The sequence below is a fragment of the Sciurus carolinensis genome, chromosome 1, assembly GCF_902686445.1.
Source record: "Sciurus carolinensis chromosome 1, mSciCar1.2, whole genome shotgun sequence".
NCBI lineage: Eukaryota > Metazoa > Chordata > Mammalia > Rodentia > Sciuridae > Sciurus > Sciurus carolinensis.
The window spans coordinates 108,522,980-108,665,187 of NC_062213.1; the positions used below are offsets into that span (position 1 = coordinate 108,522,980).

General features: G+C 40.4%; 1 protein-coding gene, 1 long non-coding RNA gene, 1 other non-coding gene and 2 pseudogenes across 13 annotated transcripts; 1 reads left to right on the forward strand and 4 right to left on the reverse strand.

Moving 5' to 3' along the window:
* The first annotated feature begins 11,553 nt into the window (after positions 1-11,553).
* On the forward strand, positions 11,554-68,589 carry Slc16a1 (solute carrier family 16 member 1). Of its 11 annotated transcripts, XM_047552306.1 has the most exons (9): positions 35,620-35,939; positions 46,533-46,660; positions 46,897-47,017; positions 49,320-49,402; positions 53,219-53,362; positions 56,109-56,369; positions 61,306-61,449; positions 63,193-64,044; positions 66,670-68,589. In XM_047552306.1, exons 6-9 carry the CDS (start codon positions 56,153-56,155, stop codon positions 66,942-66,944), a joined length of 1,488 nt encoding a protein of 495 aa, XP_047408262.1. In that variant the 5' UTR covers positions 35,620-35,939; positions 46,533-46,660; positions 46,897-47,017; positions 49,320-49,402; positions 53,219-53,362; positions 56,109-56,152; the 3' UTR covers positions 66,945-68,589. The 11 variants fall into 11 exon arrangements, with proteins under 11 accessions (XP_047408271.1, XP_047408262.1, XP_047408298.1 ...); XM_047552315.1 differs by lacking the exons at positions 35,620-35,939; positions 46,897-47,017 and adding an exon at positions 11,554-11,590; XM_047552342.1 differs by lacking the exon at positions 53,219-53,362.
* On the reverse strand, positions 25,207-35,682 carry LOC124984592 (uncharacterized). Its single transcript, XR_007108712.1, has 4 exons — positions 35,064-35,682; positions 34,250-34,360; positions 25,728-25,787; positions 25,207-25,238 (listed from the first exon to the last, which is right to left on the reverse strand). It is a non-coding gene; the product is annotated as an uncharacterized LOC124984592 (long non-coding RNA).
* Positions 60,336-60,730, reverse strand: LOC124984587 (40S ribosomal protein S15-like; annotated as a pseudogene).
* Positions 68,590-78,264: 9,675 nt separating the features above from the next.
* On the reverse strand, positions 78,265-79,199 carry LOC124990551 (nuclear receptor-binding factor 2-like; annotated as a pseudogene).
* A 36,598-nt stretch (positions 79,200-115,797) lies between these two features.
* On the reverse strand, positions 115,798-115,904 carry LOC124968195 (U6 spliceosomal RNA). Its single transcript, XR_007105646.1, has one exon. It is a non-coding gene; the product is annotated as a U6 spliceosomal RNA (small nuclear RNA).
* Between the last annotated feature and the right edge of the window lie 26,304 nt (positions 115,905-142,208).

A 142,208-nucleotide genomic window follows, 5' to 3' on the forward strand; every position in this document is an offset into this window, starting at 1 on the left:
CCCAAGACAGGAGTCTTAATGGTGTCATTGAGTAACCTCAGGCCAAGAGACGAGAACTAAAACTCAGGAGAAGTAGCCCAAGGTACATGAAAGATTTGTAAGGGGTAGAGACATGTATTTTCCATAAATTGACTCTAAAAATGGTGACATGAGCCAGCATGGTGGCACATACCTGTCACCCCTGCAGCTCAGGGGGCTGAGTTCAAAAACAGTCTCAGCAACTTAGAAAGACCCTGTCACTAAATAAAATATAAAACTGGGCTAGGGATGTGACTCAGTGGTTAAGAGCCCTTGAGTTCAATCCTCAGTACCAAAAAAAAAAAAAAAAAAAAAAAAAAGTGGTAACATGAAGGAAAAAAGGGAAGAAAAACAAAATATAAAATGAACTCTTTGCTTCCTTCATAGGAGTAAAATTAATGTCTCCCTCCAGTGAGTTCTTACACATTTTTTTCCTTTCTTATCTCTTCTCCTGTTCATAACTGTCACTGAAGCCTGTATTTGCTATTTAAATATTCATATGTTTGTTATATAAACTATATCAACTCAAAGGCAACAGTCATGTTTCATATTTTGTTGGCAACTATCTCAGTGCCTGCTCTTATTAAGTCTTTAAGAAATGTTGTTTGATTTGAAATTATAGGAGATTTGGACTTTAAGGGTCAACAGCTGTGAGGTCTGGCAATCCATAGGTCTGGCCAAGAATTTCCACGAGGCAAAGCAACATTTGGCAATGACAAGGGAATTCCAGTGAAGTGAAGAGGAGTGTCAGATTTTGCAATAGTTCTGCAAATAAAATAGATTTTCTGGAGTGGCTGGGTTCTTTGAAAAACGTGCTGAATGTCTGGGTCCTCACCTTTACAGACATCATAGAAGATATTATCTCTTACCAGATTTAAATAGGAAGAGGTGACATTAAAAAAATTTCCAAGCATATATGGCATTACGCTAGGTATTGGGCATGCAGAATATTTCAGAAAGCAAGACACCATGACTGCCCTTAAGCTTAAACTCTCAACAGGGAGTCAATATGCCTGTAGAAAAAATAATCAGAGGATGATGTTAATTTTATATTGAATTACAAATTAAACATGGCAGCATTGCTGTCCTAAAGAAGGAAGTCTTGAAATTGGTCTTGGGAGTCCCCAAATTTTTGTGGAGCTTTGCTCCTCTATCTTTCAGACATTTGAAACATAATAAAGCTTATTGTTTTAACCCCTCACTCTACCCTACCCCACCTATTAATAATTCAAGATAGTATTTCATTTCATTTGCCTGGTATAAAAGTATGCCTCATATCTCTCTATCCTCTAAACTTGGATCTGTAATCCTAACTTGCGTATTAAGATTCACTTCAGAGTTTGGGGTGTAACTCAGTGGTAGAGCACTTTCCTAGCATATGTGAGGCACTGGGTTCAATCCTCAGTGCCTCATAAAAATAAATAAATAAAATAAAGGTGTCCATCTACACCTAAAAAAAATGAAAAGGAAAAAAAAATCACTTCATTTCATGAGTTTTAATTCTCCCTACTGGAAGAAGAACATGTAGACTAAGTCCTTTTCAGAGTCTCAGTCTCAGAGGTAATCTGGCTTTGGTATGTGTACGTGTCAGGGCGGGGGTCGGGGGTGGGGAGTGTTCTGCCTTATACTTAATTAACTAGTACTAGATTTCTTGCCAGTAACTTCTCCCATTAATAAAGTTACAGCTCCCCAAACTAGCTCCTTGTTATTAAGTGTCTCTGGTTTCTATGGCCAGATTTTTTGAATGCCAATTTTCTGTGCAGCTGAATCTGTACAAATTGTCTAATGCCTGTTTAGATCAATACCCTGAATTTTGGATTCATTTTGGACATTTTAGCCCCAGGACCATGGCAGAAAGTAAGTCTGCCATGGTTCTGAAGACAAGTTCTGGAATGAGTCACAGGGAAAGCAGTACAGTGGTAGCCTAAGGGTCTCTTATCTCAAATGAGTCTGGCTACCCAGCAAGCTCTGTGATGTGCTCCTAGTCATCGACTTTTGTTTATGATACAAAAGGTAGTCACAGAAGATTTACACTTCAAGGTGTGAGGCAATGAAAGGGGTATTTCAGAAAGGAAGGAGGAGGAGGAGGAAATCAAGGAGAAGAACATCTTAGGATAGATTAGGCAGCAAGGTAACCATAAAGTCATTATACACCTTAACATTTATATCAGATCAAATGAGATACAGCATGCCAAGTACCCAGCTCAGCTCCTGGTACTCAACCCTCTGCTTGCCTAGAGATTTTACAATTTACAAAGTCCTTCTGTATACATTAAGGCTTCCCTTGACCAAAAACCTTCTGAATCAATTATGTCCCCCCCGTAGTGACTTGACCCCTCCAAAGTAGCACATAAGAAAAACTGCAAGGCTGAGAGTCATACTAACATCTTCAGATACCAAAGCCAGTTCTTTTTTCCCTTTATCCTGGATCCTTCTATGATCTTGTCCTAGATTTAAGAGTGTGAAGGCCTGTATTAGAGTGCCAACAGTGGAATGGAAGTGAAAGAATGACCTGTGAGCTTCGGGGTAGCTGAAATTCTAGGGGCCTTATCACTACATATTCTTATTTATGAAAGAAAAGTACTACATTTATTTACTCCAAGACACATACATTGTATTATATTTTAAAATCTCTCTCTCTCTCTCTCTCTTTTTTTTTTTTTTTTTTTTTTGTAGTGATGGGGATTGAACCCAGACTCCCAGGAAGCACTCCACCACCAAGTTACATCCCCAGCCCAACATCTCTTAAATTGAGTGGTATCTTACAATGGATGGTGCTTTACAGGCCTGCCCAGAAATATAGTTTGGTTGTTTGTTCATGCACAAACTTGGTCACTATTATTCCTGGTAAAACAGATAACTGAAACCCATGGACTTTAAGTTTGTTGCCTTAACCAGTTGTGGAAGGAATATGAATCCTACTGTTGCCTGAAAACCTTCCATTGACACCTTCTATGATCAAAAAAGCACGGGCATCAAAACTTGAAGAATGGAGGCAGAGTGCTTGCCTAATACACACAGGCCCTAGGTTTGATCCCCAGTACCACAGAAAACAAGCAAGCAAGCCACAAACAAAAACATGGCTGCCAGAGGTTTGTAAGTAAACCTCAGGAAAAATGGAGACCTGCCTGAGGAATGTGAAAACCATTCAGTGGGGTTTTTTTTTTTGGTACCAGGAATTGAATCCAGGGGCACTTAATCACTGAACCACATCCCCAGCCCTTTTTTTTTTTTTTTTTTTTAAACTTTGAGACAGGGTCTCTCTGAGTTGCTTAGGGCCTTAATAAGTTGCTGAGGCTGGCTCCTCCTCAGCTCCCGGGATTCTGGGATTACAAACATGTGTCACCATGCTTCACCCTGGAGATGCACCTCCAGTCCTTCTGTTTATTATTTATTTTTGATGGGATTTGTTGTTATATATTTGTCTGAGCACATGAAATAATAAAATAATTTGGCCAATATCCCTCCCTGAGCTCAGCCCTTTTCAATTTTTATTTTGAGTTAGGGTCTCACGAGTTGCAGAGGCTGGCCTCAAAATTGTGATCCTTCTGCCTCTTTCTCCTGAGTTGCTGGGATTACAGACATGCACCTCCTCAACCAGCATCATCAGAGCTCTTGATGGCACTGGTAATACTATGCTGAAAAATACTGACATCGATGACTCAGAGTCAAAAGTGATTCAAAGTGAATCAGACCAGGTACACTGGCGCACACTTGTCATCCCAGCTATTTAGGAGACTGAGGCAGGAGAATTGTGAGCCTTGACAAGTTAGAAAAATCCTGTCTCAAGATAAAAAAAAAAAAAAAAAAAAAAGCCGGGCATAGTGGTGCATGCTTATATCCCAGAGGTTTGGTGAGGAAGGAGGATCGTGAATTCAAGGTCGGCCTCAGAAATTTAGTGAGGCAGAGCTGGGTTTGAGGTTCAGTGGTAGAGTGCTTGCCTGGCATGTGTGATGCCCTGGGTTTGATCCTCAGTACCACATATAAATAAATACATAAATAATAAAGGTTCATGGACAACTAAAAAAATACTTAGAAAAAAAAGAAAGAAATTTAGTGAGACGCTAAGCAACTCAGTGATATCCTATCTCAAAATTTAAAAAAAAGAGGGCTGGGGATGTGGCTCAGTGGTTAAGTACCCCTGGATTTAATCCCTAGTACAAAAAAAAGGGCACTGGGTGTAGCTCAGTGGCAGAATGCCCCTGGGTTTACTCCCCAGTAAAACATAACACACACACACACACAGAGTAATTCAAGTCAGGCATAGTAGCACATGCCTACAATTCTAGCTACTTCGAAAGTTGAGAAAAGTAGGATTGCCAAATTCAAGTTCAGATTGGGCAATTTAGGGTGACTGTCTCAAAAACCAAATCAAACCAAAACAAAACAGAAAAAGGAATTCAGAAGACAAACTCTGAATATAAAGACATTTAGAGCTACCTAAACTGAGTTATTTCCTTTATATTTTCCTTTCATTAATGCACGTGTGATATATGATAAAAGTCAAAAACTGTAAGACTAGAAATGAAGCTCAGTGATAGAGTGAGTGCTTAGTGTTCATGAGGCCTTAGTTTTGATCCCAGCAGTACACACACAAACACACACAAATTAAAAATACAATGTGTACAAATAAATCTTAATAAGTCCTTTCAATAAGGACTGAGTGATAAAAAAATTGCGTCATAGATTAACTTACAGAATTTTTTTTTACATGCAGTTATGTCTTAGATTCAATGAGAACAGTCATAAGTGTATGAATGCTTTACAGTTTAAATAGTTAGCTCATTTGGGGGGCTGAGGATATAGCTCAAATTGTAGAGTGCTTGCTTTGTATGCACAAAGCCCTGGGTTCAGTCCCTCAACACCACACACACACACACACACACACACACACACACACATACAGAGATAGTTCATTTTGATCATCAATAACCTTGTGATATTAGTAGCAAAACATCATCCTCAATTTTACCTATGAAAAAAATAAGCTAGATTGAATAACTTACTCAAATACCATAGAGTCAGGATCTAAGGACACATCTGAGTTTTGTCCTCTAGAATAAGCCTAAAATCCTTTTTCCCTCTAAAATTTCAAGGTTTACATCAATCTTAGAACTAGTGCTTTAAAAAAAAAAAGAAAGAAAGAAAAAGAAAAGAAAGGAACATATCTGGTGAGATTGAATATAACCGTTCAGAATGAACATGGAATATGCCTCCCTCTTGGCCAGCAAAGTGAATTTTCAGGATTTTAACAACAAATCAGTATTACAAACAGCCTAGTACTGTGCCTAGTAATAAAAAGTATTAAGTAAATAAGAGGAGTTACATTACTAAGGGTAATTAATGCTGTCTACCCTAGCAGTCAAACACTGAATTCTCAGTGGCTTAAACAACCAAAATGTATATGACACACATGTCATGTGTCTAGTAGGTTGGCAAGCAGTTTAGTTGAGTGTTGCTCTGCTCCTTACCTTTATTGCTGTTATGGTCTGAATGCCTGTATTCCCTCTGAAATTCATGTTGGAACTTCATCAGTGTAACAGTGTTAAGAGGTGGGCCTTTAGAAGGTGATTAAGTCATGTACCCTTATGAATGGGGTTAATACCTCATAAAAGAGACTTCACATAGGGTATCCCTCTTTTGCCCTTCTATCCCTTCTGCCATGTAAGGACAAGGAGCCAACTTGGAAGCAGAGTCCCAGCCCTTACCAGACACCATGCCATGGTAATTTATTTCTATACTTCTCAGTCTCTCAGTCTCCAGAACTAACAAATAGATTTTTTTTGGGGGGGGGTGCGTACTGGGGATTGAACTCAGGGACATTTAAACACTGAGCCACATCCCCAGCCCTGCCCCTTTTAAAAAATATTTTTAGTTGTAGATGAACAAAATACCTTTATTTATTTATTTTCACGTGGTGCTGAGGATTGAACCCAGTGCCGCACACATGCTAGGCAAGTGCTCTACCACTGAGCTTCAACCCCAGCCTCTCCAGTCCATTTTTCAATATTTTATTTAGAGACAGGGTCCCACTAAGTTGCTTAGTGCCTCCATAAGTTGCTGACGCTGTCTTTGAACTTGTGATTCTCCTGTCTCAGCCTCCCCAGTGTGTGCTACTGCGCCTGGTGACAAATAGGTCTCTTTGCTTTTTTAGTAACAGGGATTGAATTTAGGGATACATAATCACGGAGCCACATACCAGTTCTTTTTTTTTTTTATTTTTAACTTTATTTAAAGACAGGGTCTCGCTAAATTGCTGAGACTGACTTTGAACTTGTGATCCTCCTATCTCAGTCTCCTGAGCCGCTAGGATTATAGGCATGTGCTACTATGCCTGGCTGACAAACAGATTACTGTTATTTCTTAATTACTGAGTCTTGACTTTTTTTTTTTTTTTTTTTTAATATCAGCACAACCAGACTAAGACAGAAATTTCTATCAAGAGTGGCATGTTGCAGAACCAGGCATAGTAATGCACACCTGTTATCCCAGGAAATCAGAAGGCAGGAGTTTCACAAATTGGAGGCAGTCTAGGCAATTCAGTGCGACTCTCAAAAAATAAAAGGGGATGGGATGTAGCTTAGGGTAGTGTGCCCCTGGGTCCAATCTCTGGTAACCCCCCACCCACCCACCCTCTAACACACAAAAGAAAAAAAGAAAGAAAAAAAAAGTGGTTTGTTGCTAATAAATATCAAAACTGTGGAAGCAGCTTTGGAACTGGGCAATGTGTGGCAGCTGGAAGAGTTTGGAGGTGCATGCTATAAAAAACCTAGATCACCCCAAACAGAGCATTAAGGACAATTCAGGTAACAGCTCAGAAGATGAGAGCTGTAGAGAAAGCCTAAATCTCCTTAGAGATTACTTAAGTGATTGTGATAGAACACTAGTAGACATATAGAAAATAAAGGTTGTTTTGATGAGGTCTCAGAAATGAAAAACAAGGCTCTGGAAACCACTCTTGTTATAAAATGACAACGAACTTAGCTGAATGCTTTGTGGAAGGCAGAACTTGTGAACAAAGACACTAGGATATTTGAAGAAATCTCTTGGTACTGGGGATTGAATCCAGGGGCACTTAATCACTAAGCCACATCCCCAGCCCTTCTTATTTTTTGAGACAGGATCTCATTAAGTTGCTTGGGGCCTCGCTAAATTGCTGAGGCTAGCCTCTAACTTGCAATCCTCCTGCCTCAACCTCCTGAGGAGCTGGGATTACAGGCTTGTGTCACCATGCCCAGATGATGGAAGAAATATCTAAGGAAAGTACTGAGGAGGCCTGCCTGGCTTCTTTTTTGTGTGTGTGCGTGGCACTGGGGCTTGAACCTAGAGCCTTGTGCATGCTAGGCAAACGCTCTACTAACTGAGCTATATTCCCAGCCCTGCCTGGCTTCTTTTGACTGTTTACAGTGAGATAGGAATTTGGGGATACAGAAAAGGGAAGGAAAGATAAACTGAACCACTGAAATGCAGGAAACGCCCATGAACCTTTGGAACTCCTAAGCAACTCAGCCCACTCCTTTGGCCCGCACCCTTGACCCATGCTCCTACCTGCAAAACATGAGGGCAATACCCAAGCACAGGAAAAACTGACATGAAATTGTGTAACTCTGCCCTGATTCTATTTCTAGTCCAGTCCCTAACTACTGTCCCTCTACAAATATTAACCCCCCTCCACCAAATGTTAACACCCATACTAAGGGGTTGCTATTTGTCTCCCTGAAGATAGCCCACATTCTCCCTTAAAGGTATATTCCTTGTTTTACCCCAAAAGCTACTAATTCTTGAGATAGCCCACATTCTCCCTTGGGTGTGTCTCTCCTAAATAAACCTTTGTATCTCTGACTGGTACGTGCTAAAATTCTTTTCTGTCACGTATGCTGAACTCCCTGCTTTCCTCAATCGAGGTCCCTTCAGACCTCCTGTGACAATAGTAAAATGTAAGGATAGAAACTTAAAGATAGAATTTAAAAAGAAAGCAGAACTTAAATATTTGGAAAATTTTCAGGTTGGTCAGATTGTAAAAGCCTGCTTGAGAGAGAATACCAAGGGTTTGATCCCAACAACCATTTGATAAGGAGATTAGTATGGCTAGAATGAGGCCAAATGCCATTCATCAGGACAAAGGAAGAATGACTCTGAGGCATTTCAGAGATTTCTGAGGCTGCAGTGGCATCACAGGCGGAGTGCTAAGGCCTTGAGGGCAGAATGGTTTTGAAGGGGAGGCCTGTGGGCCATGTGGAGCCTAAAGGCTCTGCTCCCTGCATTCCACAGCAACACTCCTCGGCTACCCTAGCTGTGGTTCTAGCTGGCCCAGGTGTGGCTCATGCTGCCCTTCTAGAAAGTTAAGTGATAAATTTTGGCAGTGTCCTTGTTGGGCCAACTAGGTATGAATGTGGGGTATAAGAGCTGTGGAGGTTGCTGCCTCCAACTAGATTTCAAAGGCTGTCTCCGAGAGCCTTGAGTCTCAGGCAGAGAACTGAGTCAGGGGCACGGCAGCCACAGAGACCCCCACCAGGGCAACGCCCAGCAGAGCAGTGGGGTCAAGGCCACTGCCAACAGCCCCTATAAGAACAATGTTTAGAGGGGTTAAAGGAGCACAGCTACCTCTGAGACTCCAAAACTGTAGAAGCACGTGATGTAGCACCAGTTTAGAGAGGCAAAGGCATCCAACTCTAACCACCCCCCACCCCCCCACCCCCGCCCCCAGATCTATAGCATGCACTGCACCCAGCAAAGCTGTGGAGGTTTGGCTGCCTAGGGCCTTGGGAGCCCAACCTGTGCTCCATTGTGTCCAGAAAGTGGGACATAGAGTCAAAGAAGATTGTTATCCAGCCTCAAGGTTTAATGCTATTTGTCTTAGTAGGTTTTGGACTTCTTTGGGACCTGTTATCCCTTCCTCCTGTCTGTTACTACTTTTTGGAATGGGAATGTCTCTCTTGTGCCTATCTTTTGGAACCACAGAACTTGCTTGACTTCATGCTCACAGTTGGAGAGGAATTTGCCTTAGGATTAATCATATCCTGAGCCTCCTGTGATTTAGAAGATATTTGGATGAGACTTTGAACTTAAGACCTTAAGGTTGATACTGGAACAAGTTAAGACGTTTGGGACTACTGGAATGGAATGAATATCTCATATGTGAGAAGGACATCGATTTTGGAGGACCAGAGATAGAATACTATTGTTTGAATGTTTATGTCTCCTTCAAAATTCATGTTGAAACTTAATCCCCACTGCAAGAGCATTAAGAGGTGGGGCCTTAGGTGGTGATTAGGACATGATTCACTAATTATGAATGGATCAGTGCCTTATAAAAGGGCTTGAGAGGACAAGTTTGTTCCTTTGGTCCCTTCTTACATATGAGGACACAGCATTTGTCTCCTCCAGAAGATGCAGCAATAAGGGGTTGTCTCAGAAGCAGAGAGCTGCCCTTAACAAATACTAAAACTTCTTCACCTTGATCTTAGACTTCTCAATTTCCAGAATTGTGAGAAATAAATTTATATTATTTGGAAATTTCCCAGGTTCAGGTATTTTATTTTAGCACACAAATAGATTAAGAGGTTCAGTAACCAAGATGACTCAGACTATACCTTGAAACTGACCCAAGTGGAACATGTAAACCTCTGAGGTTGTTGACAGGGGAAAAGGTTAGAGGGAGCACATTAATTTATACTTCCTCAGCCTGAAAAATGATACATGTTACTTCCTTCACAGGTCACTAGCCAGCTGTAATCACATGATCCCAACCTAACTGGCAAGGGAGGCTGGGTAAAGCAAGGAACCGTGGAGTATTTGGTGAGTACAGTCTATGCTATAGTAGTCCTTTAATTACTTTCTTAAGGGCAAAAATTTGTGTTATTTATTAATATTTCCATAAATCTAGAAAAGTACCTGATGTGGTGCTTACCAATAATTGTTGAATCAAAAATCAATGAGTGGCCAGGGCTGGGGTTGTGGCTCAGTGGTAGAGTACTTGCTTAGCACCAGTGAGGCCCTGGGTTTCATCCTCAGCACCACATAAAAATAAAATAAAGGTATTGTGTTCACCTACAACTAAAAAATAAATATTTTTTAAAAAATCAATGAACAACATATAAAGCTGGTTATCCTCTTTTCAGTTTTAAATCCACTCTGAACAGTTTCTAGATAGAATTAAATACTCAAGTTCTGGTTAATATTTTAGAATAACTAGAGTTAACAAAAAGAAGGTATTTTGTTAAGAATTTATTTGAAGCTGGGTATGGTGGTACATGCCTGTTATCCCAGCAATTTGGGAGGCTGAGGCAGGAGGATTGTAAATTCCAGGCCAGTTTCAGCAACCTACTTGAAGTTGTTGAACACATTCTCAAATGTAGTTACAGTTTACATGATATTTTTTCTATGGGAAGCTAGTGGATTTTTAAATTTCATTTTATTTATTTATTTATTTAGACAGGATCTCACTAAGTCACTGAGGTTGGCTTCAAACTTGTGATTCTCCTGCCTCAGTTTCCCAAGTAGTTGGGATTACAGGCACACACCACTACACCTGACCCTTGGTTTTTAATAGGGAATATAGGCATGGAACAATATTGTAATAATTCACAAGACACTGGTTGCAAAAAAAGTGCCAAACTGAGGGACTATCCTGGTTTTGAGCAATAGGAAAGTAGGGTCAGGAAAGGTCTCTCCCAAAATTCACGTTTCAACTTAAACCAAAAGAATAAGGAGAATTTGTCAATGGAAAAGTGAAAGGAAAAGAATTCCAGAATGAGGGACTAGCATGTTCTCATAGTCCCACTATGAGTTCACACATTCTCCTATATGCTTAGTCATATAGAAGAAAACAACTTGTTCAAGGGACACTGCTTAACAAGGAGCTTAATTAGGACCATAGGTCATATTCTTAACCTTTCAGGACAGGGCACATAAGAGACTCTTAAGGTAGACTTTCCTGGCTCAAATAGTAGCTGAGCCAGTTATTTCTATAGCCTGTCAGGCATACCAACAAACCATGAGCTAGACCGATGTAAGAGATACCAATTTATGGTCTGTTTCAGAGGATGCAGCATAGAACTAAAGAGCCCTAAATGGCTCTCATGCAGGAAGAGGGTGGGGCATAGCAGTAGAGGGGGAAGTTTCATCAGTGAGAGCCAAGCGCTAAAAGCAGCTGCCTGTGACATTTCCGTCAGCAGCCCTCCCTCCCTCATTGTGTATGAGACACACATCAGATGTTCTGGTTTATGATTTCAGTTTCAGAGCACATACGCTCTGAGATCCAAGCTCACATACTTCTTCCAGTGGCCTGCTCATTTACTGGGCTCTAAAACCCATCTAAGACTGAATAATATGGGGTCTCTTTCTCCTACTCATAAGGCAGTTATCTCAGATCTCAGGTGCCTAGTCTCTATATTTGCTAGAAAGTGACGGAAGTACAGGCTACCAAAAAGATACTGCACAGATGCCAGAACCATGTCAGAACACAAGGTCACGTACAGCTATTGCCTTCCCCCATTTACACCAGTGCCAAAGACAATCTGTTCTCTTTCCTTTAGAAGACACAGAAGAAGCTAACTCTTGGAGGTCCTAGGTAAGCATCATTGTCTCTGTTAGGTGTAAAAGACCTAGGGAGGGTCAAGTCTTTGCTTTTTAAGGTTGTGTTTACTTCTCAGGCAAATTAAAGTAGAAAAATCAATTATTTATAGTGGAGATAATAGAATTATGCCCTTAAAAGCTTTTGCTTCTTTGATTAAAAGCACAGATCCTGATTTGACTGAGAGTAAATGAAAAGATATGGCTACATATCAATGAATCTCCAAAACTTTAAAAGTTCCTAATATTCTGGTCATTTAAAATATATTAAAGATTTCTGTTAAGTGTTGGTATTTGGAAGCTTCCAAAAATTATAGGTCATATCACTCAGATTACTTCCACAAATTATCTCATGAGACTATAAAAACCATTGTAAAATTAACATCAATAGTTTTATTTTATCTTATTTTTTTAGTTGTAGATGGACACAATGCCTTTATTTTATTTATTTATTTTTACGTGGTGCTGAGGATTGAACCCAGTGCCTCATATGTGCTAGGCAAGCGCTCCGCCACTGAGCTACAACCCCAACCCTCAGAATTTTTTTTCTTTTTCACTTTTTTGATTTGTTCTTCTTAGATATATAAGACAGCAGAGTGTATTTTGACATATTATACATATGTGGAGAATAACTTCCCATTCTTGAGGTTGTACATGATGTGGAGTTATACTGGTTGTGCATTTATATATGAATACAGGAAAGTTATTCTATATTCATTCTACTGTCTTTCCTATTCCCATCTTCCCTCCCTTTCCTTCATTCCCCTTTGTCTAATCAATGAACTTCTATTCTTCCCCCTCTCCTTATTGAACTTCTATTATTCCCTCCTCATCTGTATATCAGAGAGAACCAGAATTCTTTTTATAACCAAGTATTAGACCCAATTTTGAATGATTTGAATGATGGGTGGGCTTTGGAAGGAGCACGTTAAAGTTTAGAGTACGTTCATATCAGTTTTTTAGTCCACATTATTTCTCAATCTACGTAAGTGTAAGTTTGAGGTATAGAACCCCTGGCCTCATGCATGCTAGGCAAGTGCTCTACCACTGAGCTTCATCCCCTACCCCATAACTACTTAGTTTTATTTTTTGTATTTTTTGGTACCAGGTATTTAACCCAGGGGGGTTTAACCACTGAGTCACATCCCCAGCCCTTTTATTCCTTTTATTTTGAGATAGGGTCTTGCTAAGGTGCTTAGGGCCCTGCTAAGTACCTAAGGCTGGCTTTGAACTTGCAATCCTCTTGCCTCAGCTTCCCAAGCCACTGGGATTATAGGCATTTGCCACCATGCTTGGCAACCACTTAGATTTTAATGGCAAAGTAACTATGGCAGAATTTATTCGTTTCATCCACAAATAAGAGAAATCCTACAGTACATTCATTGTACTGATGAATAAGACATGGTTTTTGCCTTATAATACAAGTTTAGCAGAGACTTACATACAAAACTAAGCTCCAAGTCAGTGATTGGGTCTATTTCAATTGTTACTTTATAAGCAGTTCGTGGCAGGAGCTCAATAAATAGTTGTATGTTTAAATCGATGAACAAAAATACACATGACTACCTTTCTAATATAAGGATGTGTCACATTGGACAATCACAGTCTCTTCATCAAAATTCTATGAAACTTTTTTTTCTGGCAGTGCTGGGGAATGAACTCTGGCATGCTAGGCAAGTGCTCTACCAGAGTTATATACTCCCAGTCCCACATCACACATTTCTAACATTAGCCATCAAAAACTCAGATTCAGGGCTGGGGAGATAGCTCAGTTGGTAGAGTGTTTGTCTCGCAAGCACAAGGCCCTGGGTTCGATCCCCAGCACCACAAAAAAAAAAAAAAAAAAAAATCAGATTCAAGCCAGGCCTCAGGGAAGTTAATTTTAATTTTTACTTTTTGTTTTCAGTCAGTGGCCTTTAGGGAGGTTAATAGTACTAGATAGGGGGGAAAAGAAGATTTTAGAAAAAGGGATATTTAAATTATCATCATGAAGTTTCAAATTATTATTATTTCAAATGGGCTATTATGCAGATAAGTATAAAGGGTATATGTGGCTTTTCTTTTCTGTCATCTTCTTTTTTTTCTTGGTACTGGGGATTGAACCCAGGGGGCGGCTCTACCACTGAGTTACATCCTCAGCCCTTTTTATTTCGATACATGTCTCACTAAATTGCCCAGAATGGCCTTGAACTTGCTATCCTCCTACTCTCTGGGATTACAGGTATGTGCCACCATGCCTGGTTGTATGTGGCTTCTTTGTTTCTTCGTTTTGGCAAATGCCAATTCAAAAACAGGAAGAAAAGCTACATTCCTATGTTATTTAAATTACTTCTTTTTGGGTTGGGGACAGTGGCAGAATACTTGAGGCCCAGAGTTCAACCCAGCACAACAAAAAAAAAAAACAAAAAAAAACAAACAACAAATGAAAAGAACCCCAAAACTTCCTTTCTCTTTTCAGAGTTAGAACACAGATGCCAGCTACTACATTATACATATGTAGAAAGGAAGAAAGATAAGCTAAAGATCCTGGGAATTAGAAAATCAAACTACTGTTTGGATTCTAAACACTATCAATGTGACCTTGGATAAATCTGAACTTTTTTTTCCTGTAAAATAAAGGGAGTTAGATTAAATTATTTCTAAACCATCCTTCAGTTTGAATATTCTGATTCAGCTGACAAGCAAACACTCCTCTTTTTTGTCCTTGTATGTAGAATAATTCATCATTTTCAGTTTAAAAAAAAAAGTCACCACAGATGCTTAAAATAAAATAATTCTCTTCCTCTCTATAGAGTGTCTGCCTTCCCCCACCCCCTCCCCAGGTAGTCATGGTACCACTTAAAAATTATTTAAAAACATCCAAATAAATATACAAAGAAGAAAATAAATACCATCCTATAACTCCACTATGGAGGGATAAACATCCTTAACATTTGAAGTTATAATCTACTATTATGGTGTGTGTGTGTGTGTGTGTGTGTGTGTGTGTGTGTGTTAGTCACTGTCCCGGCCCGTGGGACATCAACGCAGGACGGCAAACCTAAGAGAGAAAGAATGAAAGGGACAAGAGACACAGGGAGTGGCAGCAAAACAGGAATTCTGATCAAGCTGCAAATTTTTATTGTTCTCATGGGTATTTATGCTGAGGGAATGAGGGGTATGACGAGGTGCAGGCTGGTTGGCTGTGTTCTTCTATTGGGCTCCTGATAGGGTGCAAGTTCGCGCTGGTGGGAAGGTGAAGTTCGCACCGGCGGGAAGGTGTAGTCCCGGAAGAGAAGCAGGGATGGCGCCATAGGCGCCATACTGTCAGAATTATCAGCCAGGAGTGGGGGAGGGGTGCTGCTGCCTATTGTAAAGGTCAGAATGTTCTCAGAATTCTGAGAACTTCTTGGTCCCTGACATTTCCCCCTTTCTTATATAAAATTATTGACCATATTTCGATAGCCATATTTTAAGGGGGTGATAGAGGCTATGTGGCGAGGCGGGGCACGGCTTGCCCGAACAGGTACAAAGCTGGAGTGACAATCCCTCGGGAACTGCGCCTGTCTTAGGTTGTCCGTGGCAGAGCAACATCCTTACCCGTCATTGGATAATGAGGCTCTAGCCCTCATTTCCTGTCTTAGGTTGGTATGAGCTCTCATGAATCTTACCCATCATTGGCTGTCCAGTTCAGCTCACAGGGGTGATGGTTTATTAAGATCTAATATTGATCAGATGTTGCACCATCGCGATCCATCATCTCCAGTCGATGGTAATGAACCTGAATAGGTTTCGCCTGTATAGCCTCAATTTGAACTCTAAGAAAAGCCATGATCTTGTTGAATATCAAAAGGCCTATAGATACAATAAGCAGCAAGCAAAGGAGGGGACCTAGGAAGGGAAGGAGATAGGGAAGGAGTCCACTGAATCCAGTCCATAGTGGATTATCAGCCAGTGCTCGTCGGCGTTTTTCTAAGTCTTCCTGCAGCCGTTTGATCGTGTCCTTAACAATTCCTGACTTGTTGGCATAGAAACCTCTCCTATTTTGTAGGACCACTTCTGCTAAGGAATCCACCTGATCTTGAAGATATTGTATGGTGCTTGAGAGTATCTGTACATCAGAAATCAATTGTCTGGATATGATAGAAGCTACCTGAGCAAGATAGACAGCAATAACTTTAGAGGATGTGGCGGGCAAATGAACCCAAAGCAAGGGGCAACCTTTATTTTTAAAATATGGATCCCGCTGCCAGAATAGTCCCGTGGGTGTATGAGGGGTGTGTAATATAACCAAAACCAAAGGAAGGTTATAAGATATTTGTGTAACAAATTGTTGAGCAATGGCTTCTGTGACTTGAATTAATGCTTGCCGCGCCTCAGGAGTAAGCTCTCGAGGAGAAGAAGGGTCAGAATCTCCCCTTAAAATATCATTAAGAGGCAAAAGCACATAGGTGGGTAGTTTTAAATATGGTCTTAGCCATTGGATATCCCCTAGTAATTTTTGGAAATCGTTAAGAGTGTGGAGATGGTCCACACGCAATTGTATATTAGGGATTTTAATTTGATTAGTTTGAAGTTTGAGGCCCAAGTAGGTGTAGGGGTCCTGGGTCTGAAGCTTATCAGGGGCTATCTGAAGTCCCAAGGCAGTAAGGGCCTTATAGAGATCCAAATAACAATTGTTAAGATCATAGGTATTAGGTGCAGCAATTAACAAATCATCCATATAATGTAATATATAAACTTGTGGCCACCGCTCTCTCACAGGGTCTACTGCTTGAGCAACATATTTTTGGCAAAGACTAGGGCTGTTAGCCATACCTTGGGGAAGGACCTTCCATTGAAATCTTTGCATAGGGCCCTGAAAATTGATGCGGGGAAGGCTGAAAGCAAAATAGGATCTGTCCTCAGGATGTAAAGGAATAGTAAAAAAGCAATCTTTTAAGTCGATGACCATTTTATAATAGTCCCTAGGAATAGCTACTGGTGTAGGGATGCCTGGCTGTAATGCCCCCATCGGGCGCATAACCTTATTGATAGCGCGCAAATCCTGTAAAAGGCACCATTTGCCTGATTTCTTCTTAATAACAAAAATAGGAGTGTTCCAGGGTGAGGTTGAGGGTTCCACATGGCTGGCTGTCAACTGTTCCTGTACTAACATGGAGGCAGCCTCTAATTTTTCTTGGGTAAGGGGCCACTGATCCACCCACACAGGAGTTTGAGTTTCCCAAATAATTTTGTCTGCATGGGGTACAGGAGGGTCAGGGACCGACACTAAAAATCCACATACCCAAGTCCAAATTTGTCTGTTTTTTGTATGGGCTGTACAGGCTCAACCTGTCCTTGTCCTAGCCTCCCAAGGCCTGTACCAGGGATAAAGCCCATACAAAGCATTTGATGAGTGACTAAAGAGTCGGGACTAGCAAGAATAACTTTCATTTGGCTTAGAATGTCTCGTCCCCAAAGGTTGACAGGGAGATCAGGAACAACGAAGGGGGTAACAGTTCCTTTATTTCCTGTGTTATCTTTTGTGTCAGTCCAATTGAGCGCCCTGGAGCTAACTAAGGGGTTTTTTGATTGCCCTATTCCTTTAAGGTCAGTTAGTGATGAGGTTAGGGGCCATTCTGATGGCCAATATTTTTGAGAAATAACTGTGGCGTCCGAACCAGTATCTAGGATTCCTTGGAATTTCTTTCCTTCAATAAATAAGGTAAGAGTGGGTCTTTTGTGGGAGATAGGTTGGACCCAATATACATCAGAGGAACCTAAAGAGGCTGTGTTTTGTGGTGAATTTGGGGCAGCGGGAGTGTTTCCTGAATTGAGGGGAAGGAGTATTAATTGTGCAATTCTTGTTCCTGCAGGGATGGCCGCTACTCCGTTAATAGCTGTGGCCAGTATTTTAATTTCTCCAGTGTAATCGTTATCAATGATGCCAGGGAAGACCTGAACACCTTGTAAGGTGGTAGAAGCTCTCCCAAGAATAAGAGCACACATATGAGGTGGAGGGGGGCCTACAACCTCAGTGGGTATTATTAGGGGTCCTTGCATAGAATCTAATATTGTATCGGTGGAGGCACAGAGGTCCAATCCTGCGCTGCCTGGGGTAGCGCGTTGGAGGGAGGTGATTGTGGAAAAGGACAGGGGGCCTGGATTGGGTTGGGAGTCTAAGAGGGAACAAACCTTATTGCCCCTGGGTTTGTTCTGGGGGCGGTCGGGGCCAGGGGCTGACCCCGAGAGGAGTTTCCCGAGAAGTTAGAGGGAATAGGCTGTCCAAGGGCATTGGTCTTAGATCTACACTCCTTGGCCCAGTGGCGACCTTTACCACATTTAGGGCAAAGGGTGAGCGGAGGTGGTTTAGCCCCTGTTTGAGGAGATATGGGTCCTTGACCCAGTTTCCCTGTTGGGCAGTCTCGCGCAAAATGGCCAGGTTGTTTGCAAGTAAACAATGTGGGCCAGGGTTGTGAAGGGCCTTGGTGAAGGCGGCGCCAATGGCGAGACCCATGGCATGGGCTGTTCCTACCCCGGCACACAGCCTAATGAAGTCAGAAAGGTCCCCTTTATCTTTGTGGGGCCAAAGAACATCTTGATATATCGGGTTGGCATTTTCAAAGGCAAGATATTTTACAAAGGAGCTCTCGTTTTCACTTGGTCCAAGTAAGCACTCTGCAGTTAGATTAAGCCGGGCAACAAAGTCACTGTAAGGCTCGTCAGGACCCTGACAAATTTTTGCTAGGGAGGTGGTGGCCGAGCTCTTTTGAGGGAGCCGTCTCCGAGCATGCAAACCAGCAGTTTGAACCTGTGCTAGGAGCCCAGTAAGGAAGTGCACCTGTTTAGGGTTAGTATCAAATGGAGCATTACGCACTAGTTTAACATAGGTCCAGGATTTAGAGGAAGCCTTGGTTGAATTTTTTTGAGCAGTTCCCGACAATATTCCTTAAAATCTGCATTCCATAACAGGAAGTCACCCACACTGAGGGTGGCTCGGGCCAAAAATTTCCAATCATTAGGGGTGAGCCATCGTGTACTATGGTTCTCTAGCAAGGCCAGTGTATAAGGTGCAGTGGGGCCATACTGCGTACAAGCCTTTTTAAGTCTTTCAAGAAAATGGAGGCTCAGCCTTTATAAGAACCAAGGGCTCCACTCTGTCCAGAGGTGGGCTCCTCCTCATCCCCTGATTCCTAGTCCTCCTCTTGTTCTCTCTCTGGTTCTACCTCTTGTTCCTCCCCTGATTCCTCTTCCTGACTTCCTTTTAAATTCTCTGCCTCAGTTTGTGCGGGCTGATCTGCTTGACTGCAAGTGACTGGAAAGGCAAGAACAGGCTGACCACGTGGCTTCACCTTACGAGTATTAAGGGGTTTTGGGCCAGTTTGGGTTAACTCCGTGCCCAAGGCCAGTGAGCGAAGTTCGGCATCAAGGGCTTTTAGTTCTTTTAAAAGTTGAATTTGTTCCCACCTATGTTGAAGAGACTCGCGTAAAGGGGTTAGATTAGGCAAGGGAAGTGGGGAAAAAATATCTGGGGGGGCAGGAGGTCCCAGAAGGGCCGGAGCACAAAAGGCAGGGGGTATATAAGAGGGAGGTGGATTTTTAAGAGGTGGCAGGTCTGGAGAATGGTATCGAGCTGCTGCCTTCTCCAGGGTAGCCTCATTCTCTGGGGTCACGTCATCATAGGGATTTAAAACCGGATAAATCTTAGGGGGATTTTTAGGGGACTCCTTTGGTAAGGTGGGGTCTGGGGAGGTTCCTGGGGTCTGGGAGGGTCCCAGGGTCCTGAGAAGGCTGAGTAGGAGGGGGCATTTGAATACTAACCGAAGGGCATGCTGAGGGGGGGCGAGAGGTGGATTGCATTGCCTGCTCCCCAATTTTTACAAGTTTTAAAGTACCACTGTCAAAGGGTGAACTTTTAAGAATCTCATTAATTAAATTCCAATAAGAAAAGGCAGTGACGGGCACCTTTTGAGGACCAAAAGTCTCATAATAATCTTTGAGGCAGTCTCCTACTCTGAGCCACCTTTTACCATCAATTGATCCCTCGAGGGGAAACCAAGGACACAAATCCTCTATGTATGAAAAGAATGATCTTAAATCCTTTTTCTTAACACGCACTCCCCGAGTCTTGAGGGCCTCCTTGAGACCCATCAGAAACAAATCATGTGACGAAACTGCTTGTCCCATGGTGTGTCACTCACCTTGCGCCGGCCTCACTCTCCTCCTGGATCTGACTCCCGGTTGCGTTTACCGAGGCGATCCCGAATCCCGCTTGGCCAAGGCTTCCCCGGAGGGCTGCGTTCACTTCTCAGGCAAAGGCTCCAGTCAACCACGTTGGGCGCCAACTGTCCCGGCCCGCGGGACATCAACGCAGGACGGCAAACCTAAGAGAGAAGGAATGAAAGGGACAAGAGACACAGGGAGTGGCAGCAAGACAGGAATTCTGATCAAGCTGCAAATTTTTATTGTTCTCATGGGTATTTATGCTGAGGGAATGAGGGGTATGACGAGGTGCAGGCTGGTTGGCTGTGTTCTTCTATTGGGCTCCTGATAGGGTGCAAGTTCGCGCTGGTGGGAAGGTGAAGTTCGGACCGGCGGGAAGGTGTAGTCCCGGAAGAGAAGCAGGGATGGCGCCATAGGCGCCATACTGTCAGAATTATCAGCCAGGAGTGGGGGAGGGGCGCTGCTGCCTATTGTAAAGGTCAGAATGTTCTCAGAATGAGAACTTCTTGATCCCTGACAAGTCACTGGGAATTTAACCCAGGGGTGTTCTACCACTGAGCTATATCTCCGTCCCATTTTTTAGTTTGTGATAGGGTCTCACTAAATTGCTGAGGCTGGCCTTGAACTAGCGATCCTCAGATCTCAGCTTCCCAAATCACTGGAATTACAGGCCTGTGCCACCACACCCATGCATATTAGCATTTTTAAAAACTTTTTAAAATCAGTGCATTATAATTATATATAACAGTGGAATTCATTTTTGGATCAAACCGAGGGTGTCCTATATAATAGGCAAGTGCTCTACCACTGAGATACACCCCAGGCCCCTAATATTACTTTTATTTTGGTACCTGGAATTGAACTCAGGGGCACTTAGAGCCACATCCTCAGCCCTTTCTATTTTTATTTTGAGACACGGTTTTGCTAAGTTGCTTAAGGTCTCACTAATTTGCTCAGGCTGGCTTTGAATTTATGGGGTAGCCTCAGTCTCCTGGGTGGCTGGGATTACAGGTGTGAGCCACAGCGCCTAGCTCTCATATTATATGTGGCCAAAATTTTATTCATATTTTCTTAAAAAAACAAAATTGTTGGCTGGGCATGGCAGCACACACCTGTAATCCCAGCAAGTTGGGAAGCTGAGGCAAGAGGATCATTAGTTTGAAGCCAGCCTGGGCAATTTAGCAAGACCCTGTCTCATAATGAAAAATGCAAAAGGTTGGGGATATAGCTTAGTAGTAGAGTGCCCCGGATTCAGTCAGTTGTCATGAAATAAAAGGGATCACTTTGCATTTAGTGTTCTGAAACCTGAATTATTTACAATACATCCTAAACATTTCCTCTATACTCTTTTTTAAAATATATTTTTAGTTGTTGATAGACCTTAATTTTTATTTTTATATCCAGTGCTGAGAATCAAACCCAGTGACTCATACATGCTAGGCAAGTGCTCTACCACTGAGACCCCAGCCCCTCCTCTATACTCTCTTAAAGCATGATTATTTTTCTTTCTGTTTTTTTTTTTTTTTTTTTTGGTACCAAGGATTGACCCAAGGGCAATTTACCCTTGAGCTACATCCCCAGTCCTTTTTACTTTTATTTTGAGACAGTGTCTCCTTAAGTTGCATAGGTCCTCCCTAAATTGCTGAGGCTGGCCACTAACTTGAGATTCTTCTGATTTAGCCTCCTGAGTAGCTGGGATTTCAGGTATGCACTACCTTGCTGGGATATTTTGGTTTTCAAATCCAAAACCTATCAGTAATTTTAAGGTTCTATTCTGGTGTACTTTTTCCATCAATATTTTAATAATGACATCTTGAATAAAGGACTAAGACATTGTTAATTTCATGCATTGAAATATTAATAAAGATTGGTACCAATGTTGGATAATTTGGAAAACATTACCACATTGCAAATATTTCTTTTTCTTCTCTTTCTTTCTTTTTTTTTTTTTTTTTGAGACAGGGGTCTTCCTATGTTGCCCAGACAGGCCTTGAACTCTTGAACTCCTGGGCTCAAACAATCCTCCTGCCTCAGGCTCCTAAGTAGCTGGGACTACAACTGTGCAGCACCCAGCTTGGCTCTGGTATTTAATTTTTAAATGTAAAATTTACTAGAGTTTGTGTGTCAACATTATGACACAGAACAAAGGATCCACATTCACTGATATGTTCCTACATTTGTCACATTAGAGACTGTGGACTGACTAGGTAAATTAAAAAGTAGACACTTTGAAAATGGCTACCTTCATTAGAACTTTTTGTTGTTGAGAGAGGGTCTCACTAAATTGTCCCAGCTGTCCTGGAACTTGCAATCCTTGTACCGCAACCTCCTAATTACAGGTACGTGCCACCACACCTGGCTGATTAGAATTTTTTTTTAGTACTGTGGACTGAACCCAGGGGCACTCTACCCCAAAAGTACATCTCCAGCCCTTTCTATTTTATTTTAATAAACTTTTGTGGCACTCAGAATTGAACTCAGGGTACATTACCACTGAGCTACATCACCAGGTCTTTAAAAAATACTTTCATTCAGAAACAGGATCTCTGAGTTGCTTAGGGCCCCACAAAATTGCTGAGGCTGGCTTTGAACTTAGGATCCCCCATCTCAACATCCCCAGCTGTTGGGGTTACAGGTGTGCATCGCAATGTCCAGCTTCCAAGCCCTTTTAAATTTTGAGACAGGGTCTGCTAACTTGCAATCCTCCAGCCTCAGCCTCCTGAGTGGCTAGGACTACAGGCCTGTGCTATCATGCCCAGCTAATTCCTCCACTGTTATTATTTAAAAGTCATGTCTTAATGCAAATCAAAACTACTCTAAGATTTCATCTCACTCCAGTCAGAATGGCAGTTATCAAGAATACAAGCAACAATTAGTGTTGGCAAGGATGTGGGGGGAAAAGGTACACTCATACATTGCTGGTGGAACTGCAGATTGGTGCAACCACTATGGAAAGCAGTATGGAGATTCCTCAGAAAACCTGGAATGGAACCACCATTTAATCCAGCTATCCCATTCCTGAGTTTATACCAAAGGACTTAAAATCCACATACTAGAGTGACACAGTCATATTAATGTTTATAGTAGCTCAATTCAAAATAGCTAAACTATGGAACCAAGATAGATGCCCTTCAACAGATGAACGGATAAAGAAAATGTGATATATATACACAATGGAATATTACTCAGCCTTAAAGAAGAATGAAACTATGGCATTTGAAGGTAAATGAATGGAGTTGGAGACTATCTTGCTAAGCAAAATAAGCCAAACCCAAAAAACCAAAGGCCTAATGTTTTCTCTGACAAGTGGATGCTGATAGATAATGGGGGGTGGGGGTTGGGAAGAATGAAGGAATTTTGGATTGTACAGAAGGGAGTGAGGGCAGGGGAAGGAATATGGGGGTGGGAAGGATGGTGAAATGAGACAGACATTATTACCCTATATACATGTATGATTACACTACTGGTGTCACTACACCATGTTCAGCCAGAGGAAGAAGTTGTACACCATTTGTGTATAATGTGCCAAAATGCATCTACTGCCATGTATAATTAGAACAAATGAAAAAATAAAAAATTAAGAAATCCCAACAGAGGCAAAATATTAGTTTCAGATTAAAATAAAATCAGTGCTTAAAATGAGTTAATTATAATTATTAAATATCTGATTAATAATCTGTTAAATTTTTGAATTCCTTTTTGTTTGCTGGGTGTTTTAATGATATAGTAAATAATTTCTAAAAAAAATTTTATTGAACTTATGAGATAATGTCTTGGAGACTATTTTATATGCAATTCCTCTATGTATTTAAAAATTGCTTTATAAATTTAGATTGCTATGAAAACTTCAAAATTCTTAGGGAAAACAGTTTTAGCAATTATATGGACCATTACCTATGTTGCTTTAGGTTTATCATGCCAAAGGAAAAAATGCTCCAAAGTATAATTTGCAGTGTCATTACCTAATAATTATTACTACTCGAATAATAATTTGAGTATTATTGTACTTTCTTCTTGCAATAATGTACATTTTAAGTCTTCATTTCAAAAATTTTTAATATATATATATATATTTTTTTTTAAGTTGTCAATGGACCTTTTTAAAAATTTTTTGTTTATATGCAGTACTGAGAATCAAACCCAGTGCCTCACACATGCTAGGCAAGTACCCTACCACTGACTACAATCCCAGTCCTTCATTTCAAATTTGCATGACTATCATTTTTTGACTTTCTGTTCCCTCTGTTTCTTAATAATCAAACATCATGATCAAAAGAAAAAAGTCAGGTCTTATGTTAGTATGATGGCAGTTTTATAAATCTTCCTTTTATTATTAAATAGCTAAAATTCATAATTGCATGAGACTAAATGTTTTTTTATGAACTGGGAATGTAGCATGTTTAGCATGCTCTGGGTTTATTTAATGCCCAGTAGCAACAAGAAGAAAGCAGAAATAATGTCTGAACTGGGAGAAAAAATTATTTTCACTTTTTAGACTTCTGAACTAAACCAATCCATTATTCTTCATTACAAGAGATAAGGAACTATATTTATATATATGCCTACATTTGCTGAAGAAGTTAGTCATGACCAATATTTTTCTGAAAGATGATGAAAGGCAGAGCAGTCTTCAACAATTTTTACTGCATCTCTTACTTCAGTGAAGCCAAAATCAAGGCCTACACTAAGTACAAAGTTACCTTGGATTTTGTTTACTGTTTTATGTCTTAAGCAAAGCAGCTATGTATTGTGTATTCAGATCAAGACTTGGGTACTAATATGGATCCAAAAAGTTGACAGCTTCTTGGAGTCAAAATAATAAAGAGAAAGAACTAGAATTCTTGTTGGGGAGGTGAAGACTGAATTGTGGAATTGATTGCAGTATAGATTCTTAAGAGTTTGCCAGAAAAATAAAAACAACCAGATAAAAGTGCTTTTACATTGAGTGATTCTATGTAAAATGTTTACAACAGTGCCTGGCACAGAGGATATGCCATTGTGCTAGCTGCTATTTATCATCATCATTTTTATGCTGATACCCACCACTTTGAAATAATCATGTATTTATTAGTTATATGCATACATCTATACAATCAGATTGTATGATACCAAGAGATGAAACAGCCCTGTTTTTAAGAAACTTATAGTGATGCTTTGAGATATATATATCATAGATATGTGTGTGTTTATATATATAGTTTTGAATATATAATATGAATATATATATAGTTATGAAATTAAGATATATATAAATTTAGGGGGGTACTAGGTATTGAACCCAGGGCACTTTACCACTGATCCACATCCCCAGTCCTTTTTATTTTTTACTTTGAGACAGGGTCTTGTTAAGTTGCTGAGGGTCTCACTAAGTTGAGGATGCTGCCCTCGAATTTGCGATCCTCCTGCCTCAGCCTCCCAAGTCCTTAGGATTACAGGTGGGTGCCACAGCATAGTGATACATTCTGAAGGAAGAAAAGATAGAAAATCAAAATTTTATATAAGAAAATATTCAATTTCCTTGCCATAATGTCCTTTGTCAGTTCAACCAGAGCCCTGCATCAAAGGTTGAGAAAAGTTCATAGTATATTGTTTAAAAAAAAATTAAAAACAGAAACCGCTAATATTTAAGATAGTAAATGAAACAAATTACACAGTAATAATTTATTGCTTTTCAACAATTCTGGTGTCATATTAACTGGACCAAACTCCACTTGCTAGCAAAGGAGAAACACAGGGACTCCTGTCCCAGAGGCTGTGTCCACATGTATTTTGAATGTAAGAATTGAAGTTCCCAGGGAAGTCAGACATTCAAATGAGAGCCTATCCTATGGAGTAACCATCCTCCTTTATAACTTTTCCCCCCAAAGAGGGTAGAATGCCAACAGGGAGAGGCCAGGAGAAAGACTGAAAAACTAGTTACTTAGAGATTAGTTTCATGGGAATGTCCTTACCTTAGTCTTCACCTATGAGTGCTTCCATCTGAATGCCTTTATTTTTGGGTATCTTCCAATCTACAAAAACAAAAGAGGGAGAAGTAAAAGCAATTATACTACAGCTGTACAGGATAAGTGGAAAGTGTTCTTTGGTTGAATTAAATTTGTCTTGCAATCACTTTGAAAAGGAGTGAGCAAAAATCTTGAAAACAAACCTAGTAGACATTACCTTAGAAAGGTTAGTATTCCAAATTGGCAGGAAGTTATATCAAGCATTAACACAAAATTTCCTGCCACATATCAACAGAAAAATTCATTTTGGGGACACTGAGCCTTTTTCTTTCTTTGTTCTTTTTTAACGAGGGAAAAGAATACATGAAATTTATTACATGCTTAAGGCATGGTGGTAGTAGAATCTAACACTACCTTAAAATACACAATTTCCTCCCACCCCATCCTTCTCTTCTATGAAGAAAAATGGAGAAATTTGTTTTGCTAACCTGAGGAAAAGTTTTTAATATGAAGAATGTATAATTAGATCACAGAATGTTTATATGGTTATCTAATATGCAATGTAATATGTAATTTTTCTTTCTTTCTTTCCTTCTTTTCTATCTTTCTTTCTTTCTTGCTTGCTTGTACTGGGGATTGAATCCAGGGGTGCTTAACCACTGAGCCACATCCAGAACTTTTTATATTTTATTTTGAGACAGGGTCTTGCTAAGTTGCTTAGGGCCTCTGTAAGTTTTTAAGATTGGCATTGAACTTGCAATCTTCCTGCCTCACTCCCCAGAGTTGCTAGGATTATAGGTGTGCAACACCATGTCCAGCTTGGCTTCTTAATAGTACACAATATATTAGGAGTTTGGAATGACTGAATTTTCAAGTACTAAGACTGCAGAGATTTTTGCTTGAAGTCCTTATTACTTAAGCAGATTCACTAATAGCTTTGAGGAACGCTTCCATGAATTGATAAGGTTTATAAATATGTAATGTTAAAAAAATCAAGAAAGAGATGTAGGTCTAGAGGAGGTAGTTCAAAACAATATTTTAATTTGTAAGTCAATGCTTTTTCCCAAGTAATCATGAGCCCTGGGAAGGAAACAGGAAATGAAATCTGGATTTGAAGGTGGCTTTTTGAAGCAATTTATTAGAGTAAAATAATTGTTAAAGAAACTGGTTGGCAAATATAATAACTATGAAATCTTATTATTTCACATTAATTAGGAAAAAAGCTAAATTAAAGTAAGAGATTTTAATTCTATAACAGAATTACTAAAACTACTCCTTTGAATCCCCCCTCCCTCCCTCCATCAACCCAAGGGTCTCACACATGCTAGTCAAGTGCTCAACCAATGGGACTGACCAGGCTGGGATGAGTTCCGTATGTCACAGCCTGGGAAAAAGGCCTTCTAGGAAGAAGAATCAGCATATACAAAGGCTAAGCGCTCAGGGTTGGAACTATGAAATATGCTTGCATTTTCCTGATTATCATCCTCTTTGTTCCCAATTTTTCCTATACTCTCAGGATTCTGAGCAAATGAACAAAAAGAGTTTAGCATTTGAGAACACAAGCTGAGTTAAGTATGCCTAGTTTTAAACCTCAGCTTTATAGTATTTATAAGCAAAAAAAATTACTCAATTTATGACTGAACATAAGTTTAGTTCTCTACAAGTTTTGGGAGAGGGAATGGGATTGCCATAGGATCTTGGTAGAAAGCCTTTAAGTTTACAGTTGCAGTGACTGGGAGTTCCCTCAGTAACTGAAGTCCATGTCTCTTATTCCACTAGATTCTCTAAGTGGTCTTGGTAGTCATCACAGCCTGAATTATGTACTCCTATGTTATGGTTAAAGCACATTTGAGTTCTTGCACATTTGGGCTGTAAAGGCCTGAGGTCTCATCTGAGCTGATCACACAAGTGACTAGTGAAACAAAGGGGTTTTGCACAATAGAGTTAGGAGGTTCCCAGATTGACTAGTCTTTTAATTGAAAATCGGAGTAAAAACCTATCATCTAGCCTGTCTGGGCCTGAAGAAGGATGAGATGAAGGCTAAGCCTAGTCCTCTATTTGGTTACCCATGTGCAATTTATGGCTTTACCTCCATTGGCCTCTTGTACAGCATGTAATTTTTCCAGATTCTAGTTCCTGCTGTGGCTAGTATACAGGAGACAAAAGTACTGAAGTATATGTACTTGGGAGATTTAGTGGGTGATGAAAACAGTTACTCTAAGAAAGTATTCTGAGCTTGGTGACTACTTTTGACTTTGGGATAACTCAGTAGACCAGTTGTCCTGGGGGTAGGTAGCAAAGGGTATATTCCACTAGTACAAGATTTCCCTGTTTCTTTCTTGCTATTAAATTAGAGGTGGTAAGACAGTGGGAAGTTATGTGTACTTCAATCTGTAAGATTTTAAGGGGTCTCTCTTAAAATTCCTCAGTCTGAGACTATGGCTTCTAATACACTAGAAAGAAAAGAACTTACCCATTTGGCTGTAGTCTGGGGCTGAAGATTGGAAGTGGACTGAGCATGGTGGTACATGCCTGTAATCCCCATTACTCTAAGAAGGCTGAAGCAGGAGGATGGCAAGGGATAGGGATGTAGCTCAGTGGTAGAACACTTGCCGAGCAAGCGCAAGGCCCCATGTTCAATTCCCAGTACTGAAGGAAAAAAAAGAAAAGGTTGGCCATTTCAGTCACTATGGCCACAGTGACCACAATGGACTTGGATCTAGGATAGGGAAAAATTATGAACAAAGCTGTAAGGAAATCATCCTTAAACTTGAACCCTGATTTGCTAAAGATGACAATGGAAGGCAAGTCTCCACATAGGGAGGGTACTGCTTCCTTTCTGAAATTAACTTTTCCTTGGAGACCTTTTATAAATCACCACAGGCACCATGAGGAGGACTCAGGGAAGCATCTGCCTCACCCCCGACCCCTGCTTCCCAGTACTGGGATCTAAACCCAGGGGTGCTCTACCACTGAGTTACATCCCTATCCCTTTTTATTTTTTAAAATTGTGAGACAGGATTTAAATATTCTAGAATGGCCTTACACTTGCCTTCCTCCTGCCTCAGGAGTAGCTGGTATTATAAGTATGAACCACCATGCCTGGCTCTGCCTATTTCATAAAGTTTGTGGTAGAGACTTCAGTTCAATCACTGGTACCAAAACAAAAACAACAACAACAGAGTGTGTATTACAGATTTTAGTTTCTTTTGAATCACTGAATAATGTGTTATATAGAAATGTCAGGCAAACTTGGACTATAGTTAGTGCTGTATGAGGAAGTGTTTCATGCAGAACCTCTCAGCCTCTGAATTTCAATATCTATAAGAGTGTGGATTCTCCTCACACTGCTTACCATTCTGTATTATCTTATACTGGGCTCATTAACTTTTCCTAGACTGTCAAGGTTCTTCAGTTTGAATCTTGATTTAGATTAAACTTAAGTTCAGGAATAAGTAGTGATACATAGATGAAAAGACTTAAAAAACATGAATGTTTACCTTCATTCTCCAGGAATAGATTACTAATTGTGGCAGGTGCCATTTCCCTCTAAGGGTGAGGAGGGCCCTCAATAGTACTTAACTTCTCTAAATTCACATCTTTTTAGGGTAAGCTCCTTCCAACTGTTCCACATTCCAAATTTTTCTGTGTGAGCATTCTCTGAGTGATAATGAGGACATCTACCTTACTTAGGGAAATTATTATACCATATCCACAGTGCTATGGCTTTATTATATGATCACACACACAAAAACCACATTAGAGTACAACAGGCATAACATCTGAATCTACGATTTGTGCAAAAGTTGGGGGAGGGAGGTCTTTACTAATATATAGCTCAGAAGGTTTGATAGCCCCTAGACTTATAATGTGTAGTGCAGGGCCTCATGGCAGATCTGGGACTCTCAGAAGTAACCTCAAATTGAGTTCTGTGCTTTATTTTTTATAGTTCTAAGGGATTTAACCCAGGGCCTCATGCAGGCCAGGCAAGCAATGTAATGCTGAGCAACCTGACATAAAGTTGTTGGAAAAAAATGTTTTAACATCCCTGCCCACAACTTAGCTGGTTAGACCCATACCGCTCCAAATTCAGATAAGCATGGGTTAATTCTCTACAGTGCACCTTCTGATTTCAAAGGCAGCTTTCATAATCATTGTTTAGTTCTTTTTCTTTTCTCTCTTTTTTTTTTTTTTTTTTTGGTCCTAGGGATTGAACCCAGGGGCACTTTACTAATGGGCTATATCCCCAGTCCTTATTTTTGAGACAGGGTCTCACTAAGTGGCTGAGGGCCTTGGGAAGTTGCTGATGCTGACTTTGACCTTGCGATTCTCCTGACTCAGCTTTCAGAGTGTTGGGATTATAGGCATGAGCCACCACACCTGGCAAGGTTGTTTAGCTCTACCAAAGGACTGAGTCAGGATGGCCTCAAACTATGCATTTCTCTCTTATGGTTTTAGTAGTTAGAAATGATTATTCTATTATTTTTTGGTGAAAACTAATGATGCCTCTTTTCTTTTTTTAATATCAGGGATTGAACCCAGGGGTGCTTAACCACTGAATCACATCCCTAGCCTTTTTAAAAATATTTTTTATTTAGAAACAGGTCTCACTAAGTTGCTTAGGGCCTCACTAAGTTGCTGAGACTGGCTTTGAACTCACAATCCTCCTGCCTCTGCCTCTGGAGCTGTTGGGATTATAGGCATGCAGCACCATGCTGGGTTATGAGGACTATTTCTTGATTCTAGACAATACTGATTATATGATCTTGGGAAGATACTTAATCTTGCTGTATCTGTTTGTAAAATGCAAATTATAACAGTATCCAGTTTACAGCATGTTTGCAAGGAGCTAATGAGTCAATACATACCAAGTACTTAGAGCAATGCCTGGCAGACAGACATGTGCATGTATGTTTGTTATGTGTCAACAGATACATAGGGATATACAGAGTTTGAACCCAGGGTACTATGTTGCTGAGCTACATTTCCTTCTTTTTAGATATACATGACAATAGAGTATATTTTGACATATTATACACACATGGCCCATTCTTTTTTTTTTTTTTTTTTTGAGACAGGATCTTGCTAAGCTGTTGTGGGTCTAAGTTACTGAGGCTGATCTTGAACTTGGAATCCTTCTACCTCTGACTCCTGAGTCATGGAGATTACAGGCTTGTGCCACAGAATCCAGCTAGTGCCTGGCAAATATTAAGTATTCCATAAATCTTAGCTGTCATCAATTTATTGTTTTTATTAATGTTCCCTCACTACATCTGCTTAAAATACTTTACTATAGACAGGAAAGAAGGGAGTAAGGTAGAAAGATGCTCAGGGTTAGAACTTGATTAGTCAGAGTCAAGGAAGGAAAAAGGTTTAGTAAATAGGTAGGAACATGTATAGATGGAATGTTTGCAAGGGAAGATCCTAAATAGTGGTGTAGGTATCAAAGAGCATAGGCCAAAAGTGCCTTGTGCTGGCTGAGACAAGGAGTGGGAGAAAAGCCATACCAAATCACAGAAGAGAGTAAGGTTATGGGAATTGAAATGCAATAGATGCTTGCATGATCTGGGTGAAAACAAACTGAATTAGAGGATAAAAAGGAATATTCCCAAGTACTTGTTTTCCATATAGAATGTCTTCCCACCTTTAAAGTCTTAATCATTCATTACACTTTATTATAATTTTTTTAAAATTTTGTTTTTAAATCTAAATTTTTAGAAAATTATTGGGCAACAATGTAAATGTCCCATATTATCAAGACATGCAAAATATATAAAAATATAGGGCTGGGGATATAGCTTAGATGAGGCAGAGTATTTGCATAGCATGTGTGAGGCCCTGAGCAACACACACACATACACACACACACACACACAAAATAGAAAATAGTGTTACGATTCCATGAAAAACATGTTTATATGTATGTGTGTAAAAAATTCCTCAAAGATCTGAAGAAGTAGGCAAACAAATCCTTGGCCACCAAAGTTACCAAACAACAAAAAAAAAACAGTGGTCAGAAATAATTTTAGACTAATTTTTCAGGGTGAAAAAATTTTTATTGTAAGCAATTTGTGGGGCTGGGATTTAGCTCAGTGGTAGAGCACTTGCCTAGCACGTGTGAGGCACTGGGTTCGATTCTTAGCACCACATGCAAATAAATAAAGGTACTGTAAGCAATGTGTTTTCTATCAAACTGTTTTAACCAAATTATCTAATTTGGTTAGAAGCCAGAGAAGTAACTGATTAGGATGCTGAACTGGTGTAGACTGGAGATAAGTGTCAAAAAAGGAGTAAGAAGAGCAGAGGAGAAATGGGGAGTGGTCAGCTAATACACCTTGGAATACACTTTGCCAACACTGAGTTACTTTTCAAAAAATGGCATATTATTCGCAGATTCAGACCTAGTCTTTGGGAACCAGTGTAGCAGGACTACACTTGCCATACAACAGGAAATTAAATGAAGATGCTCTGAACGAGAGCATTCACAACTATAAAGAATGTTTTTAGGGCTGGGGCTGGGGCTCAGTGGTGGAGCGTTTGCCTAGCATGTGTGAGGCACTGGGTTTTATTCTCAACATCACATATAAATAAATAAGTAAAATAAAGGTCCACTGACAACTAAAAAATATATATATATATAAAAAAAAAGAGGGGCTACGTATATAGCTCAGTTGGTAGAGTGCTTGCCTTGCAAGCACAAGGCCCTGAGTTCAATCTCCAGCAGGACAAAAAAAAAAAAAAAAAATGTTTTTTAGGACTGGCATCTCCTTTTCTCTAGATGTCTGCATAGCAGACTCTTTTCCATCCATGGTTCAAAAGCAAATTATATATTGCCTATTAAATTATTACAAATTATGACAGGATATTCTAAATGGATTAAATATTGTATCAAAAAGAATCCTTTCCTGTATTGTTTTTCTTTTTTTTTGTACTGGGGATTGAACCCAGGGGCACTTAACCACTGAGCCACATCCCCAGTCCTATTTTGTATTTTATTTGGAGATAGGGTCTCACTGAGTTGCTTAGCACCTTGCTTTTTGCTGAGGCTGGCTTTGAACTCTCGAACTTCCTGCCTTAGCCTCCCAAGCCGCTGGGATTACAGGAATGCAACACTAGGCCCAGCTCATGTAATGCTTTTATCTTAAATATTGTACTTGGTACACTAAGAAGAACCTGGAGCTTGGAAATCTATCTAGTTCTTTGGATCATGCCATTCATTCGATGGTGGGCTTTAGAAAGGTCTTTTTAAGATTCTCTGGGTCTTAAATTCTGTTTCTATAAAATTGGGGGTAGGGATGCTAGGTGATCTCCCTCTTCTTCTCAGCGTTAAATTTCTGATCCTATATATCCTAGTTTATTTCTTCAATGTCTCATGGCTTACCTCAGGAAGAAAATCTGGCTGAAGAGCAAGGATTTTACCTTTATTATTTCATCATTTTTGCCAGCTTGCGCTACCCCATTACTAGTTTTCAGTTCTCTCTTATGTTCTTTATAATAATATTAATTCATAAATATAATATTAATTCAAATTATAATACTAATTAATAAATACTTGCAGAGTACTTTACAAGGATTACCAATCACTTTTGCAAATACTATCTCATTTGATTATTACAACAGTTCAGGCTCATAGGTATTATCTTCAGTTTACTCTGGAGAAGAAACAAGCCCAGAATAGTCCAGTGAATTAATTGTATAGACAGTAGTTATGGAATCAGTTCTTCTTATCCTCTTTTCACAACACCAAGTCCAGAAGATCCAGGTTTTGTAGGATGTAAGGTGTCTACAATTTTGGTGGCTATTTCTAAAACAGGAATACAAATTTATAGTACAAAACAGTATTCTGTGAACACATTATTAGGGCCCTGCTCAGAGCCTTGGAAAGAGTTTATTCAAGTGAGGGCCTTTAGGGTTAATCGTTAGGATTAAGTTACATGGAACATCTGCTTTTTTTTTTTTTGCAGTGCAGGGGATGGGAATCCAGGGTCTCCTGCATGCTAGGCAAGCACCTTATCAGATTTTCAAAATGTAAAGAAAAAAACAGGGGCTGAAGATTATTTTTGTGGTAGAGTACTTGTCTAGCATGCTCTCATTTGATTCCCAGCATCACTGAAAATAAATAAAAAGGTCTGAAATAAATATTAATTTTATTACCATAAAACCCTTTGAGGTAGGAATTATCCTTGTGGTACAGAGTGGAAAATGAGTCTCAGAAAGATAAAATGACTTGCCTAAGGGCACAGAGCTAGGAACTGCCACATATCAAAGCTGGAACTCAAAGGAGATCTGGCTCCCAGGTTCATTTTGTGCACCTTACCACACTGTGCTGCTCTAAAACATACTGTTTTCTGGGAATCATTTTATTACTTCCCATTACATTCCATAGTGGGAATAAATTCACACCTGAACCAATCTCCTGTTGTGTTTCCTTAACTCAACTTTCCAAACCATCTGAATGCCTCTGCTACCCTAACAATTCTAAAACACTGCTTTGTAAGCCCAGTTTTCCATGCCTTGCAGTGCCTTACCTTCTCTGCATTTATCAAATGTAAAAAGCAAAACAGCTCATAAGCAGTACTTGGCATGGATTCCATACTGTCTTCTAGTAACATGCTGAATTCTTAGTGAAAATTTTTCTGCTGTAGGAAGAGACAAGAATGTGTGAAAGAAAGCAAACTGGCCTCTAAGGTTCTTAATATCCAATCTCTATTCCTCTTCAATCTCAGGTTCTTCATTTGCAAAACAACTTTAAGACCTACCTCCCATCAGTCTTGAAAATTAAGTGTGGGTAGGGAGAAGAGGGAGGAAGACATGAAGGGATGGGAAGGGTTCTGGTATGAAGCAAGTACTAAAAAAATGTCGATTTGTTTCCCAAAACTTGCAAACTCTTTCCAGGCAGAGGTCTCCTCTTATACTTTTTTGGTTTTTCCCTCGGGTCCTAGATATCAGGGGCACTTGTTATTTAACTTGATCAACTTCAACGGACACACTTTGGTAACTGGACCTGGTCAAGAATCTACAATGGCTCTTATGTCAAAACTAAGATCTGGCGTCTGACTCCAAATGTTGGCTACTTCCTAGCTCTGTGACTTCTGGAAAGTTACTTAACCTCTCTGAGTTGCAGGTCCCTTATTAATAAAATGTTCGTAGCTGCGCCTATCCCATAGGGTTGTGAGGATTACTCAAATAATTCAGGTGAAGTGCTTAAAGGTAATCTGCCCTTCAATACCGTTAGCTGTAATTCTATCCAGTCCCAAACATCCTGTTCATAAAAATGTGCTCCTCTCTGTATTTCTTTTGGACACACCCTACCCCACTGGGTCAGTCTCCCCACCCTCTTACCTGCTCTCCTGACCGACTTGACTGTATACCCACCATTCATCAAATGCCACAGCCCAGGCAGCGTGGTGAGAAAGATTCATAAATTCTCTCATCAAAACTTCCTACGAGCCTAAGTCGGTTCTCTGTTGCCATTTTACAGAGGAAACAGGCCCCGGGGGTTCACTTCCCCGAGGTCACTGCACTCCAGTGCCAGGCCCGCATGGGAGCCAGACGCACGCGGGTACACAGCCCGGGCGTCTTCCCGGGTCCGAGCTGCGCCGCGTCCATTCAAACGCTGCGCAGCCTCTTCCAGTCGCTTCCAGGCTACTCCGCGCGCCCATCGCCCCCCACACTCAGGATCGGGCCCTTGGGGGCTTTTCTCTTTTCTCAGGCAGCAGCCAGGAGAGAAGCCGGCTGGGGTCCCGGGCGCGCGGAGGTGCGCACCAGTGCCGCAAGTCGCGGAAGGAGCGCGGCGGCCAGCGAAGCGCCGCAGAGCGGGGGCGCAGCGCGCCTCTTGCCCGGCCGCGAGTCACGTGGCGGGGAGGGGGCGCCGGCGCGCGGGCGAGCTAGCAAGCGGACGAGCGGGCACGCGCGGCCGTGAGCGTTGGAGGCGCGAGTTACAGTTCGGTGTATGTATGGCGGGGAGGGGGCGGCGGCCGGGAAGGCCGACTCCGCCCCCTGTGCGCATGCTCCGGCCCCCGCGGGTTATAAGGCAGCCGCGCCAGCCCCGCCAGACAAAGTGGCGAGCTGCGACGTGACTACTCTGCCGCGTGGGTGCTAGAGTAAGGGAACCAGGCGGCGGGCGAACGACGCGAGCTGGACCTGGGGCCCGGAGGAACTCCGGCTCGAGCCGCCGCGTCACGCACACGCTCGGCGCCGCGAGCCCCGCACATAACGGTTAGTTGGGTTACAGCGAGCGGCGCTTGGCGCGTACCCCGCGGTGCTCTGGCTTTAGGGTTGGGGTCGGGGACCCTCTGGGCTGCGGAAACCTTCGTCTCTGGGGGAGGGAGGCGGCCTGACAGAGGGCATCGGAGCTGCGTGGTCCGGGAGCGCGATTTTGGTGAAGGGGACCTTGAGGCGCTGGGGACAGCGTCTCCCAGCCGATCCGCGGGCCCCGTGGTCAGGTGTCGGCCACTGGCCTGAGCGAGGAGTCGAGTCATGGTGCCCGGTGACCTTGGGGAAGTCGCTTCCCCTCTATCCTTCAGTAGGCTCCTCAAGAGATGCTTTGATCTAGATAAGGGGCGACCTGGGGCCGATTCACGTGGTGCCTCCGGACTCTTCTGCCGCCTTCTGGTCCCAGGGAAGGGACTCGGGGCGGGAGTTATTTTGGACTCGTGGCATGCCCGCCCCAATCTGAGCCTGCCAATCCTTGTCCTACCTGGTGACTTGCGAGAGCGGTGTGAGGAGCTGCATTGCCCACAACCAAGGCTAGACTGCAGGGTTCGAATGGAGCTTGCCGAGGGGACTGGCCAGCCCGCCGCCTCCGGGACTGCTGCTGGTGGGGGCTCTTTGTCGTTCAACCTGTGGCTCCGAGGCGCCCTCCACGGCGCCCTCCAGAGCGCGCTCCTGCTCGGGGACTTTAGGCGGCCCAGTGGAGACGAGTCGGAAGGATAGCGTTATCTTTGGACGGATGCACGTTTTTTGTTTCGAGTACATCCTTTTTTTCCTGCATTCATTTTAACATAACATTTCTTTGTTGTGACATATTTGGTGGAACAAGCAGTTGCGAAAATTAGTTTGTAATCACTCTAAACCAGGAAACACGTGTTATTACTCCAGTCTTTTCCCGGGTTTCCAGTGACCGATTGCAAACTGGGTGTCTGTCGCCTGATAATAAAGCCTTTAAGCAACTTTATTTGCCATAACTAGTTTCGAAATATTTTTTTTTTTAAATTCTGGTTTCAAATAAAATGCGTACAATTCAGCTCCCTGATAAGCGTGGGACTGGTAACTACTGGCATTTCGGATAGGATGAACTCTGAATTGTGCGAGTTTGGAAGAGTGTAAGTAGGAATTAAGCAATTAATAATCTTTATCTCAGTTACCAGCCCAATGAGGTGAAACAGACTGTATCTTCAGTTTTAGTTGTTAAATAGAAACCATAAATCCAAATCTTATATGCCTTGGGATATGGGTTTGCCTTCAGGACACCATAGAAATGATGAAGAATTCAAGGCAGCTAACAGGTAATGAAAGATTTTTTATTTAAGCCACAATTGAATATACTTCAGTAATTCATTCTCGGTTTAAATAGGAGCTGTTGCATCAGATTTTTTTGACCCTTACTAAATCTGCACATTAATAGTCTGAGGAGTATTTTGTGAGATTTTATACCTAACTAAAGATTTGGCTGTAAGCTTAACATAATAGGCTGTAACATCCCAAAACAGATTAATAAGGAAAAAAAGATCATACCACCTTAGGGTGAAACCAATTGATCAGTGTTTGGTAGTTTACATATCTTTTCACCTTTTAAGTATTAGAGCATAAAATATTAGCTCTAAAAAAGGATCTTATTTCCTTTATTTTACAGATAAGAAAACTGAAGCTGAAGAGTTGTGAAGTGACTTAACATTTTGGGTCTGAAAACTTGTCAATGATTGGGAGAAAACTCTTGATTTCCATTTTATCAGATTAGTACTCCTGAGTTTTCTCTAAAATTGTAAATATGGATACTTATTATCTCAAACTAAAAGTATAGAGTAATAACTTATCTACATTTTTAAAAAATTTTTAGTTGTAGATGGACGCAATACCTTTATTTTATTTTTTTATTTTTATGTGGTACTGAGGATTGAATCTATTGCTTCACACTGCTAGGCTGAGCTACCATCCCTCTCCAGCCCCATAACTTATCTACTTAGGTTCTGTGTACCCATTGTGTTTTCAGTTCCCTTCATATGCATTCCTATGCAAGATTCATTTCCCTGAATAAATGCCTAAATGGCTGAATGTTTTTGTTGCAGATGAGGACTAGGAAGATGGAACTTGGGTATGAGGAAAATAGTGTAGAAAGTTGTGAATTTTACATATTGAACAATTTGTTGTTGGCTGTCGGGCACTATGAGAGACTTAGAAATCTCAGCACTTGCCCTCCTGGAGTTTATAATCTAGCTGGGAAACGTAAGTGTTTAATTACCACAGCAAGTATTCTGAACACATTTGTTGTGATAGGGAAAGTACCAGTTTCTATGGGAGCTAGTACTATGATGTGTAGCTGTGAGAAGGCATCCAGCTTAGAAGAGAAGCAGTCTGGATAGGAAATGTTAATCTGAGGCTTGAAGGATGAATAGGAGCAAGGCAGGAAAGGGAGTAAGGATAGGTAAGAAGAGCATTTCAGACATGAGCGGTGCAGCTGTAGAGTACAGGTTGTAGAACAGTAACTCAAAGAATTTCACCAAAGCTAAAGCATAAAGAGGAGTCAGCATGAGAAGAATATCAGATAATGGAGGGCCTTAAGTCATTTTAAGGAATCGGGGAGATTAGGTTAAAAAATGTTTGAAGGAGCATTCTATTTGAAGCTGATAGCAAGCAGCTTAAGGATTTTTAAGGGATGGGGGTGACCTGATCAGATTTTGTATTTTAGGGGCATTTTTCTGGACGCAGTGTGGAGAGCAGGTTAAAGGCAGGCTCTTGGAATAGTGGGAGACCTCAGTAATGGAACTGATGGACAGTACAGGGAGAGTGGAAGACGTGGGAAACAGGATTTGGTGGTGGACCAGTTGTAGAAACTGGGGAAACTGAAGGAGTTAAGATATCACCCAGGTTTCTAATTTGAGCAAATAAATGAGTTTGTTTTCATCTAACCAATGGGGGCACTAAGTTGTTGTGTGACCAGACCTGGGCTGCTCAATTTATAAAACGTGGGGACAAAATTCAAAGCCATTCCTATCCTCTACTTTTGTTGATGACTCTGAAAATGGAGTTTTTCCCTTTATAACTTCAAAGCAAACAGTTGAGCCACTAATGTTTCATCTCCACTCAATCTACTTTCCACAGCCTTTCATATTGTGAAGCAAATCCCATGTGTAATTATTTCATCTTTAAATGTTTCAGAGTGTATCTCTGAAAGATATGATTTATATTTTGCTAGTGTTGGGGATGGAACCCAGGGCCTTGTGCATGCAAGGCAAGCACTCTACCAGCTGAGCTATCTCCCCAGCCCTATTTTGTGTTTTTGAGGCAGAGTCTCACTAAGTTTCTTAGGCCCTCACCAAATTGCTGTGGCTGGCCTCCAACTTGTGATCTTCCTTCCTCAGCCACCTGAGTACCTGGAATTACAGGTGTGCGCCACTGTGCCTGGCCCCCCATCCCTTTTTTGAATTTTGAGATAGGGTCTGGCTAAACTGTTGAAGCTGTCCTCAAACTTGTGATCCTCTTGCCTCAGCCTCCTGAGACACTGAGATTACAGGTATGTGTCAGTGTGCCTGGCTTTTTTTTTTTTTTTTTTTTTTCTCCTTGTTCTTAAGTTTTGTTTTGTTTTTTTCTTTTTTCTTTTTAGTTGTCAATGGACCTTTATTTTATTTATTTATATGTGATGCTGAGAATCGAACCTGGTGCCTCACGCATGCTAGGCAAGCAGTCTAGCACTGAGCTATAACCCCAGCCCCAACCTTAAGTTTATTTTTAGTTAATTGGTTGGCTTAATTTGGGACCTGAACACGGTCTCACATTACATTGGTTTGCATATCTCTTTAAGTCTTAATCTGTAGATTCTTTCTCATTACCTTATAATTTATTTGTTGAAGGAAATAGGTCATTTTCCTCTATTTTCCTTCGTTCTGGATTTTGGTGAACGTGTCCCTCTGGTATAGTTTTTATATGTCCTAGTTTAGCATGTCCCTTTTCCCCTTGTATTTCCTATAAATTGGTAGCTAGATTGAAAACTTTGAGCAGGTTTAGATTGGTTCAGGTTTAATTTCTGGTAAGGATCTGGGAGGAGAGGGTAAATACAATTCATAGGTGGTGGTGTGTATTTCAGGGAGGCATATGATGTTTGGTTGTTCCTCTTTCTGCTATATTAAACCTGTTCCATCATTTTGCTAGTGGTTTGCAAATATAAGTAATTCTACCATTCCTCCTTAATTTATTAACTAGAACAGTCACATAAAGAGAAACTACAATTTGAATAGGAAAGGCAGATTTTTGTGTTTTAATACTATATGGTATATGACTGAGACACTGTCTTTTTGGACAATGTTTTTAAATCTAATAAGGTACATCTTTAAAAGCTACTATTTTAAATTGTTAAAATGTTTTTCGCACACTTGATGTTAGTGTTTCAGATGACCTTCTTTGGAATATTTTTAAAATATGCCCTTGCTGGGTGTGGAGGTACATGCCTGTAATCCCAGCAATCTGGAGGCTGAGGCTGGAGGATTACAAGTTTGAGGCCCGGCTCAGCAATTTAGTGAGGCCCTAAGCAGTTTACTAAGAACTTGTCTCAAAATAAAAAAATAAAAGGACTGAGGATGTAGCTCAGTGGTAAAAAACAGTGGGTTCAATCGCCAGGAACAAAAAAAGAAAAGAAAATTGGTAGTGTTTCTTTTGTTATCTCTGCTCTTTCTTAGAGAGTTTATCTGTTCCCACAACTTTTGGGCTTTGGTAGGGAAATACCTGATAGAAGCATTACCAAGTCTAAATCCATGACTTAAGCCAGATTCCAGATTTTAAGTTCTCTGAGGACAGAGGTTGGTTACTCTTTGATCTGCTTTTTCAGTTAACCTCATGGGCATTTCAAATTCAGTGTGTCACTTAAAAACTCATCCTCTTTGTTCTCAACTTCCCTTAATTCCCCAAAGCTAGTTTTTTCTGGTGACTCTTACCATTCTGATAACCAGAATTAAAATGTTTGAATCATCTTATTTCCCCAGTGGGCCCTCAGTACTATGGTGTACAGGCAAGTGCCAGTCATTTCCTCTCTGGCTTAGCTCCTGCTCCCATCTCTTTCCCCTTCATTCATATCACTGCTACATAGTTTATGGCTGCTACTATGACCTTTTAGCTTCTATCATTGTCATCATCATTCTGTACTCTGTCTTACATGCTGCCTGTTTTTTTTTTTTTTTTTTTGCGGTGCTGGGGATTGAACCCAGGGCCTTGTGCTTGCGAGGCAGGCACTCTACCAACTGAGCCATATCCCAAGCCCACTGCCTCTTCTTGTTCATGCCATTTCTCTAATTTCTCATGGCTTTCAGTGCCTACCAAAGTGTGTGTTTTGATTGTTGTCTTTAGTATATTTCTATATGCTACTGTTCGTGTTCTGTGTGTTACTCTTTTTTTTTTTTTGGTACCAGAGATTGAACTACTACAGACATTCCCAACCCTTTTTAAATTTTGAGACAGGGTCTCACTAGGTTGTTTACAGCCTGGCTAAGTTGCCAAGGCTGGCTTTGAACCAGACATACTCCTGCCTCAGTCTCCTGAGCCTCTGGGATCACAGGCATGTGCCACCATACCCAGTACTTTGTTTTTTTGTTGTGGGGTGGAGGGGTATGGAAGGTGGGGGCTACCAGGAATTGAACTCAGAGGCACTCAACCACTGAGCCGCATCCCCAGCCCTGTTTTGTATTTTTATTTAGAGACAGGGTCTCACTGAGTTGCTTAGTGCCTTGATTTTCCTGAGGCTGACTTTGAACTCACCATCCTCTTGCCTCAGCCTCCCAAGCTGCTGGGGTCACAGGTGTGCGCCATAGAGCCCAGCCCAGTAGTCTTTCTTTAATTTGCCCTGACCCAGTGGTATTTTCCTTTGTACTTTCTTCCCTGTAATTTTTTTCTTTGGAGGGTCATGGGAAATTTTACCGTGGATCCATATGGCAGAAAAATTAGTATAGTGACATAGTTGAGCTCTAATTCCATGCAGAGAAGGGATTAAAACAGTAATAACAGGGCAGGGGATATAACTCAGTTGGTAGTTTGCCTCACATGCACAAGGCCCTGGGTTCAATCCCCAGCACCACACACACAAAAAAAAACCAAACTAGTAATAACAGTCATCATATGGAAATGGTGGTTAGTTTTCTGGGGGTCACAGTACATGCAATGATGGGATAAGTTCACATGCACCACAATAGTGAGAATGGCTGCAAGGTCGGAGCCATTGACCATTTATGCTACAACAGGATCCATCTCTTTTGTTTGTCCACACTACTCTGTTACTAATCACAACTCATAATATTATTGGATTTGATTTAGTTATAATGATTTAGCCTTTGTGTAAAGGAGAAATTCCTCAAAATGTACTGGTATTGTACATTGCTTATTTTATCATGGGTTGAAAATGTGTTCCCTGTGGTTTTGCTCTCTGAAGTACTTTTTTTTTTTTTTTTGTACTAGGGATTGAACCCCAGGGCACTTTACCACTGAGCTACATCCCCAGCTACATACATTCTCTGAAGCTGGTCTCAAATTTGTGATCTTTCTGCTTTAGCCTCCCACCACATTTGGCTCAAAGTACTTTTCTATTTGGCTTCTTCCCTCCATTACCTACCCCTGACCCCTGGTGCTGGGGATCCAACCAAGGGCCTTGTGCAACCCAAATCTAAAAACCTAATGAGCTGGACACTGTGGTGCACACTGGTAATCCCAGTAGCTCAGGAGACCAAGTCAGGAGGTTTGCGAGTTCAGAGCCAGCCTCAGCAATTTAGCAATGCCCTAAGCAATTCAGTGAGACCCTGTCTCTAAATAAAATACAAAAAAAGGGCTAGGGATGTGACTTGGTGTTTGAGTGCCTCTGGGTTTATTCTCCGGTACCAAAAAAAAAAAAAAAAAAAGGCCTAATGACACTGCTTTGTTGTGTTAGACTATTTTGGAGAATAATTGAGCCTTTATAAAGTGGCTGAGTTTTACTATGTTGTTTTTATCTTACTAAGTTTCTCTCAGAGGTTTTAAACTTGGGATCTGTATATCGATCCCCCTAGGTATGTGGAATTCAGGGGGATGTTAAACTTATTTTGGAGGAAAATTACATCTCAATAAATTTAGAATTTCTTTCAATGATAAATGTAGGCAGCAAACCGTAGTTGTATTAGCAATAACTGTGACCTTGTTGCCAATAGAATTCATATACTTTATATCTTACAGTTACTGTCTTGAAATTGAGCTCATCCCTTCTTCAGAAATACTGTGGAGTGCCAGGCATAAGCAGGCCTGTAATTCCAGCAACTCTAGAGTCTGAAGCAGAAAGATTGCAAGTGCAAGACCAACCTGGGCATCTTAGCAAGACCCTGTCACAAAATTAAAAATAATAAAGGCTGAGGGTGTAGCTCAGTGGGAGTTACTGGAGTGCACTGTTTCAATCCTAGTACTGAAGAAAAAAACAACAAAAGAAAACTGAACACTGTAGTTATAATAACTACCACTAAGTCTTAAGTTGTTATTTTTTACAAGCACCTATTACATCCAATTAAAAATGTTTTGACAGTCAACCTTACATTTTATTTTTTGCATTTAGAACATTATTCTGACAAGAGTTCCATAGGCTTTTGAAAACCACCAAAGATGGTAAGGACCTCTGCTCCTACTTCCTTTCCTTTAAACCATATGAAAGTGAAGTTAACCACAACCTGTGATACAATATAGTCTACAGATCATGTCACAGAGTTGTATAATCATGATGTCATAGGTTAAGTAAATTCTTTGACCATTGACTTACTTTCCTTTATTATCATAATTACTGGCCTTACAAATAAGGGAAAAAATGCTTGTGCATACGCTAAGGAAGAGTAAAATGTGTGTTTTTTGTTTTATTTTGTTTTGAGGGATTGAACCAGGGGTTTTTTACCACTGAGCTACATCCCTAACTAGCCCTTCTCTTATTTTTTTATTTTGACTCAGTGTCTCACTAAGTTGCTTAAGGCCTCACTAAGTTGCTGAAGCTGGTTTTGAACTTGGCATTCCTCCTTTCTTAGCCTTTCCAGTTGCTGGAATCACAGGCATGTGCCACTGTGCCTGGCTAGACTAAAGTGACTTTCACAGATTAAGGCAGAATAATTTTCTTTTGTATTCAGGAAGTATATATTTGTTTTCAAAGGATTTTTATTTTAAGGGCTATAAGTTCAAGTACATTCAAATCAGCAAATGTACTTGAAACCTTGTATTCATCAACAGCTTGCTTACTGTATGACTGTTTGCATTTACTTTGCTCAATTTGAAAAAACCCTGAAGAGGTCTGTAAACCTCAGGTTTGAGATACCTGCCTCTGCACCCTATGTGGTTATATAATGGTATTGGTATTTACTCATAGAAATCTGTTGGATGGAAAGAGGGAAGGAGAATGGTTTACCAATAACTATAGTTTCCAGGAAAATAAAATGCTCATTTGGAAATTGTATTTTCTTAATTAAATTACTAGTAATTATCTTAATAACAACATAGCTTGTGGTTTATACTGGCAGGCAATTAAAAAGGCTATGTTACGTTTAACTAGTATATTTTGAGTTAATAACACTAATTTCCTTTTGATGACATCTATAATGTCTACATAGACATTTTTTACTCTAAAAATGCTTTGCAAATAAAAATTTGAGAATGAATAATGTTTTAAATTTGAGAATAATGAATAATGTTTTGTTTTTTTTTTTTTTTTTGGGGTGCTGGGGATCGAACCCAGGGCCTTGTGCTTACAAGGCAAGCACTCTACCGACTGAGCTATCTCCCCAGCCCCATGAATAATGTTTTAATGCCAAAAGTACTCAATTTTAATACTCTCGTGGTTTGTCTGGCACTAGTGAAAAAAGAAGACAACTTAGTTCTTAGTGGTCAAAGGTACTATTATAATGAAAATTGCATTCATTCAAGAGGTTTTTATTATAGAATTACTGAGTGTACAAGAAATCATTAGAAGGATCTGGAGAATATTTATTTCTTTTTTGGTATTGGGAATTGAACCCAGGGGTTTTCTTCCACTGAGCTACAATCTCAGCCCTTTTTATTTTGAGACAGGGTCGCACTCAGTTGTTCAGGATGGCCTTTAACTCCTGCCTCAGCCTCCTGAGTAGCTGGGATTAGATGTGTGCGCCAATGTACCTGGCTGAAAAAAATATCTTAGACTATGGTTTGAAAGCTTTTAGAATAAGAATAAAACTTTTAAATGAATTGTTATATTGCTGTTGTTTCTACTTCTTAAAGGTAGATTTATGTTAAATTAAGTATGTTAATTCTGCAGTTCAACTCAGTTTTTTGCAAGAAAAGAAAAAAACCTCTGTTTATCTTTTTTAATGAATTTTAATCCACTTATGCTCTTTATTAACCTTCAGAATTCTGAAAGCGAAGTAGATTCTAGCAGAAATACTACATAATTATTTTCACATACTCATTTATATTCAGTAATAAATGATATAACCCTGATAACATTACTGCTTTTAATTTTAATCTAGCCAGAATATTTCTTTTTCAGATTCTGGAACAAAGTAGGTCATTAGTAAATTGAATTGGCCTACTTAGATCTTGATAGGTATTTTTCAGAATATAATCTGGAATTCTGCCAAGAAAAACCCAGCGTAGATGGATGCAACATCTACCCTCTCTTTCTTCAGTATTATTCCATTTTTATGGCTTATAAAGCCTGAAATGGATCTATATTTGGGAACTTTCGGCCAACCAAGAAGTAAACATGTGAAAGGAACATAAGACTTAGGACATAAAGAGTAGTTACTTTTTAGTTTGTTAAAAGGCAAAATTGAAGCAATAAAGAAGGTAAATTTTTGTCAGGGGTATTGCTCAGTGGTAGAGCTCCTGCTTAGCACGCATTGAGGCCCTGGGTTCCATCCCCAGCATGGCAAGAGAAAGCTGGGGTGTGGGGTGGGGGGAAAAAAACCTGTATAAGAACAAATACTTTTCTGCCTTTCTGTAGAGGGCACTATATCCAGAAAGTATAATATTGCTGAAGAGGTTTTTTCTTGTTTCAGTTTTTTTCTTTTTCTCAAAAACTGGGAAAAACAGATTTCTTTTAGAGCTTATCGTTTGGTCATATGGGTGTGATGATTTTTCAGAACTAGAAAAAATAGCCTCTGTCCTTCATTCAGGATCTAAAAAGCACACAATTAGAGGAATATTGCTTACAAAGGAAGAAATAGAAATACAACCTGTCATGTAGAGTTTTCAAAGTTCCCAAGAAACATTGATTAAGACGTCGTACAGGAAACTTAACTGCATGTGGAGAGATATATTCAGAAAAGCAAAGTTATACCTTAGTGTTAGGTAAAATTAGGTAAACTCTCTATTAATGAAAAGTCTTTAGTTTTGCAAATTACTGAGTCTTTGTAGCACATTAATTTATGAATTTGGAACAAAGTTATACTTTCTGGCTTGATCTTTAGGACGAAGGTATCCTACAGCAGTGGTATCCCTTGATTTCCATTATGTGCTTTCTCCCCAAGGAGGCATAAGGTTATCTAGTCAGTTAAAATTACCCAAAATGATTCATTGTGAACCATACATCATTCTTTAAAAGTCCCTTACTTATCCTCTCTACTTCCACCTCTTTTACAGTGATGTTTCTCAGAATATCTTTTTTCCCTTTCCTTCTTTCCTTTGGTTTCTGAGACAAAAAGCCTCAATCTTTGCTAGTAAGTATGAGAAGCACTTATGATACAGCAGTGCCAAAGAGAAGGAAACTTGTAAGTATATGTTTTAATTGTGACTGACATAATGAAGAATTGGTTCTACTAACTTCTCTTAAAACTTTGAAGTACCTTTAGAAGTTATTTTCTAATCTCTGGACATTCTTGTCTGCCATTTTATCCCTATGTGCACTAATCTGTTAACCCCAATACTATAAAGAGAAATGAACTAACTTGATTCTGTAGCTTTTGTTTTAGTTAATTGTGCATATGTTTTCTACAATATATTACAGATACACAATATTTCAACCTCTGTGTGGCTTTGAGAAGTAGCCTAGATTCCTGAAGTGGGAAATGCTCTGGAAGTCAGGTGTTTGCAGTGTAAAGTGAAAATGAATTCACTACTTTTACCAGGTGTCCAGCTTTTACTCAAGAATCCTAGTGCTTAGCTCTAAATAACTTATGGTTCTATTTTATTGCGTGGTTAGCCATTTTTTTGTTCATCTGATATTAAATACTCAACAAACTTTTAATGTAGAAAAGATGTAGGTGTTAGTTATAAAACTTTCCATCATCGATATATACTGAGAATAGTAGCACTCTTACGTTTCTTTTCTTTCTTTTTCTTTTTTTGGTCCTGGGAATAGAACCCAGGGCCTTGTACATGCTAGGCAAGCACTCTACCACTGAGCCATATCCCCAGCTCTGCCCTTAGATTTCTTAACATTGGTGTAATTTTTACTTGAAAATGCTTTTACCAACAAATACTGTAAAGGAATTTAAAAAATAGGCTGTTTCATTACACTGTGGTGGAAGTACAAATTGATGTGATTTTAAGAATAAGTTAGTAGTATAAATTAAACACCTTAGAATTTTTGTAGAAATTCTAAAAATTATCCAAAAATCTCTAATTTACCACAGTAGTGTTTTATGTAAGGTTTATAAAAGGGAGAAAATAAAAGAGATACCTGAGTGTGCAATAGTATTATAGTATTATTATTATTATTATTATTTTTTTTTTTTTTTTTTTTTTTTTTTTTAAGTGCTGTGGCTTCCACACACTAGGCAAGCACCCTACCACTGACCTGTATCTTCAGTCTTTTTTATTTATGAATTTATTTTTGAGATATGGTTACTGAGGTCATGTGTGGTGGCACACACCTCTAGTCCCAGCAACTCAGGAGGCTGAGGCAGGAGGATTTAAGTTTGGTTCCAGCCTCAGGAACTTAGCCCAGCCCTGTCTCAGAGTTAAAAATTAAAAGGACTGGGGATGCATCTCAGTGGAAAAGCACCCTTGGGTTCAATCCCCAGTACCAAAGAACCAATCAAAAGTTTCTGATATTTATATAGAAAAAGCAGACTCTGAAAAAGAATATAACATGAGCCCCTGTTTAATGTTTATGGTTCTGCATGACTATCCTAAAAGAAGGTCAAGAGAAGTGACATCAAAATGTTAATGACAAATAAGTTTTTCTACTCACACATGTATATCTTCCAGTTTTTCTATAATGAACCTCTGTGACTGTGTGTTCATGTGTTTTACCTGGGATTGAACCCAGTGACTCTCTTAATTTTATCTCCCTTTCAACCTCCAGCAGTGATGTTTTATGTATGCTTACCAGAATGTAGATACTTCATTTACCTTTTCTTTCTTTTTCTTTTTTTTTTTTTTTTTTTTTTTCTGGTGTCAGTGATTAAACCAAGGGACACTTAACCACTGAGCTATATCCCCACCCTTTTTTATATTTTAGAGACAGTCTCACTGAGTTGCTTAGGACCTCACTAAGTTGCTGCGGCTGGCTTTGAACTGGAGATCCCCCTGCATCAACCTCCTGAACTTCTGGGATCACAGGAATGCACCACCCTGCCCAGCAGTTACTTAGTTTACTAAATCTGTTTACCTCTTTATTTTCTTTCTTCCCCAGAATTTAAGCCCCATGAGGGAAGGGATCATATCTGTCACTGAATTCCAGGCATATTGTTGAATATATGGCAGAAAAGTTTGTGTATCCTAATAGAGTTGTAAAAAACGATAGAGTTCTCTGATACATAAGTTTTAAGAATTATAATTACAAAATTAATCATGCAAACTGGTAATTTAGGCTACTGACAATTGACCTTTTTTAGCTAACAAAGTTTATACATAATTTTTTTTTTTTTTTTTTTAAGTGGTGCTGAGGATCCAACCCAGGGCCTCATGCATACTTAGCAAGTGCTCTACCACTAGCTCATCTCCAGGCCCCCATTCTTTATTGCATTAATAAAAAGTAACCCTTGCTTTGTGGAGTTGTAGGACTCAGAAAGAAACTTAGTATGTACTTGAATAGTAGAAAGGAATAGTGAAATGGCCAAGGAATAGCAGGGTGCCATTTAGGAAGTTGTTACTAACATTAGAGAATTAATCTCCTATTATAAAACTTTCTACCTAGGAAGAAATATTTTAATTGCCAGTAGGTTTTATTGACTTTGAAGTAGTAATTCACTGGTAGCAATGTGAAATTGTATTTCATGCCATGTCCCCTTAAATTTACTTATTCCTAAAATAGGGGCCATACTCCTGGTAATAAATAATTGCCAGTTTAAAAAATATTTTAAAATGTAATATTATTGTATTTTGTTCTCATTTATTTGTCAACTGAAGTAAAAATAGTTACTAGTTTCATGATACCTTTTAATAATAAACCTTTTAACAGCTATTTCACAATTTTTTATGCAGGCTTGAGCTTCAGTTGAATTGTTACAGGGACAAATTTTTTTTATTGGAAGTTGTACTCCTAGTATACTAATCAGACTTTAAAAGTAAGTAGAAGTTTCTTTGCCTTATTTTGAAAATTGTTCTCAATTTAAAATGCCATTCTTATCTGTTTAGCAAGTCTACAGATGGATTACTTATGAAAGAAATTACATTCATGTAGGGAGGGTAAATAAAATATTAAAAGTAATTCAACAGAGGAATCAATTCATAATTGAGAATTTCTATGTTACTGAGGCTATTTTCCCTACCCAGCCTTATTGTATAAAATCATGCTTCTTTGGATGAACAGAGATGCCTTAAGTTGTCTTACAGGAAAATTGAAAGTTCTTGCTATAGATTCAGATTTTTTTTTAACTAATATAACATTTCTTTTTTATTTTTACAGACTGCATTTTGATTCATTGTACACAAATGTGGTATATCTTTTCATTTCTATAGTTGTACGTGATAAAACATTTCTGTTTACTAGGTATAGATTAGAAATTCTTTCTCAAATACAGTATGAGTCCAACACAATGTGGAATGTTTAAATGTTGGATTATAATTGTTAAAAATCACATGCAAAGTATTTAATTTCTATTTTGAGGCAAGAGGTTCATTCTTTTCTTGAGAAAGTGAAGGAGAACGTCATTTTTGTTTATATTAAGAGATTATTGAACATGACAAGGGAATCAAACAAATAAATTCACACACATATGTGTACATATATATTTTCACTACCTTTAAATTTGCCTGTTCATTTACCTGTATGGTTAGCTTCATCTGTTCTCTATACTACTTTACTCTTCCTCATTTCTAAAACAACTACAAGAAAATTATAATTGACATATACAATAAAGGTCATAATAATAGCATTATAGGACTGTTATTGAGTATTAAAGTTAAGGTAAATTAATTAGAATAGTACATAACATAGACCCAGTAGATTGGATATATAAGTGAAAATTGAATCTTGTCATATTTTCTTAATGAAATTTAGTTGAAGTTGAGAATAGAATGGCACTATTTTTCATTTATTTATCCATTGAAGTACTTTGCCTAGCTTTGTTTAAGGATCAGCACAAGGAGCTCTTAACTGCTGGTGAAGTAAAATATTGATTATCAGAAAACCATGTAAGAAAACTTATATTAAATCACTTCATTTAAACAAGACAGGAATATTTATTTTGGGTATGGCACTAAAGTCCATTCTCTGGGATTTATTCTTTAGGCTGGGTCTTTATATCTGGAGGCCTCATCTTATGTGCAACTTTGTTTCTGCCCTTTTAAAAAAATTTTAGTCTTGAGACTTTGCTTAACTGAGCAAATCCAGCTGAACTCATATTTAGCAAAGATCCATCACAGAAAGTCATCCACGAGGTAAAGTGTCATACATGAACAATTTATACATAAAACTGTACTTGACAGAGGAGTCAGAAAGTTTGGGAATTAAGGGATATTACTTGTTGATTCTGGAGAAACCCTTACTCTCAACCTCCAACACCACCTCCTGTCTTACTTTAGGTAGTGAAAGGGCCAGGAGATCTGACAAACACTCTACTCTGTCACATGATATGTTCACTTGAAAGACAACAGGCCTTTTCTGGATCACAGTACAAATTAGGAGCATTACAAATGTTAGGTTTTATCTGTTTTATGGTGCCATCACTCCTAACAAGCATGCATTATAAGCTTTCCAGTTGGGAAAAACTTTGAACAAATTTGTGATATGGGGTAGAGAATGCTGTCCAAGCTGGGCATGGTGACACACACTTGTAATCCCAGCTACTTGGGATGCTGAGGCAGGAGGATCTCAAGTTCAAAGCCAGCCTCAGCAATTTAGTGAGGTACTGAGCAACTCAGTGAGACCCTGTCTCTAAAAAAAAGGACTGGGAATATGGCTCAGTGATTAAGCGCCCCTGAGTTCAATCCCTGTTACCAAAGAAAAAAAAACTATAAGACTAGACAGTAGAATGAATCTGACATATCTTATATGCATGTATGAATTACTACAGTAAATCTTACCATCATGTACATCCACAAGACTAAGGTCCTAATTAGAATAAGATGTATTTCTTGCTTGTATAATTATACCAGTATGGATTCTACTGTCATTATCATGTATAACTAAAAAGAACCAATTTTTTTTTTTTTTTGTCGGTGCTGGGGATCAAACCCAGGGCCTTGTGCTTGCAAGGCAAGCACGCTACCAACTGAGCTATCTTCCCAGCCCAAGAACCAATTTTAAAAAGATAAACAACAACAACAAAAGAAAATATAGGGCTGGAGATAATAGCTCTGTGGTAGTGTAGTGTTTGCCTATCATGTTTGAAGCCCTGGATTCAATTCCCAGCATTGCAGAGGGGTGGACTATATAGCCAGGTGTGGTGTTTGCCTATAATCCCAGCTATTTGGGAGGCTGACGCAGAAGAATCACAAGTTCAAGGCCAGCCTGGGCAACTTAGTGAGACCCTTTCTCAAAATTTTAAAAAGAACTCGAGCTCTGTGACAGGGTGCTTGCTTAAACATGTGTGAAGCCCTGGGTTCAATGCCCAGTACCACAAAAACAAACAAAATCAAAGAACATTCACAATTATCTGAAAAAGATTTACTCCCCTTTTAAACTATATTTATTATCTGCTTAAGGTTGCTTTAGACCAAAACCTTTGATATTTGTTTGTTTGGTGGGCAGGTGTTGGGTATAAGAGTTAGGGATTTTTGTTGTTGTTTTTGGGTGCTGAGTATGGAATCCAGGGCCTCAAGCATGCTAGACAACTAACACACTATATCCTCAGCCCTGAAAGTGAGTTTTTACTTAGAACAGTAAACCCAGGAAAATAAGATACTTTTATGAATTTCATGACAGGTATTTAATCTTTCTCCCAGAATCTACCCTCCCTCCCCCTTCCAATGCTTTAATGATATGTGTTGACATACAGAAATTTAGATATTTATTGTATGCAGCTTGAGTTGTTTGAAGATAAGTCAGCACTGTGAAACCATCACTATGCCGTGAACTTATCATTTTATGTTTATATATGTGTGTGTGCGTGTATGTATATATATATACTTAGCAAACTAAGTATTTAGTATAATGTTGCTAATCATAGGCCCTGTGTTGTATGATATATCTCCAGAACTTATTTCACTCTCTGCTTTTTTGACTAATTTAGATTTCACATGTAAGAAAGTTCATGCAGTATTTGTCTTTCATGATCTGGTTTATTTTACTTAGCAAGTGTCCTTCAGGTCCATCCATGTTGTCACAAGTGGCAGGGTTTCCTTTCTTAAGGCTCAGTAATATTCCACTATACGTATATGCTACATTTTCTTTACTATTTGTCCATTGATGAACATTTAGGTTGCTTTTATGTCTTGCCTATTACTGACTAATGCTGCAAAGAACATGGAAGTGCAGATCTTTGAGATCCAGATTTCAGTTCTTTGGTATATATACCCGGAATCTGTGGTTGCCAGATCAATTTTTTTTTTTTTTTTTTTTTTAGGAATCTCCATATTTTCCAAAGTGGCCACATGTCTTTCTTATTGTGTTCTTTTGTCAACAGGAATTGAACCCAGTGGCACTTAACCACCGAGCTACATCCCCAGTCCTTTTTATATTTTTCATTTGAGACAGTGTCTCCCTAAGTTGCTTAGGGCCTCACTTAGGTACTGAGGCTGGCCTCAAACTTGTGATCTTTCTTCCTCAGCCTCCCAAGTTGCTGGAATTCCAGGCTTGCACCACTGCACCTGAAATCTGCTGTCTTAAAAAAAAAAAAAATACATTTTCTATTTTATTACTAAAAAGGTCTGATCATATTAAAAAAAACTATGAGATTATTAACTAAAATATTTATTTATTTATTTATTTTTTTTTTTAGGGAGTGTAAAAATGAGTTAAAAGCAAGAACCTATTTATACATATTCTGGAAGATAGACTTAAAATGCTTCTTAAAGCATTCTAGTTAGCAATTTGTTAATTTCTCTTGGAATGAGAAGAGTGTATTTTACTTCTTGTAATATAGGTAAGTTTTCCCTGAATGACACAAGTAGTTGGAAGTTTGCAGAAACAGGTTTACACTTTTTAAAGGTTCTTCATATGCAGTTTGATCAAAACAGTACATTGCTGAGTGTTAGGTCTACTGGTTGTATTTTTATTGTGACTGGTGCTTTTTGTTTGATTTGGGGGAATGTGCTAGGGAATAAACTCGAGGACTTGTGCATGCTAAGCACATATTCTACCACTGAGCTACACACCCCAGTCTGATTACATTTTTTTTTCTTCCTTTTTCACTGTACTCAGTTTAATAGTGGAAAATAAGGCAGAAGAAGGTGAGATTTACTAGTTCTTGAATCTTGAAGGTTAATTTGGGGCAGGTGGTTCTGTAAGCTATGAAGCTGGATTAGGGCCAGTTGTAAAGAGCAGAAGGTTAGCTTCTTTAGCAGCAATAGCTTCAGTAAATCAGCCTTCTGAATTTGAATGTTTCCATGTGAAATCTAAAACTAGTTTACACTTAGTAATGAATTCTTTTTTTTAAGATTATTGATTTTTAGATAATTTCTGCCTCTTTCATTCACAAACTGGCCTTTGCCATTTTAGGAAATGACAGTGGCTTTGTTTTATGTGTTGATGGGCAAAGTGTAGGTAACATAATGATTACTGTTTCTAAGGACTTCTGTAGCTCTTCTGGAGTGGACCCAAAACTGGGGTAGGGGGTGGGATATGGAGCATAACTTTGGCTTTTCAGATTGGTTTACTAAGCACAATTCCCAAGATGTATGAGAAGAGAGATTTCAGAAAATCTGAAAGGGGTTTCTTACCACCATTACTATTGCTAAGAAAAATTAAGGTTGTTTCCTGTCATCCTTTCTGAGGCAAATTGAGCTTTTCTCATCACCCTATCACTTTTTTCTTAATGCCTCCATCACTTATAGGCAACTATAGCTAAGCTGATAGGAAGGCAGCTACTATGTACAGTGTAAGGATTAAAGGCTTAAACTTTAGTCCCTTTTAGCCTCTGGACTTCTACAAACAAAAAATATATATGCTCCCTTTTCTTAATGGAGCTCCAAATACTGGGCCAGAGGTCCTGCTTGTAACTTACATTTTGAATGAGCCCTTCTCTCCATAACGGAGTTACACCAGTTTGAAAGGAAATAATATGCTTACATTATAATACTGACTTTTTTTTCCCTGTTATGTACAATAAAATTTTTTAAGTTAACAGGAACATCCTTTTGTTAGATGGTGGCAGAATTGTATTAAATCTGTTTTTGGTTTTGGGAAATATTCTTTTTTTTTTCCCCAAAATTATTTTTCATGCTCTTTATTTGTTACACTTCATACTTACTTTTGAATCTTCTTAAAGCTTTATCCTTAAATCTAATTTTGACTTTATAGAATAAGGTATTATTAATGTGATGAGGCAAGTCTTAGTGACTAAAAATTAGAACTGCTTTAATTGGGACAAATCATAGCTGGCAGCTAAGCCCAAAGTTTAATCACGTCCAGCACGTATTAGCTGTTCCAGTCAGGGTTTAATGTGTTAAACAGCTCTACTATATGTGTGTGGGTATTATTCTATGTATGTAAATATTCTGAGGTGAATTAATCTTTTTATTCTTTGAAAAATTTCAAATTTCTCTTTTATTCATACTTACATGAAGGAAAAACTCATATTAATGCCCAGAGGAGTTCTGTTTAAAATAACCTTAGAATTTAGGCTATCTCTGTTAGTAGAATTGATGTTAAATAATGTTTTTTTAATATTCAGTTTAGTAGAAACCTTGTAAATATTAGCTAAGTGAAATGCTTTAGGATAAGCATCTTCATATATATGTATATATATAAAGTTTATATATATATATATAGTTTAGCTGTGGATGAACACAATACCTTTATTTTACTTATTTATTTTTATGTGGTGGTGAGGATCGAACCTAGTGCCTCACACATGTGAGGTAACCATTCTACCACTGAGCTACAACTCCAACCCTAGGATAAGCATCTTTAATCTTTAAATTAGGTTATATTTTTAAGGAAATCTTTCCCAAATCATTAGATTTAGGTGGGACCTTAGCTAAAAATCATTTTTTCAAAAACAGATACCTGAGGTCTTCTGCTTTTCCAACTTGCCTTATCCAAAGATCCTTCTGCCAACTATTTTAAAAAAGGCATCTCTCTTACTTATCCCATTTGTTACTTTGGTTTACTGCCCCATGCAGTAAAAAATTTCTAGGGCCCTAAAGGAAGGACAGAGTCCTATGACAGAAAAAGAGGTTAGGTCAGAAATATTGGAGGGAGCATGAACTTATTTCACACGGGCAGAAAACTCCTGCCTTCCCTGTTCTAAGTTCAAATTAGTTCTAGAAAAATAAGATGGTTATCACGGTGATGTGTATTAACACATTTATTTTAATTAAATGAAATGTAATTTTGTTTGACAGAAATCTATTCTACTTGGTTCAGATTTTTTGTTGTTGTTATCACTGAGATTGAACCAGGGTGCTTGACCACCAAGTTACATCCCGAGTCCTTTTTATTTCTTCTGAGACAGGGTCTCACTAAGTTTCTGAGGCTGGCTTCAAACTTAGACTCTTCCTGCCTCAGCCTCCTGAGTTACTGGGATTACAGATGTGTGTGCCACCACACATACTAACTCTATTCCAGGCACCAGGAGTGAGTGAAGGCCAAAACCATTTATTACTGCACAGAAGGGTTGTTGTGAGAATACTTTATTATTGACACACTTTTAATTTTATATTCTTCAGATATTTGGATTTGAGCTGCATTTTGGAATTCATCTATACTTAAAATGCCACCAGCAGTTGGAGGACCAGTTGGATATACTCCCCCAGATGGAGGCTGGGGATGGGCAGTGGTAGTTGGAGCTTTCATTTCTATCGGCTTCTCTTATGCATTTCCCAAATCCATTACAGTCTTCTTTAAGGAAATTGAAGGTATATTCAATGCCACCACCAGTGAAGTATCATGGATATCCTCCATCATGTTGGCTGTCATGTATGCTGGAGGTAAGTATCCATAAAAGCTTGGTTTTTCATTAAGCAGCCAGTTTCTTTTGATAACATTTTTAAAGAACATCTCAAGATGTTTTTCTAGCTCTCTGTTAGACTATTGAAATGTAAACATAAATATAGATTTTTAAAAGTTGATATTGGAAGAATTAAATCAAAGTAACCTGAATAGCATAATTCAAAGTCTCAGGTATATCTCTTAATGGTGTTAGAAATCGAAGAACTGAATAAAACCTTCCCTTGTTCCTTGTGATGTGTGTCCCAAAAGCATTTCAGTTATACTTTAAACTTGAGTTTTTATCATTTCTACCCCTTCTATTTTCTTTGGCATGTTATGAAAGCTATGTAGAGAGTAAATTGCTTACTTAATATCATTTAAAATACTGTTTGCTTCACTTGACATCAAACCACAATTAAACGTGTAAAAGTTAAACCTACCATAATAAAATATATAGTTGCTTAGTTAGCAGGAATTCTAGAGCCAAGTGTTTTTGTTTACTAGGATTGGCAGTGTCTCTTGTTTCTTTGTTTAGATAACTTCTGTTAATCTTGTCATTGTTAATTTAATGCCTCTGATTATACTCGCAGGTAACTCATTTAATAGGTAGTATGAAGATTCTACACTTCATCTGCAAAAAACTTAGCCTTAGGCTGCTAAACTAATAGCAGATTGAATTAGTACTTAGTGGGCTCCAGCAGTATACTCAGCACTGGGCTGTTTGTTGTGAAAGAACACTTGTCCTGATCCCTTCCTCTGAGAAATTTATAATTTTTTTTTTAGATAATTATGTAGACTTATGAAGCAGGAATATGTAGTATAAATCATAATTAAATTAAGCATTATTAAATTTTCACAGAAGAAACAGGTAAACTGGTTGCCGTGGAGGAAGATAACCTGGGTGTCTGGAAAAAATGGGAATACCTATTTTTTCCACCCTGTAGCCTTTTCTTCTTTTTACATTTTTAATATAGGCCTGTTATGTCTTTCAAATACATTCTAATCTAAAAGAACCTAAGAGCAAAATTGTAGTGCTTTTTTTTCTTTCTTTCTTTCTTTCTTTCTTTCTTTTATTTTATTTTTTTTTAAGTTCAGAAAAATTAAAAGGGACTTTGGGCATTAGCTAGTTTCCGAAAGCCTATAATTTACAGGCTTTGAACTCCAATCTGCCAGAGTTTCCAATCAGATTTTGAGTATGATGGCTTGAAGAAATTGGCATAAATACTATCCAGAGGTACTCCAGGTACTCATTGTATCTTTAAGCTGATTACAAATCAGAGGTTCACATGTTGCAATTCTAAACTACCAAAAAACTTGGGAGCCACTTGCATTTTGCATCAAAAGTAAGTGATGTCACTTGTGCTAATTGCACATGACACTTTCCTTTGGGGGAAACAGTTCCTTCTTTGTCCTCACCCGGTTAGTGAGATAACTAGCACATTTCTCTGAGTTTGTCTTATAATAGGCTTATAAACTACTACTTTCTATTTTTAATTATAGCTAATTAGGGCCATCTTTCCTGAAATAACTGAAGGACAAATTGCCTATCATGGGCTTTGTGGCAGAAGTTGTATTAAATGGTTTTTTTGTTGTTGTTTTTCTAAGTGATATGTCCCCTAAGAATTTTCATCTTATAGCTGTCATAATCCTTTAAACTTGTACACTTAGACTGTACTCTGAATGGTAGTATGTTTTCAACTGAATGATATTCTTTTCTTTAGGGCTTTGGGTTAAAGATACATACTGATGGTTATTAAGAGTCTAAGTATTATTGGGAGATTCTTGTTGCCTGTATTTCATTTTTCATTTTTTAATATGAAAATTTAAATTTACATATTTTCAGTACCACGATGAGCATTTTAATGCTCTCATTTGCAATTTTGAATGAGAATTTACAGTATTAACTTACACCTCATAGAGTCAACAGTATGGCAATATTAATCTTTAAATTCTGACGCTACAAAGATCTCATTACTGATTTATATGGAACTATTTCGCAAATATTCTTTTAGTGTTCAGTTCTTTGGTCTTACACAAGCTCTAACTTCAAATTATTTTCAAATACCTGTGACCTAATATGTTCATTAAGTCACTATTAGTCTTTTCAGGCATCTGTTAAGAGCCTGTTCTTCATAGATGGTTACCTTTAGCTATATGCTCCCATGACAGAAGGGAAGACAAGCACCCTCAGGCCTCTTTTATAAGGACACTGGTTCCATTCATGAGTCTCTGCCCTCAGACCTAATTATTTCTTAGGCATCCTTAGGTTTGAGGGGACACCAACATTCAGACTACAACTTTGAAGGACTAGCTGCCTAGTTTTGTGCACATACTGGGTTTAGCCTTTTTGGCATCTAGTCCCCTCAAACACAAGGATAATCAAGTTTTGATTCCTTCTCAAGGAATTATTATTATGCATGCATACACCTGTATCAGATGATTAAATTAGATTCTAGAGAGTACATGCAAACAAGTAAGTACACAAAAGCATAAGCATATGCACTAATGTTATAGTTATCACTACCAATATTTGTTGAAGACCTAAACATTTCACATTCGAATTCATTTTTATTCTTTTCAACCACCTTAGGAGGTAGATTAATAGTAAACTCGGGTTGCCTAGCATGTGTGAGGCCCAGGGTTCAATCCCCAGTACTGCAAATAATTAATAAAAAATAACAACCACCACCATCACTACCTCTGGGGAACAAAGAGTAGAAAGTGGTGGAGCCATAATTTGAATTAGGATTCCCTTAGACCAGGACCTATCCTTTTAATATTAGAATACCATGTGGCAACTCTGAATAACAATACTAGCATATAAGTAATGATAGAATTTTTCAGTGTTTATGGAAATAGAATATGGCAACATGATCAATCAACAGTGTATTCTTAATATGTGCAGTCAGTATATTTTTTAAAAATAAACATACTGTCTTCTAGAGAGCTAAGTATTGAAAGAAACACAGTAAGGTCAGAATGTGCTGTGCTAATAGAAATGTGATTTGTGTCTTCTGCATTATAACTTTGTTCCAAAACTAGAGTACTGTAGTTTGGTAGAGGGGATAGGTTAGATGTGAAACTCCTTAGATGTGAAACTCGGCTAGCTTTGTGACTTTGCAAGTTCTAGCATTGATTGTTTTCTTGTATCTTCTTCCCTACAAGGCATTACAGTGAGCCTTTTCCATTTGTGGTCATCTCCTTAACCAAATGGATAAGACTTGATTATTGTTTATTTATAAATATGGAAATGGGAGCTAGAGATATAGGTCAATGGTACAGTGCCTGTTTAGCATGCATGAGACCCTGGGTTTGATCTCTAGTACCAAAAACAAAAAAAAAACAGGTGGCAAATTATACCTGTTTGTAGCAAGTGAGAAGAGAGGCCATGTTCTCTGTAAATTTGTGAAAATTTATACATAAAATGCATAAAATCTTTTGCTGGTTCTTTGTCATGTGGTTCTTTTCCATTCTGAAAAAAATTAAGTTTTTGGTATGTTTAGCTGAGAATTTTAATCTGGTTATTCAAATAATCTTTCATTACACACACACACACACACAAAACACCCTTTTTTTTTTTTTTTTTGTAACTGAGAATTGAACCCCAGGAGTGGGTGCTTTACCACTGAGCCACGTGCCCAGCCCTTTTTTGTATTTTATTTGGAGATGATCTCACTGAGTTACTCCTGATCCTGCCTCAACTGGGATTATAGACACACACCACCGTGCCCACCTTTTTTTTTTGTTGTTTTTTTTTGGAGTCTCATTACAGCTATATTTGTAAAATTATTTATTATCTAACTTGATCTTCTGCAAGCCTTTTTTCACAGTATTGCTACCAAGAAACATCGTAATTGAGGAATGAAAATACATTCAATTCAGTACCTGAGACATCTAGATGTAACTGAGAACAATTTTGGGTTTGTTTGTTTTTGAGTTGTGTGGGCCTTTATTTTCTGGGCAGGCTATTTGAGGGGGATAAAGCAGGAGGAGTGAGTGGCTCCAGTGCCAGGCCAGCCATGCTTCACAGGCTGGTTAGGTAATAGAGAACTTGCCCAGGTAGTGTCTGATTATCTCAGACTTGATCTCCACTTGGTTGAAGGTCTTGCCATTGTAGATGCCAACCATGCTGCCCACCATCTCAGGCAAAATGATCATGTCCCAGGGGAGTGCCTCTTTTTTTGGCCTTGTGCAAGCGCTTTAGCAGAGAGTGCTGATTCTGATGACGCAGGACCCAGTTCAGCTGCTGAAACTGGCTTGTACTATACACCTGCATCAGCTGCTGGTAGGGCATGTCCAGCAGCTAATTGAGGTCCACACTACGGTAGGTGAACTTGCAGAAGGTTCCCTTTTGCTCCACTTCCACTGTCTTGCTGGCTCTACAGAAAAACTGTTTTGTTTTTTTAAATGACTTATTTGGAAAACTTAAAAATCATTATGTATTTTTTTTTCTTTTCTTTTTTTTTAATATGACACAAACCACTTTGGTTGTAATATATAAATAATGCTCTAAAATCAGAAAGCTACTCAGATGTGTTCTTTTACCTCATCATCTCAGTGTGCCTGTCCAGAAATTGAAACAGCAAACTTACTATACAAAGGTTGATCATCCTACATATATCAAATTCCTGTGAACATTCACTATCAAGGTATTCTCAGCCTATTATGCTTTAAAAGAAAAATTAACAATGGACTGGGGTCTTTTATATTTTAGTAAAATTCTATTAAGTATTTCTAGATATAGAAAAATTAATGACATTGAAACACCTTTGTTTTCCAGCACACATGTATATGACTGTCAAATAATTATAGAGAGATTGATTCTTGTCATTGCCATTTGTTTATTTTAGAAGACTTGCTTTTATTGTTATTCAAGTTTTGTGTAGATGTGAGGGCGTATAGTTCCTTTATATTGATTTTTTTGTTCTCTCCCAGGTCCCATCAGCAGTATCCTGGTGAATAAATATGGCAGTCGTCCAGTCATGATTGCTGGTGGCTGCTTGTCTGGCTGTGGCTTAATTGCGGCTTCTTTCTGTAACACTGTATCGGAACTTTACCTGTGTATTGGTGTCATTGGAGGTGAAGTATTGTTTGTTTTCAAGTGTTAATTTTTTGCTGGTCATTTGGTACTCCATTGCATTCAACTTTCAGATCTCTTGATTGAAATTCTTTACTTACAGAAATGATTCAAACTGTAGATAAACTGAATACTAGAAAAGCAAACATTTTAAAAGAAATTGCTGGCATATAATAGGCATTTATTCTTTATCCATTGACTTTAAAGAAGTGATTACCTCTCTTTTCCTAAAATTATGCAGTGGTGGTATATAGTAACTTATTGAAGAGCAATCATTGGTTAATCTCTCTCTTTACCTCTTCCTCCTAAGGAGAATAGGCCCTTATTGGAATAGGACAGTATATTAGACATAAAGGAGGAATTATCTGATAAGAATGTTCAAATAACATTTCTGAGGGGTAAGGGAAACAATAATTCCCCCCCCCCTTCTTTTTTTTAGTCACCAAGTTAAGGTAATGAACCACTAATGTGAATAAAGATTGCATATTATGTCTCAATCCAGAAAATATTGCTATTAACTTATTGTGGTTTGTGCTTCCATACTTTTATATGTAAAACCTAACCTCTTTTTTAGTACCAAAAAGAATTAAATTTTGTAGGTTTCATCACCAGTTTTTTCACTTAGTAGTGTATCATAAATATTTTGCCATGTCAGTATTCTGATATATAACAAATTTAATGTATTATTTCATTGACTGCATATAGTTTTATTTAACTAATCTCTTTGTTGTTGATTATTAAAGATTTGGGTTTTTTGTTTGTTTGGCACTGGGGATTAAACCCAGGAGTGCTTCACCACTGAACCACATCCCCAACCCCCCTGCTTTTTTTAAAAAATTTTGAGGCAGGGTCTCACTGAGTTACTTAGGGCCTCCTTAAGTTGCTGAGACTAACCTTGAACTCATGATCCTCCTGCCTCTCAGCCTCCTAAGCTGCTGGGATTATAAGCATGCACCGCCATACCCTACTGTTAAGGGTTTTAAAGGGACAATGCAGTGTGTTTTTTGTTTTCTGTTTCTTTTGCTGGTGTCTTGTATATGCTGGGCAAATGCTTTACCATGGACCTATACTCCCAGTCTTCTGTGTGTTTTTTAAATACACATATGTTAAATTGTCCTCCAGAAAGGGTAAACTCATTTAGAGTCCTGCCACAGTATAAGAGAGGAGATGTATTTGCCAACAATGGGATATATATATATATATTTTTTCATCATTTCTAATTTAATAGGTGATAAGTACCTTCAGGTTTTCATTTGTCTCTGTTTGCATATTAGGAAAGTAAAGGGTAACTGAAATAACTTTTTTCATTTTGTGGATAGGTCTTTGAGTATACTGCTTTTTTTTTTTTTTAATATGTTTTTTGACTACCCTTGTAAATTTACTTTCTTATTGATGTAAGAACAATGAGGCTGGGGATGTGGCTCAGTAGTAGAACTCTTGCCTGAAGTACTGGGTATTGAACCCAGGGAGTATCTGATCATTGAACTACATTCCTAGCCCTTTTATTTTTTATTTTGAAACAGTCTTTTGAGTTGTTCAGGCTATTGCACAGTAAGTAGTGATGCTGAGATTTGAGTCCATGTAGTTCACTTTTGAATTCATACTTTACAGTGTATCATCTAATAATGAGGTTCTTATGTCTCCTCTCTTACTTGTACCTCTTTAGTTTCTTTGTCTGGTTAAGTAATATCAAAGGTATTCCTGGTATTTATTATATCATGTTATTTTTTGCCCCTTTCCCTTAGGTCTTGGGCTTGCTTTCAACTTGAATCCAGCTCTGACCATGATTGGCAAGTATTTCTACAAGAAGCGACCATTGGCCAATGGACTAGCTATGGCCGGCAGCCCTGTGTTCCTCTCTACCCTGGCCCCACTCAATCAGGCTTTCTTTGGTATCTTTGGCTGGAGAGGAAGCTTCCTAATTCTTGGGGGCCTCCTACTAAATTGCTGTGTAGCTGGATCCTTGATGCGACCTATAGGGCCCAAGCCAACAAAAACAGAAAATGTTAGGTCCAAAGAATCCCTTCCGGAGTCTGGAAAACCTGGTGATGCAAGTACAGATCTTATTGGAGGAAACCGCAAAAAGGAAAAACGTTCAAGTATCCAAAAAGTTAACCAATTCCTGGACTTGTCCCTGTTCACACACAGAGGCTTTTTGCTGTATCTCTCTGGAAATGTGCTCATGTTTTTTGGACTCTTTACACCTTTGGTATTTCTTAGTAATTATGGCAAGAGTAAGCATTATTCTAATGAAAAGTCAGCCTTCCTTCTTTCCATTCTGGCTTTTGTTGACATGGTAGCCAGACCTTCCATGGGACTGGTAGCCAACACAAAGTGGATAAGACCTCGAATCCAGTATTTCTTTGCTGCTTCTATTGTTGCAAATGGAGTGTGTCATTTGCTGGCACCTTTATCCTCCAACAGCTACATTGGGTTCTGTGTCTATGCGGGATTCTTTGGATTTGCCTTTGGGTGGCTCAGCTGCGTATTGTTTGAAACACTGATGGACCTCGTTGGACCACAGAGGTTCTCCAGTGCTGTGGGATTGGTGACCATTGTTGAATGCTGTCCTGTCCTCCTGGGGCCACCACTGTTAGGTACAGTATGTTTCCCTACCTCTATGATTCTACTATCAATAAAACAAAAAACCAAAAAAACCCAGGTGTACAGGATTGGAACAGTGATAGAAAACAGATTAGTGAGCTGTTTGACAAAGAGCAAGTGTTTCTCATTTCTGTGCTCTTAGTGCTGGCACACTACTTAACAAAGCATAATTGCTAAAATACTAAATCAAAACAGAATCATCAGCTGTAGGGAGGATCAGATATTATTATAAAAGACAATATTTTAAAAATTATCACAAAACTATCATACTCTGTGTAGGAGAACAGTTCTACCTTTAAAAATAGTTTGGAGATTTTTAAATTTTATTTATTTTTTTGTACTGGAGATTGAACCCAGGGGTGCTGAGTTACATCCCTACCCTTTTTTTTTTCTTTTGAGACAGGGTCTCACTAAGTTGCCAAGGGTGGTCTTGAACTTGTAATCCTCCTGCCTCAACCTCCGGAGCTGCTGGAATTACAGGCATGCTCCATCATTCCCGGCTCAGGGAATTTCATTTCAATGGTGGAATTTATTCCAGTAGTAATAGTGTAATAGTAACTATCATGTAAACTCACAGCATACCAATTATTACACTAAAGTTGTATGTATCTGTTGCATCTCATGAGTCTGTGAGGTAGGACTGTTTTAATCCCCATTTCATAAGTGAAATAGAAGCTTCAAAAAGTAAAATAATTTGGCCAAGGTTATACAGCTTGTAAGTCACTGTGTAATTTGGGAACTAGTCCCTGGCGTTACTTATCACTTCATCTTTTAAATTAATAGCTCCATAGATAACACAAAGCAAGAAAATAATTTGAATCTTTCTTGGATGTGATTCAGACTTTTGGAATTTCGTTTTGGGGAGTTAGTATACAGAACAGAACAAAAGTCTACAGCTATCTTTTTGATTTTTGTCTTTGGTACTGGGGATTGAACCCAAGGGTGCTTTACCACTAAACTACATCCCCATTCATTATTATTTATTTATTTTTGAGACAGGGACTCATCAAGTTGCTGAGGCTGGTCTCGAACTTGCAATCCTATCTCAGTTTCCCAAGTGATTGGGGTTGTAGTCATGTGCCACCATGCCTGGCTACAACTGGAGCCTTTTCGTAAAGCTCTTTTCCTCCCAACCCCTTCCCAGTGAGTTTACAAATTCTGTCAAATTTCATCTCCTTAATCTCCTAATCTGCCCATTTTTCTCCATCATAACTAACACCCTATCCAAACTCCTGTTTCCTATGCCAGCTGATCCTAATGGTAACCTCATAACTGTTACTCCTATACCAGCCCCAGTGGTCCTGCAGTCTTACACCTCTTCGGTTGCTTCCCACTGCTCTCAGGGTGAGGATAAAAGTTCCTAATGTGACTTGCGAGGCTCTGCCTGGCCTGGCCTCACCTGTCTCTCCAGCCTCATTTCTTAGTATCAGCCCGTCTTCCCCGCTCACATGCCATGCTTCCTCCTACCCCTGTGCCTTTGCACTTGCTCTTCTGCCTGGATCCTCTCCTCACCCACTTCTGAGGCTCCCTGTCCCCCTGCAAGTCTCAGCTCAGTGGTCTCAAGGGAGGAAGACTTCCTCACCCCACCTGCCAGTCCCAGTCCTCCATTTTCTGCTTTCACAGCCCTCCCTGTGGCGCTTGTCACATTTGTGTATCTGAATAACATCTCTTCTCCGTTCAGCTGTGGATGGTAAGGCCCTTGCTCACCCTCATCTGCAGAGCTGAGCGAAGCCAGTGCCTGGGTTTTGATGGACTCTCAGTGACAGTTGCTGAATGAGCCATGCCCTGAGTCAGGAAACCACGTGGAACCACATCTGACCTGGTTCTATTAAGTGCAGAGTAGGGCTTTCCAGAGTTAATTTCTGGAGATACTGATAAACTACAACCATAACAAAACGTTTAGAAACACAAAGTTAAGTGGGTTTCTTTACTACCAGACTTCACAAAGCCTAGAAGATAAGAAGAAGTGACATGCCATCCCAAATTCTTTTGACCTTTGAAACATTAAACTCCCTGTTGCAGTAGTTACAGGTACAGACCAGGGGTCAGATTTCCCGGGTTAAAGCCAAACGAATGGTTTCATTTAGTAGCTTTGGGACCTTGGGCAAGTTACTTCTGTCTCTGTACTTCAGTTTTTGTGTCTATATGGTGCGGATGACCACGGAATGTGCCTGTCGTGAAAGTTAAGTGCTTAGCCTGGTGGTGAAGTATTGCCGTTGGTTCAGTTCCCAGCACAGGACACTCTGGGAAATGCTGATAGGGAAAGAGCCTTGGCCCCGGGTACCTGGAATAGCTGTGTGTCCTTGGACAAGACTCCTAGACCTCTTGTGAGCAACACTTTTTCCACTATGTTTTGTGGAATTGATTGTAGGTAATTTCCAGGTCTTTCCTAACTCAAATTTGCCACGAATTGATGATTCTTCAAGTTGCTAAAAATAACAGTATACAAAGCCACTCTAAATCGGTAATTTTTAGAAATTCCTTTTTTTACTGATTTGTCATTTGCGGGCTTGTGAAGATTGGATTAACATTTTTCTGAGTGAATCCTTAACACTTTGTTGAGGAAAGAGTATCCCTGTTCAATGTACCCACATCGCTTTCTTTTTTTACATCTTCAGGTCGTCTCAATGACATATATGGAGACTACAAATATACATACTGGTCATGTGGTGTAATCCTAATTTTTGCTGGTATCTATCTCTTCATTGGCATGGGAATCAATTATCGACTTTTGGCAAAAGAACAGAAGGCAGAGGAGAATCAGAAAAAGGAAGGTAAAGAGGAAGAAACCAGAATAGATGTTGGTGATAAGCCAAAAGAAGTTACTAAAGCAGCAGAATCTCCAAAGCCAAAACGCACAGGAGACCCCAAAGAGGAAGAGAGTCCAGTCTGAATCAAAGAGACTGGAGCGTGAATGGAGCAGTTGGTGACCCAAGACTTCTGAAAATACTCTTCTGGCCTGTAGTCTATCAGTGGTGCTCAATACAGACAGTGAACATTTGTGTGGAAAACATACTAGGTGTTCATAGATGGAGTTTTTGTTTCACTCCTTACCAGTAGCCTGAATTGAAAATATCATATGCTTTGGGGAGGGAGTGGTTGGCAAAGTTTGTGGAAAGAAGTAGTATTTTTTGTCTGTTTTATTTTAATCTTAGCTTTTAATAGTGTCAAAAAGATTATAACATGTGCCTTAAGTTTTAGTCTTTAGAACTCTTTAGAGAGCCTTAATTTTTTTAAACCATTCTGCCAAATTCATCTATTTTAAGTGTCACATTAAAAGAAAAAATAACAACTAACTTGTTTGAGGCAACTCTGAAACTTAATCTTGCTTTATTTTTATTTGTAATGTATTGTCAGACATTGTTAGTGGAACACTTAGGAATAGAAATGTCGGTTACAAGTTGGAGGTTTTATGAAATGCTGACTAAAATATTTTTCTAGCATCAGTAGTTGCCTGGCATACGTATGTGCCTGTTAGCTATATGTTTAGGAAATTTAAAATATAAAACTTGGAAACATGACAGTCCCAACCACATAGTATTTGTCAACACCTCTTAAGTATCTTTTCCAGGATTCTTATTAGAAGCCAAGTAATTTTTTGTTGTTGTTGTTTGTTTTGTTTGTTGGTGTTCTTCACTAAATTATTGCTTTCCCTTGTTCAAAACATTTTGAGTGGTTAAAGATCATTGCCCCTTTCAAAGTCACTTCGTATTTTTTTCTCACTTTAAAATTATTAAAGTCTACAAATTATAGTCATGACTCCTTAGTAAATGCAGCACATCTAATTAAATGTAGACATATTTCATGCATCAGCTGAATTCAGATTTGGTTTTTCTAAAACCTCAGTTATACTATGAGTCTATTGGAATCTGTGTATGTGTGTTTGGTTTGGTTTTGCTATTAGTTGCTGCTTTCTTGTTTTTGTCTTTGTGGTCCTGGGGATTGAACCCAGGTCTTCATATGCTAAGCAGATCCTGGAATTTTTCTCCTTTGATTTTTTTGGCGGTTCCATTTATATTTGCTTTTAGTTAGGGCTGTATGTTATTCAATGTAGATAAATGTTGTGTGTGTTGTTTTGCTTTACATTCTTTTCAGTGTTTGTAAATTCAAGGGGGCCAGAACAATTGGGCTCCAGGCAAACCAATAAAGATAAGATTGGGAGGGAAGTTGTAAAGTATGCTTAGTTTCAATAAATCCTCTTTTTCTGAGTAGGCTTAAAAAAAAATTATGACATGCTTAGAATTTTTGGGCACATTCTTATATCCACACCAAACTCAAGTTTTGTGGCCCTTTTCACTTACCTGAAATGTGGAAAAATGGTTTCAGTATAAGGATAGGAGGGAAGGTGGACAGAATGGAACTAAATATTTTTTAACCTATTGTCTTCTCAATTAAGGCAGAAAGATAAATATATTCAATGAATTATAGTCAATGCGTTTAAAATACCATTGTAATTGATGAGTGAAAGTTTAGATTCAAAACCTTGTGTAAGAGGCTGACTTTTCCAAATAAAACATTTATTTTATTTTTAGAAAATATTTCTTCCTCCAAATGTTTGTTTTCTTAAAGAATATTGCTGTGTATTCATTTTCATTATTAAGTTTCAGTTTGACCCATGCTGATATTAAATCACCCACTTTATGTGCCTTAAGATTTGTGTATATAGCTTATTCTGTATACTGATTTTTCTCCTTTCCTCTTTGCTTTAAGACAAGCAGAAGGGGAATTTGAAACCTCTTCTTGAATTGAGAGCATCCAGAGCAGTTAGCCTTAAGGACACAGTGACAAACTCCCTTTGTATGAGTGTTATGGCAGAGAAGGAGGAATTTGAGGGAAGAAACCTGCTGAGAGTATTGGCAGACTTGGCTTGTTTGGATGCTGCCATCTTTTGTGGATCCAAGTTTGACCTCTGGTGTACCTCTTTTCCCTTCTATGAAAATGAAGACGAATGTTGAGGAATTGTAAGTAATAGAAATGTAAAAAATTAATAAAATAAAGCAAGCCTTAAAGGATTATCCCTGCCCCCCATCCCAGATAGTGAAGCTGTTGTGTTCAAAAGTTGAATCCTGTTACTGGAGTGAAAGTATTGTCATGCAGATTCACTACTACTCCAGAATGAAGGGTTCTGGATTTGTTGTAATTAAAGCAAACGTTAGTAACTGGCTCAAAACTGGAACTAAACTTTTCATCACCTGTCCATCCCTTATTTACTTTTTACACTACAGAGATAGGCTTAAGGATTTGTTTTGTTCTAGTGCTGGGAATTGAACCCAGGGCCTTGCAATATGCCAAGCATGTGCTCTCCCACTAAGCTAAACCCCTGACCCAGGGGTTTTATACAAGATCAGTTTTGGTAACAGTCAACATGGAAACTCAACACGGGCCTGCTCCATGTCTTCTCTTCCTAGTTAACAATCCTAGTTAATGACTGGCTAATAATCTCTCTGTTGTAAATCAATCCTGGAAACATCCGGCTTTCTGATCCTTTCTGTTGTCCCTTAGTTTATTTGAAAACTGACTTTATATGAAGTTTTATTTCAGTTCAGTGGTTTTAGTGACTGTGTGGGGAAAGAGATGTGTGCATAGAGCACCTGCCTTTCCCTTTTTGCTGCCCCCAACCTTCATAGGTAGATGCCGTATCTAAAAGGCCTGAGACACTGACCAAGAGTACACTCTGAAACAAGCTTCTACATCACAGCAGCAAAATTACTTATGAAATTCATAGGTTGACAGTTATTGGAGATCATGCTAACATAAACCAGACCATTCTATCATGCTTACATGCAAGTCTATTAGAAATTTAGATCACCTTAACATAATTCTGTACAAAAAGTATTCAGGAAAGGATAATGGTAAAACAAACTGGAAAATTCAGGTTCTTTTTATCCCTGAGTTAGTCACAATGAATAATCCTCTGGGTTTATTAGGTTGTCTGAATTTAGTAGTTTATGTCTGTTTCATAGTTGTACATGTCAATATTAAAGTTATATTTTAAAAAGGAAAAATTGTTAACCAATATTTTTGTATGAGCTCATGTTTTATATTGAATTTTAGATTGATAGATAAATTGGGAATTGGTTACATGTTTGTATGAAAAACCTTGAGTGTATGGTTTTTACCTTCCCTAGCAAATGATTCTCAGTATAATAAATTTATTCATCAGTGCAGGTGAGGCTCCTCCCCTTCTACCACACACTTGTTTGGAAAGGTAAGGAAAGATTAACAGTAAATTTCCACTTTTGCAACATGACTTACTTTAATAAGTCAGGCATTTGCCTAGAAGACATGAAGAAAGAAGTTAATGATAGTTTGCGTAACTACGAACACTCTTTCAGTACTTGATGGGAAATGACAACCCAGGCTTGCTTGACTTGCTCCAATGTGATCAGGCCAAGTTGCTTCAGTTTAGAAGCGTCTGGGCTAGTGTTGACGGGGATGGGATGGGGTTCAAGTACATCACTCTTGAAATGTGTTCTAGCATTAGGATTTTAGTTTCAGTCACCCTTTTCTCAGTAAGTCTGGACTGTAGTGGCAAATCCATTCACATGTGAGTAAGTAGAAGTAATAGGTGTACAAGGGTAGAATATCTTTCTTGAAAACTGAAAGCATCCATTTGCCTTGTGTTAACTTGCCTGGAGGGTAGTAATAGCTAGGAAAAGGAGTCACAGCCTACTGGGTGGGTGAAAGGTAAACTGCCTCAGTTCAAATTGAGGCTATGTCTTCAAACAAGTTACTTGGCCTCCTTAAGCATCAGGTTATTTCCTATGTAAAATGTTAATCAGTATCCACCCCTACATTTGTCAAAAAGATCAGTTGATACGTGACAGCTATGTTAAAAGCAAGTGCTTGATAAATGTAAACACCTATTTTAAAAAATCAAAGTGCTTAGGAAAACTTTCTGCTCTTATAATTCCCAAAGCTGATTCTAATTTGGAGAGAATTGTTTTGGGGTGACTCTAGAATGTTAGCTAAGTGATCAAATTCTCCTTTTTGATCACAACTCCTTTTAGTTTTACTAACATTTTTCTTTTGTATGTAGATTAATGGGAAACCAACACCTCAGCATGTGGTTTGTGCTTGTATATCTGACTGCTTGCAGTGATATGCATCCCAAAGTCCTTGTACTTTTCTACTTAAACAGCACACTCCCTCCACAGTTGTGGAGATTATTGTATAAATGAGGAAATATAACCAGTAACTAATTGTGGTTAAAGTTCTTTGTCCCTAGCAATATCCTTAGAAGCAAATTGGAAAATTGAAAAGATTTTTATTTTTCCCTACTACATCACTGACATGGATTAAATGACAAATTATCAGTTGGTGACTGAGTAAATTTGTATAATATTTTGTGAAAGCAATTTTGTAATATGTATCAAGTACCTTGAGTTCACATTCCAAAAATTTCAAATTTTAAAGAAATCTCATCTCTATGTTCAAAATTATCACTGTTTGAAAAATCTTTAATTAAGGGTATATTTAAGTGATAGTTATAATGTCCTTGTGATATAAACATGACAATGTTAAGCTTGATATGTCAGCAAAATATGTGATACACATGCACAGGGAGAAAATTATACAGATATGATAATTGTAATTTTTCTCTGATCAAATCCAGGGCCTTGTACATGCTAGACCAATGTTCTACCACTGAGCTGTATCCCTAGCTCTAAAAAGAAAAATTTAATATAGCAAGGGGGGGGGGACAATGGATTTGATCTAGAAGACTTCTAGCAAGACACACTTATCTCCCAAGAAAATGAAGCTAATGATTACAAGCACGTAATTTTTTTCAGCTTTTCAAGGATTGTACTCTGGTGAAAGTGGGGTGAATGGGACACGGAATTCAAACACTTTTCAGGGACTGGACCAAAGCTACGGAGTGCAGAGGCACTGAACCAGCTGCCAGGACTTCTTCCTGCAGGCAGGTGTCTTGGAGACAGGATTCCTGCGGTTCCCCTTCTAAGCATCAGCTGCAAGTGAATGTTGAACTCATTCACGGGTTGTAGTTGTTCTGAGGCATTATCTTTCTGAGATCAGCTTCAGAAAACAATACACTGATGTCACAAAAAGACTGTGGGTCTTTTTAGGGGTATAGCTCAGTGGTGGCATGCTTAGCATGGGTGAGGCCCTGGATTCAATTCAATTTACCAAGAAGGAAAACAAAGTGGAATTTGTGCCTTATTTATTGGATTCTTATTACGTCCTGCCCATTGTTTTAAGAACAGAACTGCACTATGTCTTCACATGCATCTTACATTCTATTTTAAATTTTTATTTATATTTTCCTTTAAAAAAAAAAAAAAACCTTACATTCAGGTGGGAAAAAATAGGTGATGAATAAGTTATAAGGAAAACAAATTTTCAGAATAGAAAGCAATATAATGGATATAAGTACTACAGTAAGTTTACATTAATTTATCTAAGCTTTTGGCGTATCTTCTGTTCCAGGAGAAACACCTCCTGCAGAAGCTTCCTCATATCCTAAAATCAAAAGGCATCCCTCACTTCACATGCTGTTTTTTCTCAGGAAGCAAAAATACAATTAAAATTCCTAGACGGTAAACTGCTAGCCTATTGGGGGAGACTGGAAATTGATCTTAGGAGAGCATAAAAGGATCAAAAAGTGTGACTTTGAGCCATTTAAGTTTTGGATCTCTGCTAAAAATGACAAAATTACTGCAGGGATTAAGTGTGAAAGTACACAACATACTACTCAGTGCAGAGTAGTTTTAAAAATCAATCTGTGTGAATGCTCCACGGTGCAGTGTAGCAAGTCAGTTAAGTCATTAACCAGAACAACAAAGAATAAAGAACAGCTGATAATGCCAAAGCTCATCTGTTTACCAAGACTTTTCAAATGTATTCCAAGCAAAATCCCTGGGAGGTGGGTGTAATTCAGAATGCTTTTGGTGGGCCTTCATCCTAGCCCAGCACCTCCCCTGTTGTCAGAAGTCGTCAAAGCAACACTGCTAGAGCTGAAGGTTGTGCAGGGTGGAAGCTCTGGAAATACACAAGAATGGAAGAGACCCAACTCCTGAGTGATCCTGAAGGGTGAACAGTGGTCAAGCTGAAGCACACGAACCCTGCATCCAAAAGAGTAAAATGGTTCCCAGCAAATTCACAATCTAATTTATGATCCTTGCCCTTGGCTTTGAAATTCATAATGTGTTTCTCTTTTCACTTGGGATTTCCTTTTCTAATATGCTTTACTGATTCCAGAATTAAAACTTTGAATTTCCTGAGCTTAAATTGGCCACATCCCAAGAGGAAGTGGCTAGAAGCCATTAAGAGGGCCAGGAGGGGAACTGGATGGGGATTAAAAGTCACCTGGTGTGCTGACAATCTGTATATGCATAATTATTTAGAGAAGGTTCGTGTTTGTTATAGTCTTTGTGATTTATCTTTTTCCTTTCTTCTCACTGCTTTTTAATCTTAAAATCACCTTAAAGCCAAAAGAAAAGGGCCTGTGTGGTTTTGCTCAGACTCTATTTGTATATGCTTTTTAGAATAAGGAGCTTCAGAGACTTCTGATAACCTTTTTCCTTTCAAATTTCAAGTACTATCTTGTTTCTCAAATGCTAAGAAATGAGTAAACAGGTCTGCAGTAGGGAGTTTTCAGAGTTAGATACTTTGCGGGGGGGGGGGGCGGGGGGCTCTATCTCTACCTGCTCCCTACCTCCCCTGTCCTACCTCCCACATACCTTATCAGTTGCCAAGTCATGCGGATTCAACTACTTTACTGTTTCTCCTTTCCATCACTCCTCTTTTCCCTATGGTTGGCTTGGTTTATAAAAGCCTCCCAGGCTTTGTTCTCATTCTTTACTTCCAGTTCAGTCTCAACATTGTTGCCTACATGATTTTTCTAAAAGGGCCAATTCTCTCAGCATTGTTGCTTTAAAAAAAAAAAAAAGACAAAAAGTAAACAACTTTTATTACTTTAAACAAAGTAATAAAGATAAAAGTAATAAAATTCAAATCTAACCATGTCATTCCTCTTAAAATCCTATAATTTGAGGATAAAGTCCAAACAAGTCTAAATTCCTTGACCTGACCTGCTGGGCCCTTCCTGATCAGCTCCTGTCTGCTGCTTCTGAGAATTGAACCCAGGGGCACTGTACAACTCAGCAACATTCCCAGCGCTTTTTTTAAGTGTTTATTTTGAGGCAGGGTCTCACTAAACTACTGAGACTGGCCTCAAATTTGCAATCCTGCATCAGCCTCCAGAGTTGCTGCCATTACAGGTGTGCCCCACCAGCCCAGCTACCTCTGCAGTCTTTTTCTCTTGCCAGTACTCCACCCATGCCCTGCTCTTGCATCTCAACCATATTTCCTAGTTCCTAAGTGCAAGCCCTTGTTTTACACCTGCCTGCCTTCAGACCTGCTGACCTGGTCTTGGAAACACCTCCCTTCTTACACCCAACTCTTATTTGTCCTTTCTTAGCAGCACAGTGCATTTGTTATTCATTTTTAAAATTTCCTACCAGGCTGAGCTTGAGAAGAAACAGCATACAAAGTGAGAGATGCCTTTTGTTTTTAGGATCTGGGGAGGCTTCTGCAGGAGATGTTTCTACTTGAGAAAACTGGCCAGGGGATGCTCAGTGAGAGCATGGGAGAAGTGACTGATAATCACGTGTTAATCACAAATTATTCACCAGGCCCCAGATGCCTGGTCTCTTAAGAAGATTTTAATCTGCCGGGGGCAATAAAAAATGTTTGCAATACATTGTGATGAGGGCCCTAAAGTCCACAGACCAGACATCAGAGGCACAAGTGGAACAAGGACAGGGTGTTTCCCAAGCTGGTCTGAAGAGTGATGAAGATGCAAGATCCTGAGGGCCCAGTGGGCTGCTGTACAGGGAAAACTGGCTCTTTTTCTCCATACTTAATACTCAACATGCAACACTTCTGTGACCAAATATCTGCTTTTAATTCTCTACATTAAGCATTTCTCAGATTCTCTCTGGACAGTCCCTATCTTTTCAAAGAGTCTTTGGGAGGCCTGTAATGGAACTCTATCCTCACATACTCTACCTGGCACAGCATCAGATCCCACAGATTAAGGACTTAGTCCCACTACACTGCCCCTGCTTCAGATGACAATTACAAGTATAGGTCCCTAGGTTATCCACAACTTTTGTCCAGCTGGCATATTTGAAAACAAGGGCTCCCAAATAAGACACTAGGACACCTATTTTTCATATGAATAAGCTTCTAAAATAGCTCAAGATTCAAAACATTCATCTCTGAAAGACTCCTCCAAAAAGCAAATGTAAAGTTTAGGTGACTAATTGATTTTTTTTTTTTTTAAGTTGAATCTTTTATTACCATCCCATCCTAAGCCCCAAAAGAAAACTTGATAGCCAGGACTGCTGATATGTGCCTGTAGTCCCAGAGCTCAGCAGGATTGTATAAGCCTAGGAATTCAAGGTCAGCCTGGAAACAGTGAGACTTTGTCTCAAAAAAAAAAAAAAAGAATCCAGGCATGATGTCACATGTCTATAATCACAGCTACTCTGGAGGCTAAGACAGGAGGATCATAAAGTTTGAGGCCAGCCTGAGCAATTTAGACTCTGTCTCAAAAATAAAAAGGGCTGGGAATGTAGCTCAGTAATAGAGCACCCCAGTATCTAAGAGGAAAGAAAGCTAGATAAAGTATTGATAAACGTTAAGCTCTCAGATCAACAAGGTTTTCTTTATCTTTCTGCTCTAGTCAGATTCTTGAGCTCAGAGTAATCCATTTAGAAAATGCTTTGTCTGTACTGTTTGTTCATGGGTTCTACCCTGAACTCCATAATCTGTTTAAAAAACAGAAGCTAAATTGGAAACCTCCTATCTAACTAAATTAGTAAACTCAAAATTTCAGGATCTTCATTAGGACCCTTAGACTTTCTAAAAATGGGGGTGGGGGTTATTTGGAAACTGCTAAATAAAAATTCTTATCTTTTTCATAAATATTAGTTTTAAAAAAGGTATGGTCAAATAGGTAGATAGCATTAACTTAGCCCATTTTTGTCAGAAATACAATTTAGATTTAAAAAAAAATAAGTGGAACTGGATATGGTGGCACATACTTGTAATCCCAGTGACTTCAGAGGCTAAGGCTCCCAAACCTTGGGCCTGGAACTTGATTCCAAGTTCCAGACCAACCTCAGCAACTTAATAAGGTGCTGGGGATGTAGCTTGGTGGTAGAATGTTTGACTGCCATGCACAAAGCCTTGGATTCAATCCCTAATACAAAAATTTTTAACAACTAGTGAATTAGGTGAATGTAAATGTGATATAATTTTTAAGTAAAACTTTCAATGTTTATGTGCTGTAAAAATATATATGTATAGGGCTGGGGTTGTGGGTTGTGGCTCAGTGGTAGAGCACTCGCCTAGCATGTGTGAGGCACTGGATTCAATTCTCAGCACCACATTAAAAAAATAAAGATATTGTATCCATCTACAGCTGAAAAAGTTAATATATACACACACACACACACACACACACACACATATATATATATATATATATATATACACACACACACAAATGAATATATACTTAAAATAGTTACAAAATTTTTTTTGGTAATTTGCAATCTTAAAGCTATGCTAAGTTAAAAATGAATAATAGATATTCGTTAAATGTCTAGAATATTTCCAAATGAGATAAACTGCCCAAACATTAATTACTGAACATTAAATTAAACTTATCTCCTTTTGGCTTATTATTATAGAAGAACTAAGGATCTGTTGGTAAATATGTCCTGTGTCACATGGGAAAATAGTATTATGAGGAAATGCATGCTTCTAGAAATTATAAAATGGGTGAATATACAGATGTTGGTATGTGGCAATTAATACTAAAAATGAAAGATTATGATGAGCTAATAAGAACAAATAAAAAGTTAAAAAAGCAAGATTACAATGAATTCTAGTTCATAAATGTGAAGTTACCATAAAAAGGGAAACGGGATGGGATTGTAGCTCAGTGGTAGAATGCTTGCCTAGCATGTGTATGGCACTGGGTTCAATGCTCAGCACCACATGAAAATAAAGAAATAAAAGTATGGTGTCCATCTACAACTAAATTTTTTTTTAAAAGGAAACAACTCTATATGCAAAAAATCAAGATGCATTTCTTTGTGAAGAAAGTTTTAAAGTTTGAGGATACAGGGTTTTTTGGTACTGGGGATTGAACCCACCAGGGCACTCAACCACTGAACCACATCCCCAGAGCCCCCCCCCCCACCTTTTTTTTTTTTTTAATTTTATTTAGAGACAGGTTCTCACTAACCTGCTTAGGACCTCGGTAAGTTGCTGAGGCTAACTTTGAACTGGAGAATCCTCCTGCTTCAGTCTCCTGAGCCACTGGGATTACAGGCATGTGCAGCACCTGGCTAAGAATGTAGGTTTTTGTTGTTAAAAAAAAATAATTTTTGTCTTGAAGTATAATGACATATTGTTTTAGAATGAAAAAGAATATAGGGCAAAAGCTGAATAGATATAAAAAGTTGGGAAGAGCTGGGGATATAGCTCAGCAGTAGATTCCTTGTCTAGTGTGCAAAAGGCCCTGAATTCCACCCCTAGCTCTGCAAAAAATTGTAAAAGAGTGAACAAAAGAGAATCTGGTGTAGTCAAATCTACTGAATTTGGCAATTTTTAGATTCTCCTTTTTTTTTTTTTTTTTTTTTTTTTTAACTTGAGATTGAACACAGGGTTTTTATTTACCTTTAAATTTTGAGGCAGGGTCTCACTAAATTGCCCAGGCTAGCCACGAACTACCTCAGCATCCCAAGTGGCTGGGATTACAGGCATGCACCATGTCCCACATCCAGTCATCATATTATTTAGATCTTGCATTATTGCTGACAGCATTTTAGATTAATTACAAGAAATGTACTTTCTATGCATTTTAACCCTCATTTAAGAAAAATAATTGTTATTTATTTCAGGTAGACATTTGGTTTTTATCAGGAGAAAGTAAATCTAGAGTTTAGTTTCTGCCAGTAGGAATCATTAGGTGGAGTCAGTGAATCAGATGTTTGACATATTTTATGGCAGCTGTTTCCCAACTCTCCTGGCAATGCCTTTCTCTTGCAGTAAGCCAGATGATGAAGCATTTCCAGGTTTACACTTTTATGTGGCTTTTCTTTTATTTTTTTTTTTCCTGGATTAACTGTATTACTATATTATTTCATTTTCTGACCTCCTCTGGGCTTTCCATTTTAATTATTGGTAAGTCCTCTCAATCTCCTCAGAGGGCTCCTTAAAGGGGGAGTTCTAGGTGTTGAGAAAATGGCAGAAAGATTGGACACTGGAACGTTGTTGTCTTCCTTGGTATTTGCTGCACACTTCTGCCAGGTTGAAGAAGCTGCTGCAGTTTCTGAATGTGGCAGCAAGCTCCGTAGCTCTGACTTTTCAACAAAATCAGTATACAGGACACAGCGGTGTGTGCCTGTAACCCCAGCTACTTGGGAGACTGAGGCAGGAGAATCATTTGAGGCCAGGAGTTTGAGGCCAGCCTGTGGAACACAGTAAGACCCTGTCTCTTAAAAAAATAAATAAATAAAAAATAAGCATCAACATTCAGCTCCTTCTTTTTTGGAACTGTTAGAAATCTGGCCTTTTCAGCCTTTAGTTGTTTATTTTCTTTCCTCAATCTTTCATTCTCAGCCACAAGAAATTCTGCATGCCTCCTCAAATCCTCCATTTCAATTGCCAGCTCCTGTATAATTGTTTTATCATCTTTGGGGGCTTTGCTTCCCATACATGGCTCTGTTTTCTCATTCTTTTGCTAAAGTAAAAATTACAGTGTCTGATTCCTGACAGAGACCCCTGGATTTCAGGGAGGAGTTTCTCTGGAAGGACTGTACTGAGAAAGAAGACCTTGGTTCTCCCATCCTCAGCAGAGGGTTGGTGAGATGCCTGCAGCTGGGCAGCTGCATCCTTGTCCTCTGCTGAGCTGTCAGTCTTCACTCATCTTTGCCCATTTCTGCCTATTTGGGATGAAGACTTTCATGTGACTATCACCCTGCAATTCTAGTGACAGAAGGGACTGCTGTGATTGTTAGCTTTGGATTGCCAGCTTTGTGGCTTTGGAGAGACAGACCATAGCCTTTTTGTGACAAGAAACTACCTCTTGGTTTTTCCCTGCAGCAAATAATGGTCAGCTTTTTTTTTTTTTTCTTTAATTTTTAGTTGTAGATGGACACAATATCTTTATTTTATTTATTCACCCAGTGTCCCATGAATTTGAGGCAAGTGCTCTACCACTGAGCCACAACCCCAGCCCCAGCTCATATGCTCTCTTGATGACAGGTTGCCAGGTTCTTCCATTACTTCCATAGAGCCCAGGGAAAGTGACCTGAGGCAGGGAGCAGTAGGGATGGGAGCACATGTGTGAGACACAGCAGAGATAGCAACCCCTCCAGTGGTGGCCACAGAGGGAGAAACCACCACCTCCATGAATGTATCCTGAGGATTCTAAATATATTCTTTTGGGGGGTGGGGTGGGTGGTACCAGGGATTGAACCCAAAGGTGCGTAATCACTGAGCCACATCCCCAGCCCTATTTTGTATTTAATTTAGAGACAGGGTCTCACTGAGTCGCTTAGTATCTTGCTTTTGCTGAGGCTGGCTTTGAACTCTGACCCTCATGCCTCAGCCTCCCGAGCTGCTGGGATTACAGATGTTTGCCCAGCTCTAAATTTATTCTTTTTTTTTTTTTTTTTTTTTTTTTTTTTAAGGTGCTTGGAATTGAACCCAGAGCCTTGTGCTTGCAAGGCAAGCACTCTACCAACTGAGCTACATCCCCAGCCCCTCTAAGTTTATTCTTAATATGAAAACTAGAACAAAACTAGAATTTGGTCTTCTCTTTTAAAGCAATCATTTTCTTAGAGCATTGATAAAAGGCTGTGAAAGGGTTTCTTTACCTTTTAAGTTATCTGCCTATGGGATTCTGTAGGATTTTGTGGTAGTGTTTATTTGTGGCTCTCCCCGCCAAGTGCTGGAGACCAAACCCAGAGCCTCATACATGCTGGGCAAGCACTATACCACTGAGCAACAGCTCCATCCTGGATTGAGTGTTTTATCAAGAACAGAATGTCTTGTCTTGTATGAGGTCTTTTGATTACTTAAGAACTTAGTCTTCTCAGTATTAAAAGAACTAAATTCTTTTTTTTTAAACTGTAACTTTTCTGTTTGTCTTTGAAACCTTTCTTCACCTTGATATTATTTTATAATGATCACAACGATCTATGATCCTGTTTAATCCGGGGTTTTTGTTTGTTTGTTTGTTTGTTTGTTTGTACTGGGGATTTAACCCAGGAGCGCTTAACCACTGAGTCACATCCCCAGCCCTATTTATTTTGCAACAGGGTCTTGCTAAATTGCTTAGGGCTTCAATAAATTGCTGAGGTTGACCTTGAACTTGTGATCCTCCTGCCTCAGCTTCCCAAGTTGCTGGGTTTACAGGCACATGCACCAATACACCCAGTAAGCAACTCTAGTACTACCATAACAAAAGTAACTGCTAGGTTTAGATTTAGCATCATTTAAGGAGATTCATGGAAAACCCTATCAAGTATAGAGTTCTTAAGAAGAATATACCATTGAACTGGGTAAGAATTTCCAGAACTTTAATGAAACTGAAGAGTTCGTGAAACTGCTAACCCAATATCAAGCAGAACGAGAATTAATAATATGGATGAACTGATGAGCTTTTTGGGGGGGGGCGTGGGGGGGCGGGTACTGGGGATTGAACCCAGGGGAAGCACTCTACCAACTGAGCTACATCCCCAGCCCTTGCCTGGTGAGCATTTTTTAAATGATTTTTTTGTTTAAAACAATGCTGGTTTTTGCTGGGTATGATGGTACTTCTCTGAAAGTCCAGCTAGTCAGGAGGCTGAGGCAGGAGGACTACACATTCAAGGCCAGTTTCAGCAATATAGTGAGATCCTGTCTCAAAATGTAAAAAGGACTGGAAATGTGGCTTAGTGGTAAAGTGACCCTGGGTTCAATCCCCAGTACCAAAAATCAACAACAAAAAATAAACACTGTTGGTTCTTTAGGGGTTTTTTGGTTTTGTGTTGTATTTTTCAGATTTAAGGAAATTTTTTTTTTCTTAAGATATCTCAGGAATTTGGTAAAGTATACTTTTATGAACAAAGATTGAAACATTTTTTTGGATCCCTACTTGATAATTCCAGAACTGGGAAACTCTTAGGGAGTATTCTTATTTGTATGGCAATAGAGTTGTTTTCATAAACTCAATCAAAATCTTTTTTTTGTTTTTTGTTTTTTTGTAACAGGAAACAATTGGAAATGCTAGTTTGATTATGTTACCAAGGCTTTGAGAAAAGACCAGACAGATTTTTTTTTTTTTTTTTTTGTACTAGGGATTGACCCAGGGGTACTCTACCACTGAGCTACATCCCCAGGCCTTTCTATTTTTATAATTTTGAGACAGAATCTTGCTAAATTACTGAGGGTGACCTCAAACTTGATCCTCCTACTTTGGTCTCCCAAGTCACTGGGATTATAGGTGTGCGTCACAGCTCCTGGCATGACCAGACAGCTCTAAGGAACTATAGTGAACTGTGCAATCAATAAAGCACCCCTTGGGGAAAAAAACAGTCTGAATTAAAAGGGATCCTGCAAGCTGAAGCCAGAAGACTTGATGAATACTCCAGAGAAATCACCAGAACAGTTTATATGTGGACAGCCTTTGTGCCTGTTGATATGAGAACTATTCAGAAAGTTCACTGGGACACTTGCAAATTTCAAACCAGGAAAATCCATCATATTGCCACGTCCTAAAAATGCTTTCAGACCAACATCTAAAGGTCTTCTCTACCACCCTCTAAACTCAGAGACAGGGTTTATGTGGTTTATTCTTTCCATTGAACTGCTTTATTTTGTTTATTTTATTTGGTTTGGCTCATAGGGACTCTGGCTGAGAAACACACTCCAAATTGTTGGTATTATTCTCCTGATAGTTGTCATAGTAGTCTCCCAGGCATGCTGTATTCTCCTAAGGTCTTAAGTGCATGTTTGCTACTATCAGTGGTATACCAGATGGTCTTACTGTGATTAAGCAACAAAAATGAGATGAACAACAAAAGGTATGTTTCTTCCATGAGCTTGATGTCCTGCCCAGTCAGCCTGGTTCTCCCAGGCAGCCTCCCTGCCCTACTCAGCCTGTCTGGGGCAGCCCAGCCCCTGCACCTTCTCAGGAAGCTGTGCTGCTGAACTGCTCAAGAAGGACAAGCTCCTTGGGCACCTGCCTCCAGACAGAAGGCAGCCCAGACACTGTGCCCCAGCTCTCTGAGCCACCTCCCTCCCCAGGTACCAGTGTCACATATTCCCTGAGGTAGTGAATAGACAGAGTAGATGAGGGACTCAGAAAGACCTGGATCCAAAGCCTGGCTGTGCCGCTCGCTGGCCATGTGCCTCTGTGCCTCAGTTTCCTCACTGGCAAAATGAGGATGATAATAGTTGTGTGGCAGAGTTCCATGCAGGACAAAGCAGCCACCCGAGGTGTTTTGAACTGAAAGTGATTTGACGCAGGATTAGGTGCATGTGGGGTGACTGTGTGGCCGTGGAGAGACAGGGGGAGGCAGGGCTGAGTCTCTAGAGGGTCTGCTGCTGGGTGTGAGCAGGAAAGGAAGGTGGGTGCCTGAGGCTGCCGCTGGCTGCTGAGTTCTAGGCTGCACCAACAGCCGTGGGCCAGGGAGCAGGCAGGGCCTCGCTGCCTCTGCCAACTGTACCCTGGCTCCCAGGGTGCTGACTGGACACCAGATGCTGCTGCAGGAAAAAATGTGCAACAGCAAGGCCTGCTTGCCACGGGGAGCCAGCCCAAGCAGGAAGGCGGCCCTGCCTCCCTTCACCTTCCCTGTCTCAAGTGGGGTCTAAGTGGTGGATCCCATCTGCACCGTCCCTCTGGGAGGACTGGATCCGGGAAAGGCAGTGTTCAGCTTTCTGCCTCTGAAGGGCAGGAAACAGGTGGGGGTGGATCCTGGGTGCTCCTCAGCCAGCGAGGGTTGCCCATGTTATGCCTGGAGGGCGCCCTGAACGGTTCCTGGCACTAAGAGCACGTGCTGAGTAAGTGTGGTTATGGTTCATACGCTGTCATTGTTCCATGCCTGCTGCATGCCAGCGCTGTGCTGGCCCCAGGAGACGCAAACCAACAAGACAGGTCCCTCTACCCTTTAGTATAGACTAAAGAGGGAGCACAAAGCAAAATGTTTTATGTAAAAGGAAACTGTCACAAAAGCCTGGGATCATCAGGGCTGTGAGAGCTAAAGGGGTCCTGAGTGAGGCTTGGCTGGGAGAGATGGGAAGGCCATGAAGTCTTTCCAGAAGGGAACGCTTAATATGTGGCTTGAAGGAGAAGTAGACATTAAGCAGAAAGAAACAAGGGGTGTGTAATGATGTTCACATCCACCCAAGAGACATAGACACATGCAAACCCTGGAAGATGGAAAAGGTGTGTCATTTGCCAGGAGTGGATGTCTGTTTTACTGGTACACAGCGTGGTGGGTGAGGGGAGTGGGTGAGGAATGAAGCTGGGTAGGAAAGCAGAATAGGGAGACCTTCTGGGGCATGAAGTGTCATTACTGAGCATTTGAGCTTTAGCCTATGAGCAATGGGAAGCCGTTGAAGGCATTTAATCAGGGAAAGCATGGTTGCTGTTCTGGTTTCAGCAATATCACTTTGATGTAGTTTGTGTAACAGGTTGGAAGAGGGCAGGACTGCGTGCAAGATTTCATTTATAACTCGGCCATCTAGGCCGGAAATAATGGCAGCCTAGAGGAGGATGGGGGTGGGGTGGCCGGCAGAGCTGAGTCCAAGGAGTTTAGGAGGAGACAGAGTGAGCAATGGGGGTGGGGTGGGGGCTGGGAGGAACCTGGGGTGGCTGCCAGGTTTCGGCAGCAGGCGCAACTGATAGGGTGGGGCCCCTATCCACTCCTGGCAGTTGATCCTGGGATGGTGCCCACCCACATTGTCCCTGTCCTGGACTGAGTTCACAGAAAGCCCCTTCCCTCCCATTTACTTTATGGCCTGCTTGTGATTCAATTCCACCAACAATTAGTAAGCACCTATTATGTGCCTGGAATTTGGGAGGCTTCTTCCAGGCTCCCCAGTGGGGGTTTTACTGGGTGACAGAGAAGGGAGGTTGGGGGTGGGCAGAGAAAAAGGGAAAAGCTAAGGACCCTTGGCCTGTATTCAGCCTGCCCCCAACCCCAGAACTGGAGGAACACCCCACCCTGGCCCTGCTTCTCAACCCCATGGTAGGCAAAGTAGGAGGGTTGTCCCCAGGGTCTTAGACAAAGGCTCTCAGACCCAAATCCTACTGGAACAGGGAGCTACTTGGCCTCTTCCTACTCAGAAAGTCAGAAAGTTCTGTGTTCCTTGTGCTGTGAGACCCAGGAGGAAAGGAGAGACCCTCCAAGTCCTTTACCCCCAAGACTTACAGCCTGCTGGCCAATAAACTCACTCCTCCTAATCAAGATGTTTTCCAGGAGATGAGAACCCTTAACTGCTGGGTAACATATAACTTCTCTCTTTATTTTTGATTTGGGGGGCTAAGGGGTTGAACTCAAGTTCTCATGCATGCTAAGAATGTGCTCTACTATTGAGCTACAACTCCAGTCAAATTAGTTTTTTTAAAAATATTACCTTACTTGTTCTTTCCTTTTTAAGAGAATCTAGTTATGTTGCTCAACTTCTGGGCTCAAGTTATCCTCTTACCTCAGGCTCCCAAACTGCAGGGACCATGTCCACTTCAGTATTAACTTCTAGTGCAGGAAAATTATAGGACTGCTCTGTAATTGGATCTTGGATCCTGGAAGAGAGGCCTGCTTTTTAAACAGGTGAGAGTCCCAGACTCATTCTAGGGAGTCTGGGTGTTTGGAAAATAGTAACAGTAATAATATTTATTATTGATCATTCACTATCCTTATTTCTAAATCTCCAAACTTCTGCAAGGTAAATGTTGTTTCTATTTTGCAGATGATGAATTAAACTTTTTGCATGTGTGTACTAGGGATTGAACCCAGGGACATTGGACCACTAAGACACATCCCCACTGAGCCATATCCCCAGTCCTTTCTATTTTTTATTTTGAGAAAAGCTCTCTATTTTTTTATGAGACTTTGGCTCAAACTGAGGCTGTCCTTAAACGTGATCCTCCTGCCTCAGCCTCCCCAATGACTGGGATTATTATAGGAAAGCAACACCATGATGCTTGGTGGTGTTTTTTGTTGTTGTTGTTGTTGTTTAGTATTTTTTAGATGTCCTGTAGATGGACATAATATCTTTATTTATTTTTATGTGGTGCTGAGGATCGAACCCAGTGTCTTGCACATTCAAGGCAAGTATTCTTCCACTGAGCCACAGTCCCATGCTTGGTGTTTTTGCCCATCAAGACCACATGACCAACAGATGACTGAACTGAAATTTTGTTTTGTTTGTTTTTGTGCTGGGGATTGCACATGCTGGGCAAGTAACTCTCTCACTGAGCTTCTTTCATAGTCCACTAAACTGAAATCTTGTTCAACCCAGGCCTGATACCAGTGCTTACTTCTCCATGACCATGTGGGCCTGGCGCCTTGCTCCCGGGATCCCCTGCTCACTCTGAGTCCTGCAACTCCCTGCAGGGGTCAGGTTCCAGAAGGATGTTTTTCTCTCACACTTATCACATGGGCCCGGTTATTGAAGTTCTTGGTAAGGATGGGGTGTTGAGAGCCAAGGCCAGGCTGCCGAAGGGAATGCGTGCTAGGGAGTCTGCACAGGGAGAGAAGAACCAACCAGGACCCCCAGAGAGTCCATTCCCAGTTGGGGGTCTTCTGGGCACAGCAAAGTCTCGCTCTTGCCCCCATGTTTCAGAATCTGGGAACTCCTGGGCTTGCTATTTCCCCTCTCAATCTGGCTCTGAGAAACCTCAGGAATTCCTCTTCCCTCTGCTCTGGGACGCTGTCCAGAGCCTCAGTCCACTGACCTGAGGCCCCCACCCAGGTTTAATTTCTACCAACTCTAATGCCCTCAAATCCCCGGCTGAGACACCAGGCCAGGGTACAGCCTGCAGAGCTTATTCATGTGAAGGAGCTGTCTGGTGACCACAGTGGGAGTGAGCAGAAACCTCCAGGCCCACGGCAGCCCCGCGCCCACCCCCAATCTGGGTTCTTTGCCAACTGTGCCACGCAGCTTTCAGGGGGGAAAAAGTTCTTCTCTAAACTAAGACCAGTTCTATTTATTGGGTCACAAGACCTCAGCTGTGCCCCCGGATAAATCTTGGTGACACCAGGTCCTTGAGGGGCAGAACTGGACAGGCTCCAGGGCTTGGCCTGCTGTGAACTGTCACCTCTGCTGGGTAAGGAGCACCACTAGAGGGCTTGGAGGACACAGGCTGGTGGGGAAGCCACCAATATGCAGTCCTGCTGACCCAGGGCAGGGGCACGTGCCTAACTTGGCTAAACATGGAAGCTCATTCCTGCCTCAGACTAGGAAACCTATCTCGGTCTATGATGGCTGGATCTTGCTTCAGGTTCCCTTCCTTGTTAGCACCAGCCCCAGCCCTCTGAAACCAGGAACATTCCACTGCCACCTCCCACACTATATCCCTGGGGGAACCCACAACCCACACTGACACCTTTATGCTGTGTATACAATCACTCCAACACAACAGGAAACGCGTTTGGATCAACAGGAAACACACCTCAATAGGCAGCAAACATCCTCTCTCCTCCCACAGACAGCCATGACCTACCTTTGCATGAATTCCTCAAGACCTGAAAACCAGCTGTTTCCAGTGGTCAGAGGGACATCACACCAGAAGCCTGGAGAGAGAGGCCAGTCCTTGGGTACAAGACAGTCCCTTCCTACCCTCTCTCCCCAGAAGGTCCTCCCTAGTTTTCATTCCATTCTGCTACCCCCAGCCCAGATGTGACAGTGTGGGGCGCCCTCATGTGGCCACAGCATCCCTGCAACCTCAAACCAGGGTCCCAGCCCCCAGTTCCCCACCCATTCCTGCACCTGGGCATCCCCTCCCCCAGGAGCTGCTCCTGTGGTGTATCGGGACAGATTCCATTACTTCCAACTAGCCTCCTTTGGAAAGACGAGGATAACAGGCCCTGTTTACGTTGTTGTAGGGATATCATCAAAGTTCTGACAAGGAATTCTGCTATATTTAGCAGATGAATGCTAAAGTAATTTCCTTTCTTGTCTCCCTCTCCACCCTGAAGCTGTTTCTTTTTGGAAAAGAAAATGAATAAAACAAGTTTCCAAGGAAATCAGAGTTCTCCATCATCATTAACAGAGCTTTAATTAACTGTTAACCCACAGACAGGGAACATGAAGTACTTTTCATGTGTTAAATAAAATTTATATGAGGCCATTGGTTTGGACTGAAATTCTGCACTGGGCGCAGCAGACCAAACCAAAACGAAGTCACTCATGCTGAGGTTCCACACTACCAAAACAAAATGATGTCATTTATCTGACTTGCCACAAAATCAGGAGAGAGAGTCAGAAGGAGAGACAATAGCTAAATCCCTGAATAGACCAATTTTAGCTGTCATGATAAGGAAGTCCTCTGCTTTAACCTGTTCAAGCCAAGTCACTTTAAAGTCACTTTATTTTTTTTCTGGTGCTGGGCATTGAGTCCAGGGCCTTCAGTACTTGTGGGCCAGCACTGATATATGCCCCCAGGCCCTCAGAGAAACTTTGAAACAATCAATCTGCTTTTAATTTTTACTGTTTTTGCTTCCTTCAGCCCTTTTTTTTTTTTTTTTTCTGTCTCTAACGTCAACCTCCTCTACTCGGTTCACTGGAACACTTTTCTATTTTACAGAAAGGGGTGTTGCCCAGCCGAACACAGTGGTGCACATCTGTAATCCCAGTGGTTTGGGAGGCTGAGGCAAGTTCAAGGCCAGCCTCAGCAACTTAGGCCCTCAGCAATTTAGCAAGACCTTGTCCCAAAATAAAAAATAAAAAGGACCGGGGATGTAACTCACCAGTAAAGCAACCCTGGGTTCAATCCGCAGTACCAAAAAAGAGAGAATGAGGTGTTGCCCCATTCATGAATCATGAATAAAAGTCAATTAGACCTATAAATAAGTTTGTTGTAATTTTCTCTTTGGATTCATGGAAATTCAAAAAAAGGAAATAAGAATTTAAAATTTAATTAAAGTCCCAGCATGGTGGGAATGAGCTGACATCTCTTTTTGTTGATAACAAAAGCGAGCTCTTCTGACTCAGGGTTCCCCTCCCTTATACACCCTTTCTGCAGGGCCACCCCAGCCTGTAACCTTAATGGAGGAGGGCAAAGAGGAGGGAATGGAGGAGCATGACTATCCTCCCCAGGACTTTGCTCAGCGGAGAGGACCTAAGTTAGAGGAATAAGGAGGTGCTGCTGAGCAGTGATTTCAGAAACCCTGGCCTGGACCCTCTGCCCAAACCCTCCTTCCTTACCTATTGCCTAAGATTCCTCTCTGCTGACTTTAGTTACCCAGAAGTTAAAAAGATGTAGAAAGAGATTCATAATAAGCAATGGACAATTTATGGACGGCATCTGGGCCAGCCTCCCTCCCAGCACAGTAGCCCCAGGTCAGCAGCTGACCCAGCTACGGGGCCTCGGCTGGACGCTCGAGGGGCTCGTCCTCCCACTGCGCAGACTTCTTGAGCCCAGGCGGCTCTGACAGCTGGAGGCTGTTCTCAGACTGCTCAGCTGCTGCCAGGCAGAGCCGCAGAGCAAGGCTCTGTGCAGGCGCCAGGCCACTGCCAGGCAGTGAGGAGTGCAGGATGCTGCAGTCGCTGTCACTGCCCTCAGGACAGACCAGGTCCAGAGTGAGGAGGTGAGCAGGGCCCTGGCTGCCAGCAGCCTCAGCAGTCCTGGGGACACACACTTGTCCCACAGTCAAAGTTCTGCCCTGCACCCTGGAGGATGGAGCCATCAGTGCACAGTAGGACAGTCACCCAGTGGCATGGACACCTGCCTCTGTAAGCAGCCTGGTGACAGGTGGACTTACACTGCATTTTTCTAGTTCTTTTCTGAAGTATCTCTGGCCCGATCCTGACCCTGAGGACTTCCTTCTGGCAGCCCAAGCTGGGGCTAAAGTAAGCTAGGCAGCAGGAGAGGCTGACAATTTGTTCAGGAATTAACCTTGAGGTTCTTAGACTTTAGGGTATAACAATCAGGGAGTGTGTAACACAGGGCCAGCTCTTCATTGCCTGCATAAACCTTAGCAAAAATTCATACCACTGGGGAGTGCCCCAAGGGACCAGCATAGGATGCAGGCTGGGGAAGCGGGTGTTGGACAGGCTGTCCTCACTGCTCTGAGAGGTCAGGGGAGGGTCAGAAAAAGTAGCCTTTGCAGTGAAGTCTGAAGGCAGATCAAAGTTCACCAGAGTGAAGAGAGGCCATGGAAAAGGCTCCTGTGAAGTTGGGGAGCAGAAAGGAGCCCTCCTTTAGCTTTGGGGTAAAAGTCTTTCCACACCAGATATGGAGCCTGGGGATATGGGCGAGGGACTGCCCAGTTGTCTTGAAGTCAGGTCCTGGGGTCCAGTCTTGGCTATAACTTAACCTATGTGTCTCAGCTTTCTGGAAACTCCAAATGGAATTTCAGAGTAAAAATCCTCCAACTTCTGACCGTTTGCTGGCCCATACCTGTAACCCCAGTGACTCAGGAGGCCGGGCCAGAGATTTGCCAAGTTTGAGACCAGCCTGGGCCATTTAGTGAGACGCTTTGTCAAAATAGAAAATTAAAAGGGCTGAGGATAGAGCTCAGTGGTGAGCATCCCTGAGAGAGAGAACTCCCCAACTTCTGTAGCCCTAGAGATGGAGGCCCGAGGTGGGCACACAGGTGGGAGTCACTGTCAGGACAGCACTCAGGATGCCTCGCCTGCTCTAGCTGCGGCATGGGGCTCCTGGAGCCTCAGAGACTTCACTGACTTCCTGGCCAGCCAAGAACCGAGAGGTGGATGGAGGACAGGCACCTCAGGAAGCAGAATCGGCCTGGCAACGTGTCTCCTTCTGGGAGGGGGTGGTGGGTCCCAGGGCACCAGTTGTGACACAGCCCCATGAGCTTGGGCAAGTAGGAAGAAACTCCTTTGTTTTCATTCAGGAAAAAGAGGATAGGAAATGGTAAAGCCAATAGCCTCATTGGGACCTAATCAGAGTCAACTACCAGAAACCACAGCCAAGGACAAAATCAGTTAGGACAGAGGTAAATCTTCTCTGAGACCCTCCTGGCTTTGGGTAGGGAAGGAGGTGACAGAGAAAGAACTCTGTGGTGAGACAGGGTGGACATGAACAGAGTCAGGTTTTACACCCCTGCACGGACTCACTTCTCAAGGAACTTGTTTTAGTTATCTACTGCTGCATAACAAGCACCAAAGCTTAATAGCTTAGAAAGCAAAATAGAGGGTGGAGGGGGGGCAAGAATGGAGGAAAGAGGGACTGTATAGAGGGAAAAGAGGGGTGGGAGGAGTGGGGGGGAAGGAAAAAATAACAGAATGAATCAAACATCATTACCCTATGTAAATGTATGATTACACAAACGGTATGCCTTTACTCCATGTACAAACAGAAACAACATGTATCCCATTTGTTTACAAAAAAATAAAGTAAAAAAAAAAAAGATGGAGTGCCCTTTGAGGCTGGAACTGTGTGTGCCCTTGTGCCAGACATTAGTATGATTTTCAACCTTTTCACTAATGTAAATAATACTGTGATGAATTTATGCTTAAATAATTTTTCAAATTTAAAATTATTTCCTTAGGCACAACTCAATAACAGACTAGCAATCCAATTGAAAATTGGGCAGAAGACTTGAATAGACAGTTCTCCAAAGAAGATTTAAATGACCAAAAGCACATGAAAAGATGCTCAGTGTTATTAGTCACTAGGGAAATGCAAATAAAACCACAATATCACTTCATAGCCACTAGGATAGTTTTAATAAAAAAAAACAATAAGTACTGGTAAGGATGTGGAGATGAAGAAATTGGAACTTTTCTGGGGGAAATGTACAATGGTGTAGCTGCTGTGGAAAGTACTTTGGACTTTCTTCAAATAGTTATACACAGAATTGCCCCAGCAATTCCATCCTAGGGATATATTAAAACAAATGTAGAAACAAAAAATTTGTGCATGAATGTCCATAGCAGCACTAGTCAGCACTATAACCAAAAGGTAGAAATTATTGTCAGTAGGTGAATGGATAAACAAAATGTGGTATATTGTCCATGCAATGAAATACTAGTCATAAAAAGATGCAATACTGGTAATATACTATACGATGGATGAACCCCAGAACTTCATGCTAAGTGAAAGAAGCCAGACACACAGGTCACATTGTGTTTGATTCCATTTATATGAAATATTCAGAATCCATAGAGTTAGAAAGTAGACTGGTGGTTGCCAGGGACTGAGGGGAGGAAAAGACGGAAACTAACTGCTCCGTGGATACAGGATTTTATTTTGGGGTGATGAAAATGTTTTGGAAATAGAGTGGTAGTTACACATTTAGTACATGTGAATGTACTAAATCTTATTGAATTGTACATTTTAAAATGTTTGATTTCATGTTACATGAATTTTACCTCAATTAAAAATTGAAACAAATTTTAAAAAAAAGAAAAATAGATATTTTTCACATGGTGCGTGATGTCGGGAACCTGGGAGCTAAGCTGCTGGGGGTTTCTGGCTCAGAGTCTCTTGTGAGGATTCAGTCAAGCTGTCTTTCAGGACTCTGATCATCTGAAGGCTTGACTGGAACTAAAGATGTGATGTTACACACATCGGCTCATCTTGGCACTGGGTTGTTTACTTCTTCACAGCAGTCTGGGACCATTGACTCAAAAGCCTGCAGTGCCAAACTCAAATTCTAACAGACCCAATTGTTTTAAAGATAGTCCCAACATATTGTTAGTCATTTAGAACCTGCCTGATTTGTCTACTCCACCCACTAACATCCCACATCTGCTGGCCACGGACACAGTAAACTCTGGAGTTCTAACAGACCCTGAACCGTAGTTGCCCTTCCTCTCTGACCAGAGACTGCACGGTGTGCTGAGGAGGGACATCCTCTGGATAAAGAAGTGAGCCTCTCGGATCTCCTTCGCCCCCAGGAGTTCCCCTGCCCTTCTGTTCCAGGCGATGGTCTCAGTCATTGCCTGTGGAAGACCTCTTGCCAAGAGTCTTCCCAGCAGGCAATCCTGTCAGGGCACAGGTCAAAATAAAGTTCATTGTGTGCTACTGTCGACTCAAGGTCACATCACAGGATTTACTCCACGTGAGTGTGGTCGAAGGCCTCAGTTCCTCACGAGGGCCTCTCCACAACACTGAGTATTCTAAGGCAGGACGGCTGCTTCTCCCAGAGGAAGAAATCCAAGAGAGGGTGGCCAAGATGGAAGGCACAAGGTTGGCGTTTCGTTTTGTTTGTGGTGCTGGGAATCGAACCCAGGGCCTCATGCATGCAGGGTTAGTGCTCTGCCCTAAGCTACACCCCAGCCCTACAATGCCACTTTATGATCTAGAGCCTCTCTTCCTCCCTCTCCCTCACCCTCACACACATATCACTTCTGTTATATTCTGTTTGTTAGAAATGAGTCACTAAATCCAACCCACACACAAGGGAGGGAAATTAGTTTCTACCTCTCTAAGGTTCCAACTCACGAATGAAGGAATATCAAAGAAATATATTTTAAAATTACCACAGCACTTCCACAAATCTCCTTTCCAAGGCCCTGTGAGGTAAGCAGCGCCTGGAGCCTGGGACCGCATGATGGTCACAGCCCAGACAGGAAGCTCTGGCCTCTGCATGGCATCATTCTTTTCACACCAGATTTGTTTTCTTTTCCACTTTCTGGTCCTCCAGACCATCCTGTGAGGTACATCAGAGACTATTTATTATACATACAGCAGCTAAAAGAGTTCAGGTCATGGCTTCAGAACAGCTAAGCTGTGGGTTCTCTGGGAAGAGTCATTTCTTCTCTGGGCCTCCTTACCCATTTCTGAAGAAGGTTCAAGGATTAACAATCACTACTTGAATACAGATATAAAATGCAAAGAGTTTAGCTCATTAATTAATGAGAAAACACTAAGATATTACCATTTATTTTCCCATAAGGAACATCAAAATGAAGGTACAAATGGATACAAAATGGGAAGAACTGGCAAATGTGGTCAGCACCCATGGGGAGATAACCTATGGCATTCTGCTGTGGAATGCCATAGGTTTTGGTTTTTTTTTTTTTTTTTTTTTTTTTTTTTTTTAACAAGTTCACTTCTATCTCTTCATAGCTCTAAATGGTCTAGTCAAAGACAAATCAGGCAGAGGGGATGGATGACTGTCCAGGCTGGAATCCCATTTCATTTCAAAAACCTACAATTTTTCCTTATAAGAATAAGTGTTGGGGCTGGGGCTGTAGTTCAGTGGCAGAGTGCTTACCTAGCATGTGTGAGGAACTGGGTTTGCTCCTTAACACCACGAAAACATAAAATAAATGTATGTTGTCCATCTACAACTACAAAAAAAATTAAAAAAAAAAAAAAAGAAGAAGAACAAGTGTGGTTATTCACCTCTGATCCTAAGCACCATATAACAGATGAGAAAACACAGGTTCAACTTGTGAGTGGTCACACACTGGAATTGTCTCCTCCCTTTGTCCCCACTAGGGGGCCTTTTGCTTCTCCCTTTCTCTGCTCAACCCAAGAGTGTAAGAATCAAGCATCCTCTGGCCCCTTTGGACACCAAAGATACCTTTTGGGGATAATTAGGCTCTCTGGCTCCTTTTATCTTGGCCAGAAGCAGGACTCTCATCTATATTGACTAGAAGTATTTAATGAACTAGAAACAACCTAATTATCAAATGCACTTGTGTTAATAAGGCCCTTCAGGCAGGGAGTGAACACATTGAAGCTAAAAAGGGAAGAAAAGTCATTATTATTTTCAAATGCCTGGGCTCCTACCTGGGCTGAGTCCTGGGAGAAGTCATCATGGGTAATTTCAATGATTATATGCTCTCACCAGGCAGGACAAACAACTAACCATCAATACCTGGGGGAGCCCAGGGCCTCTCCAAGACCAGGAAGTTAAAGGCAACTGTTTCCAGCTGTTTCCAGCACCTCCACTCCACCTCTCCAGTTTCTCCAGAACTGTCCTGTTTTCCCAAGTTCTTCTTTTGCTGCTGTGAAGTCCAGAAGCCTCCAGGGGCTTTCCTACTTTTCTACTCCATTCTGAGAGAGCTTCTCCTGACCCTGCTGAAGAGAAGTGAGAGCTTGAGGTAGGGGACAGAATGGGTCCCCGAGTTGGGGGAGGGCCAGAGAGGAAAAGTGACATGATCCAGGTCACAGAACTTGCTTTCAGCTGTTCGACAGAGAGGAGAGAGAAAGAGAGAGACACGTGGCTGGGTGCAGTGGCACACGCTTCTAATCCCAGAGGCTGAGGCAGGAGATTGCAAGCTCAAGGTCCAGCCTTGGCAATTTAGCGAGACCCTGTCCCAAAATAAAAAACTAAAAGGGCCGAAGATGTAGCTCAGTAGCTCAGTGGTAGAATGCCACTGGGTTTAATTCCAGTACCAAAAAAAAAAAAAAAAGCTGGGAGGGAGGGAGGAAGGGGAGAAGATGGAGAAATGGAGAAACAAGATGGAGAAACAAGAGAAACAAGAAACTGACAGCTGGAACTAACATGGGAAGATTTTGCAGATCTTCTGCGTGGGAAAGGGAAGGGGTGGCTCATTCACTGCTCCAGTTCAGTAAGATAAAGGGCAAATTCACCTACCTGAAATCTAGTTGAACTTCTGTGATGGATTAAATAGGGCCATAAATTACATTCTGCTCCTCACTCAGAGGTGGAACCTATTTCTTTGACCTTTGAATCTGACCTTCCCTTAGGACTTCCTTTGACCAGCAGAATGTGTCAGAAGGGACACAGCCTGAGTTCCTGATGATGGGGTTTAGGACTCACTACCCCAGCATGTGGCACCTTGGCATATTGACTGTTTTAAGCTGAAGGAAGATTTCTCTGCCTTCCCCTGCCCTTCTCCCCTGTAGCAGGTCATAAAACCTAGGAAGAATTTTTTGACCTTCCCCTGAAGCAGGTCATCAGAACTTCTTGTGAAAATTGCCCTCTTTATACTCAGAGGGGGAAAAAAAGTACCCTTATCTTTACAGATGAAGGGACACAGAAAAATCTGAACCAACAGGTCTGGCCAGGTTTCCCAAGATTATACCTATTCCTTCAGACCCTTTCTGCCTATTGTCTTTCTTCATGACTGCATTCTCTCCATCAAACCTATCATAAAAATGCTCAGCTTTTGAGGGAGTCTTCATTTGTTTATGAAGGATCCCTTGTCACATAAAACTTACGTTAAATAAATTGTGTATGTTTTTCTTTTGCAAATCTGTCTTTTTTTATAGGGACCCCAGCTATCCCAGAGAGTAGGGAAAAAAATGCTTTCCCTCCCCTAGATAGGGCCTAGGTCTCAGGACACTGGTAGCTTTTGCTCTCTTAGAGAATACGGCAGGCAGGGGGCAGACAGTGGGACATAAGGAAGCCAGGCCAGCCTCCTGAAGGTGTGGTAACTCACCCTGACCTGCAGAGCTGGTAAAGCGAAGGGAAACTTCCGAGCACAGAAGATGCAGAAAAAAAATCTTATCTGAACTTCCCTTACCTGACTCAAGCAGAGCCTCCCTAAAATACAATTGCCATGAATCCCCTCTAAGGTATTCAGTCTCCTGACAACTCAGATGCCACAGGAACAGCCCACCCATTCCATTAGCATTAAAAAACCCCAAACAAACTGGGTGAAACCTCCCCTGTAACTGGGGAGGCCGAGGCAGGAGGATTGCAAGTTGGAGGCTAGCTTTGGCAACTTAGTGAGACCCTCTTTCAAAATTAAAAATGTGGAGGCTGGGGATATAACTCAGTGGTAAAATGCCTCTGATTTCAATCCTCAGTACTGGAGAAAAAAACAAAAAGGCAAACAAAACCTGCTCAATATACCCTTCCATATTTTGTCACTGAAGCCCTAAACTAACCTCCCCACCACTCCCATTTGTAAAGGTGATATGTATTGTGGGGAAGAACAAATTTTCTTCTCATTCATTACCAGGGCCTGAGGCCCTGTGAAATAGTAATTTTTTTTTTTGGTACTGGGGATCGAACTCAGGGCCTTGTGCTTGCAAGGCAAGCACTCTACCAGCTGAGCTATCTCCCCAGCCCAAAATAGTAATTTTTAAAAAAATTACTGGGTGCAGTGGCTCATTAATCTCAGTTGCTGGAGAGGAGACTGAGGCAGGAGGATCACAAGTTCAAAGCCAGTCTCAGCAATTTAGCAAGGCCCTAAGCAACACCCTGTCTCAAAATAAAAAAAAAAAAAAGGAGCTGGGGATGTGACTTAGTGGTTAAGACCCCTAGGTGCAATCCCTGGTACCAAAAAAAATTTATATATATATACATATATATAATATATATTCACATTGCTCCTAAAACAAATTCTTGTGTAACTTCCTGAGTGAATTACTCCATCACCCCATCTCTGGTCCAAGCAGGGGAGCCCTGAATGGCATTAAATGTCACTGCCACCTTTGAATTCTAATCTAAGATTTGACATTCACAAGTACTGTGCTTGGGGTGGGCAGTGAGAGAAACTTCAGAAACATGGGAAATAGGAGAGAGGGTGTAGGTACACAGGCAAGGGGGAACTGGCTATCCAGTTGTCTGTCTGGAGAGCTTTCCATCAGGGTGGAGGGCAGAAAAAAATAGTACCTTTTCCTTGCCCTTTGCAAGGTCATGGCTGATACCCCACAAAAAATTATAACAGATAAACAAGAGAAAAGCATACAAATTTACCAAAGTTTCAGAAGACATGGGAGCCTTCAGACATGACTACCTGAAGACCTGAGAGAAAACCTGTATAAACCTTCTAGCTTCCCTAGCTTTTAGAGACTTGCTTTTGTCCCAAATTTTAGAGGTTCCACAGCTAAGTGGTATACTCGCATTAACTTTGTTATAGATGACACCTCTGACTTACAGGTCACAATGGTAAGGGTCCCTAAGTTGTTTTGGGGGAACTTGAAAGCTGATCTTGTCTATTTCAAATCAGTGGAAACCATTGACCCTTCACTTGGGCCTGTACAGTTGGGCAATGGGCAACCTTTTGGCATCAGAGGAAAACTCCACCCTTGGGTCAGGTCAAAGCTGCCGTTTTCTGAACATGCGTCCTATGAGATATGAAGAACCATGAAATTTGACTACACATGCAGAGACCACTGAGTATGTCAAACTTCCTCATGTCCAATCTCCTCCACTCCTCATACCACCCTGCTTCTTTTTCTTATAACATGCCTAAACCCTATCCCTGGGAAGGCAGATTTGAGGCTTGTTTTCCCAATTCCACTTGACTGGCACCTTGCCCTTCAGTGATTGGTGTACTGCCAAGCAGGCAAAATGGGCCTTTTTCAGCAACAGACCAGGGAAGATTGTGTTTTTATTCTAAGTCTGATGGAAAAAATGGATAGTTGTGGAGAAACCTGATTGGATAAAAAGGATATGATCCACCATGCACAGCAGAATGAGAAGTTATGCTCCATTTGTGTACAATGTGTTAAGATGCTTTCTGTCATGTATAACTAATTAGAACAAATAAAAACAAAAAAGATATGATCTATGGGAATGAACTGAGTGGGGTATCTAGCCAGGCGTGATGTTCAGATTCTCTTTGGCCTTTTTGTATATGTAACCTTCCTTCCCTCTGGGTATTGGGCAGGACCACTCTGGAACAAGAGTCTTGTGTCTTACTTTTAGGAGAAGTAGGTTAGAGAATTTCTTTATGACCGTGCTTCACATAGAAAGAAAGGGAAGGTTGGAGTGACCTTTCTGCTACTGCAGCTTTCTCAATTGCCAAGGTGCCATGTTTTGGGGTATCATATTCTTCCTTTCCTTTTTCTTCTTTTTTTTTTTTTTGTGTGTGTGTGCACGTGTGTGTGTGTGCGCACACACGTGCGTGTATATAGTACTGGGGATTGAACTCAAAAGCACCCAGAAAACCACTCCAGATGCAGGAACTCACAAAAGAGATTTTAATAAGGAGATGAACAGAGTGTCTGCCCTTAAGGGAGAGAGAAAGAGTGCTAATAGTAGGGGAACCACCCTTAAGTAGTGAAAGCCCATGGGCTAATTGGACCAATGACTACTAGATTGAAAAATAGTGTGTGGGGGCAGAAGCAGGGGAGAAATGGCTACAGCCTTGTTCCTTTCATTTCTTCATTTTTGTTTTTATAAGAAGATCCCTTTTGCACGTATGGGCGAAGATCCATCTTCACTGACTGCTTCATGCTGGACGTGGGCATAGAACTGATTCAGAGGAGGAAGATGTCCTTGCAGTAGGCAGGGGTTGGGGAATGGATAACTCCCCTAGGGAGTACACTTGTACCCAGGCTCCAATTCATCCTTTAGAAGGTTCTGATAGTCCTGTAATACAAGCTGGACAGATCTATCGGGGGAAAATTCCAATAGTTAGGGAAATGGCAGACAGGGTGAATAGCAAGAAAGGCAAGAATCTAGCTGTCAGTCCAGTCCTCATTCCTGGGTGTGGTTGTCTGGTGCCTCGGTATTCTGGTCCTCAGCCTCCAGAATGGGAAGAAGGGTGGAGGGCTTGATAGCCTTCAGCCAGAGGTGGAGAGGCCCCATTGGGGTGGTTGAGTATTTGTTGGAAGAAGCCTGGGGGTTAGAAGCTGGAGAGGAGTTTGTGGATTGAGAGTAGAGCTTAACCCAAGAAATGTGTAGCCATCCTGGTAAACCTCGAATCTTAATAGCTGTTGGCACAGCCAGGATCACCGTATGGGGTCCCTGCCACCTGGGAGATAGAGGGTCTATGGACTCCTGAGGAGCGGAGATAAGAACTTAGTCTTCTATTTGAAAAGGTTGAGCCAGGAGGCCAGACAAAGGGGCCAGACAAGGGTCTGGGCAGGGGGGAGTTGGTGTAACCCCTTAGGAATGCTTGAGTGTGGTTTAGGAGAGGAATGACTATATGAGAAGGAAGAGGGGAAGGAAGGGGCAATAACCCTGGGGGAAGGATGGGACAACCATACATCAGCTCAAAAGGGGAGATATTGGCAGGTTTCTTTGGGAGCGAACGAAGATGCAGAAGTGCAAGAGGAGGAGTTTAACCCAATCAAGGTGAAGTTCTGGGGCTGGGGAGATAGCTCAGTTGGTAGAGTGCTTGCCTTGTAAGCACAAGGCCCTGGGTTCAATCCCCAGCACCAAAAAAAAAAAAAAAAAAAGATGAAGTTCTAAAGAAAGTTTGGGGTTTTTTGTTTTTGTTTTTTGGTGCTGGGGATTGAACCTAGGGCCTTGTGCTTACAAGGCAAGCACTCTACCAACTGAGCTATCTCCCCAGCCCCTAAAGAAAATTTGGTTAAGACATTTCTAAGAGTTCAGTTTATTCCTTCTACTTTACCCAACGACTTTGGGTGAAAGGGAATATGGAAATGCCAAGGGATTCCAAGAACCTTGGCAAGTTGTTGAGAAACTTGAGAGATAAATTCAGGTTCATTATCTGACTGGAAGGAGGTAGGCACTCTAAAACGAGGAATGATTTCATGAAGGATAAAGAAAGAGACAGTTAATGCCCTTTTGTTTGAAGTGGGGATGGCTTCAACCCATCCCAAGAAGGTGTCTACCATGACCAAAAGGTCTTAGTGAATTGTGAGAACAAAGAAGGGGTAAAATAAATGGTGGGGGTATGAAAAACATTGGAGGGGTAGGGGAGTAACTCTTCCAGAATCTCAAGCAGCTATGGGTTGCTGAAGCATGTATATTGGAAGGTGGGGGTAAGAGGGTGGCTGGATTTAAAGGAGGGCATTTCTTTTCTTTTTTTTAATTTATTTTTATTGTAAACAAATGGGATATATGTTGTTTCTATTTGTACATGGAGTAACAGCATACCATTTATGTAATCATACATTTACATAGAGTAATGGTGTTTGATTCATTGTTATTTTTTCCTTTCCCCCACTCCTCCCACCCCTCTTTTCCCTCTATACAGTCCCTCCTTCCTCCATTCTTGCCCCCCTCCCACCCCCCATTATGTGTCATCATCCGCTTATCAGTGAGATCATTCGCCCTTTGGATTTTTGAGATTGGCTTATCTCACTTAGCATGATATTCTCCAATTTCATCCATTTGCCTGCAAATGCCATAATTTTATTATTCTTTATAGCTGAGTAATATTCCATTGTATATATATATACCACAGTTTCTTTATCCATTCATCAATTGAAGGACATCTAGGTTGGTTCCACAGTCTGGCTATTGTGAATCGAGCAGCTATGAACATTGATGTGGCTGTATCTCTGTAGTATGTTGATTTTAAGTCCTTTGGGTATAGGCCGAGGAGTGGGATAGCTGGGTCAAATGGTGGGTCCTTTCCAAGTTTTCTAAGGAATCTCCACACTGCTTTCCAGAGTGGCTGCACTAATTTGCAGTAAAGGAGGGCATTTCTTAAAGGATATGGAAGAGTCTGCAATAAGAGCAGTTTGCAAAGCTAACACCCGACAGTGTGGTAGAGTTTGCAGACTCTTATAAGTAAAAAGCTCAGACAGATGATGAGATGAGAGCATTTCAGAGGGAGCCCCAAAGGAAAGTTTTTTTGATTCCTGGGTTAAGATAAATGCTGCAGCCAATACCCTAAGACATGGTGCCTAGCCTCTTACAGTGGGATCTAACCTTTTTGATAGGTACGCCACTGGGCCAAAGGTGGGACCACACATGTGTCCTAAGACTCCCAGAGCGAACTCACTTTTCTCAGAGACAAACAGGTAGAATGATCTGGTAATGTCAGGGAGGTGTAGGGCTGGGACTTGAAGAAGGGCTTTCCTTAGGGTCTGGAAAGGGGCTTCCACTGGGTTGAGAAGAGGTTCAGTGGGAGCGCCCTTTGAAGCCTCATACAAGGGGGCCACCAGGGTGGAAAAATTTGGGATCCAGGATTGCAAATATCCTGCAAGCCCTAAAAAGGAAATGATTTCTTCCTTGGTAGATGGAGTGGGCATGTTGTGCAACAATGCTTTTTCTCTCTATAGTGATGGCCTTAAATTCAGATAAGAAGCTGACTCCTAAGTAAATAACCCGAGGTTAGGAAAGCTGTACCTTTGCTGGAGAGACTATAACCTCTATCAGCCAGAAAATTCAGAAGCTTAATAGTGTCTCCTTGGGAGTCCTCAAGAGAGGGACTACATAGAAGAAGATTATCAACATACTGTAAGAGAGAGAGGAGGAAATGAAAGTAAGAGGCAAGATCATGAGACAGTGTTTGGACAAAGAGGTGAGGGCTGTTCTGAAATCCCTGTGGGAGAATTGTTCAAGTCAGCTAAGAAACTTAAGAGGATCAGTCCAGGTGAAGGCAAAGAAATCCTGCGAGTCAGGATGAAGAGGGACAGTGAAAAAGGTGTCCTTCAAATCCAACACAGAAAAGTGTGTGGTGGAGGAGGAGATAGAGAAAAGCAAGGTGTAGGGACTGGGCTGTTGAGTTGATGATGCAGAGATCTTGCACCAAATAGTAAGATCCATTAGGCTTTTTTTTTTTTTTTGGGGTGCTGGGGATCGAACCCAGGGCCTTGTGCTTACAAAGCAAGCACTCTACTGACTGAGCTATCTCCCCAGCCCCCATTAGGCTTTTTAACAGCAAGGATGGGAGTGTTATAAGACAAGTTGGTGGGGTGCAGGAAGCCTTTCTGCCTTAAATCCAGGACAACTCGTTGAAGCCCTAAGAGGCTCCTTTGGGGAGGGGATATTGGGCCAGCGCTGGGTAGGAGGTTGGGTCCTTCAAGTGAATGAGTACAGGTGAGCATGTAGCTACAGAGGGTGTGTTGGTATCCCAAACTTTGGGGTCAACACGGGAGGGATGAAGGGGATATGAAGAATCAGGTTGGGTTGTATGTTCCTTCAATGTCATGAGGAGAGGAATAGCAGAGGAGTCTTGGTGGAGGCTCATGGTGGGTGAGAAGGAAACACCCAATTTAGTTAGGATGTCCCCTCCCAAGAGGGAAATGGGACCACATAGGAAATATCAAAAAGGAATGAATGAAGCAAATTTGTCCGATATGGCAACTTATTGGAGGGGTTTATAGGGGGTGATATGGTTTTCCCTTTACCCCGACAATAGAGGGTTTGGCAAGGGAAGTGGGTCCCAAAAACTCCCACAGCACTGAGAAGGTGGCTCCAGTATCTATAAGGAAAGAGAGCTTCTGGCCTGCCACATAAGGGTCACCTGGGGCTCTTGAGTGGTGATAGTTGCCGGGTGTAGAAGTCCCGGGCCCCTTCAGTCATCCATTGCCAATCCCAGTAAGTCACTGGGGGGAGGGAGTGAGAGTGACTTGGCACTTCTCGGAGCACCAGCGCAATCCACTGCCCAATGTCCCAGTTGGTGGCATTTTGGACAAGGGCCTGGGGGCAGCCGGGGGTTGGGGCAGGCTTGTGCGCAGTGGCCCTCTTTTCTGCACTTGAAGCATGGGCCTGGAGGTCTTCTGTGAGTGAGGGCGCCCCTAGAAGTGGCCAACTGGGCAGGTCTAGCTGGCTGAAAGGCTTAGGTAGCATTAGGTATTTTAGTTTTTGTTTTTTTTTTTTTTCTTCTTCCCTTCGGTTATACATCCTGAATACCACCACTAGGCCCTCTGGCCATGGGGTAAGGGGGCCCCTGTCTAAACAATCAATTTAGCATTTATGTCTGGGTAACTTTGAGAAAAAAAATAAACCATGAATACTTCCTGAAGATTATCATAATTAATAGGTTTAATGGCCGCCTTTCAAAGGTCTGCAAGGACACAAGTTTGGAACTTGTCTGGCCACAGGTGCCTGATCCCTGTGTTATTGTTCCACTGGGGCTCCCTATCTGGTACTGCTTCAGCCCCTATGGGATGGATCAGGGTCAATTGGTGAACCTCATCTGTATAATTGCGCACCTGTTCCCAGACTCTCCTGCACTCCTCAGGGACCAGTGATGGACATGATCATATAAATATCATGCCAAGGGCTGGGGAGATAGCTCAGCTGGTAGAGTGCTTGCCTCACAAGCACAAGGTCCTGAGTTCGATCCCCAGTACCACACAAAAAAAAAAAAAAAAAAAAAAATCATGCCAAGTAAGATCATAAGACTAAAAGACTGAAATTCCTTGATAAAGTTCACGTCATTGTAAGTGAAGGAGCCTAGCTGCTTCTCTACCTGGGAAAGATCAGAAAGTGAAAAAGGAACATGGACTCTGATCACTCCCTCCACACCAGCCACCTCCTGTGGGGCTAGAATATGTGCTCAGGACCACGTGATGGGGGACTAGGTAGGCTGGGTGGGTGGGGGGTTGAGGAAACAGAAACAGAGCAGGGCAAAGGAAATGGAGGAGCAGCACCCAGAAAGGCCTCTGCCACAGGAGACCTGTATGGGGGTGGTTCATTAGCCAGGTGGAAGTCGGAGGAGGAGGAGGGATTAGGAGGGGGGAGAAGAAGCCAAAAGGAGGGGTTCAGGCTTGCAGGAGGAGCAAAGATCAGGTTTAGCATGCAAGAAAGAGAAGGCTTGAAGATAAGGAATTTTTTTCCATTTGCCCACTCGCTCATAGAAGTTGTATAAATCCCATAAAACATTAGTATCCAAAGTGCCATTAATTGGTCATCTAGATTGATTATCCAAAGGATACTGTGGCCAATTATTATTACACAAACAAATAAGTTGTTGTGGCTCTCGGTCAGGGATTGTGTAAAGGGATTTAAGATTTTCTAGTAGACATCCCAAGTGTGAATCTGTGAGAATGAAAGACCTAGATCCCATAGTGGAGACTGAGAAACAGCCAAGTCAGTGTTCAAGGTGTCCCAAGGTCACAGACTAGTTGACTGGAGATGAGGAGGCAGCACAATGGGAGTCATCACCCCCATCAGTATGTGTCGGGAAAAAGCCCAGGGGGTTGAGGACCTGGCAGCAGGATTTTCAAGAGGGAAAGAGGAGCCTCAACCCACTGAGAGAATCTCCATCATAAAGATTGGGGACCCACCCGTCAGATAATATCAACTAAGGGGGCCAGCTGTAACTGTAAAAGTCATGGCTGGGTGAACCCTGACTCCTCAACCACCTCAAGGGCACCAGACAATCAACAGTCGTGTCTCAGGTCAGCAGAGGAGTGTTTAAGTCAACCTAGGGGAAAACTGACCAATCTGAAGACTGGTGGATGTGGAATCGAGTGTCGGGGCAAATGGAGGGTGAGACCAGCATCCAGGGGTCTGAGGTGACAGACGGGATTCCACTCACCTAAGTGGCGATAGAAGAGCCCATCCGAGTCACAGCACCAATGAAAACACTCAGAAAACCATTCCAGACACACAAACTCACACAAGAGATTTTAATAAGCTGACAGAGTATCTGCCCTTTAAGGGTGAAAGAAAGAGAAAGAGCGCTACAAGCCCGGGAATTACCCTTAAGTAGTGGAAGCCCACAGGCTAATTGGACTAATGACTAATGAGGAAGTTAACAATATAGATTGAAAAATAGTGTGTGGGGAGGGGGCGGAATCAGGGGAGAAATGAGTGCACCTTGTTCTTTTCAGAACCCAACTCTACAACCCCAGCCATTTTTATTTTTTATTTTGAGACAGGGTCTTACTAAATTGCCTATTCTGGGCTTGAACTTGCAATTGTTAGGATTACAGGCCTGCACCATCAAGCTGTCTGGAGGTCACAGTATCATATTCTGAGCCTCAAAAAGGAACAGGATTATTTTGAGACAAGGAGGCACAAAATTTAAGGAAGCCTCGCTCTTAACATCATGCCAGTATCAGGTTGGTACTTGCAAATGAATGTCTCCTAAAATATTTTGCCCTGCATACCTCCCTACTTCTTCATCCTAGTCCCAATTCTGATCCCTACACTTAACTCTTCTTATGCTCTAACCAAGTCCTCAAAATAACAAAAGAGGAAAAAAAATTAACAGAAGAGGATAGAGGAAAGCCACAAGGTCTAGTCTCTCTTGCTTGACTGTTGTTGTCGTCATGTTGAGTCTCTGACACTGTTCTCTTTGGCCTTCACTCTGACACTCTTCAGTCAAGGGTCTAGGCAGGAAACAAACCACTCTGCAATTGAGAAGAAAGGCCCAGGTTCACTCAATCCTTCCAGCTCACCCCTCAGATGCTTCCCACACTTATAACCTGCCAAACAGGACCACAACTCCCCAGCCATGATTTATAGGCATGTCAATCATCTCTAATAGACAGGTTGTGTATAGCTGCTCCAAAACCTTCAGCTGTCCAGTGTTTCCTGTGGAGTTCCTAGTGCTTGATAATTTAAGTCCGCCTTTTAATCTTTATCGTCATATAGATTCTTTTATTCTCCCATGACTCTTTTTACAGCCTCAGAAGACAAAGTATTTTAACTATCTATAATCAAGGCCGGGGGAAGGCATCCTATAATTCCCCAATCTGGCTTCTAGATAAGATTAAATGTGCCCCAAGTCCTTCAGCATAGCTAGTGCCAGGTTTGGAACAGGACCCAGGAGTCCTGTAACCTCAAAAGAGGGTGCTGGCCACTCCCATATCAAATATTTCTTTATTGCATAGTTCCCCACCTTCTGTAGGGGGTCTGCCATTTGGTGCTTTTTCCTGGAACTATTATTTTGTGCTCTATATCTGACCGGTGCAAAAATGTGGTGAAACCTGAGTTTACTGCTAAATTGAACTAAAGTCCTGGTGAATATTTAAGCTGAAATGTCTTTCTATCTCTGAATATTTCATGACAATGGAGTAAAACAACCAGCATAATTTATTAATGGCTTATCACTCATCATAGGTATTAATACATTTTGCTGCACAGTGTCAAGAAAGGGGAAATTAGTTTCAAGGGACAAGTCTGATGTGGTGAAGTTGTTATCTCACTCTGACTTTTTATTTAACTGGGAATTGAACCCAGGACCCAGAGCATGTGAGGCAATTGCTTTACCACTGAACAAATTCCAAACCTTTTAAACGTTTTTTATTTTGAGCCAGGAGTGGTGGCACAAATGGATGGTAATCCCAGTGACTCAGGAGACTTACGCAGGAAGATTACAAGTTTGAGACCAGTCTCAACAACATACCCAGACCTTCGGATTTAGCAAGAACTTATCTCAAAATAAAACATTTAAAAAACAAAGGGTTGGGGATGTGGCCCAGTTAAACAGAGTTAAACAATTCTGGGTTCAGTGCCTGGTATAAAAAAATTATTTTGAGACAGGGGGTCCCTAAGTTGCTGAGGCTGGCCTGCAGCTTGCCATCCCCTGCCTCAGTCTTCTGAGTAGCTGGAATTACAGGTGTGCACCACCATGCCCAATTTCACTCAGGTTTTTGACAAAATTTCATTCATGGACTCATCATGACATCTTTTGGCTCATCATTAGGTGGGAAAGGGAGGTCTGTGGTCATGGCCCAGGCACAACTGGGCTGTGCTAAGATGTGGCGCTCTCCAGCAGATGTTACAGCAGTCCTGTATTAGCTTGCTATCAAGATTAAACACCTGAGATAATTAACTTAAAAAGAGAATAGATTTATTTTGGCTTATGGTTTTGGAGCTTCCAGTCCATCATTGGTTGACCCCATTGCTTTGGGCCTGTGGTGAGGTAGCACATCAGAGTGGGGGCACATGGCAGATAAACCCTTTCACTTCATGATCCAGGAAGCAAAGAGAAAGAGGAAGGGGCCAGGGTCCCACAGTCCCTATCATGGGCATGCCCCTAATGACTTAAGGACCTCCACGGCCCCACTTCCTAAAGGTTCCACCATCTGTGGGGGTGGGTTCACATCATCACAAGAAGTACAATAAGATATTCTGAGAGAGCAAGATGGGCTGGGGAGATAGCTCAGTTGGTAGAGTGCTCGCCTTGTTAAGCACAAGGCCCTGGGTTTGATCCCCAGCACCCCCCCCCAAAAAAAAAAGGAGAGAGCAAGAGAAAAAAAGCATTCATGTAACTTATTTCATAGTCTGCTGTTATAGACTACTATAATTGTCCTATTTTATTATTAGCTATTGTAATCTCTTACTGAACCCATATTACAAATTAAGCTTCATAGGTACAGAAAAAAACAGCACACATAGGTTGCAGCACTATCCATAGGCATTCCCTGGGAGTCTTGGAGCACAGCCCCTGTTGATAAGAGAGGCTATGGTGACTTCCAGCTTCTGACTTGGAGCCCAATGTGAAGTGATTAACAATGGATGGAAAAGAAAGAAATAGGCTTAGCTGTATTAGCAGGGATTTAGGTTGATATGAGAGACGCCTGCATGCATAAGCAGCTCTACTCTTGCTGGAATGCTCTTTTCATCCTCTTAGGTCTCTTCCCCTGCTCCTTTGGACTGTGCTGTCAAAGTCATTCAGGGTTCTGTGCAAGGAACGGAAACCACCCTAGGAACTCTAGGTATTCTAAGTGGAAAGAATTTGGTACAGGAAATTCAAAATCACTAAAGGAGTGGGATAACTCCCCAGACTTCACAGAACTGACCTACATTTGATGCTGCCAGAGCAACTGTTGGCCCAAACTTGACCTTTCTTGTTGTCATGTAAATATCAATTTGTTGTTAAGGAAATTAAGAAACTGTTAATCTATTTTGAGAGTAAAATAATACAAACTTATTTAAATTTTCAAGAAATCCTGACTTTTCCAGTTTCTTCGGTCAATTTGAGCAGCTGTACCATAGGCAAATGTGTCTGTTTCACTGCAACTTTATCAGAATTGGACTTTTTCATTAAATACTTTTCCCCCCTGTTTCTAAAAATTGAGTCTTTAAAATTTTTTATTGGTTCTTTTTAGTTATACAGGACACTAGAATATAGTTTGGCATATTTATACAACATGGAATATATCTTATTCTGATTAGGATTCCAGTCTTGTGGATGTACATGATGGTGAGATTCACTGTGGTGTATTCATATATGAACACAGGAGAGTTATGTCGGATTCATTCCACTGTCTTTCCTATTCCTATCCCCCCTCCCTAAAATTGAGACATATAAATTTTAAGAAATTATTCTTAAATCATTTTAGAAGATATCCTGTCCAAGAAGATTCCAAAAGAAAGGTGAATTCAAGGAGCACAGACTGAGGAGTACAGACTGAGACAGGAAATGGTTTTTTTTTTTTTTTTTCTTTTTTTCTCTAATTAAATGTTATTTACTGGGCATGGAGATTCAGGAGGTTGAGGCAGGAGGATGGCAAGTTCGACGTCAACCTTAGCGATTTAGTTGATGCTAAATCATGTGATTTTATTTCACAATAAAACTTTTTTTTTTTTTTTTTTTAATTTCTAAAGGACTGAGTGGTCCCTGGGTTAAATCCCTAGTACCCATCCCTACACTAAATGCCATTACATTTGAAAAAAATATATTCTTAAAGACTTCCCTTGCATTTGAGTAGCAGTTTACCCATTTTTCTTTCTTTCTTTCTTTTCTTTTCCTCTTTCTTTCTTTCTTCCTTTCTTTCTCTCTCTTTCTCTCTCTCTCTTTCTTTCTTTCCCTCCCTCCCTTCTTTCCTTCCTTCCTTCCTTTCTTGCTTCCTTCCTTCCTTCCTTTCTTTTTATACCAGGGATTGAATCCAGGGATGCTCAACCCCTGAGTCACATCCCCAACCTATTTTATATTTTATTTAGATACAGGGTCTTGCTCAGTTGCTTAGAATCTTGCTAAATTGGTGAGGCTGGCTTTGAACTCAATCCTCCTGCTTTGGCCTCCCCAGCCTCTGGGATTACAGGTATGTGCCCCTGTAGCTGGTTTCTCTGCCCATTTTTTGTTTATGAGTTATTTCATTGCTCATCTACTGAAGGCTTACTTAAATCATAACTTTAACTGAGGTATTCATGTAGTATAAATTTTTTGTGACCTCTTAATTATACAAGTATTATTTCACATGTTTTTCCCCAACAGGTTCTTTCTTTTCACATGCTCCTGTAATGTAGGACTCTGTCTAAATATCTGTCTATACATCTCCTATGTGAAAACACAACATTAATACTACCATTTATTGAGCTCCTATTTTGTGCCAGATACCAGGTGATTGTGATATACAAAATTCCCTTTTTAATTTTTTTATTTTTTCCATTTATTTATTTATTTATTTATTTATTTATTACAATGCTGGGGGTAGAACCCAGGGCCTTGGCAAGTGCTCCGTCACTGAGTCACATCTCCACCTACAAGCCCCAGCACTACTATTATAGGGCTGGGACATTCTGAGAAACTGAGGCAATACAAAGACCCCCCCTTCAAACCCCAATTCTTGCTACCAAGTCAGAAAGATTTTAGATATGTCACTCAGAGTAACAGGATTGAGTTTATTGAAGGAATAGGAAAGGGGAAAGGGGACACTTTCAAGGGACAGAGTGGGTCCTCTCAGAGTGGAGAGGAACAATGTACCTCTCCTACACACTAGTTTTATTGGGGATTCCAAAAAGAGAGTCCTGTCCAGGTCCACCTCTTGACTTTTGATTGATAGCAGGATGACATCAGACTTTCAAGTGCCCCCTGCCAGAGCAACTCTGGTTCACCTTGGCTCATGTTGACCAGTTCTAATTGGATTTTTAACCATACATTCTTACAGATTTTCTGATTAAAAGAAACTATCTTTATCTTCCAGAATCAGGTCGTTAAAAGGATCACAAAAGTCTCTGCCTTCAAAGTACCTTGGGTTCCTCTTATCAATGTTATTCTCTACCTGCATTTCCTTGCAGATAACAGATAGCTTGCTGAGGAATGTAACACATGCTGTCCACTTAGGTCAGGCAGGGCTAAAGGCAAATTAGTTTTTGGCAAAGAAAGCATGGCGGGGTCAGCACAGTGGGCCATTTTATAGAATTATTTTCTTAACCTTGTGTTCCTGATACCGCCGTTCACCGGTGACGAGTTCTGCTCCTTCTAAGGTTGAAGATTGAACACTAGAGAAGCACACCAAGGCAAGCATATTAAGCAGGTTTTATTTAAAGGTAATAATACAGACTTCTCCCAGGAGGAAGAAGGGGGCCATGGCTGATGTTCTAAAATCCCAAGAAGTGAGCGCACCCTACATCTTTTATAGGTTAAAGTCTCTTTTGTTCTCCAGTTCTCTCCCCCCTTATCTCTCCTTCCTGCCTACGTGTCTAGGCCTGGTTTTGCATTAAGTGAGGAGCCATAGGCAGGGGGAGGGCCAAGGGGATTCAGGCAGGCAAGGGCCTAGGGGACATTAATCAGCAGCTCCATGCTTGCAGTCCTTGATAAAGGCAGGTAAATTTGGAAATCAATGGGCTCTGGAGATCCTTGACATTCCATTCTTCCGGGAACAATCTCCAACTTCCAGAGGCAGATGGCTTCATGGCTTCATTTCCTCGATTTGACCCCATCCCCTATTTCCTATTTCTACACTAACTACCTGTCCTTAATTCTGGCTTCATTCCCACCATCTCACTGAATTACTTCAACCCTGATACACAATATCCCCCCCAATCTTCCAAACAATCCATTTTACAAAAGTTAAGCAACTTGCTAAAGGTTTTATTCATGGTCAAGATTTGAATGTAGGTCTTTCTGTCTCTAAATATTCTAATTCAATTCATTCCTGCTGTACTCTCTCTTTCTAAATACTCCTTTGGGTTCAATCCCTAGCACCACAAAAAATTAAAATTAAAATTTTCTTTTAATTACTTCTTGTCAAGTTTTTCCTCCAGCATTTGTTAAACCAGTTAAATGATTTTTCTCCTATGTTACATTTATGTGGTAAATTACATTGATGTTAAAGAAATTTTTAAAAATAATATTTTTAAAAGATTTATGGTGAATGTAAGTGTAAAAGAAAAATGAAAATTACAAAAGCTAAAATATTCCATTGTAATTGAGTTAATCAGCATAGATAGGCTACATTGCAGAAGAAGCCACACAACAAAATGTTACTGTCTAATAGAGATCACAATTTTAGTTTTCTGATGTGGGTTTGTGGGGCTCTTTTCAATCCAGTGATTCAAGGTTTTCTTTTTACTTTTGTGGTGCTGGGGTTGGAACCAGTGCCTTTGCCAGGTGTATGCCAGGCAAGGGCTCTACCCCTGGAGAGGCATTCCCAGTATTCAGAGTAAGCTTTCCCTCAATATATTGCTACTATGTATCAATTCTTTATATCTTTTAAAGAGACAGGGTCTTGCCCTGCCAGTGGTGCACACCTGTAAACTCAGTGGCTAGGGCCATTGATGCAAGAGAGTCACCAGTTCAAAGCCAGTCTCAGAAATTTATCAAGGGGGGCTGGGGAGATAGCTCAGTCGGTAGAGTGCTTGCCTTGTAAGCATAAGGCCCTGGGTTCGATCCCCAGCACCCAAGAAAAAAAAGAAATTTATCAAGACCCTAAGCAACTCAGCAAGACCCTGTAATCTCAGTGACTTGGGAGGCTGAGGCAGGCTGATTGGGAGTACAAAGCCAACCTCAGCAAAAGCAAGGTGTTAAGCAACTCAGTGAGACCCTATCTCTAAATAAAATACAAAATAGGGCTGGGGATGTGGCTCAGTGGTCAAGTGGCCCTGAGTTCAATCCCCAGTACAAAAAAAAAAAAAAAAAAAAAAAAAAAGCAAAGGGTAGGGGCATGGCTGAGGATATAGCTTAGTGGTAAAGCAAAGCACCCCTGGGTTTAATCCTTGATACCAGAGAGAGAGAGAGAGAGAGGGAGAGGGAGAGAGACAGGGTCTTGTGGTGCTGCCCAGGCTTGTCTGAACCTCTTGGTTCAAGGGATTTCTTATCTCAGCTCTGGGACTAGCTGGGACTACAGGTGCATAGCACTGTCCATATTTGTGTGTGTGTGTGTGTGTGTGTGTGTGTGTGTGTGTGTGTGTATTTTGGGGGGTGGGTACCAGGGATTGAACCCAGGGGTGCTTAACCACTGAGCCACATCTCCTAGTCCTTTTTTCTATTTTATTTAGACAAGATCTCGCTGAGTTGCTAAGTGCCTTCCTAATCTTCTGAGGCTGGCTTTGAGTTCACAATCCTTCTGCCTCAGACTCCCAAAATGCTGGGATTACAGGCCTGCACCACAGCACCTGGCTTCTAGTATATTTTTAATCTTTCCATTCTTACTTTCTGGTGTTCCAAGATGGCTTCTTTTTTTTTAATTCCTTTCTATTTTGAGTATTTCCTTTAGTTGTTCCTTTTGGTCTGGTCTACTGGACCAATTCTCTTAATTTCCCTCTCTCTGAGAATTACCTTGATGTCTCCTTTATCCCTGAATTCTGGGTATAGAATTCTTGATGGATGATTCTTTTCTTTCAAGACTTGGGAAAACTGCTGTCCCACCTCCTTTTGGCCTCCATGGTTTGTGACAGGAGACCTGCTATCATTCCAAGTTTTTTCCCATATAGATAATGGCTTGTTTCTCTTTTGTTGCTTTCAAGATTTTTTCTTTGTTTTTGGCTTTGGGGAATTGGATTATGATGTGTCATGGCATAGTTTTTTGGGGGGCTTATCATGTTTGGGATTCATTCAGTTTCTTGAAAATCTGTGGCTTTACATCTTTAGCCAAATTTAGAAAATTTTCAGCCACTGTTTCTTGGAATAGTTTTTTAGCTGTACTCTCTTTTTAAAAATTTTATTAATTTAAAAAATTCATTCTAATTAGCTATACATGACAGTAGAATGCATTTATTCATTTTGATAAATCATATGCAGATGAAATGTAATTCCTCATTGCTCCTCCAAGAGTCTGGTGACAGGTCTTTTAACTCCATAAGACCCTGAGACTGTGTTCTTTTTTTCTACCTGTTTTTTATTTGTTGTTTAGATTGGTTGATTTATATTTCTCCATATTCAAGTTCACAGATTCTTTCTTCTTTCCCCTCTGTTTTGTTGAGCACATCCATTGAAGTTTTGTTCTTTCAGCTTTTATATTTTTAGGTTATAAAATTTCCATTTGACTCTTCTTAGTCTTCTTTTTTTTTTTTTCCTGAGACTTTTTACGTTCTCACTGGTTTCCAGTATGTTCACAATTACTCATTGAAACACTACTATGCATTAAAACCCATTCTAACTGGAACCGGCAGCCCATGCCTGTAATCCCAGACACTGGGGAGGCTGAGGCAGGAATATCACAACTACAAGGTCAGCCTGGGCAAAAATACAAAATAAAAAAGGACTAGGGATCTAGCTTAGTGTTAAAACTCCCCTGGGCTGGGAGCCGTGGTGTGTGCCTGTGAATTCAGTGGCTCAGGAGACTGAGGCAGGAGTATCTCAAATTCAAAGGCAGCTTCAGCAATTTAGCAAGGCCCCAAGCAACTCAGTGAGATCCTGTCTATAAGTAAAATATTAAAAAAAAAAAAAGAAAAAAAAAAAAAAGAGGACTGGGCATGTGGCTCAGTGGGTAAGCACCACGAAAAACAAACAAACACACAAAACAACAACTACAACAAAAACCCATTCTCAGGGCTGAGGACATGGCTCAGTGATAGAATACTTACTCCGCATGCACCAAGTCCCAGGGTTTGATCCCAGCACCACAAGAAACAAAACCAAAAATCTTTTTCAGATAATTCTAATATCTATTATCATTTAAGTGTAGATTTTGTTGGTTGTTCTCATTCATGTTGAGATTTTCCTGGTCCTTGGAATGAGTATATTTAAAAAATGCTTATTTTAAAGTTTATTCATTATGGGTTTTTATGTTTTTATTAAAGTAAACCAGTTGCCCCATTAAGAGTATTTCAGTTCACTCTGTATGGATGTTTCCTGTGCCCAATGAGGTCATACAGAGAGGGGCCTTGACTTATCTCTTGGATAGGTCAGTTTTGCTTGGTGGCACAAGTGATTTTTTATTTTTTGGTAGAGGGAATTGAAACCAGAGATGCTTTACCACTAAGCTAAGTCCCCATTCGTTTTCATTTTTATTTTATTTAAATTTATTTTTTGGGGGGGGTACTGGGGATTGAACTCAGGGGCACTCAACTATCGAACCACATCCCCAGCCCTATTTTGTATTTTATTTAGAGACAGGGTCTCACTGAGTTGCTTAGCACCTTACTTTAGCCCAGGCTGGCTTTGAACTCAAGGTCCTCCTGTCTCAGTCTCCCAAGCTGCTGAGATTACAGGTGTGAACCATCGTGCTCAGCCTATTTTTTTTCTTAAAAAGGAAAATATTGGCATCAGATCTGCTATTTTGCTGCCACCATTATTCTTCCTCCCCCACACCACTTTACAACCCAGATTGCTAGCCCGCCAACTTCCTAGCCAGTAATTGGTCCAGATTGTTAGCCATTTTCTCTCTCTCTCCTCCTCACTCTCGTGCTCCCTTTCTCTCTCCCTCTCTCTCTCTCTCTCTCTCTCTCTCTCTCTCTCTCTCTCTCTCACACACACACACACACACACACACACACACCCTGTGCACAGACACTCTGCCTGTCCACTTAATAAAGTCTTCTGTGTGAGTTCCTGCATCTGGAGTGGTTTCTGGGTGCTTTCAGAAAAAAAAAAATTTTTTTTCTGGTGTTGGGGATTGAACTCATGGCACTCTACCACTGAAATCCATCTCCAAACCTTTAACATGTTGAGATTGCCCAGGCTGACCTTGAATTTGCCATCTTCCTGTGCAGCTGTGTGTGGCTAGCTTGAATTTAATTTTAAGTGTAAAATTATACAGTGCTGCATGTCAGCAATTCCTCTGACATGTAACCTGAGGAGATCATACAAGCCACCAAAAGTGGTTTCATGATTTGTATAAAATTGGAAACACCTGTTTGCCATCTATCACTGTATCTTCAATTATAAAAAGACATTAATTTTAAACTTGCTTTTCTCATTACTAATTGGTCCATCCTGTAAATCATATGAAAAGTGTTCTTAGAACACTTCTATGTTCTTAGAACATAGAAGGCACTTATCTTTAAATTTAATTTCTATTCCTAAATCTGTAACTATTTGCTTTGCAATGTTACAGCCATTTTCAAAACAGGAGAATCCAAATCCTTTGGAGAATTCTAATAACTCTTTGATGTACTTTATTGCAGGGTCTATGGGGATATGGTTTTTATTTTACATATTTAATGATAAACTGTACTGCCTCTGAACAGCCAGCAACAATGAAAGTCTGTTTTTAATTGCTGATTTTTTAAACATTGAACTGCTAATGCATACATATCAAACGATCTTTCCAGAAAGAGTTTTTAATTAAATGCACATTAAAAATTAGCTGCAGTTGCCAAGCTTTGTCTTTTAGGAGATGATTGGGAACGACATAGGAGAGCATAGTTGTACAGTTGGGACGGTGTGGGTGTTTGTTTTGTGTAACTGAGCAGAAGTTGAGACAGACAGGTGAAGTGTCTGTGGTGTGGGGAGCGGGTGTGCACTTGAACCGAGTAGCAGAGGATCTGGGGTTTCTTGGGTTGGTAGTGTGGCCATAGTTCTGTTGGTAGTTGCCCTCCCTTCTCTCCCCACCTCAACCTCCGCTTGGACAGTTACCCCCAGAGATTCTTCTCCTTCTACTTTATTGTTACTGTTCTTTTTAGTTATACATGACAGTAGGATGTATTTTGACATGTCATACATACATGGAGTTTAACTTTCCATTCTTGTGGTTGTACATTATGTGGAGTTAACACTGACCGTGTATTCATATATGAGTATAGGAAAGTTGTGTCTGACTCATTCTACTGTCTTTCCTATTCCCATCCCCCACTTCTTGCCCCCTCCCTCCAATCCAGTGAACCTCCACCCCACCCCCACCCCTTGCCTATTGTGTGTCAGCAGTCAGCATATTAGAGAGAAAAAATATGGAACGCTTCAGGAATTTGGGTGTCATCCTTGCGCAGGGGCCATGCTAATCTTCTTTGTATGGGTCCAATTTTAGTATATGTGCTGCTGAAGCAAGCACTCCTCGCACTGTATTCAGACTTTATTCAGAATGTTACTGAAAGAGCTCAGTCCTTGTCCCTGATGCCAATCCAATAAGGAGGACACGGTTTTGAGTAAAAGGAAAAAAAAGCTTTATTGCTTTACTAGCAAAGGAGAAACACAGGGGCTCCTGCCCCAGAGCCTGTGATTCTGCCCATCAGCAGGGACAGGGGGCTTGTAAAGACTCGAAGGCTACATTCCACATATTCTCTGTTGGAGTTGTAATTCACTTGTTAATTAGGGAGAGAGTCATTTCTGAGATCTTATGGTACCATCCCTAAAGTCTGGATTGCTTCCTTCCTGTGGTGGGTGTGTACTCAAGGATAGATAACTCTACCTAAATGGGGGGGGGGGGGGAGTTAATCCTGTTTCCCCTGGGATTAGGGAGGAGCAGGGAGAGAGGAAGAGAAAGAAACATGTTCATTTTAAAAGTAAGCTTCTGTGGCAAGGCAGCAAGGGCTATTCAAAGCATAAAGTGGACCACCCTTACAAGAAAAGGGCAAATGCTATCATCCCTCTCCTTCCCTCTATCAGTTGAACAGCACCAACCCAGAATCGTTGGCCCAGGAAACGTGAGGGGGTCTGCTGGTGCCCAGCAGGAAGCCATGGAGCCACAGGAGATCTAAGTGCAAGAGAGCACCTGTTGCTGTTGGTGTTCTCAGGATGCGCTTCAGTGGGCAACAGTGGGCACGGTGGGGCCCAGAAGGCTAGTGGGCTGTGAGTAGCCTGGCAGGTCTATGTGAGCTGGCTCTGGCCCAAGGGCTAAGTCCATGAGCCCAAAGCCCACCAGCAGGATTTAAAGCGTCAGGGTGCATCACCGCCTCCAGGGAGGACCCCTCACCCCCGCAGGGGCTTCTCTTTTCCCTCCCCTTAGGCTGCTCTGGCCCACCAGCTCCTGCTGGGTGCCTGGTAGCCTACAGGGTGCAGCATCATCTCTCCAGGCTCACGGACTCGGTTGACTTGGAGCCTCACACAGCGGTGCTCAGTGCAGGTGCGAGTGTGAGGCCGAGAACTTGGGGACCTCTGGGCGTGTCCTCACCATGTGTGTGCCAAGTTATACGACCTCCTGGGCCATCCCCCTCCCTGCCTCATCGTTGTCAGGGATCCCATGGAAACCACGCTGGACACGGGAAATCACATAAGGGAGTTTATTAAGCAAACAGAGTGTCTCCCTGCAGGGTAAGAGAGAAAATGAGAGGAAGAGAAAGGAAAGGGAAAGGGCGCGAGCTAGAGAGAGCGGAAAGCGAGGAGGAGAAAGAAGGCGAGTCAAGGGGAGAGAAAAGCAAGAGAGAAAAGATGGCAGTGAAGCTATCTTTAAGAATCCCGCTGGGCTAATAGGGGACCAATAACGGAGAAGGATACTTACAAGCTGACTGATGAACCAATAGCTAGCTAGGATGTTCACAGATCACAAGTGGTTGGGAGGCGGGAAAATGACTGCAACGGAAAGGGCGGGGGAGCAGCTTTATACATTACAACAGTGGGCCTGGGTTTCTGTCTGGTGTTGCAGACCTCCGGCCTCCAAACAGGCAGCAGCCTCTAATGACAGGATTGTCCTTGTGCCCCTTATCCCCAACCTGGCGAGGGGTCATGAGTGAGCTCTGCACCCCACCTCCACCCTTTCATCAGCTTGCTTGAGTGACCCAACCCATGCCTTGTCTGTTTGCCCCAATGTCCAGAGTCCACGGGGGCTGAAGGTGTTCACCTTAAGTTATTCTCAGTGCTGGGCTTTGTGGCACCCAGAGTCTCCAATCTGGGAGGCCCTGGGCCCTGGGGTGCAGAAAGAAGTAAGGTTCAGAAGTAATTTGACACCTGCCCTAATGCAGTGCCTCCCTTTTATCTGGGTTTGCAGTGAGGTGCCCTGTAGTCCTGCGGTAAGAGCTAGGCAGAAAAGACCCCCCTTGGACTCATACAGCAAGCCCTAGATCCACCTGATTTGGGAGTTGGTGTCTGAGAATTCCTGCTTTCCTACACTTTCCACAGCTTGTGGCAAGTTTGGGATCTTCTGTGTGATTTGCAAAGCCCTTGGTTACATTTCAAAGTATAGGTATAGGCAACAACAAAACCATTAGTGTAGGGGTGGGGAAGCCCCGGTACATGAAGTGTGCAGACTTGGCTGACTCATCGAAGAGTGAATCAGTTGATGGTCAATGACAGGTCCCCAAGGAGAGGGGCCCAGGCCAGGATGAAGAGTGGACAAAGAAGGGTTATTTTGCAATTTGACGGGGTTTGAATAACATTCATTTTCTTTTTCATCAGCACTAAAAGAAACAACAATGTTTTTGTAAACCTGTTGAAACCAAAGTTTGATACCAAACTAGATTCTCTGCATCTGCTGGCAGATGGGTTCTCCTAAATTGCAGGTCTCTGCAGCACAGAAAGCGTGTTTTGTGTTAGCAAAACAAATTCTTCTCCACTACCATCAAGTGGTGAGTTACAGGGATTGACTTCAGGGGCACTTAACCACTGAGCCACATCCCCAGCCCTTTTTTGTATTTTATTTAGAGACAGGGCCTCACTGTGTTGCTTAGTATCACTAAATTGCTGAGACTAGCTTTGTGATCCTCCTGCCTCAGGCTCCTGAGCTGCTGGGATTACTGGAGTGCATGAGACTGGCTCCTCATTATAGCATTTAAACCACACATTTGCTCTGATGTCCTGAGCAAAAGTATATTCTCTCCAATTAGATGTCTTCTGGGAGAATAGGAATAGTATAAGGAATAATAAAAAATCTTCATTGGTTTTTTTAATGTCTTTGGTGCTGGGAATTGAACACCAAGGCTTACACATCCAGGAAAGCACTCTACCACTGAGCCACATTCCGCTTCGTTAAGTTTTTGAGTCCTGGATTTAGTCCTTTTTAAGCTTCTACTTTTAGAGGTTATTGTGTAAGCTTAGGTAGAGCTTTGGATGGGTCAACCTGACCTTGAATAGTTCTGCCTCAACAACTCAGACAGTTTCATAGCAGTAGCCCACTTTATGCTTGAATATAGATAGCCCTTGCTGTTCTGCCACTGCGACTTATTTTTTTAAATGGATATTTTCTTTCTCTTCTTCTGTTCACAATACCTGTATTTTACATGTGGTGCTGAGGATCCAAAATGTGCAAGGCAAGTGCTCTACCACTGAACCACAACCACAGCCCTCTTCCCCTCTTGTTCCTCCCTAATCTCTTCCCCTCCCTAATCTCAGGGGAAATGGTTACCTTTCTTCCCCTTGCTAGGCAGAATTATTTGTCCTTGAGTCCACACCTACCACTCACCAGAAGATCTCAGAAATTATTATCTCCCAAATTAACAAGTAAATTACAATCTAGGACAAAACAAATGGAAAGTAGCCTTTGAATCACCCATTTAAAAGCCCCTTGTTCCTCCTGGTGGGCAGAATCACAGTCTCTGGGACTCGAGTCCCCTGTGTTTCTCCTTTGCTGACAAGGCAATAAAACTCCTTTTTCCTTTTTCTCAAAACTGTGTACTCATTATTGGATTGGCATTGGGGACAAGGACCGAGCTTTTGGCAAATTTGACACTCCAGAGGGGACCCAAGAGCAGCCCCTGCTCCAACTTTCCTGGGCTGGTCTGGCTTTCCAAGGAACCCCACTCCATGATGGGGATACAAGTTGACTGGTGAGCTTGTTGAGAGCCAGCTGCTGGAGAGTTAGGAGTTTGTGTCAGGTGAAACTAGAAGATCTTTCCCTGTGAGTAAAGGGACTGCTGCCCAAGCTCCTTTTGCTTCTGGAAACTCCTGCCTTCCCTCCCTGAATGGTACTCCATCAGTTGCTCCATCTAGATGACTTTGAGAAAAAGGAAACTGAACTCAGTAAAGTCAGGACACCCTTGGCCATCAGCATGCATGCCAATGCCACAGGAAAGAAGGGAGCTGAAACTCCAAAACTCACTTCTTGTGTCCTGATGAAAGAAAATTTAGTCAGACACCAGAAATCATGCAAGAGAACTTTATTATAAGTGAAAGTAAAGAGAAAGTGAGGAGTCTCTTTCTCCCTTTTTGCATACTAACAACAAACTTTTTGATTATACTTTCACTCTTTCTATGATCTAGGACTTTTGTATACATCCTATTATCCCATTATCAGCTACATCCTACACCCCTCCCCATCCTCTTTGTCCTCCATTAGAAACTGCAGACCTTATTGAAAATCTATTTGTTATACTATAGACAATAACTGAACTCATTCTGTTTATTATGACAATAATAAATAATAATAATAATAATAATAATGTCTTCATAGGGGCTATTTGGTTTAGGGTTGCATATTGTCTGTACTGGGAACTGCTAATATTGATCTCCCCCTTAAAGAAAAGGTTTTGGAAACCTATAGGATTACTATAAGCCTATAGGGGGGAAACTGCAATAACCCAGATCTGCACTGCTAGAGGAGAAGATACAAGAACAATATGAAAAAACAAGGGAAGAAAATGATCAAAACAAACCTAGATTCTATATTAATAGAATCCAGTGACAGTATGGCAGAAGAAATGTCAGAAAAGGAGTTCAGAATATACATAATTAAAATGATTCATGAAGCAAAGGATGAGATAAGAGAGTAAATGCAGGCAATGAATGATCAATAAGCAGTTAAAAGAGCAACTGCAGGAAGTAAAAGATCATTTCAACAAAGAGATAGAGATTCTCAAAAAAACCCAAACAGAAATCCTTGAAATGAAGGAAACAATAAACCAAATAAAAAACTCAATGGAAAGCATCACCAATAGACTAGACCACTTGGAAGACAGAACCTCAGACAATGAAGACAAAATATTTAATCTTGAAAATAAAGTTGCCCAGAGAAGATGGTAAGAAATCATGAACAGAATCTCTAAGAGCTATGGGACATCATGAAAAGACCAAATTTAAGAATTATCGGGATTGAGGAAGGCATAGAGATACAAACCAAAGGAATGAACAAACTATTCAATGAAATAATATCAGAAAATTTCCCAAACCTGAAGAATGAAATGAAAAATCAAATACAAGAGGCTTACAGAACATCAAATGCGCAAAATCACAACAGATCCACACCAAGGCACATTATAATGAAAATGCCTAACACAAAAAATAAAGATAGAATTTTTAAGGCTGTGCGAGAAAAGCATCAGATTACATATAGGGGGAAACCAAAATGATATCAGCAGATTTCTCAGCCCAGACTCTAAAAGCTAGAAGGGCCTGGAACAACATATTTCAAGCTCTGAAAGAACATGTTTGCCAATCAAAAATCCTATACCCAGCAAAACTAACCTTCATATTTGAGGGCGAAATAAAATCCTTCCATGATAAACAAAAGTTAAAAGAATTTACAAATAGAAAGCCTGCACTACAGAATATTCTCAACAAAATATTCCATGAGGAGGAAATGAAAAACAACAATGTAGGTCAGCAAAGGGAGGAACTACCTTAAAGGAAAAACCAATCAAAGGAGAAACCAAGTCAAATAAAAAACCAAAAATAAGCCCCAATGACTGGGAATACAAATCACATCTCAATAATAGCCCTGAACATTAATGGCCTAAACTCATCAATCAAAAGACATAGACTGGCAGATTGGATTAAAAAGAAAGACCCAACAATATGCTGCCTTCAAGAGACTCATCTCATAGATAAGGACATCCACAGACTAAAGGTGAAAGGATGGGAAAAAAACCTACCACACACACGGACTCAGTAAAAAAGCAGGGGTTTCTATCCTTATATCAGATAAAGTGGACTTCAAGCCAAAGTTAGTCAGAAGGGATAAAGAAGGACATTTCATACTGCTTAAGGGAACCATCAATCAGGAAGACATAATGATCATAAATATTTATGCTCCAAACAATGGTGCATCCATGTATATCAAACAAATCCTTCTCAATTCCAGGAATTGAATAGACCACAACACAATAATTGTGGGTGACTTTAACACACTGCTGTCACCACTGGATAGATCTTCCAAACAAAACTAAACAAAAAAACATAGAACTCAACAACACAATCAATAACTTAAACTTAACAGACATATATAGAATATTTCATCCATCTATGAGCAAATTCACTTTCTTCCCAGCAGCACATGGAACCTTCTCAAACATAGACCATATGTTATGCCACAAAGCAGCCCTTAGGAAATGCAAAAAAATAGAGATACTACTTGTGTTCTATCAGATCTATCAGGAATGAAATTAGAAATCAATGACTAAATAAAAAACAGAAATTACTCCAACACCTGGAGTCTAAATAATATGCTATTGAATGAAGCATGATAACAGAAAACATCAAGCAGGAAATAAAAAAAAAAATTTTTAGAGGTAAATGAGAACAATACAACATATCAAAATCTCTGGAACACTATGAAAGCAGTACTAAGAGGAAAATTCATTACATGGAGCACATTCAAGAAAAGAAGAAAAAGTCAACAACTAAATGACCTAACATTACATCTCAAAGCCCTAGAAAAAGAAGAATAAAACAAGACCAAAAGTAGTAGAAGACAGGAAATAATTAAAATCAGAGCTGAAATCAATGAAGTTGAAACAAAAGAAACAATTCAAAAAATTGACAAAACAAGAAGTGGTCCTTTGAAAAAGTAAACAAAATAAACAAACCCTTAGCCACACTAACAAAGAGAAGTAGAGAGAAAACTCAAATTACTAAAATTTGTGATGAAAAAGGAAATATCATGACAGACACCACTGAAATACATAACATAATGAGAAGCTACTTTGAAAATTTATACTCCAACAAAATAGAAAATACCAAAGACATCGACGAATTTCTAGACATAACTCCTCCCAAACTGAACCAGGAGGACATACACAATTTAAACAGATCAATATCAAGCAATGAAATACAAGAAGCCATCAAAAGCCTACCAAACAAGCCTACCAAAGCCCAGGACCAGACGGATTCTCAGCCGAGTTCTACAAGACCTTCAAAGAAGAACTCAATCCAATAATTCTCAAAGTATTCCAGGAAATAGAAAAGGAGGGAACACTACAAAACTCATTCTATGAAGCTAATATCACCCACATTCCCAAACCAGACAAAGACACATCAAGGAAAGAAAATTTTAGACCAGTATCTTTGATGAATATAGACGCAAAAATCCTTAACAAAATCCTAGCAAACTGCATCCAAAAACATATTAAGAAGATAGTGTACCACAATCAAGTGGGGTTCATCCTGGGAATGCAAGGTTGGTTCAACATCCGTAAATCAATAAATGTAATCCATCACATCAATAGACTTAAGGTTAAGAATCATATGGTTATTTCAATTGACACAGAAAAAGCATTCGACAAAATACAACACCCCTTCATGCTCAAAACACTAGAAAAAATAGGGATAGTAGGAATATACCTCAACATTGTAAAAGCTATTTATGCTAAGCCCATGGCCAACCTCATTCTTTTTTTTTTTTTTTTTTTTTTTTTGAGGTATGTACTGGGGATCGAACTCAGGGTCTTGTGCTTGCAAGACAAGCACTCTACCAGCTGAGCTATCTCCCCAGCCCTCAACCTCATTCTTTTTTTTTTTTTTTTTGGGTGCTGGGGATCGAACCTAGGGCCTTAGTGCTTACAAGGCAAGCACTCTACCGCCTGAGCTATCTCCCCAGCCCCTCAACCTCATTCTTAATGGAGAAAAACTGAAAGCATTCCCTTTAAAAACTGGAACAAGACAGGGATGCCCTCTTTCACACTTCTATTCAACATCATCCTTGAAATACTAGCTGGAGCAATTAGACAGACTAAAGAAATTAAAGGGATACGAATAGGAAAAGAGGAACTCAAGCTGTCACTATTTGCTGATGATGTGATTCTCTATTTAGAGGATCCAAAAAACTCCACCAGAAAACTTCTAGGCCTTATAAATGAATTGAGCAAAATAGCAGGATATAAAATCAGCATACATAAATCTAAAGCATTTTTATACATAAGTGATGAAACATCTGAAAGGGAAAGGAGGAAAACAACTCCGTTCACAATAGCCTCAAAAAAAACAAAAAACAAAACAAAAAAAAAAAACAACTTGAGTATCAATCTAACCAAAGAGTTGAAAGATCTCTGCAATGACAACTACAGAACTTTAAGGAAAGAAATTGAGGAAGACCTTAGAAGATGGAAAGATCTCCCATGTTCTTGGATAGGCAGAATTAATATTATCAAAATGGCCATACTGCCAAAGGCACTATACAGATTTAACACAATTACAATTAAAATCCCTATGACATTTCCCATAGAAACAAAAAAGAAGTCATGAAATTCATCTGGAAGAACAAAAGACCCACAATAGCCAAAACAATCCTGAGCAGGAAGAATGATGCAGGAGGTATCACAGTACCAGACCTTAAACTCTACTATAGAGCAATAGTAACAAAAACGGCATGGTACTGACACCAAAATAGACAGGTAGACCAATGGTACAGGACAGAAGACACGGAGACATACCCACATAAGTACAGTTATCTTATACTAGACAAAGGTGCCAAAAACTTACAATGGAGAAAAGATAGCTTCTTTAACAAATGGCACTGGGAAAACTGTAAATCCATATGCAGTAAAATGAAATTAAACCCCTATCTCTCACCCTGTACAAAACTCAACTCAAAATGGATCAAGGATCTAGGAATTAGACCTGAGGCCCTTCACCAAATAGAAGAATAAGTAGGCCCAAATCTCCATCACGTTGGCTTAGGACAAGACTTCCTTAACAAGACCCCCATAGCTCAAGAAATAAAAGCAAGAATCAATAAATGGGACAGATTCAAATTAAAAAGTTTTTCCTCAGCACAGGAAACAATCAATAATGTGAAAAGAGAGCCTACAGAGTGGGAGAAAATCTTTTCCACACACACTTCAGACAGAGTACTCATCTCCAAAGTTTATAAAGAACTTAAGAAACTTTACACCCAAAATACAAAGAACTCAATCAATAAATGGGCTAAGGAAATGGGCAGATACTTCACAGAAGATATGCAGGTGATCAACAAATATATGAAAAAGTGCTCATTATCCTTAGTAATTAGAGAAATGCAAATTAAAACCATCCTAAGATTTCATCTAACTCCAATGAGAATGGCTATTATCAAGAACACAAGCAACAATAAGTGTTGGCATCGATGTTGCTGGTGGAGCTGCAAATTGGTGTAGCCACTCTAGAAAGCAGTGTGGAGATTCCTCAGAAAACTTGGATGGACCCACCATTTGACCCAGCTATCCAACTCCTCGGTTTATACTCAAAGGACTTAAAATCAGCATACTACAGTGATGCAGTCACATCAATGTTCATAGCAGCTCAATTCACAATAGCTAGATTGTGGAACCAACCTAGATGTCCTTCAATTGATGAATGGATAAAGAAACTGTGGTTTATATACACAATGGAATATTACTCCATCATAAAGAAGAATAAAATTATGGCATTTACTGGTAAATGGATGAAGTTGGAAAATATCATGCTAAGTGAAACAGGTCAAGCCCAAAAAACCAAAGGCCAAATGTTTTCTTAGTAAGTGCATGACAATATATAACGAGGGGCGGGGGTGGCGGGGAGAAGAGAAGGAACTTTGAATGGTGTAGAGGAAAATGGGGGTGGGGGACAGAAAGATAGTAGAAAGAAACAGACAGTATTACCCTATGTATATGTATGATTACATGAATGGTGTGACTCTACATTGTATACAACCATAGAAAGGAAAAGTTGTACCCCATTTGTGTACAATGAATCAAAATGCAATCTGTAAAAATAAAAAAGATTTTAATTAAAAAAAGACAAAAAAAAAAAAAAAAAAGAGAGAGAGAGAGAGAGATAGAAAGTGAGGTGAAAGTAAAGTAAAAGCAAAGTGAGACTTAAGCAGAGAGTACTCTGGAGAGAGTGGGACGTCTCCAAGCAGAGAACGACAAAGGAGACAATGCTGTCTCCAAATTTATTGCTATTTGATGTTCACCAGGAGAATGGGAACTGCTTCTGCACTCTTTGTCAATTAGGTGTTCAGCTCCTCCTTCATGTGGGGCAGTGGAGTTTTTGACCCTGGTTAGCCCTCTCCCAAAGTGTCATGGTTGCCATCCTATTTATGGTGGCTTCATCTACAAGTCAATCCCATGTTAATATGGGTGCTGAGGTCAATAACTGGTCAGAAGTTACCTTAGTGTGCCTGCACTACTAAAGGAATGTTCCTTCCCAGACAGATAGAAACACCTATAGCCATAATTCCCAGCTTCACACCAATCTCAATGGATTCTGTCAAGAGTTAGTTCCATTAATCCTTTTATTTTGTTTTTCCCATTGGCTTCTTTGCTTCTGTTTATTTTCTACAAATTAACAACCACCCTTTACTTTCTCATCTACTCTGAAAGTAGTTTTAAAAAGACCCTAAAGTAATTTAAAGAACACTTGTGACCTTGCCATGCGGTTCACTGCTCATTGCTAGCTCCTATCCAACACTGAGACCCTTGATTTCACTCATCTGGTTCCTCTTCATGAACACATCTGGTCCCTCTCTGTGGTAACACCAGTGGCACCACTGGTGTAGGAGTCATGGTTTAGCAGGACTGGAGAACCTAGGGATATTTACTCCCTTCTGGTCTGTTCTAGGTTCTTATTTGTTGACCTTGGGTTTGGGAACCTCTGGTTGTTTGTCTTTTTGTTTGTATCTGTAACTGCCCTCTTAAGACACGGGCAATACAGTGTCGATTCTATAGGTAGTCTCTAGGGAAAGATCTTGACTGGTTTGTTTTAAAGGTTCCCATCTGTCAGCCATGGCTTTAGGAATCCTTTCTGTTTCTTTTTTGTACAGTATTGCAATTGGAGTTGGTCTGTCAGACATAAAGTAAGTTAAAAAGGCCACCTATATGTATAAACCTAAGAAAATGATGTTTTACTGTAACCATCTGGCTTTTGCATAACTTTCTGATTACACAATCTTGCAGTTGGAATTGGTCTATCAGAGGTAAAATAAATGGAAGAAATTTGTATATGCAGGTCTGTCTAGTTTAAAGGTTCCTGACTGCAACCCTGGTTCCAGTGACCTTCTCTTGACTCTCTCTTATGTTTTCCATATCTGTTACTGGCCCTTTAAGACATTAATCCTACCTGTAGTCTCTTGAGAAGAAAGATCTTAGCTGAATGGGCCACCTCTAGGTATAGCCTGTCTAAGAGAAAAATGTTTTACTGTAACACATTCTGGCCATTGAATGTTATTCTAGGTTCTTATTTGTTTGTTGGCCTTGAGTTTGGGAATTCCCTCTGGCTGTCTGTCATACAATTTTGCAGTTGAAGTTGGTCTGCCAGAGAGAAATTATATGGAAGAGATTCTGTATGTACTGACGTTCATGCAATTGCATAAGGAATTTGAACAGTGAGAAATTAAGTTATTTTCAGAAGTTATCTTAGTACACCTGTCTCTGGTGTATAGGACACCAGAAGAAAGGGTTTTTTTTTTTTTTTTTTTAAGTTTTAAATCCTTTCAATGTAGTGCTGCAATCCCAGTAGGGTTTCTCAGCCTGGCCCCAGATAGCTGCAAATCATCTTGCTGTGGGTCAGGGACATCTCCCCTGGGATGGGAAAAAAAAATCCCTGTAAAGTGCCTGGGCTGTAGAAAATCTGGCCGCCACCCTGCCTTCCAGCCCCTTTTACCCATGGGGAGTGGAGGTCGCTGGCCACAAACGATATGAAAGTAGATTCCAGCACTGTTAGTTTATGATCTGGGGACAAGAATGGTCTCCCCTTTTAAGATCTGACAGGGGACCCCATTTGACCAGGGGATATTCACCTCTGCGGCAGAGCAATGCTTTTTTAACAATATTCCATCAAACTAAATGCACAGGGAGACTGGCAGGATAAATAGCTGCACCCAGAAAAGAAAAAACAGAAACTAAGGCCAACCTCTGTTGTTTTCAGCCTCTGCAAAGGTATCTTCAAGGAAGTTTAAAGGAAAGAATGAAATATTGAATATCAATATGCCTAGTATAAGAAAAAGACCCAAAAGGAGACTCTGGGTACAATTTATAGTGGAGAACTCACTTAAAGTTGATGGCATTGTGATAATGATAAGAGAGACAGGTTAGGCTCAAAAATATCCTGGGCTCCAATTCCTTAAATGCAACCTGAGAAAAAAAAGATTAAGACAAAGTTTTTGTATATGCCAGATTGTCTGATCCTTCTCCTGGGATGAAAGTTTGTGTAAATTAAATGCACAGGTAACATTCATAAGGATTGTTTCAGAATATGAATTTAAGAAAGGGTCTGAAACTAGAGATAAAAGAAAGATATAGGTATGGAAATATTTTAGTATGGAAAATTAGAAGATAAAAGAAGAACTTCTGGATGATAAAGTATTTTGTATGGTAAAGTAATATTTTTGTGCTAAAGTCCAAGATGAAAGACTAAGACAAAACTAAGGATGTAAACAAGTTGTAGAATGTTTAAGTAAGTTGCAGAAGGTCTGTGGAAGGTAAATCTTTAAAAGTTTGTGTATGTGATTCACTTGGATATAATTAACACAAAATTATTCAAATTTTAATGTACTGATATGAAGAAAAGTCTAAAACATTGACCTATTCTTATCAAGATAATTTTCTTGTATCTGTTAAGTTTTATTACTTAGGGAAACCAAGTCTTAAAGGAATTGGAATTTGTACCTGCTTTACAGTTTTTTAAATGATTACTTTGTAACTGGCTAAACACTGTTATTTTAACTGGGCATGATTACACATGCCTGTAATTCCAGGGACTAGGGAGACCAAAGCTGTAGGATTGCAAGTTCAAGGCCAGCCTCAGCAATTTAGTGAGGTCCTAAACAACTTAGTGAGACCCTGTCTCAAAGTAAAAAATAAAAAGGGCTGGGGATGTGACTCAGTGGTTAACCACCCCTGGATTCAATCCCTGGCACCATAAATAAATAAAATAAATAAATGTTATTTTAAGTTCTAACAATATAGTTGACACCCTAAATATATGTGACTAGATATACGTACACATCTGAGAACTGTGTTTGTGTGAGCCTTTTCTAAGTATTATGTAAAAGTTCACAAAGGAAAGTTTATCTAGGTTTACTGGCCAGGTGACCAATAACTACTCTCTTTTATACATTGTATCTGACATAGAAGGGCCACACTGTCACTTGAAGACTTGTCTTTTATCTGTTTGTTTTGATTAAGTATTTCTGATTATTAACAGTATCCTAAATGTATAAGAGATTTAAGGCTATCCTTTGATTTTTGCTACTACTGCTAACACATGCAGACCTGTGATTAGTTACTGTATACTATGGATTCTAAATTTTATTTTTAAAGTTACACTTAGTTGAATGTAGAGCTTAGGAGAGCACTTTACCAAGCTGGTATTCTCCAAAAATTATCTGTAGCAATAATAGTCTCCTTCAGATTTATATAGAAGTAACAAATATGTTTGGTATTCATGCCATTTATTGTTTTATAATTGGATAAAGGTAACCTGTTGTCAATAAATTATATATAAAATTTTGTGTTACTCTTTACACTGGGATGGGAATTTAAATGTATTTTTGGAAGATGTTAGGAAAGCTCAATCTGTTCCAAAGGTTGGCAATGTGGAACATGAAAACATTCTACCAACTTTTCCACAAAAGGGAAGTTAAGAGCTCTCAGCCTCTCTGTTGGATTATGTTCCAGATGTAATGTATTATATTAACTGATATTCAGAGACTCAGGAAATAATACATGAGAACTTCATAGGATGATATTTTTTTAAAGGGGCAAAGATCAGATTCAGAAATAAAAGACTTTTTAGGATTTGTCAAGAGGCCAGTCTCACTTGAGTTAAGGCTCTGCCTCTGGTCCTTCTCCATGTTAGGATGACTCTGAAGTAGGTAGAATTAAGCTTATTTATGTGGTGTTCAAAAGATAGATTTTTTTGTTGTAAGATTTCTGTGATCTCAAAGTAAACAGGGATATTATACAAAACTTAAGTTTGAGTAAGTTGTAAAAGGTATTTAGTTTATAAAAGTTTTTAAAAAGTAAAATTTGTATGTAACTGAGTTGATAAATATATGGGTCTTTTGTGAAGGCTAAATAGACTTCAAAGATGAGTTAGTATTCATTTTGCATTTTCCTTGTAAAACTTTATAACTGTTGCCTGTTAGTGTTTTGCAGAAATACTTCTAACAAAACAACCTGAATTTGAGACAATAAGCTACCACCTATAGGATAGGTACAATATAATGCAGATGTGCAGTATTACTACTGACTCCAATGAAAAGAAAGGGGTAACTGTAAAATTATAGATATTAAAGTATAACAAAAATTTGTCATAGAGTTAAGTTGGTCAGAACTCCCACCCAGGGCTCACTGGGATAAAATGAAGATGATAAGAGTACTATGCTCCTTTCTGGAGGTTTCTGAAGAGAACCTGTTTATCCACTTTTTTTTAGTTTGTGAAGCCATATATTCCTTGGCTTATGGTCCCCTCCTCCATCTTCAAACCAGCAATAGAGATCAAGTCCTCCTACTGCATCGCTCTGATCTCCCACTCTGCTACTCTCTTCTGTTTTTTTAAATTAGTGAAAGAAGGAAAATAGTAAATAGGTTTGTGCATGGTGTGCCTGAAATTATCTTGCCATAACAAAAAGTCGTTATTTAAAGACAGAAAAGAGAAACACAGACAACTGGGATCATTGTAGAGGAGGCGGCTCAGCACAGCGCTTGGACTCGAGCAACCACTGGGGCTCTGGGTGGCTGCCTGAGGAGGAGCTGCGTGGTGAGCTGTTTGAACCCAGAGCGAGCGCTCCTGAACACCGGGAGGTTGCCCGGAGGAAGAGGAGGAGCGCGGCGGGTTGCTTGACCTAGGAGTGACTGCATCAGAGCCACAGGCAGTTGCCAGAGGAGGAGCTGCGTGGCGAGCTGTTTGAACTCAGAACAACTGCTCCAGAACACTGGTGGCCTGCCTGGAAGAGGAGAGCGGTGGGACGCTTGATCTAGGAGTGACTGCATCAGAGCCACAGGTGGTTGCCAGAGGAGGAGGCGAATGGTGAGTTGATTGGACTAAAAGCGACCGCTCCTGAACACCGGTGGCCTGCCTGGAGGAGGAGCATGGTGAGTCACTTGGTCTCGGAGCCACCGCTCCTGAACACCCGGGGGGCTACCCCAAGGAGGAGGAGGAGGATCAGGGCAGGTCACTTGGACTTGGAGTGACTGCCTAGGGCTACCGGTGGTTGGCGGGAGGAGGAGACCCGAAGTGAATTGTTTGGACTCCTAGTGACTGTGTCGGAAACCGGGCGGCTGTCCGGAGGAGGAGGTGTGTGGCGGGTCTCCGGGTCTCTGGGTCTCGGAGCTATTGTACAGGGCTCCAGGTGGCGGCTCACAGGAGGGGCCGCATAGCCAGGCGATTAGGTACAGAGCAGGGTCCCAGGACCGGCTTCTTGGTATAAGAGTCGCACAGAGACACGCCTAGGGGCGGAGCGAAGTTTCCAGGACTGCGGGCAGATTCTCTGGGAGAGGCAGCTTAAGTAGACTCGCCTGCGAAGGGTGAGGCTCCCAGGCCCAGGAGGTAGGTCCGGGCCCCTGGGAACGTTGCAGAGGAAGACAGTCCAGCCCAGGCGGTAGTTGTAGATTGAGGGGAACCTCTAGGAGGGGAACTGACCAGCGAGACCTCCCCACTGGGTGAGTCTTCCCTGCCGGGTGAGGTTTTCCCACAGGGACGGTAAAACCAGAGACACAGGTACAAACAGGCCTTGCCTCAGCCCGCAGCCTAGTTCCCCATTGGATGACCATTGCTCAACAAGTGGAGGCACCTCTGCCCACTAGCAGGGAATATACCCCACCTGAGGGTCACCACCCCTAGAGAGGCAGCTTCTTCATGGAGCTCCGCATTATCAACTTCCTCCAAGATTTCAGGCTACTGAAGGATAAGAGGGGATATACTAGCAATCTTCAGGGACATTATAAGTCGACAGAGGAAATCTGCAATATCTTAATGATCCACTGATTCCTGAACAATATGAGAAAAACAAGGGAAGAAAATGCCCCAAACAAATCTAGATGTTACATCAATAAAATCCAACGACAGCATGGCAGAAGAAATGACAGAAAGGGAGTTCAGAATGTACATAATTAAAATGATCAGAGAAGCAAACGATGAGATGAAAGAGCAAATGCAGGCATTGAATGATGAGATGAAAGAGCAAATGCAGGCATTGAATGATCGCACCAATCGACAGTTAACAGAGCAAATTCAGGAAGCAAAAGATCATTTCAATAAAGACTTAGAGATATTGAAAAAAAACCAAACAGAAATCCTTGAAATGAAGGAAACAATAAACCAAATTAAGAACTCCATAGAAAGCATAACCAATAGGATAGAACACCTGGAAGACAGAACTTCAGATATTGAAGACAAAATATTTAACCTCGAAAACAAAGTTGAACAAACAGAGAAGATGGTAAGAAATCATGAACAGAATCTGCAAGAACTATGGGATATCATGAAAAGGCCAAATTTGAGAATTATTGGGATTGAGGAAGGCTTAGAGAAACAAACCAAAGGAATGAACAATCTATTCAATGAAATAATATCAGAAAATTTCCCAAATCTGAAGAATGAAATAGAAAATCAAGTCCAAGAGGCTTATAGGACTCCAAATACACAAAATTACAACAGAGCCACACCAAGGCACATTATAATGAAAATACCTAACATACAAAATAAAGACAGAATTTTAAAGGCTGTGAGAGAAAAGAACCAAATTACATTCAGGGGGAAGCCAATACGAATATCAGCAGATTTTTCAATCCAGACCCTAAAATCTAGAAGGGCCTGGAACAACATTTTTCAAGCTCTGAAAGAAAATGGATGCCAACCAAGAATCTTATACCCAGCAAAACTTACCTTCAAATTTGACGATGAAATAAAATCATTCCATGATAAGCAAAAGCTAAAAGAATTTACAAAAAGAAAGCCAGCATTACAGAACATTCTCAGCAAAATATTTCATGAGGAAGAAATAAAAAACAAAGAAGCAAATCAGCAAAGGGAGGAATTATCCTAAAGGAACTGTCAAATAAAGGAGGAACCAAGATGTGTCAAAAATTTTAAATATGAACCAAATGAAAGGGAATACAAATCATATCTCAATAATAACCCTGAATGTTAATGGCCTGAATTCATCAATCAAAAGACATAGACTGGCAGATTGGATTAAACAGAAAGATCCAACAATATGTTGCCTGCAAGAGACTCACCTCATAGAAAGAGATACCCATAGACTAAAGGTGAAAGGATGGGGAAAAACATACCATGCACATAGACTCAGCAAAAAAGCTGGAGTATCCATCCTCATTTCAGATAATGTGGACTTCAAGCCAATGTTAGAAGGGATAAAGAAGGACATTTCATACTGCTTAAGGGAAGCATAAATCAGCAAGACATAACAATCATAAACATCTATGCCCCAAACAGTGGCTCATCCATGTATGTTAAACAAATCCTTCTCAATTTTAGAAACCAAATAGACCATAACACAATAATACTAGGTGATTTTAACACGCCTCTTTCACCACTGGACAGATCTTCCAAACAAAAATTGAACAAAGAAACAATAGATCTCAATAACACAATCAATAATTTAGACTTAACAGACATTTATAGAATATACCATCCAACCAAGAGCGAATACACTTTCTTCTCAGCAGCACATGGATCCTTCTCCAAAATAGACCATATATTATGCCACAATGCTAATGTTAGCAAATACAAGAAGATAGAGACACTACCTTGTATTCTATCAGATCATAATGGATTGAAGTTACAAATTAATGAAAGAGTAAATAACAGAAATTACTCCAACACCTGGAGATTAAACAATATGCTATTATATGATGAATGGATAACAGAAGATATTAGGAAGGAAATTAAAAAATTCTTAGAGGTAAACGAGAACAAAGAAACATCATATCAAAATCTCTGGGACACTATGAAAGCAGTACTTAGAGGAAGATTTATTTCATGGAGCTCATTTAATAAAAGAAGTAAAACTCAAAAAATAAATGACCTAACACTACAGCTCAAAGCCCTAGAAAAAGAAGAACAGACCAACACCAAAAGTAGTAGAAGACAGGAAATAGTTAAACTCAGAGCTGAAATCAACGAAATTGAAACGAAAGAAACAATACAAAAAATTGACAAAATAAATAGTTGGTTCTTCGAAAAAATAAACAAAATTGATAAACCTTTAGCCACACTAACAAAGAGAAGACGAGAGAAAACCCAAATCACTAAAATTCGGAATGAACAAGGAAATATCACAACAGACACGACTGAAATACAAAACATAATTAGAAGCTATTTTGAAAATCTATACTCCAACAAAATAGAAAATTTCGAAGACATCAACAGGTTTCTAGAGACATATGAATTGCCTAAACTGAACGAGGAGGACATACACAATTTAAATAGACCAATTTCAAGTAATGAAATAGAAGAAGTCATCAAAAGCCTTCCAACAAAGAAAAGTCCAGGACCAGATGGGTTCTCAGCCGAGTTCTACAAAACTTTTAAAGAAGAGCTCATTCCAATACTACTCAAAGTATTCCAGAAAATAGAAGAGGAGGGAACTCTCCCAAACTCATTCTATGAAGCCAATATTACCCTGATTCCTAAACCAGACAGAGACACATCAAGGAAAGAAAATTTCAGACCAATATCCTTAATGAACATCGACGCAAAAATTCTCAAAAAAATTTTAGCAAATCGCATACAAAAACATATTAAAAAGATAGTGCACCATGATCAAGTGGGTTTCATCCCAGGGATGCAAGGTTGGTTCAACATCAGGAAATCAATAAATGTAATTCACCATATCAATAGACTTAAAGTCAAGAGTCACATGATTATTTCGATAGATGCAGAAAAAGCATTTGATAAAATACAGCACCCCTTCATGCTCAAAACACTAGAAAAAATAGGGATAGTGGGAACATTCTTTAACATTGTAAAGGCCATCTACGCTAAACCCATGGCTAATATCATTCTAAATGGTGAAAAACTGAAAGCATTCCCTCTAAAAACTGGAACAAGGCAGGGATGCCCTCTTTCACCACTTCTATTCAATATCGTCCTTGAAACTCTAGCCAGAGCAATTAGACAGACCAAAGAAATTAAAGGGATACGAATAGGAAAAGAAGAACTCAAACTATCCCTATTTGCTGATGATATGATTGTATACTTAGAGGAACCAGGAAATTCCACCAGAAAACTTTTAGATCTCATAAGTGAATTCAGTAAAGTAGCGGGATATAAGATCAATGCACATAAATCTAAGGCATTTTTATACATAAGCGATGAATCTTCAGAAAGAGAAATTAGGAAAACTACCCCATTCACAATAGCTTCGAAAAAAATAAAGTATTTGGGAATCAATCTCACAAAAGAGGTGAAAGACCTCTACAATGAGAACTACAGAACACTAAAGAAAGAAATTAAAGAAAACCTTAGAAGATGGAAAGATCTCCCATGTTCTTGGATAGGAAGAATTAATATTGTCAAAATGGCCATACTACCAAAAGTGCTATACAGATTCAATGCAATTCCAATTAAAATCCCAATGATGTACCTTACAGAAATAGAGCAAGCAATTATGAAATTCATCTGGAAGAATAAAAAACCCAGAATAGCTAAAGCAATCCTTGGCAGAAAGAGTGAAGCAGGGGGTATCGCGATACCAGATCTTCAACTCTACTACAAAGCAATGGTAACAAAAACGGCATGGTATTGGTACCAAAATAGAAAGGTGGATCAATGGTACAGAATAGAGGACATGGACACAAACCCAAATAAATACAATTTTCTCATACTAGACAAAGGGGCCAAAAATATGCAATGGAGAAAAGATAACCTCTTCAACAAATGGTGCTGGGAGAATTGGAAATCCATATGCAACAGAATGAAACTAAACCCATATCTCTCACCATGCATGAAACTAAACTCAAAATGGATTAAGGATCTCGGAATCAGAACAGAGACCTTGCATCTTATAGAAGAAAAAGTAGGTCCAGAGCTTCAACATGTCGGCTTAGGACCAGACTTCCTCAACAGGACTCCCATAGCACAAGAAATAAAAGCAAGAATTAATAACTGGGATAGATTCAAACTAAAAAGCTTTCTCTCAGCAAAGGAAACTATCAGCAATGCGAAGAAAGAGCCTACAGAGTGGGAGAAAATCTTTGCCAATCATACTTCAGATAGAGCGCTAATCTCCAGAATCTATAAAGAACTCAAAAAACTCTACACCAAGAATGCAAATAATCCAATTGACAAATGGGCTAAAGAAATGAATAGACACTTCACAGAAGAAGATATACAAGCAATCAACAAACATATGGAAAAATGTTCAACATCTCTAGTAATAAGAGAAATGCAAATCAAAACCACCCTAAGATTCCATCTCACCCCAATTAGAATGGCGATTATCAAGAATACAAGCAACAACAGGTGTTGGCGAGGATGTGGGGAGAAAGGTACACTCTTACATTGCTGGTGGGGCTGCAAATTAGTGCAGCCACTCTGGAAAGCAGTGTGGAGATTCCTTAGAAAACTTGGAATGGAACCACCATTTGACCCAGCTATCCCACTCCTTGGCCTATACCCAAAGGACTTAAAATCAGCATATTACAGAGATACAGCCACATCAATGTTCATAGCTGCTCAGTTCACAATAGCCAGATTGTGGAACCAACCTAGATGTCCTTCTATTGATGAATGGATAAAGAAAATGTGGTATATATATACAATGGAATATTACTCAGCCATAAAGAATGATAAAATTATGGCATTTGCAGGCAAATGGATGAAACTGGAGAATATCATGCTAAGTGAGATAAGCCAATCTCAAAAAACCAAAGGAAGAATGATATCGCTAATAAGTGGACGATGACACATAATGGGGGGTGGGAAGGGTTAGTGTTGGGGTTGGAGTTGGGTTTAGGGAGGGGGGCAGGAATGGAGGAAGGAAGGACTGTATAGATGGAGGGGAGGGGTGGGAGGGGTGGGGGGGAAGGGAAAAAATGGCAGAATGAATCAAACAACATTACCCTATGTAAATTTATGATTACACAAATGGTATGCCTTTACGCCATGTACAGACAGAGAAACAACATGTATCCCATTTGTTTACAATAAAAAAAAAAATAAAGACAGAAAAGAGAAAGTAGGATGACAAATTCTCCATATGAACAGTACTACTGTAAAGAAGGAAAGCAAAATCTTAGAAAAGGTGAAAAAGGAGATGGAGAAATCCATAAAGGGAGTACAAAGCTGTTGCACATGTAGGCGGTGGGCGATCACAACGCGTACGCTCTTCTTGATCACAGGAACCAAAAGGGCTTTATTCCACAAGTCTCAGACTTATGTTGAGAACATCAGCCTATCAGAGAGTAGACTACCAGAAAAGTTAGCCTATCAAGGAACAGTCTCCAGGCAGATACCAGGATCGCCTCACGTACAACAGCCAACCAGAGTTACTTCCTAAAACTTGTATATGAGTGCAGCTATGTCTGGCAAGCTGCCAGGCGCCATCTTAGAGATCAGGCCACGGTGCAACTCTGGGGCCCTCAGAGCCCGCCCCTGACACACATGGAATGAAAAAAAAAATTTTTTTTTTTGTACTTGGGATTGAACCCAGGGGCACTTAACCACTGAGCCACATCCCCAGCCCTTTTTATATTTTATTTAGAGACAAGGTCTCACTGAGTTGCTTAGGGCCTCGCTAAGTTGCTGAGGCTGGCTTTGAACACGTGATCCTCTTGCCTCAGGCTCCGTAGCCGCTAGGATTACAGACATGTGCCACTGCTCTGGCATAAAATTTTTTTTAAAAAATTCCAGCACAATACTTTTTTGTTGTACAGAGAATCCCAGATTTTCAAACTCTTTCATGATTCCAACTCATTTTTATGGGAGTGTGACTTGTTTTACTTAGAATCCTAAGCAAGTTCTATTCTCTGCTTTAAAAGGGAAACCTTCATTTTCACCAAATGTACAGGAAAGTTCTGCATTTATGTTTTGAAGCTTACTAATTAAGAATTTGACATTCACTATGAAAAAAAAAAAAAAAAAGGTCAACAGGATAGAAAGACAGCAAGAGGGAATGTTCTAATAAATTTTCTTCCAGCCCTTTTCATAGAGCCCTTTCTAGGTGACATCAGGGGTAAGAGGGGTCCTAGTGGCCATATTAGTTCAACACCCTCTTTTTTTGGGGGGGTGCTGGGGACTGAACCCAGGGCCTTGTGCTTGCAAGGCAAACACTCTACCAACTGAACTATATCCCAGCCCTCAACACCCTCTTTTACCGATGAAGAAAATTAAACTGGGTAAGTGATTTGCTTAAGGGCACACAGACAGTTAGGGGCCAAACAAGAAGAAACTCCCATCCAGTGCCTTCCAATTCTTATTTTCTTGATAAAGTCTTGCCAGGGATGGCTTCAGTGTGAATCCATTTTTATAGCTATTGGTCATTATTGATGCATGTAATTGGGAAAGCAATATCATTCCTTTGTAATATCCTCTAATGCAAAATTTTCTCAAATGTTTCCTTTGTTCCCCATCCCTCTCCCGCTTTTAAGGACTCTTCTACATTTTGCCTACTCAGACAACCTAAGATAATCTATTTTAGATCAGCTAATTAGCCACCTCAATTCCCCTTTGTCATGTAACATGACATATTCACAGGTTCTGAGGATTAGGTCAGGGACATCTTTGGCTGTGGTGGGATGGGGGGTGTTCTGTCACAATGGCTTGCTTTTTTTTTTTTTTTAATTGTAAACAAATGGGATACATATTGTTTCTCTGTTTGTACATGGCGTAAAGGCATACCATTTGTGTAATCACAAATTTACATAGGGTAATGTTTTTGATTCATTCTGTTATTTTTTTCCCTTCCCCCCCCCCCCCCCCCAACCCTGCTTTAAGGAAAAAATATAAACCAAGCCTGGCATGCTGGTGCACACATGTAATCCCAGCTACTCAGGAATCTGAGGCAGCAGAATCACAAGTTTGAGGCTAGACTGGACAATTTAGCAAGACCCTGTCAGTGATAGACTACCACTGGGTTCAATCCCCAGTACCAAATATGTATAAAGTTACAACTGCAAAATTAGGTATCAGTTCCATAAATTGCTAAGGCCACTCTCAGGAGTAACATTAGATTCATGAAAAACCTATTTCTCCATATTTATTTGTTTTTTATGGAGGTAAATTAATGTAACATAAAATTAGCCATTTTAAAGTATATGTTTCAGTAGTATTTAGTATATTCACAATGTTGTATCAAGTTCTATATCAAGTTCCAAATCATTTTTTATCATTCCCAAACAAAACTCTATACCCATTAAGCAGTAACTCTCTTTCTCTTTACCCCTAGCTCTTGGCAACCACTCATGTGCTTTCTGTCTCTATGGTAATGGTTCTGGATATTTCTTAAAATGAAATCATACAATTTGAAACCTTTTGTGTCTGACTGCTTTCACTTAACATATTTTCAAGATTCATCCATGTTGTGGCACTTATTAGTACTTCCTTTTTATGGCTGAATAATATTCCATTGTATGGATATCTCACATTTAATTATCCATGCACCTATGGCCAGACATTTGAATTGTTTCCAACTTTGGTTGTTGTGAACTGTGCTGCTATGAACATTTCTATATAAATATTTGCTTCAATACCTGTTTTCTTTTGGATATATAGCTAGTGGAATTCCTCAGTCATATGGTATTTCTCTTACTTTTTAAGGAACTGCCAAACTATTTATTTTTCATGGTGGCTGCATTTTTTTCTTTTTTGGGGGGGTGGGGTGGGGAAGGTACTGGTGATTGAACCCAGGGGTGCTTAACCACTGAGCCACATCACCAGCCTGTTTTTGTATTTTATTGAGAGATAGGGTCTCAGCACCTGTGAGATAGTGGGTTCGATCCTCGGTACCACATAAAAATAAATAAATTTTAAAAAGGTATTGGGTCCATCTACAATTTAAAAAAATTTATAGTCACACTAGTAAGTACAAAATGGCATCTCACTGTGGCTTTGATTTGTGTTTCTCTAATGACTAATGACTCTGAGCATGTGCTTTCGGCTACTTGCATGTGTTCTTTGGAGAAATGTCTATTCAAGTCCTTTGTCCATTTTTAGTTGGGTTATTTTTTATTGTTGAGTTTTAAGAATTCTTTACATATTCTGGATATGAGATCCTTATCAGATATATGGTTTGTAAATACCTTCTTCTATTCTCTAGTTTGTTTTTCACAGTGTTGATTGTACCTTGATGCCCAAGAGCTTTTAATCTTGTTGAAGTCCAATTTGTCTTTTTCCTTTGTTGCTTCTCTTTTTTTTTTTTTTTTTTTTAAATCTAAGAATCCATTGTCAATTTTGAGGTCTTAAAGATTTATGTCTATGTTCTCTTCTAAGATCTTGTCATTTGGCTCTTTTGTTAGTTATCCATTTTGAGATATGTTTTGAGCCAGGGACACAACATCATACGTTTGCATATGAATATCTAGTTGTCCTTACCAACATTCATTGAAGAGTTTTCTTTTCCCATAAAATGGTTGGCATGCTTTTAAAAAGTCAATTGGCTGTAGATGGATATGTTTATTCTTGGACTCTCAATTCCAGTCTATTGGTCTCTATGTCTGTTATTATGCCAGCACCACACTGTTTTAATCATTGTAGCTTTATGGTACAGTTTGATATTGAAAAGTGTGTGCTCCCAACTTTGTTCTTTTTCAATACTCTTTTGACTATTTGGAATTCCATATGATTTTGAAGACTGTTTCTTTCTTTCTTTCTTCCTTCCTTCCTTTCTTTCTTTTCTTTTCTTTTTCTTGCAGGGCAGTAAGTACCAGAGATTGAACTCAGGGGCACTCAATCACTGAGCCTCATCCACAGCCCTATTTTGTATTTTATTTAGAGACAGGGTCTCACTGAGTTTCTTAGTTCCTCGCTTTGGCTGAGGCTGGCTTTGAACTCTCAGTCATCCTGACTCAGCCTCACTTAAAGGAAGATCTAACCTTTGTCCTGGTTCCCAGGATGTGACTTCTAAAACTCTTGCCATGTATAGGCTCCTCAAACCACACTTATTAGTTTGTGCTATGGACATTAATCATGCGGGACCTTTGATAATTAATATAATGAATGACTTGGGGGAGGGACTGGCAATGCCAGAAAGATTAACCATGTGATAAGAGAATGGGGCAATGAGTCCCTTGATAGCATTCGGACTTCTAGAGGGGTGAGAGGGATTGGAGGCTGAATTCAACCACACAGGCAATGATCCATGCTGAGGTAATGAAACCTCAATAAAATCTCTAGATACTAGAGCTTGAGTGGTCTTTCCTGCTTGGCAATACTTTCTGAGCACTGTCACACATCATAGCCTAGAGGAGGTAGTGCTGTCTAGGACTGTATAGGGAGAGGATGATCAGAGACTTTGCATTTGAACCCCTCCTAGGTTTTATCCTGTATTGCTCTTGGTTAATTTTAAGGTAACCTTTCCCTATAGTAAACATAAACTTGAGTGTAGTAGCTTTCAATAAGTTGAGACATCCTGGCAAATTATTGAGCCTGAGAGTGATCATAGAAACCCCCAAATCTGTATTTTGCTGGCCTGAAATCTTGAACTGGCAGCTCTTGCCTAAAGTAAGAACTATTTTGTGGGGAATGTTCCCACAGACTGGATAGTTGCCTAAACTTTTTGCAACTTCCTTAAATATATCCTCCTAGATACTTTATTCTTTTGGATGCTAAAATAATTGTGTTCTTAATTTTCTGCATATTAATTTTTAACACATGCTTGCTTATTCAGCCCTTGGAATGCGCCAGGTTCATGTGATTTACAAGTACCAATTTTATTCCCATAACAATTCTGTGGAATGTGTATTTTCCCTTTTAGAAACTGGGCAGTCTGGCTGCTCAATCCATATTCTAAACCTGTTTTTTAAGCTTTCCTTAAGAGGTTTCCCAAGAATTACTTTTACTCTTTCTACTGTCATCACACACTAAAGGACTTTATAGATTCACTTCTAATCAGTCCCTTAATCTGTCCTCCTAGTTCTCTACGGTCAACCCTGAATGCCACCCTAATGATTCTAAACCACTGCTGTTCAAAGTCCTGGTCACCCTACTGACCTCAAGTCCCTTCCTCTTTCTGCATTTTTCAAACATGAAATGCAATTACTTGCAGTAATTGGCGACAAATTGCACCATGTTGAGTTGTTACTGAGAACTTTTTGTTGTATAAAAGAGTGAGAGAAAGCATATGGGACCTCTCAGG

Bases quoted from the DNA above. Each gene is read 5' to 3' on its own strand.
- Slc16a1 (XM_047552315.1), top strand. From the start codon at position 56,153: ATGCCACCAGCAGTTGGAGGACCAGTTGGATATACTCCCCCAGATGGA. The intron at 56,370-61,305 runs GTAAGTATCCAT...GTTCTCTCCCAG, and splicing joins GGCTGTCATGTATGCTGGAG to GTCCCATCAGCAGTATCCTG. The intron at 61,450-63,192 runs GTGAAGTATTGT...CCTTTCCCTTAG, and splicing joins GTGTATTGGTGTCATTGGAG to GTCTTGGGCTTGCTTTCAAC.